Source organism: Brachypodium distachyon, chromosome 2 (genome assembly GCF_000005505.3).
Source record: "Brachypodium distachyon strain Bd21 chromosome 2, Brachypodium_distachyon_v3.0, whole genome shotgun sequence".
NCBI lineage: Eukaryota > Viridiplantae > Streptophyta > Magnoliopsida > Poales > Poaceae > Brachypodium > Brachypodium distachyon.
The window spans coordinates 51,472,138-51,608,800 of NC_016132.3; the positions used below are offsets into that span (position 1 = coordinate 51,472,138).

At 46.2% G+C, this 136,663-nt stretch overlaps 19 protein-coding genes and 3 long non-coding RNA genes across 33 annotated transcripts; 9 read left to right on the forward strand and 13 right to left on the reverse strand.

The window, feature by feature from the left end:
• Positions 1-804: 804 nt before the first annotated feature.
• LOC100827139 lies at positions 805-7,369 on the reverse strand. 2 transcript variants are annotated; one of them, XM_003564324.4, is made up of 7 exons: positions 6,856-7,369; positions 4,328-4,468; positions 3,865-4,230; positions 3,085-3,330; positions 2,548-2,640; positions 1,674-1,874; positions 805-1,427 (listed from the first exon to the last, which is right to left on the reverse strand). In XM_003564324.4, exons 1-7 carry the CDS (start codon positions 7,219-7,221, stop codon positions 1,212-1,214), a joined length of 1,629 nt encoding a protein of 542 aa, XP_003564372.1. In that variant the 5' UTR covers positions 7,222-7,369; the 3' UTR covers positions 805-1,211. The 2 variants fall into 2 exon arrangements, with proteins under 2 accessions (XP_003564372.1, XP_003564373.1); XM_003564325.4 differs by lacking the exon at positions 6,856-7,369 and adding an exon at positions 5,755-6,256.
• Positions 7,370-10,476: 3,107 nt separating this feature from the next.
• LOC100831522 lies at positions 10,477-11,174 on the reverse strand. The gene has a single exon (XM_003564339.4). The coding sequence runs from the start codon at positions 11,024-11,026 to the stop codon at positions 10,697-10,699; it is 330 nt and encodes a 109-aa protein (XP_003564387.1). The 5' UTR covers positions 11,027-11,174; the 3' UTR covers positions 10,477-10,696.
• Positions 11,175-12,119: 945 nt separating this feature from the next.
• Positions 12,120-14,102, reverse strand: LOC104582882. Its single transcript, XR_002963471.1, has 4 exons — positions 13,373-14,102; positions 12,982-13,289; positions 12,800-12,909; positions 12,120-12,479 (listed from the first exon to the last, which is right to left on the reverse strand). It is a non-coding gene; the product is annotated as an uncharacterized LOC104582882 (long non-coding RNA).
• Positions 14,103-15,810: 1,708 nt separating this feature from the next.
• LOC100831821 lies at positions 15,811-16,482 on the reverse strand. Its single transcript, XM_003564340.4, has one exon. It carries the CDS (start codon positions 16,316-16,318, stop codon positions 16,022-16,024), a length of 297 nt encoding a protein of 98 aa, XP_003564388.1. The 5' UTR covers positions 16,319-16,482; the 3' UTR covers positions 15,811-16,021.
• A 3,167-nt stretch (positions 16,483-19,649) lies between these two features.
• LOC100832426 lies at positions 19,650-20,359 on the reverse strand. Its single transcript, XM_003564342.4, has one exon. The coding sequence runs from the start codon at positions 20,203-20,205 to the stop codon at positions 19,861-19,863; it is 345 nt and encodes a 114-aa protein (XP_003564390.1). The 5' UTR covers positions 20,206-20,359; the 3' UTR covers positions 19,650-19,860.
• An 8,550-nt stretch (positions 20,360-28,909) lies between these two features.
• LOC100832744 (probable nucleoredoxin 2) lies at positions 28,910-32,015 on the forward strand. Of its 2 annotated transcripts, none has more exons than XM_014899336.2 (3): positions 28,910-29,251; positions 30,533-31,033; positions 31,154-32,015. In XM_014899336.2, exons 1-3 carry the CDS (start codon positions 29,150-29,152, stop codon positions 31,769-31,771), a joined length of 1,221 nt encoding a protein of 406 aa, XP_014754822.1. In that variant the 5' UTR covers positions 28,910-29,149; the 3' UTR covers positions 31,772-32,015. The 2 variants fall into 2 exon arrangements, with proteins under 2 accessions (XP_014754822.1, XP_003564391.1); XM_003564343.4 differs by having other exon boundaries at positions 28,913-29,251; positions 30,560-31,033.
• Positions 32,016-32,622: 607 nt separating this feature from the next.
• Positions 32,623-34,741, reverse strand: LOC100833366 (protein translation factor SUI1 homolog). 2 transcript variants are annotated; one of them, XM_003564345.4, is made up of 5 exons: positions 34,583-34,741; positions 33,813-33,919; positions 33,184-33,395; positions 33,045-33,098; positions 32,623-32,957 (listed from the first exon to the last, which is right to left on the reverse strand). In XM_003564345.4, exons 2-5 carry the CDS (start codon positions 33,847-33,849, stop codon positions 32,913-32,915), a joined length of 348 nt encoding a protein of 115 aa, XP_003564393.1. In that variant the 5' UTR covers positions 33,850-33,919; positions 34,583-34,741; the 3' UTR covers positions 32,623-32,912. The 2 variants fall into 2 exon arrangements, with proteins under 2 accessions (XP_003564393.1, XP_010232448.1); XM_010234146.3 differs by lacking the exon at positions 34,583-34,741 and adding an exon at positions 34,382-34,454.
• An 8,989-nt stretch (positions 34,742-43,730) lies between these two features.
• On the forward strand, positions 43,731-46,220 carry LOC100833050 (3-hydroxybutyryl-CoA dehydrogenase). The gene is made up of 4 exons (XM_003564344.4): positions 43,731-44,011; positions 44,116-44,337; positions 44,855-44,967; positions 45,663-46,220. The coding sequence occupies exons 1-4, from the start codon at positions 43,805-43,807 to the stop codon at positions 46,051-46,053; spliced, it is 933 nt and encodes a 310-aa protein (XP_003564392.1). The 5' UTR covers positions 43,731-43,804; the 3' UTR covers positions 46,054-46,220.
• A 10-nt stretch (positions 46,221-46,230) lies between these two features.
• On the reverse strand, positions 46,231-50,626 carry LOC100833668. 3 transcript variants are annotated; one of them, XM_024459118.1, is made up of 6 exons: positions 49,950-50,626; positions 49,746-49,826; positions 49,219-49,292; positions 49,032-49,139; positions 46,784-46,958; positions 46,231-46,487 (listed from the first exon to the last, which is right to left on the reverse strand). In XM_024459118.1, exons 1-5 carry the CDS (start codon positions 50,605-50,607, stop codon positions 46,827-46,829), a joined length of 1,053 nt encoding a protein of 350 aa, XP_024314886.1. In that variant the 5' UTR covers positions 50,608-50,626; the 3' UTR covers positions 46,231-46,487; positions 46,784-46,826. The 3 variants fall into 3 exon arrangements, with proteins under 3 accessions (XP_024314886.1, XP_024314885.1, XP_003564394.2); XM_024459117.1 differs by having other exon boundaries at positions 46,231-46,607; XM_003564346.4 differs by lacking the exon at positions 46,231-46,487 and having other exon boundaries at positions 46,635-46,958.
• Positions 50,627-51,380: 754 nt separating this feature from the next.
• LOC100833980 (putative E3 ubiquitin-protein ligase RING1a) lies at positions 51,381-59,028 on the reverse strand. Of its 3 annotated transcripts, none has more exons than XM_024460160.1 (10): positions 58,842-59,028; positions 58,634-58,718; positions 54,702-54,760; positions 53,624-53,705; positions 53,367-53,487; positions 53,222-53,263; positions 52,590-53,120; positions 52,111-52,218; positions 51,819-52,019; positions 51,381-51,714 (listed from the first exon to the last, which is right to left on the reverse strand). In XM_024460160.1, exons 1-10 carry the CDS (start codon positions 59,011-59,013, stop codon positions 51,682-51,684), a joined length of 1,434 nt encoding a protein of 477 aa, XP_024315928.1. In that variant the 5' UTR covers positions 59,014-59,028; the 3' UTR covers positions 51,381-51,681. The 3 variants fall into 3 exon arrangements, with proteins under 3 accessions (XP_024315928.1, XP_010232451.1, XP_010232452.1); XM_010234149.3 differs by lacking the exons at positions 58,634-58,718; positions 58,842-59,028 and adding exons at positions 55,854-55,938; positions 56,060-56,483; XM_010234150.3 differs by lacking the exons at positions 58,634-58,718; positions 58,842-59,028 and adding an exon at positions 55,648-55,792.
• A 15,781-nt stretch (positions 59,029-74,809) lies between these two features.
• On the forward strand, positions 74,810-76,000 carry LOC100834290 (ethylene-responsive transcription factor 8). Its single transcript, XM_003564348.4, has one exon. The coding sequence runs from the start codon at positions 74,949-74,951 to the stop codon at positions 75,678-75,680; it is 732 nt and encodes a 243-aa protein (XP_003564396.1). The 5' UTR covers positions 74,810-74,948; the 3' UTR covers positions 75,681-76,000.
• A 1,268-nt stretch (positions 76,001-77,268) lies between these two features.
• On the reverse strand, positions 77,269-78,468 carry LOC112271148. Its single transcript, XR_002964073.1, has 2 exons — positions 77,623-78,468; positions 77,269-77,529 (listed from the first exon to the last, which is right to left on the reverse strand). It is a non-coding gene; the product is annotated as an uncharacterized LOC112271148 (long non-coding RNA).
• Positions 78,469-80,986: 2,518 nt separating this feature from the next.
• Positions 80,987-81,855, forward strand: LOC100827269 (ethylene-responsive transcription factor 12). Its single transcript, XM_003567152.4, has one exon. The coding sequence runs from the start codon at positions 81,183-81,185 to the stop codon at positions 81,705-81,707; it is 525 nt and encodes a 174-aa protein (XP_003567200.2). The 5' UTR covers positions 80,987-81,182; the 3' UTR covers positions 81,708-81,855.
• A 21,730-nt stretch (positions 81,856-103,585) lies between these two features.
• Positions 103,586-107,351, forward strand: LOC100834889 (protein RICE SALT SENSITIVE 3). Its single transcript, XM_003564350.4, has 7 exons — positions 103,586-103,734; positions 103,868-103,918; positions 104,041-104,169; positions 105,258-105,363; positions 105,841-105,882; positions 105,995-106,051; positions 106,175-107,351. The coding sequence occupies exons 1-7, from the start codon at positions 103,586-103,588 to the stop codon at positions 106,979-106,981; spliced, it is 1,341 nt and encodes a 446-aa protein (XP_003564398.2). The 3' UTR covers positions 106,982-107,351.
• A 1,024-nt stretch (positions 107,352-108,375) lies between these two features.
• Positions 108,376-111,816, forward strand: LOC100835197 (protein CHLOROPLAST ENHANCING STRESS TOLERANCE, chloroplastic). The gene is made up of 6 exons (XM_003564351.4): positions 108,376-108,812; positions 108,905-108,949; positions 109,245-109,358; positions 110,818-110,898; positions 111,204-111,377; positions 111,514-111,816. Exons 1-6 carry the CDS (start codon positions 108,444-108,446, stop codon positions 111,601-111,603), a joined length of 873 nt encoding a protein of 290 aa, XP_003564399.1. The 5' UTR covers positions 108,376-108,443; the 3' UTR covers positions 111,604-111,816.
• A 575-nt stretch (positions 111,817-112,391) lies between these two features.
• On the forward strand, positions 112,392-113,537 carry LOC104583339. Its single transcript, XM_010235224.3, has one exon. The coding sequence runs from the start codon at positions 112,608-112,610 to the stop codon at positions 113,367-113,369; it is 762 nt and encodes a 253-aa protein (XP_010233526.2). The 5' UTR covers positions 112,392-112,607; the 3' UTR covers positions 113,370-113,537.
• An 848-nt stretch (positions 113,538-114,385) lies between these two features.
• LOC112270654 lies at positions 114,386-115,377 on the reverse strand. Its single transcript, XM_024458576.1, has one exon. It carries the CDS (start codon positions 115,266-115,268, stop codon positions 114,708-114,710), a length of 561 nt encoding a protein of 186 aa, XP_024314344.1. The 5' UTR covers positions 115,269-115,377; the 3' UTR covers positions 114,386-114,707.
• Positions 115,378-115,827: 450 nt separating this feature from the next.
• Positions 115,828-118,489, reverse strand: LOC100835510. Its single transcript, XM_003564352.4, has 2 exons — positions 117,779-118,489; positions 115,828-117,673 (listed from the first exon to the last, which is right to left on the reverse strand). Exons 1-2 carry the CDS (start codon positions 118,187-118,189, stop codon positions 115,997-115,999), a joined length of 2,088 nt encoding a protein of 695 aa, XP_003564400.2. The 5' UTR covers positions 118,190-118,489; the 3' UTR covers positions 115,828-115,996.
• On the reverse strand, positions 118,027-125,361 carry LOC100836124 (disease resistance RPP13-like protein 4). Of its 4 annotated transcripts, XR_002963036.1 has the most exons (4): positions 125,136-125,360; positions 120,369-122,290; positions 120,021-120,109; positions 118,027-118,078 (listed from the first exon to the last, which is right to left on the reverse strand). XR_002963036.1 is itself a non-coding variant. In XM_024458575.1 (3 exons), the coding sequence occupies exon 2, from the start codon at positions 122,262-122,264 to the stop codon at positions 120,387-120,389; it is 1,878 nt and encodes a 625-aa protein (XP_024314343.1). In that variant the 5' UTR covers positions 122,265-122,282; positions 125,136-125,361; the 3' UTR covers positions 119,842-120,109; positions 120,369-120,386. The 4 variants fall into 4 exon arrangements, 3 of the variants coding, with proteins under 3 accessions (XP_024314343.1, XP_010232454.1, XP_003564402.1); XM_024458575.1 differs by lacking the exon at positions 118,027-118,078 and having other exon boundaries at positions 119,842-120,109; positions 120,369-122,282; positions 125,136-125,361; XM_010234152.3 differs by lacking the exon at positions 118,027-118,078 and having other exon boundaries at positions 119,842-120,109; positions 120,344-122,290; positions 125,136-125,361.
• Positions 118,483-119,889, forward strand: LOC100835819 (probable disease resistance protein At5g45440). The gene has a single exon (XM_003564353.4). It carries the CDS (start codon positions 118,594-118,596, stop codon positions 119,788-119,790), a length of 1,197 nt encoding a protein of 398 aa, XP_003564401.1. The 5' UTR covers positions 118,483-118,593; the 3' UTR covers positions 119,791-119,889.
• A 2,382-nt stretch (positions 125,362-127,743) lies between the features above and the next one.
• On the forward strand, positions 127,744-132,700 carry LOC100827573 (disease resistance protein At4g27190). Of its 2 annotated transcripts, none has more exons than XM_024459319.1 (2): positions 127,744-128,098; positions 129,600-132,700. In XM_024459319.1, exon 2 carries the CDS (start codon positions 129,663-129,665, stop codon positions 132,432-132,434), a length of 2,772 nt encoding a protein of 923 aa, XP_024315087.1. In that variant the 5' UTR covers positions 127,744-128,098; positions 129,600-129,662; the 3' UTR covers positions 132,435-132,700. The 2 variants fall into 2 exon arrangements, with proteins under 2 accessions (XP_024315087.1, XP_010232455.1); XM_010234153.3 differs by having other exon boundaries at positions 127,745-128,110.
• A 167-nt stretch (positions 132,701-132,867) lies between these two features.
• LOC112270867 lies at positions 132,868-135,428 on the reverse strand. Its single transcript, XR_002963403.1, has 2 exons — positions 133,785-135,428; positions 132,868-133,130 (listed from the first exon to the last, which is right to left on the reverse strand). It is a non-coding gene; the product is annotated as an uncharacterized LOC112270867 (long non-coding RNA).
• Positions 135,429-136,663: the final 1,235 nt, after the last annotated feature.

Here is a 136,663-nt window from a genome sequence, read left to right on the forward strand (position 1 = left end):
TTTGATTTATGTCATGCAGTCGATATTCTAACTTGTAGTAGTTCCTCTATTTACTAAAGGATGCCATCTTAGCTTTTCGTCAGCCAAACTTTGATGTTTGACCATGTCCATTGCTAAAAATGTCAATATCTATAATAAATAAACTATGAAAAATATATTTTCATGGTCTATATATTGGTATCTATTTGATACCGTAAATATGATATTCTTACAATAAACATAGTCAAATTTTAAAAGGCTTGAGTTAATATAAAAGTAAGATGCAACTATTTAGGAATGAATTTAGTAATTTCTTTTAGGGATAGAAAGAGAAAAAACTCGTACGCCGTACGTTTGCTCTCTGGCGTCGACGTCTAAGACGCATGCATGACTGGTTTACCGCGTCACTGTAACACGAGAGGCACATTCTGTATTCTACAGAGACATGGTACCTTGCGTGGTCGAAGAACGAGTTCGATGATACACACATCAAGCCGTTTCCTCAGAAGATAGATAGCACGCGCCCTTGGATTATATTGGTAGGGAAAGGTTAAACGAGCGGTTGTAATATACGGAGTATTTGGCAACGGTCACGTGTAAAGGCAGGCGCTCCCCAGGTCAGTTGTGTTTACATCGTTATCACGGAAAAGCAATTCAGGAGCGTACAACCTGTTAGATCTCAACTTTCAGAATCTTTTCTGTAGCGTTTGTTTTTTATGCTTGTAGTTTAATGTGAATTTCAGCATCTACTCCAACCATTTTTTTCATTAATTTCCGTAGCATCTACACATTTATGTGTTCTTTATATCCATGTGACTGTAATCCTTTTTACAAAAATAATAATTCTCATTTACATTCGGACCAAATTCTTGTACAAATTGGTCCTATTGTCCAAATTGGTCCGGGGCTTGTTTAGCACACAACACGAGCCAAATCAGATGCTAGCACAAATATAGAACTAATATGCAGCCATTCATCAACCTTTTACAATCAGCTTTAATACAACAACGCACATACATATATGTGAAAGTGTACCTAAATTTTAGAACTATGAATGTTTTGAGAACCCTAAAGCAGTGATGCGCCAGATACAGAAGAGCTATGCTGTACATTTAAAGGAAGATGATGTATCCTGCTTGCCGCGAGCTGTGTATCTCAAAGGGAAATATCCAAACCTACCGTGATATGTACAGCTAAAGTATTGACTAAAACAAAGCGATTAATAGTACTGCTCAGCAGTTCTGAGTCCTGAGGTAATCTGGCGGCAGCGACGGACATCTTTCATTCATGTGAGGGTATGGTTTCATGGTGTTGTATCCCGGCAGCTCCATTCGGTATCTGCCCTTGATTTGGCAAAAGGGGAGCTTAACACTGTCATCTTTGTTGCACCACTCTGGGAGCCGTGTTGTGTTGTCTTCATAAAAGTTTAGGACGTAAGCATCTTTTATCTACAAGGAAATGTGGACTTCACATGTCACGTATTTATACCAGATATGGATATAACTAAATAAGGAATGTCAATAATCCAAATAATTTGGTAATCCAAATCATTTGGTACCGCAGCCTTCTACTGAGTCAGTTTATGAGAAAGATACCAACCTTCTACTGACTACCCGACCATACCATAATTTTATATCACTGCCTATAAACTCACAAAGGACTCAACTTAAGCATAATAATTCATGATTACTCACTGTGAATTCCGTGACTTCCACAGAGCTGGAAATTGGCTCAAAGAGTCCAGCCTCCTTGTACATCATGAGGACATAAGCCACACAAGATGCTGACTGACCATCAGTATAGACCCACTTATCTTGCTCAGGAATTGTTAGCAACTTGTCGAATGTCGTCCCACGTTTCTCTGATTCCACTATGATTTCAGGGAGATCGAGACCCTGAAAGCGGCTCAATTATAAGACTTTTCAGAACAAAGATATTAAGCACAAAGGAACTGCACGGAACAATGATGCATTGTGTATATGAATAAAGCAACTATGTCAAAACAAATTGAATATGCAAGCTACCAAGCTGCAATATCTCTAAACATCGGCACTCAGCATAGTGTCACCCAATAAATCCCCTAGAGAGAACCATCTAGCACATAAGTATTTTTAACTTATACCCCTCTTGTTCAGTCAGTAGGTTACAACAAAGGTACAGTTGATTAAATGAGAGTTGTACAAGGAAACTCTTCCCAAAATAGCTGACTATGTAAATCAAACTGCATTCACATTTTCCTTGCAGGGTTCCATTTCATAAGCCAGTCTCCTGGATTAAGATCCGCTGCATTTAAAATAGGATGATGGCACTCAATTATAAGTGTCAAAACCAAATGCCAGAGTATCCAAGGTCACTAGAGTGTCCATAGTCCCACAGGTTTGAGGTTATACAGATGCTTATTCCCACAAAATCATAAGTCAGCTAGATGAATTAAACTGCCAAAATAGGGGGCGGGTATGATTTAGACAATAGAAGATCTCATCTGCAGAACATCATGGAGTAACCAGACCAAAATAGGAATTATTACACAAGTTCAGGTATTGAAAGTCAGTGATCACTGAAACAAACCTTAGTTCCAAGCCGCTTGTTAAGGGCTTCTTTCCACATATTAGCAGCATAATCTGGTTGAAGCTTGTTCCACACAGTCATAACAGATGCAACCTATGTCAATCATAAGATTCAAGTTACTATAGTAGCTAATAAATCCTGGAAGAGTGCATAGTCCGGCCTCGTAGGAAATGATTAAACCACGATAAACTTGATACTCCGTCCAACAAAAGATGTCTCAAGTTTGTCAAAATTTGGATGTATCTAGACATGACTTAGTGTATAGATGCATTCAAATTTAGACATCCTTTTTTTTTAGGGGAAAGTTGAGACATCCTTTGTTGGACAGAGGAAGTACTACAATTTATAGAAAAATTTTAATCGAAGAATTAAAAGTTGTATTTGCTGTGAGGTAAAAGATCAATCGTTTGATTCAGTTCCATATAATCATACCACCCAAGCTATAAGGATATGAAAACATAAAGATGATAATAAATACATCAATTAATAAGATAAACAGTAGCAAACTGCTCTTGAAAATGTAACATAGAATCATACCACGTGAGCATCTAATGGCGGTGGATAGTTATGACTTATAGTGTCAATCCAACTGAAAATCATGTTATGATACCCATAAGGCTTCCCATTCATCTTTTTTGCATAATTCCAAGCTGCGGTCTCATTAAATTTTGCTCGCAAATCTTGACGTAACGGAAGCAATGCAATCTGAGGATTTGAATCATCCTTAGTCACCTCGAAGTCCCACCATTCTTCCCATGGCAAGATGGCAATAATATCTTCTCCCTGTACGGTACCATTTGTTAGCTTAACTTGTGATACTTAAACTAATATACCACATGTCAATGAACACCATACACATAATGACTCCCACAGCATATAACTTGTAACCCAAGTAGAATAACATCTGACAGTAATATCTCCTTTGTTGTCTTCCGTACAACCAAAGGGGAGATGATACTCCGTAGGTAAACGAAGGGATCGATTGCCACTTAAAAATAACTATACCTATGGCCTATGACAGCAGACACTATTTTCTGATGAGCACATAGTGTTCCTCACTTCTTCTCATCCTTTTACCTCAAAAGGAAAAGAATGCATACCATTTTGATCAAACAATGGAATAGTATGCACTAAGACTACTTTAAGTTGTTAATCAAAATAACAGATACCTAAGTCACTAGGTGTCATTTTATCATGCCCCCTGCGTAAAGTAATAGTAACACTGGAGCTTTGCTGTTTTTCAAGTTCTTATACATTCCTTATCTTATCAGGCATTTTAGCACAAAATAAATAAATACCATTGTTAAGGACAGGTACCTGCTCATTTTCATGACCAGATTCTCCAACCCACAGCTTTCCTTCAGAGTCCCTCAGGCAAACTGCGGTATGTCCTGCATAAGCTCCAGTAACCCATTTCTCAAGGGTTTCGAAACCACCCCAGCGCCCACGAATTTTGGATAAAACCAAAAAATCTCCAGAGTGGATGTCATCCACATTTAGTTCCGAAACCCATGGTTTTGGCCGTTCATCAAAGGTTGCGCCCATATGCTTCTTGAGAAATGCAAGGTTTGAATTCTCACCCCATCCAGTATTTGTGAAAAGAGGGAAAACATCCCAAAGTGCTCTGAGTGTCCCGATTGTTCCTGATGGCATGAGGAAGATGGACACTCCATTATGTTTCACCTATTTTAAAGTAACAAAACAGCAAACTTGTATCAGTAATGGCAAATGTCAGTTGCAGACAAAAGAAGTAGGAGTAGCAGTTACTACATAGACTTACATATTCATACTCGGCCTTGCTTTCCCATTCTTTGATTTCAAGGGTATGCTCACGACCCAGAAAGTAGTAATCCCATGTTACACGGTATGGTGTTGCAAACACATAAAGATCCATGCAGGTCCAGCTATGTGCTTTGGTTGTCTACAGACAAATGGAAGTTAAGTTTCAGGATAAGTAGTAAGACAAGAAAGATGTTTGCATGAAGGAAGGAGAGGAGAAATATCAGACAAACAGAAACTAAAGAGAAGTGCAAGTAACAAAAGAGCAAAAGAGTAAATCAAGGTTCAGGCATATGGACTGCTGATTTCCATGTAGGCCTATCAAAGGCCAAATCTCTAGGTACATTCCAGTCCTTCAGGTCCCTTTTAACTGCCTCCTCCCACGTCAACTTTGGTCGCCCTCTACCCCTCTTTGTATTAGTGTTACCCCTTAGAATCCCACTATTAACCGGTGCTTCCGGTGGCCTCCGTTGTACATGCCCAAACCAACTTAATCTGTGTTGGACAAGCTTCTCTTCAATTGGCGCCACCCCTATCCTGAACATCATAAAGCTACAGAAGTGGAAAAGTTCTTGTATTTTGACCTAATGAAATTTGTTATTTAAGTTGCTCTAGTATGAGGTATTCTAGATAGTTCTTAGCCCTGTAAATTATAAACAACCAAGCAATAGGCCTGAAGCCCTGAACATCAGACTGCTTCAATAGGGTAAGTATCAAAAATTGCTCTTTGTGCTCGATAGGCTCAATCTTCTGACAGTAGTTACAAGAAATCAGGATAAAAAGTTTGAAACGCTCTTCTAATGGAGCCCGGTTTGAAAAATCATCAACCTTAAACTTCCATGTGGGCCTAACTAGTAACAAATCTAATTCATACATAACTGCTTAGAGCGCTCTCACTGGTGAGCATTACAATTCCCTGTAATACAATTACAGCTTTGCTACATAAATGATGAAAGGGGGCTGGGAGCCATACATCATATGTAAAAGCAACAGCGCCGGCCTGTAGTTTGCATTGAGCACTTGAATATAATTAAGCTTGTGATCCAATTTATAAGCTAAAAGTAATCCGACTTTTATGGCACAAAGGGAAGAATACAACTAAGAAGTTAAACAAACCATACTGAAATCGGCACCTCCAAAGTCCAAACAGTGTATTCAACCTCCAGTTCACCAACGATGAAAAATATACCATTTTGCCAAACCTACATGCTTTATCTCAAAACTACAAAATCCTGTGTTTTTAGTATGGCTGTACTAGAAATATCAAAATTATGTCAGATTCTTCTTGCAAGCATGGACACCCAATTAGAACGACTCCGGCTGCCCATTACCTCACTCCAAGAAAATTGTTCTACCGTCCCGTCCACTCAATCGAACCCAAAAGTAACATAACAAGCAAGGCGAGGTTGGTCTCGCACCGGCGTTCACCTCGAGATGGACCGTGCCGCCTCCGAGGCCCCCGTTGGTACCGTTGCGGAACTCCATCCACGCTCGGTTCTCGTAGAAACAGGCGCCCTTCCATTTGGCGGCGCGGGCATCATCCCCCACGCGCGCAGCGCCGACGAAGGCCGGCAGGAGATCGGCGGGGCTCTGCAGCTTGAGGCGGCGGAGCAGCGGCCGGGCTACCGACCAAGGCAGGAGCGGGAGGAAGTCGGCGGGGAGGATTGGGGCCCGAAGCTGCCCCTCCAGGAGGTGGCCAGGCGAGGCCGCTAGTAGGAGGGCCACGAGTAGAAGGAGAGGGAGAACGAGGAGCTTGAACCTGGAGGCTCTCATGGCGGGGGGGCCTAGGGTTAGGCGGCTACCGCGCAATGGAGTTCAGTTCAGATGCAGTTGAGAGTTCGGAGGGGACTCTCCAAGGAGGGACGTTTGTAAGTTTGCTTGTTCCTTGTTGGTTGCTTCCGCATCGAGTTGACCAGCGTAGATTCCAAACCAGCAAGAATTGCATAAGTATCCTGAATATGCAATTTTAGCATCAACATGGTTGGATGTTCATGCATAAGGTACTTTAGAATGGACTTCTTTTTTTTACAATACATTTGTGTGTTATTACTGCTAGTCAGTCACCGTCCAAAGCAAGAGTATGAGATCAATCAAATAAAAATATTTTGCATAGTGTATATTTCAGGCATATTCCAGGGTATATCTGGTGTGCATAAAAAAGAAGATTATTTACCCGACGTGTCCCGGTCACAGAAGTCACTGAAATGGACACGGAAGGTGAGAAAAACAGCTACGTCGTGCGCGTGTCCCTCTCATAGCCACAATGGCACAATGCATTTATGGGCAATCACACCGGAAGACAGAGGAGTAGCTCGTCTTCGCAATCTTGGTAAAAAAAAAGACGGCCGAATTGCTGTACGAAGTTTAATCGCGTCCTCTAGTTCATGATCTTTCCGCCATTGCAACACGGAAAGGGGGAAAAATGACAAGGTAACAATTCATCATTCTGTAGCAGTTCGTGGTTTGTCTCTCCCGAATCCCGTGGACCCAAGACCGAAATTTCGACTGTGTGAAGCAGTAGCCCCGTACCTTGAGATGGAGCGTGCCGCCGCCGTACTCGGAGCCGGAGTCGTTGTGGAAGACCAGCCACGCCTCGTTCTCGTAGAAGCAGGCCCCCTTCCACCCGGCCCGCGCGCCGCCCGCCGGCCCCGGGCCTGCCAACGCCGCCCCAACGAACACCGGGAAGATGTCGGACGCGCCGCGGAGCGCCCGGAGCGCCGCCATGGCGACCCGCCGCGGCAGGATGGGCAGGACGTCCAGGGGGCTGAACGGGAGGGTGGGGGGGGCGAATCTGCTCGCGGCCCCATCGTTTGCTCCGGCGGACCAGAGCAGCACGGCGCCGAGCGAGGCTGCCACGAGCAGCAGAGAGACGATGGTGAGCTTGGACTTTGCCATGGTGTTCCGGTTCGGGGGTTTGAGGGGGATTCGGGAACCGTTTTGTTTTGTTTTGCGGGAGGCTTTGGATTTTGTTTCCGCACTTCCGTGTCAAATCTGAGCAGCACGGTGAGGGGAGCAGCGGTGTTTGGTACGCAAATATTTTGGTTGCGTTCTGTGGTCCTGGGCCTCGGATGGGTTTCACCGTCTCTAATAAAAAAGAGAATAGTTCATTTTAAATCATGAACTTGTATGGACGGTCTGAATTGGACCCTCCCTTTTAATCCCGTGATTTCAGCCCCTGGTCTAATTAATCCCGATCGATTAACCTCTATACCGAGATTAGCCGTTTGGTTGCGTCGGGATTGCTGACGTGGCTTGAGATTCGGCACTACACATGGGTCCCCAGTCGGCTGTATCCTTGCACGATTATGTCAGTGCGTGATCCCCTCTGCATCGTCCCTGGATCGCGACAGGTCGGCCACCTCCGGCTTCCACAATTCCAATCGTCGATGTGGGTGGACAGGTGCAGTGATATAGTGCATCTTGAGATTCACCACGAAGAACTCCTCGCAGCTGCTGGTGTCCGGCGATGCCGGCTCGTGTGTTGGCCGCGCCCATCCGTGGCCGTCGCCGGCGACCACACCCGCCTCACCCCTGCCCCTACCACCGCTCCCTCCGCCGCCCGCCTGCTTTTGTCCTCGGACTCCGGCCATGGCAGGAGCAGCCGAACCATCCGTAGCAACGCACCGAGCTCGACCCCGCCCAGTCATCTTGTTTCCCACCATGACTTACGCCGAGGCGAGGGCGCTCCTGGTCCGGGACGACGACAACAGTGGCAGGGGCAAGGACAAGGGCAACGACATGCCCCTGCTCGAGTGCGCCGTCTACCTCAACGAGTTCGGCAACGACGAGGAGCTCCGCCTCCTCCCAAAGTGCAGCCGCGCCTTTCACGGTTATACCCCGACCGCATCACGGATTGGCTCGCCGGCCATGCAACCTTCCCCGTGCCGCTGCAGTGTTAAAGCTGAGGAGGAGGAGAAGCCAATCGCGGCGGCGGGCCAACGGCTCCGCGGAGGAGCAGCGGCAGGACCAGCAGAACTGAAGCTTCTGTGCTAGTGCATGTGAGGTGTTCGATGAAAGTTCAAGCCTCGATCGAATGGTTTCTTCCGGGGCTTGTGCGATTATGGGTGTTACAACGGGGAGCTAACTCCTCTCAAGTTCAAAGTGGAGATTGAATTCGAAGACGGAGGATTGAAAATGAGGCGCCTGACCGGAAGAAGACATCCAACCCACCCTAGTCATCAATCCAACGGTACCAAACGGTTTTTCTCAAGATAAGGGCTTAATTGACCGGGATCAGTTAGGTCAGGGGTTGAAAATCCGGGATTAGAAGGTTAGTGTTTGATTGGAACGGTCTCTACGAGTGGAAGGTTTAAAATGGACTTTTCTCAATAAAAAATGTTCACGAATTAATAACTTGTTCAGTCTTGATATGCCTATTCAACGCTGTAAACTAAAGAGACATGCCTATTGAAACCGTAAACACACTTTTACAGACCGCCGATCGAGGGGAAAAAATCTACGGTACGGAGACCATGCATACATCAGCGATCAAAATAAAGCAAGAGCATCTCTAGCAGAGAGTAGCAGTAACCGAATACAAGCAGGTCCGAGCAAGTTTTTCGGTTTTGGGAAAAAAACGCCAGACCAGCTACCGTAAAGAGGCCCGGCCCGAGAAAAAAAGATTGAAGGATCTGAATCGGCCTCTCCTCACATATATGTAGGCTCCGAGGGGCCGATTCGTTCCAAACCCGAAGCACTCCGCCGCCCAAAACCACCACGCCGCCGCCCAAAATCCTTCCTCGACCGCCACCCTCTCCTCCACCTCCGGCGGCCCGTGAACTGCTCGGCCTCTGCCGCCCGCCGGGGAGGCCGGACCCCTTCCCCCGCGTGGGCGGGGAACCCTAGCTCCCTGTCATGTTGGAACATTGGGGATTAATTCCCTGATCTTAATTCGTAAAGCAACGCCCGTTTTGATGGGATTCAAGCCTGCGGCGCCATGGCTGCACCTGCGTGCTTCTATGCTGGAGCGAGCAAGAGGAAGACGAGGGTTGGTAGGGCGCAGAGCTAGGGTGAAGATGGGCCAGAGGGAATTGTTCGGTCCAGGAAAAAGGAAAATGGAAATGAAAGAGAAGGTGGGCCAAAGGAAGATGAGGGCTGGTGAGGCGGAGGCGCCAGGGAGCAGATGAGGCGACCAGGCAAGGAGCTTTTTGGGACCCGACGGGCTAAACAGGCTCGGGCAGACTCGCTCAGGCTGGTTTCTTCTTTTTGACGGGTACTCGCCGGGCTTGTGTGCCGTGGCCGGTGATCGGCCCCCCTGATAAGCCAGTACGGTCAGGCCCGTTTATCCCCGGGCCATGACGAGCCTGGGCCGGCCGATGGGCACCTATATAACGCCATACCGCCGAGGCAGGCCCAATCCGCACCCCCAATCCCCCGTGCTAGGTACGCGGGTCTCGAGTCTTCACACGTAACCGCACGCGCACAGCCAGTCAGCCACACCGCGCAAACGGCAAACCACACAACCTGCCGGGTCGCGCAAAGCACCGGCGGCCGGCGGGCGATCGGGCGCGCTATGTTGGCTCGCCAGATCCAGTCGCGCCGCCGCGCGAGTACGCTCCAGAACATGCATCTACACACGCACCGCCTTGGGCTCCGGTCGTCCGGGCGATCATTTCAGCAATGCCGCGGCAACACCTCGGACGGCCCTAGCGGCACCGTCGATGACCGATGGCTCCACGGCCGCCTCCAAGCCCGCACGGCACGTCGATCCGATAAGCTCGCCAGGTGCCCCGACAGGCAGTGAAGCATGACAGCATACGACAGAGGACCTTTGGAATTTCTAAAATCGGGCAAAAGGAAGGTTTGTTGTGAATGCGAATGTTTGTTGTGTTGTCTTGAATTAGCTCAACCTCTATTCCCCACGTGTCTGGAGTCTAGAATGCCTTGCCTTGTCCTCTGTAAATCAGACGATCCGCGTCAGCTAAGTACGAAGAAGCATGGTGCTATACAGCTCGAACTAATTTGTTTTGCACGGATACAAAACAGAGCAAAAGTGGCCACTTTAATTCACGGCCGTATGGTCCAGTCCTGGACGGTATTGGGTTCCGCCATTACGGGCGTGGGTTCATATCAGAGCCTCTCGTATACATCAAGTAAAAGCCAGTTTTCTCCGGCACGGCCAGTATGAAACAAAGTAACAGAAAATGACAGTTGAAGACAGAATGAGATTCAGAATTTGCATTATTCACAGTTAATTCCCTACGTTTTGATGTACATCGTCCTGATAGTTTGAACAAACAAATCATCCAAACGCATTCTATGTACACATGGTCATGGATAACCGTTCAACAAACATGAAAATACAACGAAGAGACGAAGAAATAAAAAGGATCCAGGAGACGAATAGCTCTCAAGATGCACGTCACTCATGTCATGACTCGACGGCCTCAGGAATGCTCTGCAGAGCGGGCCGCCAGTGCTCCTCCCTGTGCGGGTCATGGTAGTGCACCTCCCCGGAGTTCATGATATCCGCCAGCAGCAGCTGCCTGCTCTCCCCTGATCTGCCGCCGTGCGCCGCCGCCTTCCTCTCCATCAGCTCGTGCAGCTGCCTCTTGGTGATCCTGATCGTCACCTCCGACGCATGGTGGTCGTGGTGGTGGTGGTCGTCCTCCGACGAGGACGACGCCGCCTCCTCCCACTCCCACTCGCCGTCGTCGGTCCACGACTCCGCGGCGTGCCGCGACGCCGCGCAGTTGCCCATGGAATAGCTTTAATTTATGGCTGAGTTTCCTCCTTTGCTTCCGGTTGCGAGCTCTAGGTCCTTGTGATCTCCCGCAAACGGGTAGGAAGCCGCGACACGCTGTGGTGGTGGGAACTTTGAGATAGGAATGAATATGTGATGCAAACTTTCCGGTGTCTATTTATAGTTGGAGGTTGGGTGGGAAACGCCGGTCAGCGGCCGGTGATTCTGCACACGCGCGGATTAAGCCCGATCGCTGCCATTGGCCTGGAACCCGTGATGTCACGGAGGGAGGCGAATTTCCTGGTCCGACGTGGCGTGCCGGGTCATGAGCCAGGTCAGACGATCTAATCCTCGCCGACCTGATGACCCCTGGAACTAGCTACACCTTGTCGTGATGTCATTTTTTTCCTTGTCGTCATGTGATTTTTGCCTTGGGCCGATGCGATTGCGCGCGTGAAATCCGATGAGAGATCAGGTGGGTTGCGTGACGGGGACTCTGCGTGCTGGGCGTAGGGTTGATTGAGCTGGTCTTGGGCCGGCCTGGTGTGAATGGGCTCTTGGGCGAATCTTTGAGCGGCTTCAAGGGCCACTCCGGCGAGCTTGCGTGTAACGAGGTTATTCCGGATTAGGATTAGGATTACCGTGCTTGATCAGCGCGGGTTTATTCGGCCGCGTGTACGTTTGAGGCAGTGCAGGCTGAAAGCGTCTCGAAAGAAATAAAAAAGTACAGGCTGAAAGGATAACAAATCCCAGCTTGCATTTACCACGTGTCGTAGTACTTGTACCAGCTCTCTAAAAAAGTTTACTGGGTTGATCCACAGACTTTACTTCAGATTTTGCTTTCCCCAACTTCTTCCGATGGCATGCATCGCCGCCGTGCATGGCCAGAACAAGTCTGGACATACACACACCATGTCAGAACTGCTGATCTGGTCTCATTCCTGCATAATATCGAGAAGACCTGCACACGTGATGCATGGTCTGTATATGAACTATGTGCTGGTAGAATCTCTGTCAAGTGAGAGATGGAATTTTCGATGGTCCTGGTATGTTTAAAAAAACTAGTCGAAATGTCCGTGCGTTGCAACGGGACAACAAACTCAAAGGCTCATTCGGTTTAAAAAAATTAAAACGAGCAAAACTTAGAATTGTCATAGGACGACACTTGCCATCCAAAGGAATTGTTTCAACTTCATTTCTATGGAAAAAAGATGTTGGACCTAATGTTCATTTTCCTAAGAAAACAAAGGAATTCCATGAGATTTCTAAGAAACTAATTTGCTTGTTTTCTATGACACGAATGCATCTACGGTAATTTTTCTTATGAGATCCTGAATCCTTTGAGTTTTCTATGAAATTCCTGTGAAACGAATGAGGCCTAAATGACACCCTCGAAGATATGCATCAAAACTTCCCCTTTCTTCCATGACAACGCCTCCACCGCAACACCAGCCGCTCCAGCTATGACGCCCTGTAGACAGAATCGCACATCACATTGAAATCAGATGCAAATGCAGTTACAAAGATAATTAGTTAACTATCACTAACAAGCAGCAGGAGAAAGACAGCTATTACATTATTACTTGATCCAGCTATGTTGTGGACATTACAGTTATTCCATAACCTTTTTGGAAACCAAGTGTGAAATGATATAGTTCTTTTTATGCAAAATCTCTTTCCCGAATGCATGATTTTTATGCAAAATCTCAAAGGATAATTTCTCATAACCTTTTTTTGCGCAAAATTTCTCAGAACCGTGAGTACAATAAACCAGAGAAATGAACAGCTTACTTGTCCCTTGAGAACAGTTATTGTAGATTCAAGCTCCTCGATAGAACGTTCAAGAATCGTGACATCCTCATCTCTCTCTCTTTGGCATAGATTTTGCTTATCTTTGCATCCTATAGAAGTAGGATAAGTAATTTTATATAAATTGGCTTGGAAACAAAAGGCGTTAGTAATACAACACTTACTTGCCTAGCTTCAATCGCAGCAGCTTCATTCTCCTCAGCTAACGCCATTGCCATCTGAAGCCTGTCACTTAACTTAAGTATCTCTGCTTCGAGATATCCATTGCCATTACATACCATTTTAGTACTATTATTTAGTTTTTCAATATCTGACATCAAACCACCCTCTTCAGAAGAATTAAGCAATAGAATTTCGATCTCCAATCCTTCTATGACCTTAGCTTTGTCTTCCAATAGCGCCAATCAAAGGAACAATTCTCACCTTTCTAAGTGGCATATCCCTGAACTCAATTCCTCACCGGCACCACAATCTGAGGCATTTTTCTACAGTAAGCATCCCTTCAAGTGCTTGAAATTCAGCTTCAGATTGTTTGTGTAGTTGATTGCTCCTTACTGGGCCGCCGTAGCCGTCGTCCACTCGTCGTGGCCGTCGTCGTCATGGCCTCCGTTTACTTGTACCCCACCCTGCCGACGGTACCCACTACCCAGCGAGGAGGGCGGAATGGATGAGGCCGAGGATGGCCGGGTGTCCATCCGCCAGATGCCCAACCCATCACTGGCATCTGGTGCCCGCTGTTCAGCGTCCGCACCGTCGCCACCGCCATCCCTCGCTCACTCGCTCGCCACGGGGGCCTGCTGCTTCCCGTCCGGTGAGTCGGACCAGCGGGATCTCGGGGGAGGTTTAGCCGGGGGGACGAAGCTCGTGGGGCTGCCAGACCAGATGGTAGCCTGGTAGGAGGAGGGGAGGGGTGGCGGGTGCGAGCGGTGATTGCGGCGGACGCGACGGGAATTGGGTCGGCTGCGGAAGACATGTGGGGCTTGGCGGGGTCCAAGAAGGAGTCGGCGGCGGTGGTGGAAGAGCTTTGGCGGCGGAGGAGCAACGGCTCTGGCGAGGCAGACGAAGGGCTTCAGCGGCGGACGGAGAATAGCGAGGAGAAGATGGGGCGGCGCCGCCAATCTGGAGGGCTGCGGTTAGCAGGGAGGAGGAGGGGGGAAGGAGGCGGCGCTGGGGCAGAGGGGTAGGAGAGGGACAGGCGACGACGGCAACGTGAGGAGGCTGCTGGCGCGGGTGAGAGGGATAGGGGAGAGAGACACATGGGAAAGAAAGACGAACGGGTACGGGACTCGGGGGCAGGCGAAGGAGGGTTTGACAGGCGACGAAAAATTAGCGAAGGGAACGGTCCGTATTTTTAGATAGATATATAAATATTTTTTTTGTTTCACAACTTGTCGGAAAGTTCACTTTTCGTCCCTCAAAAAATTTTCGTAATTTTTTCGTCTCTCAATTTTCAAAGCGGACACTTTTAGTCTCTCGGTCCATCCAAAGTGGTTTTTCTAGCCACGTGTCTGGTTTTCGCATAGTTTTTTCACTTATTTTTTTTTTCAATCAAGACATGGATGATGCAGATGGAGGAGAAGTACAACCAGTGCCTGGACAAGATCCAGAGCACGCCGACGCCCAATTTCAACAGCCTCGGCGGTCACGGGATTAAGTGCAAACCAGACAAGTGGCTAGACAAACCGCTTTGGATAGCCTTAAGGACTAAAAGTGTCCGGTTTTAAAAGTTGAGGGATCAAAAAAATACGAATTATTTTTGAGGGACAAGAAATGAACTTTTCGACAAGTTGAGGGACGAAAAAAATACTTTTCTTTTTTAAAAAAAATAGAGAGAACCGGCTTGATCTTGTTGAAGATTAATGTTAAGAGGTACAATTCATAGTCCAATCCCCCACAAAAAAATTTAATAGTCCAATCAGGCGGTTCATTTTAGGAACAGTTCTTCAACTTATATATGCACACGCTATTTCCTGACTGTTCCGAAACTGCAATCTGCTGGGCTTCTGCATTCTGGTCCTTCTAATCATGAACACTGGCTAAGTCTACGTTCCATTGGCTTCTAAATCGCTAACCTTAATTGTTCAATCAATGATGCGTTGTTCATCATCAGCATTGTTCTGGCGTCATTCAGTGGCATGGACCGATGCAACCCTGAACTAATTTTATCTCTTGCAGGCTGCATATGGACCTGAAGGTGATGGAATCTTGACTTATGTTGCACGGGTACCAAATAGTGGTTCATCCAACTACCATAATGATAAACATTGGTTCTTGGAAGAAATCATTGATAGCAATAGCCTGTGGACTGGACCAATTCAGTGTGGAACGTAGTCGTCGATGCCAGTAATGTAATCGTAAGTGTCCATTTTGCTAACAGTTCAGGTTTGACCGGAACTGTAGAGGGACGGAAAATGCAGGTGAGAATATAGTGCCTGCATTTACCGGCCCTGCCATGCTAAATAGTACTTCATTTTAAATTTTTGATTTAAATTTGCTCAAATATGGATGTATCTATTAAAAAACGTCTAGATACATGTAATACTTCGACAACAATTTAGAATGGAGTGGTGATTTTATTTTTTACTTTTGATGACTTTTGGATACCCCAAATTACACTGGATCCCACATTCATTATTAGCACTGAACGTGTAGAGCTCAAAACAAACAAAGTCGGGCAGTGGCTTTGTGTTCCGTTTTGAATTTCAAGATGTCGGTTCATAATTCATATCTCCTCTATCTGTAGTTGTTCTTCACAGCAGTGACATTAATCCTTCAGAGCTCACTTGATATTCGCCTGCCCCTTCTGTCGCCAGTGTCTCCCCTGCGCCAGGCGCAACAGATGCCGAATTGCCGACTCGATCATGGCTGCTGTGCTTGCCTGTCTAGCCAGAACCCCCACACCCCACGGTGTAAAACATCCGGCTCTTTTGGCAAATTTGAATGCAATTTTTTTTTAAATGCCCGAGAGTTTCAAGGAATACACACTACGAAACAGAGCTCGGTACCAAAAATACCAGAAAAAATAAATCCAACAAATCATCTCTATCAGCATTTTTGTATACTCTGTACATCTCCGAACAGAATCTCGATCTAAAACCTACATACTCCTACAGCAACTGTATATGCACATAAAAACGAACCAACTAAAGATGGGGAGAAAAAAAATAATCCTACGAACAGATCCAAAAATGGCGAGTACACTCGTCACTGCTCCTCGGCCTCCGTGATGCTCTGCAGCGACGGCCTCCAGTGCCCCCGCGTCTCGTGCTGGCAGCACACGATGCCGGAATCCATCAGCTCCGCCAGCAACTTCTCGGCCGAGCTCCCCTTGCAGTCCCGGCCGGCTTTCTGCAGCAGCTCCTGGACCTGCCTCTTGGTCACCTTGATCTTCACCTCGACCCGCTCCATCTTCTCGACGGCGGGCATCCGCTCGTCCACCTCCCACTCGTCGTCGTCCACCCACGACGCGGCCGAGCGCTGCAGCTTGAGGCAGTTGCCCATCGATGATCTCCGATCGATGTGTATAAATGTAAAATAGCTCGAGCCTGGATCTGTGGATCGAGCAAGCTCTAGATCTTTTCGAGTTAAGATCTTGGTTCAGTTTTTCTGCTTTACTGCCTGCGCGCCTTTGTGCGAGCGAGAGGATCGTTTGCCTTGCGCGATGGTGCTTATTTATACCTGTAGGTGGAATTAAGCGGTGGTGAAATATCTGATGAATTGTTTAGTGCGACGTGCCAACTTGGGACCTTGGTGGAGTTGGACGTGGATGGAGGCGGGGAGACCACGTCTCGCAGAGGCGGCTTTTCCTTTTTCTTTTTCTTTTTCTTTGCGGGGAAGAGGCGGCTTTCTCCCTAACCGGGTGCTCATCTGGCCACGTGGACGGCTGCAGTGACCCAGCGTGTCTCTTGACAGAGCTAGGGTGGCCGGTGGGATGGAGGCCTCCAGACATTGGACGGCTAGGATTGAGGCGTGGCGGCGCGGCGTGCGTTGTGGGAAACTGGCTGGGGGAACGGAATCTTCAAACGTTATTCCGATTGAAGCTTCGGGAGTGTGAACGCAGTTTTTTCCAGGGGATCTTCCGGAGCCGAAGGCTTGAAGCTACCGACCAGGAGGAGAAATTCCTCTCTCCCGCGCGAATGGTATGTGTACCCGACTAGCCGTGCGGAATTTGGGGCACTTGAGCTCGTTTCTCTGCGGTTATGTCTACAGAATTTGGAGCACTCGAGCTGCTTTTCTCTGCGGTGATGTCTACAGAAAATCTGGAGCATCCGAGGAACGGAGTGCCCACGAACAGCACAACAATTGTGTTCTCGAAGAAGGCACAACCAAACAACCAAAGCCTGGAAAGGTATGAACAGATGTGGGTAATTACAACAACTGCTTGCATTGAGATAAAATAGAACCACAATATGCATAACGCCATAACCTAACAAAGCAATAGCTACTGCTCCAAACCAAACAGCAACAGCAACCTCTGTACATTCTTCTTGCTTAATATATTGACCACCAGCTCTTTGCTGGTTTCTGTAAAAAAAAGAAGAAAAACAAACAGCAACAACTGTGGAACGATCTAATCAATCATGCTAGCTGAGTATATAGTAGGACTCCGTTTTAGATATTGCCAAGGACCACAACATTTGCTTGCGCGTGCGCATATCCTTTGTTGTCATGTACTATAAGCTTACAAACAGAATCGCTAGAGGTTAGGTTCTATCTATATGTCTTCTTTATTTGGATTTTGTCGGCACTAAACAATTCCCACCATCTCATGCATGGAACATGAGCATATTTAAGGCGTAACAATCTCATTATACCAAATGATCTCATGGACCGAACATCAACGCGGGTTATACAAAATGTTTAGGGTTAATATTTTCTCGAAAAAATGTTTAGGGTTAATAGCGGCATCGGCATCTACAGCAAGTATGTACTTTTTTCGGGTGAAAACCTATAATCAGGTAATTCTGGCTAGATTAAGCCGAGTTAACTAGTGGCGTATTAAGGGGGTGGCATGGTGGATAGACCACCCTGAAATTTCTTTCTACCTTACATAGCAATAAAAATAAGAGTAAATAAATTTATATGAATATTAGGGGGCTCTTTGATTCGCAGGATTTCCAAAACGCTGAAATAGGAAAACAACAGGATTGAAATGGCATGTCATCTGGAATACTACATGATTCAGATGATGTTTGAGATTGTGCATAAGAAAAACGTAGTATTCTAATAAAAATGTTGGAGTGGATGGAAGTTTTCCTATGAAATCTAGTGCAAATGAATCATGAGGAAAAGTTCCTATGGTTTGCAATCTTTTGAACCAAACGATCCATATAGGAAATTTTTCATAGGATTGGAATCCTCCAAAAATCCTTTACAATCTTTTGAATCAAAGAGGCACTGGAAGTGTTGGACCAGTCTAGGCCATTGGGCTGGATACGCCACTAGCTTTGACGACGTGCATCATGCCCTTGCTGAGAGTGTTGGCTCGAAGCTCTTTTTCGGGGATGATAATAACAAGTTCGATTGTTTGGGTTCGACCGGTCGATCAGCACTGAGCGGTATTCTCTTATTGAAAACATTGTTTGGATTACCATACTTGGTGCTGGGTTTCGTGTTGTTCCGTCAATGAAACAGCCCAAGGATAGGCAGTGGTAGGTGATGGACAAGATCATTGTCGCTTTGCTAGTCACAGATGATAGCCTTAGGTTTCATTTCTCTTTTGGCGAACCAGTTTAATTGTTCGGACTCGATCTGTGTTATCTCTTATCAGCATCTGAGGATGCAGAGGCATGGAAACTCTGTCTTCAAGGAGAACATTGTCACGTCATTTTAGAGTCAGCCTAGGTCGTTCCCTTCTCTTGGTGTTTGTTTTCCATGAAAATGAAATTCACTAAATTTCGTAGTCAATGCCACCAGCTTATTTTGACCTATTAATGTCTGTATCTGCTAACTACTACTGTGCCGCAAATACAGAATAGTCACTCGATCTACAAGAAAATGGAGCTTCCGGACAGTAACATGCGCGGTCAACACGACAGCAACACTGTGGCCACTAATCAACTGATGGGTACATCGAGCAACCTTGATATAGACACAACGTGTTGGTGGCCCATCTCAATTTTACCCTACGCAGAGTGCATAGGACAATTTGACTTTGCAAATTTTTGCACGCTGGGCTGCAATATGTGTGGATCAGTTCGTAATTAAGGAATGTGCCCGTCAGACTTAGCCATCAGTATTCACTCTCCGACGAGCTATTTCCCTTGGGCTGTCCGGGTCACGTTTCACCAAGAAATGAACTGATGTCATGGTCCCGCGGTACACTATGTTTCACCTTTTTTTATCTTACCTTGCTTCTATAAAAAAATATGGTCAGCTAATTGCTGGTAGGTTCGACTAAAAATGATGTCTAGTCCTTGAGAATAGGCTGAAAGAATTGCAGAAGTTGTCCTAGCAAAAAATGGCTAGTGGTTACCAACGCCGAATCGTTTTCGAAACATAATCTACTAAAATAATACTAGCAAATCATGTTATTCTAGTCACTCGTGGCAAGCAAGTGAACCAAGCATGTTGATTTTTTAATGGCACATTGAATATATGTAGGTGAAGGGAATATATGTATGCTTGGTCTAAGCTCTGCAGTCTACATGGACACCACGACTTCAGCACCGAAGAGGGCGACCCAATCATGGCATGATATTTGGTCACTATGGTTGTATCAACATTCTGCTTCGGAAGGCACAGTGTACCAAGTTCATAGTTTTGCTTTCCATGTACAGTTTTTCTTCCTCGTCGTTTAACTCCTTTTTATTTTTCATTTGTTTCTCACTGCTAAGCTGAAACTCCTTCCATAATCCATAAAGAAAGAAAGAACCTTTTGCCTGTACAGCACATCTCCTTTACAGTGTACACACACCAGCACTTTTTCCCTACAAATTTACATTGTTCGTTGCACCCGAACAAAAGAATAATACGAAAAAGCTGTGTCCTATATCTAAAGACACTGCAAAGAAGCAACCGAGAAAGAGACTCGAAACCATGCGTCATGACTCGACGGCCGCGGCCTCCGGGATGCTCTGCAGCGCGGGCTTCCAATGCGCCACCCTGCAGTGCATCTGGTGGTGCACCTCCCCGGCGTTCATGATGTCCGCCAGAAGCTCCGACGTCGCCGGCCGCCGGCTCTTCCAGACGTGGCTGAAATGCCCGTCGTCGGCGCCCCTCTTGTCTATCAGCTCCTGCAGCTGCCTCTTGCTGATCCTGATGGTCACCTCGTTCATGTGCCGATCTTCATGCACCCCTTCGTCCTCCGCCGACGACGACGGCGATGGCTCCCACTCGCCGTCGTCGGCCCACGACACGGCCTGCTGCGTCACGGCGCAGTTCCCCATACGTACGTGCGTATAGGCTCTAGCTGCTTCTTCTTCTTCTTTGAGGGGACTGCTGTGGTTGTTGTATGTCGCTAGCTGCTGGTTGTGCCTCCTCTGCTCTGCTCTGCTGTTGGATGATTAGGTGGTCTTTGCGTGACCAGCGTCGGCCAGGAGACGCGGTTATATAGTTTTGAGGGGAACGGGGTTGGCGTGCCGCACCTAGCTAACGTCTACGCTAGCCGCGCTGGATTCTGATGTGTCGGATCGTGTCCTACGTGGGCACCGTTGGCGGATGGCGACGAGAAGTGGGTGGGAGCGGTCTGAACGCGGCGGGGGTGCGGGATCTCCGATGGCTGGGACCCAGACGCTCGCCGTGGGAACGCGGCTTTTTTTAGGGGATTCTCCTGCAGTTCACGGGCTCTCGCCACGAGCCCACGAGCCGGGAGCGACCTTTGCTTAGCCGCGGCGGTGTCGTAGTAGCCGCGTGCTTTGTTCTTTTGGATGTCTCGTCGGTGCACGCCGCGCCGCAAACTAGCTGCAAAGCCGTATGTTCAAGCATCGGATTAACAACGACGACATTGCGAGGGGGTTTCTGCCTTGTGGGCTTGCGGCCGGTGAACCACTGCTCCTGCGGTTTTGTGCACATTCTGTTGGCGGCTATCGATCGTCATGACGACATGCTAGTCGCGTACAAGTTGGTATCCCGCGCGGTGACCTGTGCCTGTCAAGCTCATCGCCTCAACCCTCAAATTGCTCTTTGCGGTTGACGTTTGCACAGTCGGTATATGAATATACAAGAAAACATGATCCGGTTAATTAATTACAACCGCCAACAAGAAACTGCTGTCGGACATTGCTGTAGACGCGCAATCGATCGGTTTCGTTCTCATCAGACGGAAAACTTGCCGTAGCCTCGAAGAAACGTAATCATGATGCTACGTTGAAACGGCAGTATTGTGTAGTACTATACTCCCACAGGATGGAGTCGACCAGGATGATGGACATGTGAGCTTCCGCGAGTGGGGCACCCGATTGTACTAAGAAAACTGTCATGTCGACTGTCAAGTCGTGCTGCAGGCTCGTCTCTCCTCTCGTTCAGTGGTTTCCGCGAGAGCACGACGTGCCACGGGCGGACGGCTTGAATCTTCCGGTGTTCTTTCGTGTCGTTTACCTCTCTTTGCTTTTCGGTTTTCGATACCGGCTTCTCTCTAGAAAGTTACCATCCCGTCAGTTTATTTAAGAAGCCATACTCTAAATTTTGTTAGGTTTCCAACTGACCTTAATCAGTTGGAGTTGACTACTGTAGGAGTACTAGTTCCTCGCACTTGGCCAGATAGGATGAACTGGCAAAGGTTGCTTGTCCGCAAGTCCAAAACAGAGCGACAGGGTTACACCTCATGGTCTTGAATGATTGCACGATGAGAACCAGCACCGACGGATCTGCTGCAGGGGCATGCCAAGCCGTTACTAATTTTCATCTCTCTCATCTTTTTTTTTTATTTTTCTTTTTCTAATGGATCCACGTGTCATTTTTTTTTCATTCTTAGTACCCGTGCACAAGCTGTTACTTCTGCAAATAACTAGTACTAACTTTTTTTTTTCATCTCTCTGCCACGCAGGACTAGTAATTGCTTAGTACCTTCTATTGAAGATGTCCTAACTAAACCCGTGTACCTTCTATTGGAGATGCAATTCTGTCCCATGGTAGTGGCAGGAGAAAACGCAATTCTGTCCCATGGTAATGGCCGGAGAAAACAGAGGGTCGATCTGGCGATGTCGACTGGCATAACGAAAGAAAGTAGTACACCCACAGGCCACAGGGGACAGGCGGCGTGGGTAACTTGCTGCGAACAAAGGAAGACGAAGAGGAAGAGGAAGTGGACTTCTCTATCCTACATTTTTCCTGTGAAAATACTGCAATCCAAACGGGGCCTCAGTGTGACTTCCCCACACAAAGGCAAGGAAAAACAGACCGAAAGGAATCGCTCGAAGGGAACGTGAACAGAATATCTCGATCCGGCGAAACCGTTTCGATTTCGTCGCATGGCTAGACGCGGGCGTGAGAGCGTGGCATGCTGGATGGCCTCCTCGCGAGTGGTTCGTGAACAAGGTGGCTGGACATGGGCCGGTGGATCACGAGAGCGCAGAATTCTACGTGCGGCTTTCTTGTTTTTCGGTGGTAGCGCGCGCTTTCAATCTGCCGGTGCCGTTTAATTTTGACATCCAGTTTCTGTAAACAAGAAATCCTCGCGTCAGTCTCGTCAAAAACAATTGCTGCATATCTTTCGGAAACGACCTCTGTTTCCGTTCCTCCCTTCGGCAAAAAGCTCTCGGACCTCACATCACAGTAATCGATTCTAAAAGTGATTACTTCGCCTTACACAATACTACTACAAAAGACAAACGCAAATACGTCTCTTCCGACCAGATAGATTCTAGCCGATGCTATACCATACTCCCCCAAGGGCGATACAGACATTACGAGAGAGGCCCCTTCACCGAAAGGCTGAAACAAAGAAAAGGTGTGGGAAGAAAAGATAATGACAGTAGGAGACAGTTTTGTTTGGTCTACTAGGTGCAACAACTCAACTTTGTTTTCTAACCGAGATCACTAGTTTAGCAAAAGTGCAAAACGCCCCCAACCCTATAACTAAACTGGTGTACCGAAGTGGGTTAAAAACTGGGTCATTTGTTGTGCATTGCGTTATCTGCGTACCATGAATTAACAATCATCGGTATTAAGCACGGTTCAGCACCGTTCTATTTTCAGAGCTCACAAATGGTCGCACCAGTCTCACAGTAGCCCCACGTGACTAAAAACCTTGCAACTTTTAGGTAGTAGCAGATTGGGGGGAAATGTCCTCTTGCACCTGGGTGCGACCTCATCCGGAATCTGCACCTTACAAAGCACGTTGAGATTCGTAAACGTATCTTCCTCCTATATGTATTTGGATCCGTATGGCCATTTTAATTTTGTATTCTTCAACAGTGTTGGGACCACCATGTGCTTTGTTTCCCTTCCACCACCAACCGATTTCTCTGCCCCCACCTCCCCCCACGCTATCTTCCTCCTCTGCCTTTCTCTCTCACTTTTCTCTCCCCTGCTCCCGTCCGACGGTGGCGACTGCCGATTGCTGCTCCCGTTCGCTGCCAACTCCGCCCTTGTCCACTCCGCCCTTGTCCATTTCGACTAGAAGAACCCGTCCGCCTGCTCCTCCTGCGCCATGGATGTTGTCGGGGTTCGGCCGGCTCCAGAACGAGCCGCCGTTCTCGAGATTCCAGCGGCTGGATGCCGGAGTTGGGGAAGACGCTGCGGTTGGACGTTGTCGGAGCCGGACCCCGTGAAGACGAACTCGGTGAAGATGCCGGCGGCGCCATGGACGAGCTCCGCCATCAGAGAGAGAGGGGGGGGGGGACGGGGGCGGCTGGTGCTGGCTGGCGGCGGCGACGCTGCGCGGCCGTGCCCGGGCGTGGGGGTGGCGGCACCCCGGCAGCTTTTTCGTGCCCGGGCAGGGGGGCGGCGGCACCACGCGTACGCGCCCTGCTGACCGTGGCCACGTCGTGGACGAGCTCCGAACTGCGACAACGGATCATGGCCACGCCGTGGTCGAGCTCGGAACTCCGGCGGCCCTCCCCCTCCTCCGACGATTTGCAGCTCGATTTATTGCCCCGTCCCGCCGCCCTCGAGTTCTTGCTCGAACATGATGGCCGGGGGGGGGGGGGGGGGGAGAATACCCGGCCAGGACGCGTTCGATGTCGAACTGGACACGCCCATGGCCGCCTCCATCTCCGGCTACGCCGCCGTCCCGCATCGGTCGAGGTCCCTGTTCCGGCCGCCATGGGCTGTTGGGTGAGAGAGAGAAGGGGGGGATGGAGGCGACATTGCCGTGGAGAGGGCAGACAGAAGAAAGAAGAAAGGGGGGTTGGAATCCCACGTGCGTGGTCCCCACGTACGCCACTGTCATGTATTGCAAATGTATTTTGGAAACCGAAAATCAGGGGCACAGATCCCAAAAACAAGGTGGGCCGGCTCATATTTCGGGTGTGATTGCCACCCGGAGCAAAAAATCCGCTCTCCAGATTGGGCCCTTTAAATAGCGACGTTTGTGTCGTGTGGCACATGGCTCGTACTAATTTGTAGGGTATCATTTTTTCGGTTGTGTGAGTCCATCAACACAATCCTTTTTATTAAAAAAACAACAGCAGTTTTCGGACATTCTGGTGAGAAACGCAGGTTACTAAGAAAAAACACAAGCTTGAGAGCAGTATTTGAGGATGCTGCGTGGGCAAACGCCAGCCTGGACGAACCCAACTTCACTGCAAAGAGCAAGCTACAGTAAGACACTTATTATGGATCGGGAGTGCTACCTTTGAAGCATTTTTTTTTCTTGCGAAGAGCACCACAATTTGTTAATAATCATCAACAACGGTACAAAGAAAAAAATATTATTGTTGCTGGTTTATTTTTAACTAGCTAAATATATGTGCATTTCGATGGCTTCTCTGATCATGTTGATTGCTCGGGAAATTTGAACCGAGAGAAATGCTCGGATTTTCGGGAACACTCACATGCATATTTCGGTTATTTTTTAACTCATCAAAGGTGAGGCACGTATCTGGGTTTTGTGTAGACAAGGCACTTGAGTGACCCTGTTGCTAGTAGTTCCCTAAAAAAACAAAAAAACAAAAAATGTTGCCAGTAGGAGGCGGCGCTGCGGGCGTCAGGACGGCGGTTGCTCGGCGAGGAGGGGGTCACGGTGGAGCTCCTAGGGTGCGGATCGAGCTCCTAGGTCGCGGTCGAGAGGGGCACGGGCGGCCTCGTCAGGGCGGTGGGTCGAGCGGCCGGCGGAAGGTCGGGTGGAGTTGCAAGTGAAGGGGAACTTCGCGGCGGCGGGCGGCGGTCTGGAGCTTCACATCGGTGCCCGACGGGGCCGGCTGGGCCGACTGGAGTGCCGACGGGGCTGACGAGGGGGGCGGCAGAGCTTTGGCGGGCACGGCGGGGAGGTCGTCGGCGGGCTACATCGCGCGGGCAGCAGCTGAATTGCGGCGGCGGGCGACCGTAGAGGATGGCGAGAGGTGAAAGATGAAGTTTCATGGCGGCTGGTTCCCTCGATTTGGGTCATTTGGGTATTCTAGGTGTCCTAGGGTTGAATACCCAAATATGGGTATTGAGGGGCAAAATATGAGTAGTTATCTAAAAAAATTTAGATATCCAACGAATATCCTAGACATTTTTTAGGACAAAATACACATATTAACGGTTTTTGGGTATTCTAGCAAAATATGGATATGTTGTTGAAAATGCTTATTATTAACAAGATAAAATGGCCGATTGGCTCAGCTTGTTAGTTAATGAGCATAAGCTAAACGAGTCGAGGTACAGAACGCTCATACATGCTCGCGAGCTACAGGTTTTTCGTCCAGCCCTTGTGTCAGCTTGTTTTCCATATTTTCGTTTTTAGATGCTCTTCCTCTTCAAAATGAACTGTTCATTGAAGGCTTGACATGGTCCGGCTTCCAGTTACGGTAATCGAATCGACGCGCACGCTTTTAACGTTCATCATGTTTTGCTTGTGACACCTACTCTCTCCATACGTCGTGGGAGTATTATTTTGAACCAATACTAGTTCTATATTTGAATGGCATTTTTTCTGTGCGTGTAAGTAACGTGGTCACAGTCAAAACACATGCTCCATGTAGGGAAGGCTCTCCAGCACATCAGTTCGATCTGCACCTACTTTTGTTGTCTGCTGAATCAGTTTCGGTGGCGAAAACTTCAACTATACCTTGATCTATGATATGTTCATATTTGGCCTCCTAAAAGGCAGGGTAGCAGCAGCTGCGCCGATATGAAATCATCGCGTATGAGGTCAAGATCGCTCACGAATCAAACATGCAGGCATGCAGCTCACTGCAGGTGAGGCGATGTGCATGGTTATTGGTTAACCAAACCATAATCTTGTTTGTGAGCATACCAGAATTAAACTTATGAGACGTCAATGTCACGTTACACCAAAATTCTTGAACACTATCAATGGGCGTGCAACGCGGGAGAAAAGAGGTTACCGAAAACGAAAAGGAATGCTGATTCTACTTTTATCGTGTAAACGGAGGGGTGCTCGTGGATTCTTTGGTAGCTTTGCCTGATCAGATTCTTCCGCTGACCAAGTGATAACACCGACTCCTTGTTTGATCTTGGTGGCAAAAGTCGAAATGGTGGGCTACTGACTTTGCCCAGATGTTGCTTTGTCGCTCAAAGATGGACCACAACAGCCCAATATGTCATGACGAGTTAAATGGGCCAGGGCCGTGTGACTTACATGGGCCAGGGCTATAGTTTTGCTCACAAGTTAGAACTCTAACTTCAGAGTAAGTTGCAGGGGCTGTCGGTATATTTTTCCCAAAGGGAGCTAAATCACTTCGTTGGAACTCTGAACTTCCCTTCTTGCTACCTAATCCCTACCCCAAGAGAAGGTCATATAAAAAAAAACAGAGAGAAGGTGAAGCTCCTTCGAATGCGACAGAGCCATCGACAACGCCTGTCCTTCTGACCCTGTTCTTCAGAGAGGAATCAACTTGCAAAAAACAGAACATTGGAATGTTCTGAGTTATCATCTGGAGCATGGTTTGCAAAATTATAACCACCTAGGGCCTCCAGCCTATGCTCCGCCTAGAACAACCTGTCAACTTAGATTTTCATGTCAAAACATATGCGCTAGTTACGTAGACGAGGACTGTTTAAAATGCATGAGAAATTCTGTCAAATTTTACATGGATCGATTCTTTTTCACACAAGAAGAGGGGGAAATAAGGTAATGAATGCTGGACATATTAGCCCTTGCCCCATCTACTAGAAAGATGTTATGTTTTTTTGCGGGTAGAAAGATGTTATGTTACCTCAAGTAAAAGGTACCGAATGTTGACGATTTGGCTTAGCATTTAATCAACCGAAAATTTCAACCTTAAGTATCCGTGAAGACTCACGCACTCAAGAACATATGATTCTCCTTTACAAAAAGACGCCCGTCAGTTGCCATTGGCATATTCTGCTAGTGACCACCCTGAGACGCAATCGAATTAGCGTCACCAGCGTCCGTTATACCACCAAAAATGGCAAAATACACATTCGGACGCCTCACACAGCTGTCGAACCGCAGGAAAAGAAGACGAAGAAGTGGGCACGCAACACTTGGCACGAGCCGACGTTGGTCCCGGCCCATCAATAGCATCAAAAGCTATCTCGCCAAACCTGAAAAAGATAGTAGCGTGGTTTACTACATACCCCTGCCGGCGGCCTGCCCGGTGCAGCTGATGCTGCTGCTTTTGCTGGGACGAAAGCGAAAGCCGCGCGGCCGCTCGTTCATAACGTGTCGGCGCCCATGGCGCGTCGCCGTGCCGAAGCCCGAAGGCCACTCCGCCATTGAAGCCCGATGTGACGCGACAAGGAACATCCACGTGGGCAATACGAAGAAGCCGAATGCACGCAGTACGCTACCACGTCCACGTGCCTCCGACTAGGTACTGGTCACCCCTTTCCTGTCCTGTGGTTCCTCGTCACGCTACAGGAATGGCTCCTGCAAGCGACAAGTGTGGAGCTGCAGATGGCTGATTAATTGTGCGATGTATACATGCGGTAAAATGGTTGTCTGTTGACGTGTTGGTACGAGAATAGTACTCCTATAGAGCATCTTTCAAGATAAGAGAAAATGATGTACGGAGTATTGAACTTTAAGGAGTTACGGACCTCTTGCAGTGATGGACGTAAACTGCAACCGTTGTATATAAGCACTGATGCCTGATTTGAAGTTTGAACACAAACGCACGGTGTGCGTGGCTGGAAGATTCGTACATAAGACCACCACTCTTCCTAGCATTTGGGGCTTCGAGACCTCCGCAACATTGTTGGACTTGGGTCGATTAAAGCAGAGGAGAGACGACATGATGCCTGGAATCAGTGCGCCACACACTGGAGACGTTGATCCCGACGAAAAGAATTATACTCCTGAAAGAATCGTTATCATTGCCAGGGACCTTTTGGGCCGGCCGGAGTTTCGTTGCCGTGCTCCCGTACGTTCGCTGCACTCGGTTGTCGACACGGCGACACTGCGCGCGGGAGAAGCAAATCATGGTTAATTGCCGAGGGCCAAACCAATCTTCACCGTACGCATGATCGGTGGGGGACTAGGGAACGGGGCAGGTTTTGCGGCAGACTGTCACCTTCGAGAGAGGGAGAGTTTAGGATCCTCCGGATCAGATCTTTCCATTTGCCAACCTTTAGACGGTGATGATCTTCTAGGTGCCTCTTGTTTCAGTAGGCTAGATTTTTCTTAACGACCGTGATCGGTCGACACGACGCGCGACCACCCGGGCAGGGGCACCGGATTGCCTTCACCCGGCCGGGCGCGCGGTCGACGGTGAGGCCGAAACGTATAGGCTGCGCTGAATCAGAACACGTTGAAATCGATTCCTAGACTAGAGACGGGACGGAACCCGGGCGGGGCCGGGCCCGGTTTTTGGAGCCGAGGCGCACTACCGTCGCGTCACTTCTTTCCGCACCCACCGTGGCCAGCCGCGTGCCCCACACGCCAAAAAGAGGGACGAAGCGTTGCCCCTGGCTGCCAGCTGCCTCCAACAGTCCAACGCCAGGCTGCCACTGCGCCCCATCACTTCGTCCCCTTCCCTTGCAGTGCATGGAGATCTTGAACGTTTGAAAGGAACCCGTGCGAGGGACGGACAGGGGGCGCGTGGCCAGATGACGTGAACGAAAATGAAAAAGTGGGGTGCAAATGCAGCGCTAGCTCCGTCCCTCGTTTATTAATTTCTGTGTGGTGGCTGCTCAGGCGGGGGGTCGGCGTAGGCTAGACACGCAGCCGCGCAGTCTCGCATAGCCCGGACTCCGGAGAGCGTCGGGGGTTTCAGCCACCGCACAGGGAAAACACCAGGATTTTTAAGTAAAACACCCAACATGGTCGGAGATCCGGAGATGGAGGAAGCAGTGCCAGGGAGTGGAGGAGGCATCCGCTCCGTGCTGCCGCTGGGCTCGCTCATCTCTCCTTCTGGGACTGAGGTGCTTCTCCAGTTCATGCTTTGGTTCTTTTCTGCTTCGTTTCTCTGCTGAAAGTTCCTGCTGTTCTTTTGTTAAACGCTATAGTAAAAGTTTCGTTTATCTGGGCATATGCTACATCAAACAGACAGTAGTATGCACATGCTTTGAGCCCTAGATTGCGTTTGATTTGAGATCTCTCTTGATTTGATCACGCAAAGGGTGGATATAACAGACGGGGGAAATGGATGTACAAAAGGATCAAAAACATATTTTGAGTTACATACATGAAAGGCTAAATTCAGCCAGACAGCGAATCTGATCCAGTCTATAACTAGTCAAGTTCCAGTTTAGCAGTATTTGAAGCTCGAACACTTTGCTAGAAGGGCTTTTGATCAGCATCAGCTCAAATAATCGGGAGCCTAAGGGCTTTCTTCACCAGCTTTTCACGTTTAATGCAATGAATCCTCTGAATCCAAGTTCCCAACGAAAGGCAACCATGCATGGTCTTAACCTCTCTCAGACAAGGCACAGCTTTAAAAGAAAAAGCTTTGTTGGTACGTGTGGTAGATATCCTTAAACTCTCCTTTGGCTAAGCTCGAACAAGTTGAAGCCTCAAGCTTATCTAAAAAATGCGCCTGTGAAAACTTTTAGAAGAAACCACTTGCTCATTCCCAAACAATGTGATATACTATGTTGATGCTAAAAAAAATAATCTTTGAAGAGCCAAAGTACATATGCGCAACTACTCAGAGATTCATTTTTATGTGGTTTTCGCTCAGTCAAATCTCTGCCTTGCGAACTTCAGTATTCCTTATTCCTACACATTACCTTATAGCCCTTAGCGTGGTTAAGGAAACAATTCTAGTAGCACTTCTCAGGTTCTGAGTTCAACTCCTCGTGTGAGTGAATTTCAGACTAGGGGTTAAAATCGTCTCGACTGCCCCACACCTTAAGCACAGACCTAAAACTCGTCTGGTCTCACACGGTGTCCCTGTGTATGGGTGGGGCAGAGGTTCAGGGTTTCTCGACTTGGGTGAGAAGATTTTCTTCTTAATTCAAATGCTTTAGGGTAGCTTACCCTTTTGGAGAGGTTGAGTTTTTTTAATTCATACACACGTCAAGAATAAGAACACTTGGCGTAAATTGTGCTGGCATTTCTTCCTTTCGACGTCTCTCTCACACAAATGGTCTTTTTCTGGTGCACTGTGCATTACTTTTCTCTCTCTTTTGCCATCTTTATGTTTCCATTTCCGTGAATCGTGAATTCGTGATCATGACTCGTCTGATAAAAAACACACACAGCAAAGATCTCTTTGGTTCTTTTCACAGGTGCAGCTTCCGGAGCTGGAGGGCAAGATCATCGGGCTGTACTTCGCCGCCAACTGGCACCCCAAGTGCGAGGCGTTCACCCCGGCTTTGGCCGCGGCGTACCACCAGCTCAAGGCGCGCGGCGCCGGCTTCGAGGTGCTGTTCGTGTCGTGCGACGAGGACCGGCCGTCCTTCGAGCGGTTCCACCGCGGCATGCCGTGGCCCGCCGTGCCCTTCGGCGACCTCCGGTGCAAGAAGAGCCTGAGCGAGGCGTTCCAGGTGGAGGGCATCCCGCGCCTGGTGGTGCTCGCCCCGGGCGGCTCCGAGGTCATCTGCTCGGACGCCGTCGAGCTCGTGCACCGCTACGGCGACCCGGCATTCCCGTTCACGCCGGCCAGGGTGGCCGAGCTTGAGGCCGACGAGCAGAGCAAGTTCGCCTCCCAGACGCTCGAGAAGCTCTTCTCCGTCAGCTACGTGAACGGTAGCAACCAACAGGTACCGATCGAGTAACCAACCGTGCGTTGTTCTACCTAGAATGCAGAGGTGCATGAGCTATAGCATTGCCATGCCATCCAGCTGCTGGCCGGGCTCACCATGGATGGCTAAGAGGTGCAGGTGCCCATCTCGAGCCTGGTCGGGAAGACGGTGGGGCTCTACTTCTCGGCGCACCGGTGCGCGCCGTGCGTCAAGTTCACGGCGAGGCTGGCAGCCATATACGGGACCCTGAAAGGCAAGGCCGAGGAGTTCGAGATCGTGTACGTCCCCATGGACAAGGAGGAGGAAGGGTACCTGCGGTCGTGCGGCGACATGCCGTGGCTGGCGCTGCCCTACGACGCCGACGGCGCCTCGTCGCGGGCGCTGGCCAGGTACTTCGACGTCCGGGAGATCCCGACGCTGGTGGTGATCGGGCCCGACGGCAAGACGGTGACGAGGGAAGGTAGGAACCTGGTGAACCTCTACTTCGACATGGCGTTCCCATTCACCGACGAGCAGATCAGGCTGCTGCAGGAGCTGGAGGACGAGGACGCCAAGGGGTACGCGCCGTCGCTCCGCCACACGGGCCACCGGCACGAGCTGAGCATCGTGTCGGGGAAGTCCGGGGGAGGGCCGTACATTTGCTGCGAGTGCGACGAGCAAGGGTCCGGCTGGGCGTACCAGTGCATCGCCTGTGGCTACGAGATACACCTCAGGTGCGGCCGGGACGTGGAGGGCGGCAGCGCTGGGGCTGGTTAGCATCCTGCAGTGTATGCAGGGTATTGAAATGAATACAGTGTGTCAGTCTGTGTGTGTGTGTGTGTGTGATGAACAAAGCGCGGCTTGCTATTGTCAGGTCTGATGATACTGGAATAGACGAGAAATGACCAAATGAGCAGTGTGGTTTGGTTGCTGGTCGCTGGGTGCAAAAGAGTTGCAGGTGCGCGGTGCGACTGCAGGTGCTTGAGAAGAAGAAAATGTTTTAGTACTAGATTGGAGTACTGTTCTGCGTCTCAAGTTCTCATCAGATACATACGCGAACCACATTATCAGGCTACAGCGCAAGCCCGAGGAAGTCTCACTGAGATTGCAACACCACGATCTTTCCAGTACTCTATACTCGCCACTGGGTGCATAGCACTGCTAGTATATTTGTCCCTATTTGTCCAAAGTTCTGAAAAAAGCTCAGAACGTGGAGGGCGGCAGCGCTGGGGCTGGTTAGCATAGTGCAGTGTATTGAAATGAATAGCGCGCGCGCGCGTGTTATGTTCTGAACAAAGCTCCGCTTGCTATTGTCAGGTCTGATGATATATACTAGAGAAATAGACGAGAAATGACTAAATGAGCAGTGTGGTTTGTTTACTGGTCGATGGAGGCAAAAGAGTTACAAATGCGACTGCAGTCTGCAGGTGCTTGAGAGAGAAAAGAGTTTTACAAGATTATACAGTTCTGCGTCTCAAGTTGTCATCTTTCTTACCGGCACAATGAACGACAAAATTGCAACATCACGATCTTTCCTGTACACCTTATGTTCGCCAGCGGTGCTTAGCACTGCCAGTAATGTCAAGAAAATAAACATGTAACACGAGTGAAACAAAACTCGACTCACAGAACACATGAGAAGCAAATGATTATGACTCAAGGTAGACAAGCCAGAAGTACATTTATTTAGTACACAATAACATAGGTAGACCATACTTTTGCACCGATAGCGCATACAAACCATATAGCAAGAAAAACTTGCATCAACACAGCAATACCAATTCAAATGTCTAGGCAAGAATGCATCAACCACACAGATGCCTCCCACCACTACTGATCCGAACGTCTTGATATAACAGTACCAGATTATGATAAAATTCCAGGATTCAGAGACAGCACACTGGCATTTCTGTGTTGCCTAGAATCCGTGAATCTTGATGCTCTCTTTCTTCGCAAGTCCAGCCTAGCCAAAATAATATTGACATCAGATAAAAATATGTACAACAGTACAATAAATATATGACATGTGCAATGGTAATAATAGATTTACCTGAACTAGGAAAGTAGCAACATTTTTCCGCTGATCACCTTGGAGTTGAATGACCTGAAAATATAGCAGATCGTTCATCTGTATATACACATTTACACCAGGGAAATTTGATCAACAGAATATGATTACAACATTGTACCTGGCCTAATTCTGAATCCTGAACTACTGTACCATTACAGCAGAATTCCTTTTTGAGATCCTTTAGAATCTTGTTGTAGCTGTATTCTTTCTTCAAGCCCTGGACAGTAGTCAGACTCTTTCTTCCGTTGCGCTGCTGTACACGCACATGCACATAGTCCTTTGATCCAGCACCAGCACTGGAGTCCTCAGCATTTGCCTCAGCAAACGGATCTACAATGAAAATTTAAAGTTATATATCCTAACCAGAGGGCTCATAGATCAGAGTTAGATTGCAGGAAAAAAGAACCATGTTTTTGTAATCTAGGGGAGCATAGCACAAGTTCCCAACATGAAAAATATGTGTCGGTATATATTAATTTATAATCAACTGGAATATCTTGTTGGTTGATGGCATTAGATAGTGAGGAGTGAGGAAAATAATCAACTGGAATATCTTGTTGGTTGATGGGATTAGATAGTGAGGAGTGAGGACAATAAACAAGTGATTCAGGGCAAGACAAAACGTCAGGAAACATAGTTTATTCTCTCTACTCCTATTAACCTAGAATCAAATCACTATATTTTGTCAGAGGTGATTTTCTAGCGAAGTAATGTGGAAAGAGTACTAGTGTGGAAATGAGTGCATACCGAAAGCAGATGGAAGCTGGACGTCGAGATCAGACATGAAACTTGGCTGTTGGGTTTGATTGGCCCCAAACAGATCGAGGCTCGATTTATTTGTATTGATGTGTGAGCTGCAAAACATCCCGATCCAGTGCTATTAGTTTGATTATCATCATATAGGTGATGGAATCCATCCCATAAACGAAATTTAAGAAACCAACCACCAAAAGGTTAGTGTACAATTCACAACTACAGTCCCATGGCATCATGGTATACAGAGTAGATATGATCATGAAATAAGCACCGTGATTAAGATTAATAGTCAACATCTGTAGAATTTGTGAACGATAGGAAGCATAAATAGAGGGAGACTGTATGCAGGAAAGCATAACGCTAACTCAATTCCATCATCCAGATGCAAATTAACGCATCATAGAACGGAATCTACCTCCTTATTCATCAGAACTGCTGACCTAAAATCAGCCTAAAGACTACAGTTCCTAAATCACAACAGCAACAAAATTGATCATTCAATTTACCGGGAAATATATAAACCCAACGCATAGCCCCTTCCGAACCATAAGAACTCTTACTCGTCGGATCCCATAACCCTTAAGAAAATTCCTCGGAGAGCGCACACCAAGAAACCAACAATCCTCCCGAGATCTGGTTGGCTCGCAGCGAGATTAGGAACGGGCGATCAGACCACGCCACCACAAATCGAAGAGGGTCTCGAATCTGAGCTCCGAAACAATCAATCAACCAGGGAAGGAGAGCGGAGAAGGGAAATTCACCTTATTTGGTGGTGCGAACTGCGGACGGCCGGCGGAAGGAGGAGAAAGGCAACACGGTACGACTTGACCTCGGGAAATATCTGTGCCTTCCGGTTCCGCAACCGGTTGTTTATAAAGGAGAACGGGGCGTATAAATTAGGCGAACCGACGATTAAAACGTGCAAAGTATTTCGGTCCGCTCAACGGCTCAAGTCTCCTCGCGGAGTTCTGCGCTAAATTTAGCTTTCCCCGTTGGTTTAGGCCCGCTAATACTTGGTGCCGTACTCCTCCTTACCGTGTGAGTGTTGGTGGGCCTGAATCTTATTATACGGGCCCCGTGGGTAGCTCAAGTGATCTGGCCCAGTAAAGCGTACTTGAAGGTTGGGCCACTTATGGGCACGACTTGGGCCATTTCGAGAAGTTTTGATATGGCACAGCCGCACAGGTTAGTCCATATAAGGCCTCAGAAAAAAATCCATGTAAGGTCTACGGTCCATTTCTTTTAGAGAGGGTCTCTATGGTCCACGAAAAATACCGTTTAGACTTGGGCGAAAAATGTGCCAATTGTGATTATTGAAATCTGGTGGCCGGTTGTCGGAGGAGTGAAATACTCTTTCCATTTCACAAAGGTTAGCGTATTTTGTTTCGTTAAGATAAGGTTTGACGATGATAACTTTATTAATATGTGTTTTTACATACATGAAGTTTATATCAAGAGATTCGTTTTTAAAAGTTCTTTCTAATAATGATGATTTTGTATCATATATGTTACATATTAATAGTGTAATCCTTGATCAAAGTCTTGTCTTAATGAAACAAAATACGTCAACCTTTGTGAAATGGAGGAAGTACATCTAGAATACAAAAAGGATCAGAATTTTTATTTTGATCGGGAGAAAGGCTCAGAAGTTAATAAGGGAAGGATAGGCCCCATATAAGCACGCTATAGGAAAAGAAACAACCTCGACAGCCAGCTAGCAGGTGCTCGAGAGTTGAAAAGAATATTCGGAAGAGTAATAATGTTACGAATCAACCTCTAAGTGCTTACTTGGAAAATACGTGCAATCGGTTTGACATTTTCGTCTTTGAATTGATCTCATCTTAAGAGAAAACTTAGATGCTCGTGGAGCTTCATAATTGAAAGTGGTGTGCCACGTTGCTATTGTTTTTTATTTTATTTTAATAGGCGGACGTTGCTTTCTTCCCGGCTTGCAATGTGTACCGGCGCAGCCGTGTATGTCGGCATCGCAAGTCATACCAATTTGAGCTAACAACGAAACTGCCTGGCTCGCTCGTGGAACCGAGTCACCGGATAGATGAAATGTAGCGGAACTTCGCTGTCAAGAAAGCTGGAAAATCATCCAAACGTTTGCCCTCGCAGAAATTATGTCGTAGCCCATCTGATCGGATAACACGCATATGGTTGTAAACAACGTTAAAAGAAAAATCGTTCCCTTCAATGCACGGAAAAACCAATGCACGCAGGAAAGTGCCCAAATCGATGTGCACACGTTTTCAGAACTCGTGATTTTGGATTCTTTGGGTGACCAGGGCGCGTTAGCTGCTGATGGCTGTCAGCTGAGATATCAGAAAGAGGAAGATCTGCTCCGCGTGCATGTCCCAGAGGAGCTGTATTGGCAGAGGAGAGGTGGTGAGCAATGGATACCGCAGGGAGATCAAAATACCAATTATTTCCACCGAATTGCGAACGGTCGTAAACACAAAAATAAGATTCTGATGTTGGAAGCTGAAGATCTGATTCTTACTGGAACCGAGGAGTTAAAAGCCCACATTGTTCAGTACTATAAGGAGCTCTTTGGTAGGGACCGGTGACCTCTGTTCATTTAGCTGAAACGGCTTGGAGTGAGGTTGAGTTGGTTTGTCCAGAGGAAAATAAAAACTTGGTGAAGCCTTTTACCATGGAGGAAATTGAGGTGGCTTTGAAAAAGACGAAAACTCAAACAGCGCCGGTTCCGGATGGCTTTTCGATGCAATTTTTTTAAGGAATTTGAGCAGGAAATTAAAGGTTTGGTTAAGGAGATGCTACATGATCTTTATGCGGGGCGGCTGAACTTGGGTCGTTTGAACTATGGGGTCATTACGTTGCTTCCAAAACTGAAAGGGGCTGTCAATATTAGACAATTTAGGCCCATTTGTTTGCTTAATGTCATCTTTAAATTGATTACTAAAGTTCTTACAATTAGACTTACTCCGGTCGCGGTTAGACTTATTAGTGCTGTTCAAACTGTCTTATTCTTGGGCGGCACATTCTTGAGGGTGTGGTGGTGATTCATGAGGTTCTTCATGAGTTAGAAAGAATGAAGGAGATTTCGAAAAAGCATACGATAAAGTCAGGTGGCCGTTTCTGGTTGAGGTGCTTAATAGAAAAGGCTTTCATGAGAGATGGATTCGGTGGATTCGCATGGCTGTGGAGTCAGGCCAAGTGTGTATCAATCTCAATGATGAGTACTCTGAGTATTTTCGAACTTTTAAGGGATTATGACAAGGAGACCCGCTCTCCCCTCTACTCTTTAATTTGGTAGGAGATGCTTTGGGTGTGATGTTGCAGGCAGCTAAAGAAAAAAAATCATTTGACAGGCTTGGTGCCTCATCTTGTACCCGGGGGAGTATCTCACCTGCAGTATGCGGACGATACGGTCCTTTTTTTGAAGAACCGTGAGAGTTCTGTCCGTACAGTGAAGTTCCTTTTATATTGGTTTGAGGAGATGTCAGGGTTAAAAATTAATTATACAAAAAGTGAGGTTTTTGTCCTTGGTGGTGACGAGCAGGAGCAATGTAGGATTGCTGCCTTGCTAAACTGCGCAGTTGGGGAGTTTCCTTTGAAATACCTTGGGATCCCGGTTGCCCCTAGGAAGCTGCTGTTAGAGAATTTTGCTTGTGTCCATGAAAAGGTGGCGAAAAAGTTGGATAATTGGCAAGGGGTAGACTTGTCCTACGGGGGTAGGAAAGTGCTTATCGATGCTTGTCTTGATAATGTGCCGACGTATATGATGGGCTTCTACAAACTTAATGAAGGTATTCATGCTAAGATGGACTCTATTCGAGCCAAGTTCTTTTGGGAGGGAATTGGAGAGAAAAAAAATACCATATGGTTAAGTGGGAGGAGTTGTGTCGTCCTAAGGAGGTGGGCGGGATGGGCTTTGTGGATACTAGAATTCGAAATATCGTGTTGTTGGTCAAGTGGATCGCTAAGATTGAGAGGGGTGATGATGACTTGAGTTGTGCTATTCTTCGCCGCAAATATTGTCCCGGGGGGGGGGGGGGTTTCCAGTCTGAATCTGCGGGAGCTTCACAGTTCTAGAAAGGGCTTCATGCGGTCAAGAAGTGGTTCAAGGCGGGGAGTGTCTACGAGTTGGGTAATGGCTCGGGCATCAATTTTTGGTCGGATGTCTGGCTGGGTGAGGCTCCTCTGGATGTTGTTTTCCATAGGCTGTTTCTTTGCAATGAACAGCAGGGCGCCTCGGTGGCCGAAGTCCTGTGGGAGGGTATGATCAATCTGACTTTTAGGAGATCTTTTGGGAGTATAGAGCAAGAGGAATGGGGAGCCCTTTCGATGTTACTTTCTCAGGTGGTGTTGGGACAGGGCAGAGATGTGGGGCGATGGGCTCTTACTAAGAAATAAGTGTTACTCGACTAAATCTCTCTATGCTTTCATGACCAACAGTGGGGTGACGGACCTTCGGTTGTTGGATTTATGGAAGGCAAAGATTCCGCTCAAACAACAGAATTTCGTTTGGGTAAGTACTAGAGGTCGTATTCAGGTAACTGAAGAAATGGTGAAGAAGGGCTGGCAGGGGGATATGAGATGCAAATTGTGTGGGGCTGGGGAGTCCGTTGAACACTTAATCTTCTCTTGTCCTGTTGCTTTGTGTGTCTGGTGTTTTCTTCAGAACTGTTTCAGGTGGCCTATTACTCCTGGGAACATGGATGATTTTTTTGCATGCTGTTTGCTAATGGGAGGACGGAAGGCAAACTACAAATGGTGGTCGCTGCTAGCCGCAGTCGCTTGGACGCTATGGCTGGCCAGAAATGATCTAGTCTTTAATCAAAAGGTGTGTTCATCCCGTTTTCAGGTCCTTTACAAAGCCATGGCGTTTCTTATTTCCTGGAGAGTTCTTCTACCTGAGAAAGGAAGGATTGACATGGTTGCAATGATGAAGAAAGTGCAAATGATGCTGCAGTCAGTTGCTGGTGGTGGAGCTCGTGTTGGTGTTAGTTAATTAGCTTTAGTCTCGTTTTGGCTGGGTGTCCAGAATAGTTGAATCTGGTTTGATGTGTCCACGTGGTGGAGGAGCTGACTAAGTTTTCATTTCCAGGTTTGTTGAATGGTGGTTGAATTCTTGTATTGCTGGAAACCACACCTGAACCTCGTTGGCTTTCTATAAAAGCCGGGCTATTAAGCCTTTTCTCTAAAAAAAATACCAGCCACTAATTACGCCGCGGAGTAGTCAACACGAATGGCCCGGTCAGCGAAGGATTATGCATAAATACACCACGCCACGCGCGCAGCAGCTGTGTCCTCGGCATAAAGTTGGAGTGGAGGAAATTAACCAAAGGGAAAGAGATCATCACACATTCGCACGCAGAAATTGCTGGGATTGGAGAGAAGAAGATGAGCAGACGTTTCTTGCCTCTTTGCGCGCTGCTCATCGTCCTGCTCTGCCTGGCGGCGAGCCTCGCGGAAGGGAAGGGCGGGGGCCGCGGAGGCCTCGGCCGCCGTTTCATCGGCGGCAGCGGGGTGAGGGGAAATACGTCCAGGTCCAGCAGCCCGCGTAGCCTCAGCGGCGGCACCTGGACGGCGTGCGTCGGCTCCTCGCTGCTGGTCGCGGCGGCCATGCTCTTGTAGTGGTGGCCAGGTTGCATCAGCTATACCGCTGTGTGGGACGCCGGCCCCGTCGCCGTAACCGGACCGCGGATTCTTTCTTTGGATGTGTATACTAGTGCTGCTTCTGATTTGTTTGTTGTTGTACGTACATACGTGAACAAAATTCTTTATTCTTTTTGTAAAGTCATAAGTGATCAGATTTGTTTGTTCAATTCAACATCGTTTCCTGATTAACAGAACTATAGATGTATGAAATTCGTTCATATTGAACCGCGTACATATTGCAGAATTTCGTTTTCTTTTTCTCGATTCTTCCGACTGCAAGATTGCAGTTAATGCGATCCCTCAAAACTGCTCCACATTCTTGCATGAACACGCTTTCTTTGACAGAAACCTCACATTCCCCCAAACCCCACTTAGAAAGGAAAGGGAAAAAAAAATCATGTTTCTGTAAAATGCAGAGGAAAAGAGTAAAACAGGCGTTTCACAACTGTTGCTCTAGTCTAGATTTGATTCAAGCGCCTTGATTCATATTCACCAAAACCATAAAACTTTGATACTCTATCTTTAATTATAGACAGTTCGTCCCTCAAACTACAGCAAGGCTGTTTTGAAAGAAAAAAAAATAACATAAGAATATGTTTTAAAAAGTATTGGAAACCCCCGGTAATGGGGAGAATACGAAAAGAAAAATAAATGTAGAATATGAAAGAGATGAATAATTAAAACTAAAAACATAAAAAAAAACATGAACCATTACAAAAAAAATCTAGAAAAAGATGAATAATTAAAACTTTGTGTGTGTGTTTTGAACCTCTATCTTCTGATAGTGGAATCCGATCGCGCGATCGTTTAAAAAATGAAGAATGTGGGAGACAAGAAGAAATTTTGGTGAGGAACAATGTTGTGCCTTCAACCATTAACGCATTTAACTTAATTATCTCATGATTGTCAATAAGATATATTTTTAATTTCTATAATGTTTATTCTTTATTTTCATTTTCTATTTTCAATTGTTATTTTCCTACAATATTAGTATTTCTGGAATATTTTTTTACTCTTTGAATTTATGTTTTTTTCTTTCAATTTCCATCTTTAATTATTTTTAAATAAATTTCTAGTTTTTTATTTCTCTCTTTCCCTAAATTTTGGAATTATTTTTAGAGATACGAACTAAATTTATAAAGGACAAAAAAAATTCTAGACTAGGTGTGCTTGTGAAAACATCAACACTCTATAAAATTCGCCTTACAATTTTCCCATGTATAAAATTTGTTTGGCTCCGATTGTGAATGGTCAAACATTTTTGGTTCTGGAATAGCCGTAAAAAAAGATTTGGTTTAGGAGTCTAGGACTAGAAATTTATGTTATCATGTTTTGCAAATGAGCCTTACTGTCATTGTAGACCTTTTTTAGCGTGACTTTGATCTTAGAATGTTGCAAACATTCTGGACCTTTTTTTTTTCCATTTAGTACCAACTCTTTTGGTCGATATGTTTTGTGAACTTTTTAAGGACGTGTCAATATTGGTTTGCCGTGAAATGTTTACGGTACTACTCACTCTGTTCTTTTTTATAAGATGTTCTAAATTAAATTTATTAAAGTTTGACAAAATTTGAGAAAAATATATTAATGCCTATATTATCAAATAAATATATGGTGAAGATATATATATATATATATATATTATATCATGACGAATTTAATAGAACTAATTTAATGTTTTAATGTTGATATACTTTTTCTATAAATTTTACCAAACATATAAAACATTAAATTAATTCTATAAAACTCGTCATGATATAAATTTTAGAAGACATACATGTGACAAAAAATTACAAGACAGAACTAATTTAATGATATCAACATCTAAAACATTAAATTAGTTCTATTAAATTCGACATGTTTTAATAGCTCATCATCATACGTGACTGGCGGCCGAGAAGCAAAGCGAAGAGATAACCGTGTGACACAAAGAGGATGAGAAAAACCTTGCCGGGTAGCACTGGGGAGGAGCAACACGGTGTGGACCGTGGCAGGACACGACTTCAACCATGGTACGTCTTACATGGAGTTACGTCTATTTTAACCTGAACATAAGTTCTGAAATTCATGATCCATCGGGTGCACAAAGGAAATTCCGACATCTTTTGGAAACAATTAGCCTAGTCAAACGGGAGCTGGAGCTCCAGTCAAACGAGGAAGAATTCTCAACGCAGAGAGAGGGAGAGAAGGGAAATGCTATTTGCACACGCTTTCAGATATTTAAAACCCAACCACTTGGGCGTGAGCAGTGGACTCATGTGTATACTTTACTTATCACCAGATCAGGCCGGATCAACTCCAGACCAGGCATAAATACACCATTAGCGCAGTATCTGCCCACGACATCGAGTTGGAGGCGACATCAATCACAAAAAAGTCGCCTGTGCTAGCCTGGACACCTTGGAGATTACAAGATGAGACGTTTCTTGCCTCTGTGCGCGCTCCTGCTCGTCATGCTCTGTCTAGCGAGCCTCATGGAGGTCACGGAAGGGAAGGTCCGAGCCGGAGGCCGCGCCGGTGGCGCCGGAAGGAGCGGAAGCCCCCGTAGCCTCAGCGGCGGCACCTGGGCGGCGTGCGTCGGCTCCTCGTTGCTGGCCGCGGCGGCCATGCTTCTGTAGCCTCTTCGCATCAGCTCTTTGTTTGGTGTGCTTGGAAGTTGGGATGTATGTGTATGGATGATTTTCGGTCTATGAACAAGTGTGATTATGGACTTGGAGGAATTCAGTTTACCCTAGATTCGTCAGATGTGTGTAATTGAGTTTGTTGTTGTTGTATAGAAATCAATTTAATTTTGTTGGTCCTGGTTATGTGGACGCAATTCACTCTTAACTCTTCCAGACGGCAGCTTACATAGCCGGACAGTATCTCTAATTCTCTATCTTCCATGCGACGACGCTACTGCGTGTTGTGATGCTGTTAGCGTGGTCGTTATGACTCTTTGCTCTTTACATCAGGCCTCTCCTTTGGACTTCAGAGAAGTTCAGTCATGTCGTACCAGGACTCTCGGTATGGCTTCTTCTTCTTTTTCTGAACCTGGGCTCTCGGTGGTACTGCAGTTTAAAAGTTTAAACTAGAACCTGTTTGAGTAAATATCACCAATTTTCAGGTGTATATAGGAGTAGCACCTAACTCCACTTTAGGCCTTGTTGGGCACATATGAATTTCGAGATATTTCGAAAGAATTTTGGGTATTGTAGTTCATTTTTCAATTAGAATCCCTAGAATTTTCAATTTATGCAGCCATAAATATTGCTGCTCATGATGTCGTTATATGATCCAAATTAAGTTGTTACGAGGAAGACAAAGCATGTTCATAGACTTAAGGAGTTGATAGTTAGTAACGTGCTGCTCGTCTAGAATCTCCAACTCGAATTGATGTATTGTGGTACTTAATATTGATTACTCAGATGATATTTTTTTTCTTCTGAAAGACAATTACAATTTGCTTCATTCAAATCTCTGGCAAGCAAGTCTCTTAAGATTATTTTCCCAAACACCCCTCAAGCCCCTCAAGCCCCTGCTCCCAGGCACCCCAAGGGAGTTCCAATTCCTCTTCTCCCATGCCACGTCAGCTTCTACCCTCTCATGCTGCCTCCGGCCATCCCGTGCCGCCTCCATCCGCTGCCGACGACCTCCCCCTCGCGTCTCGGCCGTCACTTGCCGCCTCCGTCCGCCGCTGGCAACCTCCCCTGCGTGACTCCGCCGCCCGCAACAGTCTCCCCTGCGTCCACGCTGTTCTACCGCTCACGGACACCCCTGCCTCTACGCGTCCCTCCCCTGCCTCTGCACCCCTTCGCCGCGTCGCACCACCACCCAGGGACGCACCGCCTCTGTTGCCCACGGCCGGCACCCTCAGGGAAGAAGGGCATGACACCAGGCCGCGACTTCTCCTCACGCATGACCTCAGGAACGAAGACAACATTTGAGGAAAACAAGAATGTCCCACTGACTTAGGTCCCATTTGTCATTGTAAGAGCAAAAAAAAAAGGGATTGAGATATAGAGACGACTGTTGAAGCTCAAATTGAAATAGAGACTAAAATTTTCAAGGGACCGCCCGTAAGAGGATTTGGGGACCCAGTTTTAGAAGTTTCTGCTGAAGATAGCTCTAATAAAGTTGTTCCTAAGAAATACTCCCTCCCTTTCATGATTCTTGTCTCAAAATTGTCCAAAAATGGATGTATATATTTCTAAAAATCGTGTAGATACATGTAATATTTCGACAAGAATTACGGAATTGAGGGGGTAACCACCGGATGAAAAAAAGGGCCGGAAAAAAAAATGGAAGCGTAGCAGCATAGAACACGCCACGAAACCCAGAGATAAGCGCAAGAAATCCTGAAGAAACCAAACATGGCGACTCAAGCGGCGGCGACTAGTGAGATCGCGGCGGTGGGCGTGATCGGCGCGGGCCAGATGGGCTCGGGCATCGCCCAGCTCGCCGCCGCCGCCGGCTGCGGCGTCCTCCTCCTCGACTCCGATCCCGCCGCGCTCTCGCGTGCAGTCGCCTCCATCTCCTCCTCCCTTGGCCGCCTCGTCGCCAAAGGCCAGATCTCCCAGGTGGGCGTTTTGGCCTCCCCTCGTTGCCCTTCACGAATTAGGTCCGGCCGGTTGCTCAGTGGATGGCGATTTCCGTTGACATTTTTGGTTTCGGCTGGTCATAGGCTGCGTGTGACGATTCCATCAAGCGGATAAAGTGCGTCTCCGATGTGCAAGAGCTGCAGGGTGTGGATCTCGTGATTGAGGCCATCGTTGAGTCCGAAGACGTCAAGAAGAAGCTGTTCGTGGAGCTGGACAGGATCACCAAACCCTCTGCTATTCTTGCGTCCAACACTAGCTCCATTTCTATAACCCGGCTGGCCTCAGCTACCAGTCGCCCCTCTCAGGTTATCATCAATTAGGCTTATCTCAGCAGTTGCTTTTAATTATATTTGTTGCTTTCTTATCGCTGACTATCATATGATTCTTCAGAATTTCACATCGTATAGTGATGCAAAGCTTATTAATTGCAACTGGGGCAGCATTTTGAAATTATACTGACCTTGTTATGGAGGCGGCTAAAGTTTTCTATTGTCATGTATGCTTAAATTCGTTCATGATGGCCTACACATACGAATTTTTTTATATTCCACAACTTCAGAACATGCATCTGAAGAGAAAACATGTTACATGTTTGCAGTTTCTGGTACCCAAAAATTCTGGTAATGTAGACTATGCTCAGGTCTCAGGGCACTCCTGTAGTTAGTTTTCTCAACCCTCCGGCTTTCAAGTCTTCATCATTTTTGACTGCTCAATACTTCATATTGAAATATGTTACCCCAATGAATATGGACCCCTTTTGATTTTTGCCATGATCAGAATTTAAATTCAGTTCCATGACTTGAAGAGGTTTCAATGTTGAAGGTGATAGGCATGCATTTCTTTAACCCTCCTCCAATAATGAAGTTGCTTGAAATCATACGAGGAGCTGATACAGCAGAAGAGGTTTTTTCTGCGGTCAAATGTTTTTCGGAAAGGTAAGTGAATTTTTTTCCTAATGCACCTGCTAAGCCTACTGTCTTGCTATGCAGCATAGATTTGCTATCGTCTTTCTGGATATCTTTTGGGGACGTTTACTGAAAATCTATCTGAACCCTGAAGTGGAACATAATTCTGTAACCAGTTGTTGTTGAGAGATAGTGCCGCCTGGAACTAATGTTCTCTAACACTGCTTCGTATTGTTAATGGCTTTTCTGAGATTGCAAACTTTCTGTACTTTCGAGTTCAGGTAAAGTTTAGACCCCAAGTTGAGCAGTATTTACCTCGTAACCTAGTATTTTCTTCCAAAAGGAAATCGTTTCTGCCTTTTAAAGACCTTACTGGACATTTGCGCTGTTTCGTTTGTGGGGTGAACTATATTTAAGCTCCAAATGAAATTACCATGCTACCCACTAACCACGTACAAAATGAACCCACATACATGGATGCATTAGTGCGGGTCTGAGACTAAGATAAATTGTGTCCGCCAAAGCTCAGAATTGATTTCAAATATCAATTTGTTTAAATTTCTGTCACCAACATATTTTATTGTTGGTTCCTACCTAAGCGCTAGGTGCATTGTTCTTCTGTGGGCGCTGACAGCAGCTAGTTATAGAACCTCATATCATACTGTATTCCAAATCATCAATCACTTTTTTACCTTCGAAAATGCCTAATGATTTGATGTTTGCAGGATTGGGAAGACAGTCATATGTTCGCAAGATTACCCTGGCTTCATTGTAAATCGCATCCTAATGCCGATGATTAATGAAGCGTTTTGGGCACTTTACACAGGAGTAGCAACCAAAGAGGACATCGATACAGGGATGAAGCTTGGCACGAATCATCCAATGGGCCCTCTGCAGCTTGCTGATTTCATTGGATTAGATGTTTGTCTTTCGGTGCTTAGGGTACTTCACAACGGGCTAGGAGATAACAAGTACAGCCCGTGCCCTCTTCTTGTTCAATATGTCGACGCCGGTCGACTTGGAAAGAAGCGTGGACAAGGTGTATACTCATATGGGAGAGGCGTTTACTCATATGGGGGAAGCTCTCCATCTGTTAAGCCAAAGTCATCTCTGTGAACATACCCAACGAGATGAAGTTGTGTATGTACCTTGTACTGTATGTATAAACAGGTCCAAAATACTCTGTGCACTCATCACCGCAATAACAGGCTCGAACAGGCTTTGCTTTGTAGGATTATTAAAGAAGCTATATAAAAAGAGCAGCCTTCAGGGGCTCAAGCAGAGATGTAAAACTTTTGGGTGGGAATGCACGGTTTCAGTTTTAAGACATTGATGATCAAATCAGTCATGACCAGCTACAGAAAATGACTAACGTTCCTCTAGGTGAGCATCCATGCAAAAAAACAAGCGTAACCTGGTACCTGAAGATCGGGATCAGCGGAGCCGGAAGATGAGTGTGCCGAAGATTACGCCGCATCCTCAACATTATCCTGCCGCAGCAAGCTAACGCCGCAGTTTGCCAATTGGTTTAGACGGATCCTTCGCGGTTACTGTGAAGCATGTTGGCCAAGTGAGCTGAAGCTGCGGTGGCACAACTGCTTCCAGTCATGACGACCAGGCCATTTGTGAGCCTTATGCCAGGCAAGAAGGAGCCTATGACAGTTGCCAAGCTAGTGTCCAAACACAACAGACTGGCAAAATTAAGGCATCACGATCTTACAACAAAAAAGCCACTGAACAAGAACGAAATGGAGTTTGGACACACATATCCCTCTATATTCAGCTCAACAAGAAACAACAAATATCTGCACATGCTGATTCAGATAAGAGAACCAAGTGAGCTCACCCGATGAGTGTGTGGATTAACAACATATATCACCGTTATATGGTCAAGAAGTGACAGAGTCTTCATACGGATCAAACTTCACAATTCTTCTCACATCAGGGAGCAAAGGGTGCTTAACTGGTCTGTGTCCTTTCTTGTACCAGTAACTGATAATGTATGCTTCCAGTTTTCTAACCTGAGGAAGCAACATAAAGTCAGAATTAATTATGTCAGAACTCTATGCAAAAGAAAGCTATGTAGAAGAAGCACAAGCAAGCCTTATTTTTTACATTCTCAACATGGGCGAATAAAGACAGCAAGAAAGGCAGCAGACAAAACTTGAGAAATGGTTGAACTAAAGATCACAAGAATAGAGCAACTTGGCCTAACATCAAATATGGGTTTTACTTGTAACTGCACTAATGAGAAAAATAGGTACCACATTATGAAGTATTATATACACTCTGAGAAATATGTGCATTATGAGAAAAAATTGCATTTGATAAAAACAGACAGCATATCACCTTGATTTCAAACAAACTTTGATGGATAAAATAGTCAGCTGTCGGTAGCATAGTCTATTATATACTAGAAGCACATGACGGGTTAACCACAAACAAAGATAGGATTCTAAAAATTCCCAGAAAAAAGCAAAATATCTGGCAATTGATTTGGTGGGTCAACGAAACATAACCAGTAGATCTTCATAATTGTGCCTAGGTCTGGTCTGGTGGACCCTATCTAAAACAAAATAATAGCAGCGAACAGTGATCTGCAGTTCTGCACAGTGCCACGCTCGGCAACGAGTCGCAGTTGATTTCTCAAAAAAAAAGAAAAGAAAAAAAAACAACGGCAGTTGAGGCAATGGTAGAACTGATCTATCTCGTCCTCTTGGTTGGAGCCAGTTTTCTCTCCACCCTGAGTGATCTGATCGTTGAAGTTTTTTCTGCCACGTCTGTAATCATGAGTACTGGCGCTCAAGACAACAGTCGTTCGGCAGTACAGGCTCTCCTCGAAATCCAGAAACAATCAAAGCCAGATGTTTTCTTTCTCACCGAAACCCACCTTGATCAAGCTAGGGAAGAGAAGTTGATGCGTAAGGCGAGGATGGACCATATGGAAATCGTTCCAAGTGACTGAGAAAGGCAGCGTCCTGCTGCTGCTCTACAGGAGGGGCATCAAGGCTTTTAGTTCAACACGACGAGTCCATACTCTATGGATGCAATAGCCATCACCTTCGGTCCTCGATGGTTGTAGCCGTCGCTGATGAGTTCTCTGCATGCCCAGTCACGGCGGCGTCCAGCAGACTGCATATCCGCTTTCCGTCGTGACTTGGAAGTGCTGAAGACCGTGGATACACACGATGGCGGTTCATCGGCTGGGGCAGAGATGATCGATGGAGGGGAGGGCGTGGTCTGAGAGGGAAATGAGAACACCATTCTCGTCGAGGTTCCAGGTTTTCAATCATGATAAAGGGAGGTTTCTGTCTGCCGATACTAAGATGGTACAGCAACAACTGATCCGGGAAGCTCCAACATCAAGTTCATGAGGTTGTAACTGTTGATATATGCATCCAAAAAACATTTCTTCAAAGTGGTTGGCTAAAATCGGATGAACATGCATTCAACAAATAATTGTGACGACATAGGAGCAAAGAGGAGTGTGATATCAACCAAACTAACTGGCTTGATACAAACGACAGATTAGCATGCTTAAATGCTTGATATACTCCCATAACTCAAGATATAGTGGGCCAATTAACATTTGCCTGTTATAGAAAGGACCAGCCGGCTAGCGACTCAGACGTTAAATTCGTAAACCGGCATGGTAACACGTACAAACAAAAAATGAACAACACATCCAATCCATTTAGTTACAAATTGCAAATTAATGTACTTAGATGAGTTTGATAAAATTATAGATGATTAAAAGTCTTTCCTGCGCAACATCGTACTAGTTTAAAAATAATAACAAATGGTTAATCATCTTAGTAGTTGACTGGCAATGGATAAGACAATAATCGAAAGGTTTTCTGATGGACATCACAGGCTTGGCTTTCTAGTGATCAACATAGCACTAAAGTAAGCTAACTAGGTAGAGCACACCTACAAACTCGTTCATTGTTAGAAGGGAAAAAACAGATTAGCAAGTAACAGATAAAGGCACATGCTCAGTCTAAGGCGGTTTATTGTATAACAAACTATTTGTTTTACTTTCTTTTACAGGTCGTTAGATATTGTCGATTTGACAGGAGAAACATAGAACTTACCTTTCTGACAATGTAAGATTCACCGGCAAAACTCAATGGCTCTGTTAATATGGTAAGAAAACCATTCCTGTTTCCATAGATAACATCAGTAAAGTATCGATCACCAACCTGGAAAAGTGGGGGAAGAGATTAACAAAGTAAACACATATTAACTAAGAACAACTGTAACAGATCAAGGCATTCCTACCAGCACGAGATCTGAAGCTGAACAACCAAAATAACTCTCTATTTCCTTAGCTGCTCCAGCAGGCTTCTTTGCATCTGTAACCAATACAGGAGATGAATAACAATAGGAAGCTTCCACTAAGCAAAGTATAAATTTCTTAAAAAAAATATGATTTGAAATACAAGATCATCTAAACATCAAGTCCAAGTTTGCAACACAGAGCTTTTATACTTTGGTATCATGAGCTGCAATTGAGTCTCGTACTTAGCAAAATGGTTTTTGAACTACAATTAGTGCCAAAACAAAGCTGAATTAAGCTATTGTTTGACACAGATCGGGTGACCGATAAGCTCAATCCAATTCATTCGATTCTGAAATGGGGCTTATGCTCAAGAATCAAGCCTCCATTCTTTTCATAGAAGATGGCAATAGACTCCCACTGTTTGCAAACTCACATTTCCATTAACATACGATTTACATCATTACATATAACGGTGAGATGTTTTGGAAACCAACAAGTTAGAGCTGTGAGGTCTCTGAGCACTTGCCATGCCTGATCACATGAACTCCCTCGATGACCGCCTCAATGGCACTGGCTTCCACACCATTAGGGTCATACTGCTTCAATCCTGCACCCACCAAGGAGCACATCAATTCCATCACCTAGCAAACATTTTGCCCAAATTCGTGTTCCCAGTTCCTTTTTTTTGGGCCCAAATTAACGCTTTCTAAGAGCAGAAACCAGGCCAGACCTGCGGAGTTGCTGTAGACGGCGATGGCGCCGGGAGGGAAGGCCGCGCGGCACTGGTCGAACGAGGCAACGAGAGACGGCCAGAGCGCGGGCGCGTAGGGCGCGGTGAGGGTGTTGTCCTTGTCGAACACCACGCCGCGGAACCCGACGCGGCGGAGCTCCCCCCAGTCCACCCACCGGATGTCCTGCACCGACACGTGCGGCAGCGCAAGACGCGGCTCGGACGCCGCGACGGTCACCACCGCGGCCACGCCGCCCGGGTTGAAGCGCTGCCCCAGCGCGCGCGGCCACGACGCCGCCACGCCCATGGGCGTGACTCTGGCGTTGGTAGAGGTGGCCGGAGTGGGGTCGGTTTTGGGGTTTGCGGCTTTGGGGGGCGGGAGCAGGGAGGCGCGGGAAGTCGGCAGTGGCGCCGGCGGTGGTCTTAGCATCAGAGAGGCGATGCTGCCGCCGGGTTGGGCCGTGTGGGAGAGCACGATCGGATGGATATTCTTGAGATGGCGACCAATGGAATCAGCAAGCTGCGTTGTAGACTTGTAGTGGAAAATTAGGGGTTTCTTTGATCTCTTGCCCGGAATACTTCTTTCTTTTTTACTGTCTTGCCCGGAATACTTGATCTCCCACCGTCCCTGTGATGAACGAACGATTTCAATCGACATCACGAATCAGGACTGAGTAATTTCCGAATTGTTTAGCTTATGTTTATGTTAATGTTTAGCGGCATTACTTCAGGCACTCACAGACTTTAGTCCGTAAAATGAAGAGATCTCTAAAATGAATATTCCTATTTACCTATTTTTTAGGAAACGAATGAATACTTATACGAATCGATTCGTTGGGTTTAGTCAAATGTATTACACAGTTACTACGTTCAATTGTCATACAGCAGGGCTCGTCAGATAGTTAACTGAGCTAGGATAGTTTACTGGGCTCTTAAATAGAAAGTTTCTTGTTTTTTTTTCTCCTAAAACGAGGAGAAAATTTGAAATTTGTGTGCTGTCCTCACCATTCTATCAAGATCATATTTGTGTGCTGTTAAATAAAAAAATGTTTATCTAAGTGTGCGTTTTATTAATTTGCAATCTTTAGTTTGTTAGCACAGCAAAAATGTAAAGTTTACTAGGAAGATCGCTTAGGGCCAATTGTTATATTCCATACGAGTTATGCTTGACGAGCTCGCATAAGCTTCGATTGAATATAAAATCCCATAAACTCTGTTGATTTGGTGTAGGCGCCTAGTTGTTAAAGGGGCTTGAGGAGCATTACAAAACCCTCGTTCAAGGCAAGAGGAGAGCATCAGCAGACCCTCGATTATGAAGTACTCGTAAATTGCAAGTGCAATCTACAGGTTTGTCAACTAAGAAACACTACAAAGACCAGCGGTCTGTATTAGTGTAAGCAGCTGACTGCAGATATATAGAAATCGGAGAGCTCGAGAAACAAAACAATTAATGATTTCTTTGTCACCATTGGCTTCCAATTTTCCATAATCCTCCGGACTGGTATAAATGAATAAGGCTCGATCGATAACTAATAGGACACAGCTTACTTTATACCAATTTAAAACTATAGGTATCAATTCAATCCACCGGGACACCGAGAAGATCTATATATTACAAAAGATCAATATAAACATGAACTCAAGAGGAAAAGCAATTTCGCCATTTTGCGCACATGACCATTCTCCAGATGCAACGATGTCCACAAGGTGAACGTGCTGCGACAAAATTGATCTAGCCTTCAGTTTTCAAAGCATATAACAGTTCCTGGCAAGTGGCAAAACAAAGGGGAGAAATGCACTATTATCAGAAAAACACAACAATAATCAAGCATATACGATAGCTAATTTTATTTCAAGGTCGGTTCTTACCAGATCACTGTGACCAGACGCAAATGAAAGGTGAAGATCTGACAGGAGCTTATCTTCACTCAATCTTTCCAAGTTGTCAAATTGATGCAGTTTTGTCTCCACGGAAGTGGGATCCAGCATTGTGACACTTCTATTGAGGAGGCCCATCCTTATATATATCTCAAGTTCTTCAACTTTCCGAGACAACTGAAGAGCAAGGAACTGAAAACATGAAAAGCTTCGGTTATTTGATTTCAATTGCATAAACGACAATTTGCTCAAAAAGAAAAGGTTGATAGAGGCAAGCAATCACCTGTACAAGATGTCGAATGGACACCGTTGGTCCGCAACTTACATAGGGCTTTTCTAAGCTAGGTGTTGTTTGCCCATCAAGAGGAAGGAGAATCAGATACAAGTTGAACTGCAGGGGAAAAAACATACAAAAACAATGTCATATAGCATGGCACATGCTCCTGAGTACAGGTTAAGTTATGTTGGTTCGTGCAGATTTACAATGTCTGACATATCACAGAACTACTAGAACATGAGAAAATACCTATAGCAGATGAATGCATTATCAAGGAATGAATCTAATATCACGAAAGGGCTAGCAGCAGTAGTATCAAAACATGGGTGGGGCATGAGTGAGGAAACTTGTGCTTTTGTGCCTCTTTGATGTGTCCCTTTTGCAACAGCTTTGTTTATCAGTAATTTCTTGATTATAAATACCAAAACTTTGCTCAGAACAAAACATAATGAATTTGACTTAATTGCGCATACACTTTCTCATACCTCCTTATCCATTTCATTAGTTGTACGGAGGTGCTCCACCAACTTCGAACCACGCCCACCCTTTCCCAGCCTGCCATTTAATCCACCAATATTGCCATATCGAGTTTGGCTTCGTGTGCCATTTTTCCCCCATGCGAGCATCTCCCCCCGCAGCGGAGAGGAGGTGAAACTTTCTTTTCCAGATACTAATTCACCATTCTCTTCAATTCCATGATCAGTAGTGCCAATGGTTCTAGCAGGAGAAGATAGTGATGCAGGCCTCTTTGAACCTCTTTTCTGCATTAAATCTGGAGAGTGATTATCAGCAGAAGACGACTCCTTGCTGGCACCATTAGCATTTCCTTCTTCTATATCCACATCATCAGAGACAGCAAGTGAAGTATCAAGAGCGATAGTTTTGCCTCTCCCACGTGGTTGTATATTTCTCCTGTACTTCCTTGCAAAAGCATTGGCAGTAGCTTTTGCTGTGGAACGCTTCTTACCGATGGCCTCCGACTGTTTTCGAATCGTTTCCTCAATTGTAGCTTGAATCTTTCATGGAAAAATGACGTTGATGACCAAATAATAATTAAAAGGGAAGGTAAATGTTAAATATAGTGTTGTTAATGCTTAGTACCCAGCAGTAAGCTTACCTTTTTATTCCGAGTTTTCTCCTCTTCACTGAACGCAAGTTCCTGAAGGCTCAATTAAATTAGAAACACCGCAACAAGATAGTATAAAATAGAAATGGGGCTAAGTAAGAAAAGGTAAATATTGACAGCGTAACATAGAAATCACCTCTTCCTCATACTTATCAATATCTGGATATAAAGTTGCAATTAGTGCATCATAATTAGGATCATCCCTCAAAGAGCGCCTGCTTGCACAATGAGTGCGGCATGCTGGGCACTCATTATTCCTGCGAAATCAGTTTCTACTGTCAAATAAGCAATCTTTTGTTTTATGATTTGGAAACAAAAATCAGGATGTGAATATCACATTGTGAAAATTGATATTGCAACAAACTTGTAGACAAATTATGTTCGGAAACGTACCCTAGCCGCATAGATTTATCAATGCAATCCCTGCAGAACCGGTGCAAACATTCCATAACTGTTCTTGTCTTCCGGATAATCCCTGCAGAACCAGTGCAAAAAATTCCATTGAAGGACCAGATTTTTCATTGCCATATCTTCATCTGACAAAAAATGACACATGTAGAACAACAATGCATCTGAAATTTCCAAATTTCAAACCGTAATAGGTGTAGCAGGTGACAAAAAAAATTTCACTCAAGTTTCGTCATAGTTTTTATCCAACACATGAAATTTGTATTATGCCTGGATTTGTTTAAATGTATAACTGGTACACTAACTTTTGTGAAATGAAAAGGACATCAACTGTACCATATGCAATACAGGAAGCTAGCCCGTATAGTAGATAATAGAGAAATTAGAGATGCACAGACACTGGAATCAGATGAGATACAATTACAGCATGCACATAGGAAAAATAGCATGACCCTGAGAAAGTGGCCCACATACAGTTGAACAGTAAGAGTTAATTAAGTACAATCCGTCAAAAACAATGATGCATGGTACTAGAAAGATCATAAATACAAAAAAACTGCTGCGAAGGCATGTAGAACTTTAGTGCCTACAATTTAAATGTCTTCACTAATGAAGCAAAACTGTAGAACCCTTACTGTTAGGATTGGAATGTGACTTCAATTTACCCGCGCTACATAGTTACAACAAACGAAAGTTCGACATAAGATGCATCTGGTGCTTTTGTTCATTTATCCAAAGTGATTTCTGTACTTGCATTTAATCTTTCGCATAAGGACAAAAAGATGCCACAACTATTTGATGCCAACAAATAACCAGGAAGGTTGACAAAGATTAATGGTGATGGGCAGGTCAAATATGCCGAGCATCATGAATGAAACAAACGAGCTGCTGACTATGCTAGGTTAAATTATGTACCGACAAAAATAGTACAAAAATATATGTAGACACAATATGTCCATTAGCATATCCAGGATTCCAGGTTCATCTTTCAGGTGAGCAATTTAAAGAGCAATACGGTATGAGTATCCAAATCTCCAACCACAATAGCAAAAGTTACACATACCTAAACAAATCGGGCACTGGAACTCCTTTCGTATTTCCGCTAATTTCACTAGTATAAACCTGAGGAGAAAACAGTTCATGTAAGCCTCAAGCTTTGTGAAACGATCAAATCTTTCAGCATCCATCAACCTGAATGATCTTGAACTTATATAAAACAGTCCAATAAAAAACAGTACAATTGGTTTCAAAATATAGCTAACTGCAAACTGAACACCAGACAATGACTTATAACCCCATATTTGACAACCTAGTAGAGGATGCCTAGATTCATGTGGCACAGGTCTATTAAGCTAAGGCATCTAAACATAAAGAACAAATTGTATAAGTTTCGATAGCATGGGCATTTCCAGTAAGACTGCTGGTTGAAGAGCACGATGTGCATTTGCAGCAAAGTGCTGTACTGATCTGTGTATGGAACAAGTAGGACAAATCACAAGGCAAAAAGGAAAATCTACAAAAACACAGTTAGAACTTAGAACACCCAATTAAGCTGACTGATTAAGGTAGTAAGGTAACATCATCAAAAATTGCCTAGGCCAGCAAACGAACAGTTTCAAACAGAAGCTCGCAAGCTATGAAAACATACAGCCGCCTAGATAACATCAAAGAAACTGTGAACTGAAGCCACTAGACAAACAGAGCAGTTCAGATGCAAGTGGTCACTCCAGCATAACGATGCGGCACAAACTGGTAGCCTGCACAACTGGGCGCCTGGGACTGGCTGATACCGGATACCGTTTCAGGAATCTCCATCACAGCCATGTTGTGAAACAATAACATGATGGAAGCATGTATACTATCGAAGAGATCGGACGCGTAGCTTGCAAAAACAGGATGTAGAGGACTGCTGGTTGACGAACATGCGCTGCATAGATGCGATGCACTCTGATCACACAAACGAAATAACCATATTTGCCTCTGGCAGTCTAGCAGCTAGCCGAGCCTACCAGTTCCCGCAGATAGCTCGCGAGTTCACCAGCTTGGATGGGTGAGAAGAAGATAGGACGAAGCGTCCAGGAGGCAAGGAGCAGGACGCCAGCATGGCAGCGCGAGGAGGCCAGAAGACAACATAAACATCCACACGGGATCCACGAGATAGGATGGCCGGCCGGAATAGGACCGGAGAGACCTCGGGAGAGGAAGGAAGACTCACTCATCCACGTCTTCGGTGCTCTCCGACGACTCGCTGTCGCTATACGCGCCGCCGCTGCTGCTTCCGCTGTCCGTCAAGCCCGAATCTGCCAAATCCATAAGAGATAGAACACACATGCCTCTTAGTCGTATTCACGCCGAGAAACAGAACGCGACGTGCGGAACGCGATAGCGAGATACGAGAGGTCTCGATGCGGTTAAGCTCACCGGCTACGGCTACGCGCGGTGGCTTCGGGTCAGTCGCCCGATTGGCGGCGGCTCCGCCTGGCACCGGATGGACTCCTCTGCCGCCGCCACCACCGGCGGCGGCGGCGGCGGCGGTTGAAGAAGAAGCCGTCCCGTTAGCCTCCACGTGGTCGCGGGGCTTGGACGACGGCGACGGGTGCCGACGCTTCTGCGCGGGCATTCTGGCTTCCTGCGCGTAGGATCCCGGCCCTCGGGTTCTGGCGAGGAGGTGGCAGGATGGTAGCGACCCTCGCGAGGCGTTTGGGAGGGGGGGCAGCAGAGGATCGACGGGGGCGACGGGGAGGGAGGAGGGTATGGTAGTACAACAAGGGGAGGTGGCCAGGTGGGTGCGGGAGCCTGTGGAGGAAGGCGGAGAAAGAGAGAGGACCGGAAAATAAATAAGGAACTTGATGTGTGTTCGGGTTGTGCTCGGTCGTGTATATCTTCAATTCTACCCGGCGTTTGCGTGTGGGGGCTGGTGCTGCTGGTGGTGGCTCACGGCGGTCCTCTCTGACTGACTAACTTGGCTTGGGGAATCACGCGAGAGAGAGGCCAGGGGCAGGCAGCAAGCGACGCGAAGGACATGCATACCGCCTCTCCCCTCGTCCTCGCTTGCCGTGCTTCCCCTTCTGGATGGACCTAGCGCCGCCGTATTTCCATGCCGCTGGATTTCGTACGGCTGGATCAAGGGACAAGACGGGGTTGCGTGAACACTGAACATACAGGTGCTCTTGTTTGAGAAAGCGGGAGGACACGCGTCAGATCCCCGAGCGCGCCATACGGCGTCGTCGAATTTTACCTGACCGGCGCATATCGGCGCAAGCCTTGGCCTCTCTGCCTCTGGGGTCGGCAGCGGCAGATGATAATCACTGTTGTCAGGTCATCAGGTGCTGCTAGCCGCCGACAGCATGCCCGCGCCAGGTGTGCCATACCGTCTCCCCGTTGCCGGCCCGGCATATACTCAAAACTCTGCGCAGATCGGCGAAAATCTAACCAGATCCTCAAGATCCGTGGACAAACTGATCTCTGTTCTTCAGCTCGTAGAGCTAAGGAAAAGCATTCAATAGAAACAAGGATAGATTTATCAGAACATAATTGAGCTCGTATAGCTTATGCTATCCTTGTTATTTATCAGAACATGGAAAGCTAGAAACAAGGGACCTGCTGGCGAATTTTGATCGCTACTGCAAAGGGAAACAACTCATCACAATTGGCTACCACCAGAGCCAACACTAGTCAGTGGAGCTTGCAAGTAAAAGACGCAGTCAAATAAGAAAATGCAGCGGGTTTCTAGTTCAGCATTTCATGCTGTATATATGAACCAAGCTTTCCATAGATTGAAAAAGAACACTTATACTGTCAAAAAATGATCGTTGTTCTGGACACATGTATACAGCTAGTCAGCTATACTCCCTATAATGTTTCCTTCTTTCCTGAAGGAGATCGATGTATACGGAAACGTTTCCTTGTGACTCCTTTTCATGTTAGTTTCAGAAGAAGATGCAGCACTGTGTGCTGGAGGAAACGCTCCTAGCTACCAAAGCACCATGAAGACAGCTAGTGGATCATTCGCAACGGAAGAAATTGCACTTGACTCTACCCCACACAGCATTGAAAGTTTGAAACTCAGAAACTATCCAGTGATGAACTGGGAATGAGAGGTCAGAGGTTTTCTGGGCTCAAGCCGTAGTGTTTCACATTGCAACTCGTCGATTATTAAGCTAGTGTCAGAATATGTAACTATGTAAGTGACAGCGATATGTCGGTAGTTTTTGTAGTTGCACATTGTCATAGCTTGGTCGGTAGTACCTTGCAGTCTGAGTCTTGCACTCCTGCTCTTGCTTTCTTCAAATAAGAACTAGAACTAAATCATGGCCGTAGGGGGGAGAAGGAATGGTAATTCAAGAGCAAAAATAATAATTTGTAGACTCTGAGCGAAAATCTCAAATCCATAATGTAGAAACTACTTTCAAGTCTCATCAGAAGTATGAACTGTAACCCAAAATAATAATCCCGGGAAACGAATTAGTGACTCAAGGTCGAGACAACGGCAAGCTCCCTGCCTGTTTACAGGAAACCTGAAAGGCAAACGAAAGGCAGGCAATGTGGGTGAAATCAGTGGCTACGCCATGCCAAGGAGCGACGGTGCTCCTGTCATTCATCGTGGCCGCGCGGCCGCTATAGCGTCCCCATGGAAGCACGCATAATGCCGAAGAATGTACATCATCATAAGCCCGACACCTCGTGCATTCACTATTTCTATTAGGATCCATATCTCGGTGCATGGCGAAGTAATTGGAATGAAACAGTCGTGCTCGGGCATCGCGGTTGTATACCACCGTTCTCCCGGGGCTCACCAGCTCTGCCTTGTATCTCGCCGGAAGCCAGCGTCACAGGCTCACAGCAGCAGCCGAACGGAGCTAGCGGCTAGCGGACGACTGCACCGAGACATGAGGTGGCGAGGAGTTCGGATCGCCTTGGCGGACACGCCTAGACGACCCAGCCAACCAGGGGAGGATACTAGGATAGGAGAGCAAGGAGGCAGAGAAGGCTTACTCGTCCTCGTCGCCGGCTCTCACAGACGACTCGCTGCCGCTGTCGCTTCCGTCTCCTCCGCCGCGCCCAACCTCCGCGTCGGGATCTGTCGAACACATCAAACACAGATGAGACCTCTTGGAGATACCAGCGAGCCCCTGGCATCGGTGTGTGTGCGCGCGCGCATCGAGAGACAGAGATGGATGTCGGCGTCGGTCGTTCATCTCACCGGCATGGAACGGCTTCCGCGGCGGCGCCCCCACCTGACGCGTATCAGCTTCCCCGTCTGACCCGTGCGAGGCCCCACCTCCGCCGCGGCTGGCGGCGGCGCGGCGGGCCGCGACGTGGCCGTGGTAGTCGTTGGAGGCGGCGGGTGGGAGCGGGCGCTTCTGGTCGGACATTCCGTGTTCCGGCCCAGGGGCCCCCGGTTGCCGCGGCGGCTTTCCCTTGCGACCTGCGAGGCGTTGAGGGAGCGGGGGTAGTGGTTTCGTGGAGAGGGAGGCGAGCGCAAAGAGGTGGGTGGACCGTGGAACTGCGGCCGGGGAGGAAGAGAGGAATTGTGTTTTGCGTGTGGCCTGACCGGATTTGACGATCACGCGAGAGGAGAGACCGATGACGGCCTTGAGCAGCCAGGCCAGCAGCGAAGAGGCCAAGGAAGAAGCAAGCGGCGCACGGGCCGTCCGGCCGTGCCCTGTTGCCGAGATGCGAGGCGTTTGCGGATGGCTAGTCCTGAACTCTGATTAATCATGTGAAGATGTAGTTTGGTATACTTGATGCAGGACCAGGAGTAGTTCCAGTTTTTGAACGGCGAGATATTGATTTGGGATTTTATAGAGTTCCAGACGCAGCCTTGTTGTCAAAATCCTGTGGATATTTAAAGAAACAGTAATTTTGTGTGGGAGTATGTCATGTCATGAGTTGCATCGCAGGGCATTTCTGCTAGGAATAATGAAAGCCTTTTTTGACCATTAAGTTTTTTTTTTGAGCAAATTTTGACCATTAAGTAGAGGATTTCAGATCAGTTTTTTGTCTAGGGAGATTTCAGGTCAGTTGCGCTGTGTCCAAGGCATGGACTGGAGTGGGGTTGTAGGTATGGGTCGAATTGATTGTAAGGCTTAGAACTGGCCCAAATAGTGTTTGGGTTTCTGCCGGCCTTAAGAGAAATATTGGCCCAACTCTTAGTGGGTTATTCTCCAGTCAGTCAAATAAGGCCATATATCTGTACTAGACCGAAATGAGGTTATCTTAGGCAACAGTGATGGTGTGCAAGTAGGACTGCATGGTAAGTGGGTCGTTCTATTCTAAAAAGAAAAAAGTGGGTCGCTCTATTCCATTGTGATTTCAGTCTGAGTCGCCCACAACCACAACAGTCCGTCCCCTTGGCACACGAAACCACAGCCCACTAGGTCACATACATCCTATCGGGCATCGGCCATCGTCCGCGCGGAAGGGTAGAACGCAGCCTTTTTCTCTCTTTTCTCTCTTTACGTAGGCCCAGGAAGGGTAGAAGCGTTTGTGTCAGCCCATTTTGTGAATCTACGCGCGGACAGCATAGCCTGTTTTTTTCTGTTTTGCAAGACAAAATAACTAGCGACAAAAGCAGCCAAACACTCCATCGCCCATGTATACCAGTTCATCTAAAATCTAAAAAACTGGTTCAGAAAAAAGTTCATCTAAAAAACCATGCCTCTCTGATATGTTATAAATTTAGAAATTTAAAACCAATTGTTCAAATCAAGATATGTTTCTAGAAATGTTTCTTCAGGTCAAAAATATGTTCAGATAGTTCACAAACATATTCTGTAAATGTTTGTGCAACTAAATAGATTATACCTATGAATCAAAAAACATGTTCATACGCTACAAACTTAATTTTTTGCAAAACTAAAAAATGTTCATATATATTCTATAAATGTTTGTGGTACTAAAAAAATCATCGTCCTGCAGGTGAAAAATATATCCAAGTATCATATATATGTGTGTGGGGCTAAGAAACTGTTCCTATAGATCACAAAAATTTGCTCATGTGTATACCCAACTAAATGTCTTCGACACCAAAATATGTTCATATAGATCACAGTGGATTGGATTATTATTTTTGATGATGTGGGAAGCTTGTTCTTTGAGTTTGCAAACATCAACACTATGTGGGGGTGAACATTGTAGAGATTTTAGATGTGCATGAAAACGAAAATAAATCTTCATGCAACTAAAGAAAAATTCATTTTGAAGATAAATGTCCATGGAGCTAAATAAAATGTTCATATAGAACACAAAAATGTGCATACATAAATGATAATTATTTATGCAACTAAAAGGTTCAGGTATACAGTAAGAAAATTCTGAGTAACTAAAGAAAATTGTGGCTATATGTCACTTTTCTTGTAATAATTTCATATCTGTAAATATGTTCACATGTTTGGAAATGAAATGTCCATTTTACTTACAAAAATGTTGTGAACTCATTTATATAAATATTTTATGTTCACTTAAAGAGAAGATGAAACCAAGATTAAATAAAAACATGAAAACTCTGGCAACATGTAGGTCCTTTGATTGACAAAATGTGCATACATCTGGTCCAAAAGTACTATATAAATGATAAAAAAAATGTCATCAATGGAGCATTGTTATTTTTGCGGCAAATGTTTTTTCATTTCGTTATCTAGGGTTACTTAGTTACATTTTGTTCGGATATTGCCGCCATTAGTAATGTACTAATATATGTCAAAACATGACAAGTGATAAAAATAATAGATATAAAAGAGCTAACTTCCAATTATCTTCAAACATATAAACATATATAGTTTGTGCCATGCATTTTTTATGTTTGTGCTCAAGTTGTGTTTCCATTACTGAAAAATAGACAGCCATTTCGGAAAATCATCGATATGTACTATATTTTTTTTTTCGGGTTAAGGCAGGTGCTCTACCGATTCATTAAAGAAGAAGAAGAAACCAGTCCGTTACAAGAGAAATCAAGAAACAGTGCTGAAGCACAAGGCAAAAGAAGAAAACAGAAAAATCCGTTGCTGTCAAAAGAGCAGCCCGGCTATACAGAAACAAACTCACACACCCCTCGCGAAATGAAAATCCTCCAACTCCCCTTCGATGATCCAAATGGACATCCAAAGAACAGATGATTGGCACATTCTATAACTTGGTCGCAGAAGCAGCAACGATCACAGTACTATTCAGTAAGAGAAGAAACCAAGTTGTCCCATGTTTAGAGACTAAACCTTGTTAACTCGTCTCAACGTACATTTGCTTTTCATTAAAAGAAGAGAGCATACTTGTCCAATGTTTAGATACGAAAATTAGTATGCATCTTATCACATGTAACGCCAACATTCTGACAAGAAATATAAAACTATCAATATACAATTAAATCGAGAAACATGTTACAATTGAGGTTGTATAAATTACCTTAAAATAAATAAATGGGGAAAAAATTTATTTGTGTCTTATTTTGCTTTGCCATCTCCTGTAGAGGCGGCCCTAGGGTCACTTTGTCAACGACGTGGCGCCATACCATGGATGAAGTTTCGCATGAAAATGTTAATTATAGACACTTGTGATTTTGTGGCGGGTAGCAGAATATTAGGTGCTAATCTCCACTTTCTGTATCTTCATACAATCCCCTCATTTTGAATGCTACTTATTACCCATGTAGCGATGGCAAAATTTACTTACGTCGAAAGGCCTTGGTTTATTGAATTGAATGAAATGTAGTATGAAGCATCACCAAACTGGTAACAATCTTCAAATCCACACTTAGGTGCATCTTCGTCAATGATTGCTAGCTAGCTTATTCGTTTAGATTTTCTCTCGTAAATGTGTATCACTTAAAACTATTTCCTCCGTTCAAAATTGACGTATTTTGTTTCATTAGGACAAAGCTTGGACTAATAGTCACTTAATTAGTATGTGGTTTATGACTTTATATGATGCACAATCATAATTATAAATAAGTATTTGAATACAAGCTAGTCTAACAAAGTCAATTTTGTGTTATAAAATTATATAACAATGGAGTAACTGTTGACCAAATAGTTGTTCTACTAAAACAAAATTTAACAGATATAGCGTATTCAGAAAACAAAAGGGTGGTATCACCCTTTAGGCCTCGTTCGGTTACAAAACTCCCTGCAGGTATTGAATAGTATATATTGAGGGGGATATATTGGAGGAAAAATAAACTATGTACTACTCCCTCCGTCCCACATCAAGTGACTCAAATTTGTCTAAATATGGACGTATCCATATACTAAAATATGTCTAGATACATGTAATAAAAAGTCACTTAATATGGGACGGAAGGAGTACAATCCCATCAACCCCTGGCCCCGTGATATCCACCGGGTGGGATTAACCGAACGAGGTCTTAGGCCTTTAGGACCAGCCCCTTCGAACACCCATCCTTCGGAGTTCCATTTAACTATCATGGGCGGGCCCAGCTCAATTCAAGGGTATTCAAATGAATACCCTTGAATTTTTTTAAAAAAAATATATGTACTCTATATGCATGCATGTAGGATGTATTTTGGGCTAAAAATCAAAGTATGCAAGCATTTAAAATGCACTAGCAATCTATCTCCTCCTTCCCTGTAGTTGGCACAATGGTCTAAGTTGGATTTTAGATCGTTGAGAATCGAACCGTCTATTGTATACTCATAATCGCGTACGATCTCGATCGATGGCCACACCTCGTGCCGCCTCGCCTCCCTTCAAAACAAACATGTCTCAAATCCAACAACCTAGCGACTTGTCCCCTGCCTCTTTAGCGTCCCAGCTTTTGGGCATTGGGGCTAGGCGGGTTGGCTGATGCTCTGCGCTTCGGAACTTCCGTCATAGAACAGCTACACACAAGACAACACCTCAGGGATCACTCGATTCGAGACGCAATAATTTCACCAATGAATTTGACCAATTAATGAATTTTTGAAACAATTTTGATCGGTGAGTTTTCAGAACAATTTTGAATACCCAGTGTCAAAATCTTGGACCCGCCCCTGTTAGCTATGATCCAGATTCCAGCAAATGAGCAAAACACCCGGAATTAATTCACTCCTTCGTCACGAGGTTCACGCGAGGGCCAAATACCAACAGATGCATGGCCAGCCACGCCTATAACACGCCAGCTAACCCCTCTTTACGAAGGCCAGCCACGCAGTGCATGCAGGCACCTGGCACGCGGTATGAACTGCGAGCGAACGCAAAAGAGGGGAGTACACTTTCTGTTTCTGACACTCGAGAACCAACAAAAACGCCAGAAGTGAACCCGGCGTAAAGCCGGCGAGGTTCTGATCCTCTCCACGAAACCCCAAAATTCCCCTCTTCTCCTCGCCTCTCCCCTCCATTTTGTTCTCGCGCTCCCAGACGTAACTTCGCCGCAGCGACAGCGGTGGCGGCCGTCGACGCTTTCGGGAGCAGATGCCGGCGCGCGAGACTGGGCAGCAAGTGGAGATCAAGAGGGCTAGGGTTTCGGTCGGTTCTTCGCCGTTGGGAGCTATGACACCATGGTCGCCCCTGTGCTTACTTTCCTTTTGCTTGAGCAGTATGGCCGTTTGTTCTATAGATGGTCTTCAGATAAGCGATCTGTTTGGGATTTTCAGATCCGCAGTTTGCTAGGGTTTCGGCCGGTTCTTCGCCGTCGGGCGGTATGACACATGATCGCCCCTGTGCTTGCTTTCCTTTTGCTTGAGTAGTATGGCCTTTTGTTCTATTGCAATGCTCTTATAGATGGGATCGATTTTCAGATCCGCAGTTTCTACAGCATGGTAACAGGACATGTTGTGACCATAAGTTGGATTAATTAATATTGTACTACTGTAAAATGAGCATGAAGCCTTAACGTCGCAGCAAATAGGTAGCGGGGATGCTTAGCAATGATATGAATTATGATGATCGCTTGCTGAACCTATAGCTGATGAGGAGCCAGGCCCATGCCCGCCTTCGCCGGCCGGTCAGTTTTTGTTTTAGTGGGTGACATGCGCCCAATGCCTTATGGACTAAAGAAATGTACGTGGTGCAATTGGTGATTCAATTCGTTTATTCTGTGATGAAGTCGAACTGTTGATTCCTTCTGGAAACAAAATTGTGTTTTCGAGCACCCAGTTGACCTATCCCTCTGCACCCGGATAATTTAAGCATATACTGACGAAGTTTCTGATTGTCGCTAGTGAGTGTCAAGCGTCTCAAGAATGATACAATCATATATATAGGCACCAACACTGTTATTAGATTTATTTACTTTCCGTAATTTGCATTCCCCTATTGCTATAGAAACTCTTCTCAGAACCCACTGCCAGCAATATGTTTAGTGGTAGCTAGTGTAGACTTGTTGCTTGATACGGCACGGAGACAAGGGGCGCAGGGGGGCTTTGATAAGTATGGTGAGTTGTTTCTCTTGAATCTTCTCAAATAAAAACACATTATTGTATCCGTTCTAAAAAAAAATTTGTACGAGAGCGTTAGAGATTAGCTAGCGACAGGAATATTTTATGAGCAGAAGTTAATTGCCATTTAACAATATACTGTCATAATAAGTTTGTTAAGTAACAAGTTTGTTTCTGTTTACTTGTATCGAGATATGAAATATTGATAGAGTTGCTCACAGTGATGCAAGAAAAGACATTACTGGAAGGACCGATATGGTATACTTTATGTTTTAAGAATATTCTATGTTTTAATATCATGTCCTCACCAGCCCCTTGGCTTGGCCAGCCTTTTTGTGTGTGTTTTCAGCATATACACACTCAGCATTTTGTGACATCTGCTCGTTTAGAAGGTTTTAAGATTTTGAGAGTATAGTCTTTTTTTACAAGAAGAGGGTGTGATGTACCTTAGGACGAGACTATGGTCTTTCATTCTATTGGATAATATTACTTCCACTGAAAATGCTTTGTAGATTTTTAATATTTCCCCATTGTTCATTCACTGATCTGCACCAGAAGTGAAATACATTCTCATCAGAAAAAGCTACCACCTCCTTGTATGTTAGGTGAAATATTTAGCCCACTTCATTTCTGGATATACCAGACAATGCCTAACCCATGTGTTCATTTGATATATTATAAGATATATTACGGTACGTACTGTGTATTTATCATATATGAGTCCATGCATCAAGTTTAATCTATCTGACAGCTGGTGTTTTATGTGTGCTTTCAATCAGTACCCTCCTTGCATTATATCCTGAGTTATTTTTCTCTTCGCGCCTGTGAGGCTATGAGCTAGCACTTGTCATGCTTATCCCGATGATTTTACCTCTGAGTTCGTTTGCATACTCTTCCGAAAAACAACATAACCAGGACTAAGTCTCTGGAAATTAAGTTTTTTGGCTGGCTAGATTGAAACCTACAATATATGTTGCACAGTACTGTACTATATTAGTGCTTTGAACTCTTTTAAGTGTTGGGGGCTGACCAGCTATTATTAAAATTGACCTACCGATGTCTGTTTCTGACCTAGATATGTAAGATATTCCATCGTTTAAAATATGAAACGAATATGTACGTAGTTTGGTCGGCGAAAATCTTATAGTATCATTGATTTTATACATCGTGTTGCTGAAACTGTGTTTGTGTATCTGTGATCCGGCCCTCACTATACCTGTTCAGAAACTTCTCTGTCTTGTTAGCGGCATAAAAAAATGCTTTAGAACTTTGGATATATCTTGATCTTTACACCCTTGGCTCCAATTGGAACAAGATTGCTTTTCCGAAAAACTTGAATGCTCCCCCCATTGACTACTACCCGATTCATTTTAGCTTCTTTTTTCATGTATGTGGATAATAATGTAGACCTCTTCTGTAACAGTGAATTCAAGTGAAGAAAATGGAGTGCGGGCATGCTTCCGCTCCATGTTGGAAAGACATGTGATGCGTATATTAAAATATTTTGTAGAACAAAAGCTTCTGACTGAGACTACAAGCAATGTTATACGGCAGGAGGTAGTTGCGAAGATTACGACTACTTCCTATCATGATATATCAACCGTGGAAACTGAAAGCTCGATGAGAAAGTATTTATCTGCGAATGAAAAGCACATCAAGGATTGTCTTAAGGTACAAATTTAGAAGCTAGTTCTAGGTCACAGGTACAAGCAAAATTACCCCTCACTGTTTTTTCTGTCTCTACTACAGGGATGTGTGGAAAACTTGTGGTTGGAAGTCCCGGAGTCAACGACTTGACATGTTTGGGCCTGACAATATATGATTGTGCTTAATTTACAACATGGCATTGGAAAAGAAAGCTGCTTGTGAGTACTGCCGTGATTGGGTTATGAGCAGAGATTATTAGTAGATACTCACTTTCGGATAAAAGCATGCATGCGGTCTGGTCTAGATTTCTGTGATTCAGTGCTGATTTTATTCAAGACTTGCAACTGTCTGTTTGGATTGTTTAAAAATAAAGATTGCAGATGGTGGATTGGTAAAAATGTTGCAGAACCGTGGATATATCTTGCTTATGATATCAGATCTGATTAATATTTTGATTAATTAGAACTGACTAGGGATTGCTTTGTGCAAATTAATTGGCTTTTGTAAACTAGCAATGAATGATCAATTAAAGTATATATGATTAATGAGTTCCTATATGCCATGAACAACATAAGATATGACAACGATATTAATTTAACCAGACTAGATGTTGGGGACTCACATTTCGGCTACGTCTACAGAGAACAACAAGTGTGAAGGGGTTGGAGTTTTCCCATCAATTGTCATGCCAAGACAGGACTAAGGTGTAGCAGATCAAGTCTATTATGTTTTTTAGTACTACAAAGTCCTATAAAAGCATGTCGATAATTTAATTGTCTTCCTTACTTCTAGTTCTCCGCCATGTCATAAATCAAAACTTTATTTCTACTGCCAAGAAAACCGATGGCCTTGGCACTAGTGGCCTATGCCATTCTTAGCCCAGCCGTTTCTTTCTTCCTTTTGGCATGTGCCCTTCCCTAATGCCAATCCTTCTTCTTGTCGTTGCCATCGGGCGTTCTTCCAATACTGTGTTTGTGATACATATTTGTAATGACATACAATGTGCCGATCCTTTAGCCCCCCCCCCCCCCCCCCCCCGAGAATAACAACCTTACATCTTGTGTGTTTTTATTGACCTCAAGAAGGTCTGCTGGCTTGCCGACAATCGGTATGTTTCCTATCTAATTAATCTTCTCAGAATTCTAGGGTTTCTCGGGTCGACTGGCTTCGTGGAACTTGAGTTGTTTGGTCTTCTGTGTGGGGGCCTTTGTCTCCTTATATATGTGTGCATGTCGTCCTTTTTAGGTACCGACTCCTCTTCGAGTACACATTTGTGGTAAATTATGAATTTTAGACCCCGTGCGGGTAGGTTTCAATATCTCCTTGGTCTACTATCCAAATGCAGCAGGAGTATCTAGAAGGTTGAGTATCGAATACATCTATGGTATTATGTATAATGGATTTATATACTACTCATTGTCAAGTCCCACCTTCCTTCATTGGTCCCCATTGTATTACATTGGCTAACCTTTTGAGTACTTGTTAATTAAGAGAGCTATTTTCCATGAATCACCGCTTAGTGGGGCAGTGAAGCTGTTGGGGCATGATTCCACGCACTAGGTTTCTAATCTTACTGCTAACATTTACTTACATATATATGGGTGTGCATTAGTATTATATCAAACTGAGTATCTATGTCTATCAAATAGTTAAAACTATATCACTACATATAACCTCCCTCAAATTTGGGACTACAAGGTTGTTGAATGCTTATTAAATTTTGCTATCAAGTTAAGTGGTATCATCCGATCCAACGGTCGGATTGGCTGTGTGCGGCTCGCTCGGACTTGGCTTTGCTTTCTCTCCCTCTTGCTCTCTCCATCTTATTCCTCCTAGTGTTATGAGGGATATATGCTGGGTCTAGCTAGAAAAAGGTGACTCTTCATGGTGCCAAGTTCAGGAAGGCATCTCCGGACCATGGGGATTGGGTTCTTTGTTTAATGATATGGCCTCGACGAGGCTCGAGCTAGCCTCTTTCATGGCTAGCTAGCGAGCCCGCCCTAGTACATGCCTACATCGTTTCTGGTGAAAGGTTAGTCAATTTGAGATTTTTGATGCTACAAAGGATCTCGCATATGATTTGTTGCATGCACACGGACAAGATATTGTTATGATTTTGTGAGTTTATTGCAAATGCTTCAAACATGTTTTTCAGCTGTTGCAGACTTTCGATTTCCATGTTGGATACATTTTGACCTATTTACTCAAAAAAAATATTTTAACTATTGCAGAATTATTGATTGCATAAAAAAAAAGTTGTCCCATAGTTGTGTCTGAGATGTTGCAACATTTTTTGCAAAAACTTTTACAGGGCATGAGAAAAGTGATGCAATGATGTTGTATGCGTTGAAGTTTTTCGTTGCATGCGAGATTTTCTTTGTTGCATGATCGAACAACTCGAAATCTTGATTTAAGTTAAATCGGGTGGTCTAGGGGGAGGTGGGGGGGATTTTTTTTTTAGAAATTAGAAAGTTTGTCTCTAAAAGTTGAAAATATAAAATGAGAGTCCGTTCAATTTGTTTCCAAAATTAAGAAAGTCCGTAAAAAGAATCGAAATTAAGTTTGCCTTTGTAAATTCAATAGCTGAATTTTCACACTCTACAAAAAAAAATTGAAGGTCCATCTCAAATTTCAAAAGTTTTATAGAAACTGAAAGCTCATCTCTAAAAACCTGGTTAGGGATTTTAGGCTTTCATCCGTTGAAAAAGAAAAGAATTCAAAATAAGATCCCATTGGTAATGGGCCGGACTCCCACGTAACCTAGCTCGTTAAAGAGGCTAAAAAAATGTTAGCTCGCTCAGGATACAATGATCGGCTGGGCTGGTAAAAATGGACCGCATGGCTGTAGCGCTGCTGGGCTCCGCCAGCGAGTAGCGGGGAAGGCGTATAGACGCTTATCAACCGGTTGGGCCCATGAAGAATTGAAGAGTCTCAACTGCTCATCCATCCATGTCTTCAGTTCTCAAAAAAATTAAAATCCATCCACGTCTTCAGAAAAAAAGAAAAACTCCAGATGGGAAAGAATACGGCGAGACCGGCCCGCCAAACCGCGTTCACTCTCACCGCCTACTACTACGTGCCAGCAGGTGGGGAGAACCAAGTGGGGAGCGAAGCGTACGACTTGGACCCGGTAGCGTGCGACCGAGCGCGACGTCTTGTCCTGATCCCCGGGCTCCACCTCCACTCCGCGCCGCGCGCTCCGCACCGCCCGCCGTCTACTACAGTGCCCCACTCACACTCGCCCAAAGGCAGTTTTGAAAAGATAAAGAAAAAACGGGGCAAACAAACGAAACGAATACGTGCTGGCGTCGCCGGGTAATCCCGTCCACGCTACCCAACTGGCACCGCGCCGTTCGCGTGGGCGCCCGCTGAGCGCTGTTGGGGGGGACCAGTTACCACCCGCCGACGACGACTGATTTCGAGAGGCGGCACGTAGAAGACGCGCCGGTCCTTGTCGCCTTTCTTCTTTTTTCTCGGCGATTCCCTGATCCTCCCGCCTTCTCCGTCTTTTCTTTTCCACGGCGTCGACGTACTGCTAGTACTACTCCTGCTACGATTCGTAGGAATGGGCGTTGTGCGTGTGCGACGACTTGTCTGACGGTCCCACGTGACGTACTTATCAGGTGCGTTGTTAATTAGTAGTACTCACAGGATCAGCTGGCTGGGTTTGAGCAAACGAGGGATGATTATATTAGCGCAGCGTCGGTCCAAACCTCTAGTGCGTGGAGGAGGCGCGAGCCCACCGGTCCAACTCCACCTCCGCACCATGAATTCCTTCCTCAATAATTGCGTCTCCAAAGTGGGGTGCATCCTGCCTGTGCGCATCCCATGAAATTGGTACCAACCTGTTTGCCCGTGCAGCGGTGCAGAAGCACTCATGTTTTGCAATCTTGTGTAAAAAACACGTTGATTCTCCTCTTTGCGCATTGAATTTCACGATACTTAGTTTCCAATTTGTCTAAGTTAACTCCCTCGTTCACCTAACTAGGAGTACCATTTTGCAAGAAACATTCTTGCCATTGTAAGCCACTTTAGTGATGTCAACGATCCGCGGGTTCAAATAATGAGTTGTTTGTGGAATGAAGTGAGTATTTTATAGTATTGCTTTGACATTTTATACGTTGATACTTTTTACTACTCCCTCTATTTCACAAACAACTCACATAGATTTCTAACACCTCATTTTTCTCTTCATACTGCATCTGGCCAACAACTACTCACATTCATTTATTATTAGTTCAATATGAGTGGTCAGACTCTACAAACGAGGACTATCTTGATCCAACTGAATAAATCTATATGAGGTGTTTTGTGAAATGGAGAGTGTTGTTGTTCGCGACAACAATTAGAGTAAGGGGTGCCAATGCTCGATGGCACAAGTGCGGATATAAAATTAGAGCGTGTACGCCGGTCTTATAGCGAATGTCGCCGTACACTTGGACGAGTTGACACGTCGATATTTTTTGAATAGGTTCGGTCGACCCTGCGGGTGCGACTTAATCCTATGTTAGGAAAGGCTTCGAGGGGGTTGTTAGCCAAGGGATTGGGCTGAGCGGATCTTCCCAAGACATCTTTTGGCGAGAGGTTCGTCGGGGCCGCCTCGTATTTGGACCGAACGCGTCTTTCCAAGTATCGAGGTTACGATATCCTCGGAACTCTAACCCAACCCCTTCTCCTTCAAACCCGTGCCAACCAAGGTTAGTTCGGAGGCTCGAAACTAGAGTCCCCTATAAGGTTTTCTCGAGGCCGATCGACTTTTAATCGAGAGCGGCGTGCGAGAGCGAACCTTAGAGAGAACACTCTAGCCCTCTCCTCTTGAATTTATTCAAGCGAGAGTGAATGGTACAAGCCGCCGTGGGGGGTATTTATAGCCTAGGGGTCCATGACAAAAGACGATGGCTACCCTTGAGGGAGAAAGAAAAGTGGGGACAAAATGATAAAAGTAGTTTTTTTGTTCCATAACTTTTGTGTGCATCATGAGGGGGAAGTGAGGGATGGTCCATGGTCCACCATGGACCAAAAGCCTCATCACACACCTTTCTTGCCCCTATTCAAGCTTATTTGACCCTTTGACCATGGCATGAGAGGCTTGACTTGTTGACTTGTCTTTCTTTGCCAGGTAGGATTGACCACGCCACGTGGACGTCTTGACTCGTGATTGGGAAACGTTGATTTGGTCGTCGCCGCGTAAAATTTACGCCCGACCCATATAAAGATTTTATTTTACTACAACAGGGAGAGTATAAACTATTCAAGCTTTAAAAGTTTGACGGTCAATAAAAATTATTCATTTTATATTCTAGAACGGGAGATGTATAATTATACAGAAACGTCAAATGACACCATCATATAGAGTATGAAATAGAGCAAAATCAAGTAAATAGAACAAGTTTTACGAGCTTGATCTGGCTGTACAAAAGTGTAGGCCACTCCGCTTATTAGTTGTCTTTATTATTTAAGATACTGCACAATATAAATTCTGATAATAATAATAATAACAACAATAATGTAACACGTTGATTTATCTCTAATTAAAAACAGCCGATAATATTAATAAAAATAAAATAATAATATAAAAAAGGCCCTTGCTATTTGAGAGCCTTCAGCCTTGTGCTGCTGTTCATACGGGATATTCTTTGTTTTGTTTACTTAATTACCCAGTGTAGCATTAAGATTGCCAAATTTGCCTCTTTTTTCAGAAACTCTTAATTACTGCAATGGCTTGTTTATGGAGTAGATAGGACATTCATTTAATTTAGATATTTCTGTAATGGAGATCAATAGTTAAGTTTCGTGAAAGCTCGGTTTAGTCTTGGGTAGCCAAACATTTCGCCACTACAGTAATCTGTACCGCTCGATCCGGCTTAGGCTAGTCATAGTGAGAATAACAAAGATGGTAAATGAAGTGCTAACTAAGTAATTTTTATGATGTGTCATATTATTAACGAGGAGAGAGAGTTTTGTGATAACTAGATATGTTATCATAACATCACACAAACCAAAACAAAATGAGTCTACAAACTAATAAATGACACAATGTATGACGCCACGTGAACGTTAATATCCACCGTGGAGAGTTAGTAACTTGAAGCAGTAACACGAAAGATAAATAAAACACAAAGTACACGTACGTCCGATTGGTACGCACAGCGACGCCGAAGCAGAGAATGGCCTCGGAACTGGGATCTCCGCGTCGGCAACGACCCCGCGCCCCCGCGGTCCTATCCAGGCCATAAATTGGACGGTAGCGGTGCACGGTCGGGCGTACGTCCAGCAATTCATCCGTCCTCCATCAGAAAAAAAAAGTGTGGGGGGCAGTGCGGCCGGAGCGTGCGACGGAAGCGGCGCGGCGGGATCACGCAATCCGCGGGCAACCGGCGCGTGCCTGCGCCTGGTGCCGTGGTGGGCCGGGGCGGCAGTACCGACTGTCGGCCTAGGGAGAGCGCCCCCGCGATTAAAGAAACCGGCGCCGCCCCGGCCCATGCATGGCTGCCCACGGCACGGCACGGCCCCGCGATCCGAGCAACACGCCCGCGCCGCGCAGCCGGCCGCTGCCGACATTTGGGTGCCGCGTCCACCACCACTAGCCGGCCAGGCCCCACCACCATGCGCGCTCCGTTAACGCCGCCGTTCGCGTCCAGCCAGGACAGCTTTCCGCTGGCTCGTGTTGTTTTCGGCGGGCCTGTGACGCCACGAGAGCCCCCTCCAAAAGCAGCTCCTCCATCGTATTCACCGGGGATCGCCCGGATCGGCTGCAGCTTTTTTGTCCCTGCCGTGAATATTCAACGAGTTGTGAGGTCGACTTGATAAGAATGATGTCGCACGCTGCGGACGAATGAAATTTCACTCCCGAACCTCCAAATTTTACTGAATTTCCTTGCTTGTGGTACTTTTGAAAGTTCTCGTGTACCGTTCAGACAGCATCTTTTTCGATATAAAGCAGTAACTGTAGAGGCTACTCGCACTCGCCGTCGCATCCATCCCACTTGCTTTTGCTTCCAACTCCGCGCCGGTAGCGGTTTGATCATCCTTGAACCCGTGAGACCTGGTCACTAACCTGTTTAGGCCTGTTGGGTTACTGAACTTTTCATAAAAAGTTTGGAGGGTTTCAATTTTCCTATAGAACAAAACGGTTTGCTTACACAGAATAAGAATCAAAATCGTGCCATAATTTAAAGTGAATTTGAGTACAACTTTAGTGAGCCCATTTCAATTCCATAACATAGTATGTATAACTATTTTTGCCACAATAAAGTCGGTAGGGGTCTCCCCTTCCGACTTCGGTAAAAAAAAAACATTTTTGCCACGATAAAGATAGTTGATCATGCAAGCGTGTTACAATTTATGGTCAGACAATGTTGTCAATTTCTGATTTGGACTAGGTTCGTGGTAGTTTTTTCGTGTGCCCGCGGCTGACATCACAGTTGGTGCCCGCACTACTATGATTTACATGCATGTCTCTTTGCCAATTTGTTAGTTAGGGGGACAAGGAGGTCGAACAATGGGGAAATTGAGTAGAAAAAAAAACTGAAAAGCAGAATCCGAAAAAATAATACTCGCTACGTCTAAGGGTCATGCGATGCACACTCGTAACCTTATCAAAAAGAGAAAAATATTAACCGTAGCACCGTTTGAAAAAATATATCACATAACATTTAGCATAGGTCGTGTACCTCCATTTTCTAAGTTGTACATGAGATCTTGCAAAATTCTCAAAATAGTTGCACTTTCCTTCTCAAAGTCTAGTATTAGTGCTATCATTCCATTGCATGAGAGACATTTATTTGAATAAAATTGAAAAATATTGTATACTCCTTTTGGTGAACTATGCAACCATTATTACCATATAATAAAAGGTAAGTAAAAATCGACGTGAAAGAATCTCGTAACGTTTTTCCTCTCTATACTGTATTATTTTATCATAAAAAACATATGAATAAGTAAAAAAAGGAAATGGAGTAAGTAAATTGCAACTCTTGTGATGGCCTAAACGAAAAGGCGCCCACTTAATTTAAATGCCGCCACGCTAAAGACGAGGGGGGCCGGCGGCGAGAACAGGACAGTCAAACCGCTCGCTGACTGCGCCGAGTTTTATTCCTTCTCGCCGCTCCACCGCTCGCTCCCCTTTTCCCCTACTTACTACCCTTTTTTAACCCCCGGCCTATCTATAAATGCACGCCTGCCCCCTACTCCCCCTCGCCTTATCCTGGACGCCACACCCACCTCACCTCACCAAAACACCCGCATAAACAAAAAGATTCACGCACGCCACTTGTATACCTGCTGCACCCATGGCGCCTAGAGCAGCGGAGAAAGGGGCGCCTGAGGCGCCGCCCACCGGACTCGGTCTCGGCGTTGGCGGAGGAGTCGGAGGCGTTGCCGGTGGCCCACACTACAGGGGCGTCCGGAAGCGCCCATGGGGACGTTACGCCGCGGAGATCCGCGACCCGGCTAAGAAGAGCCGGGTGTGGCTCGGCACGTACGACACGGCAGAGGAGGCCGCGCGTGCCTATGACAACGCCGCCCGCGAGTTCCGCGGCGCCAAGGCCAAAACCAACTTCTCGTTCCGTTCGGCGTCCCCTGTCATCGCCGGCGGCGGCAGCCCGAGCAGCATCAGCACCGTGGAGTCGAGCGGTGGAGGAAGCGCCGGCTGCGTCCCGCGCCAGGCACCTATGCAGGCCATGCCGCTGCCGCCCACCCTCGACCTCGACGTCTTCCACCGCGCTGCAGCCATGACGGCGGTCCCCTGCGGTGGCATGCGCTTCCCGTTCAACGGCTACCCAATCGCACGCCAGACCCTGCATCCCTACTTTTTCTACGAGCAGGCTACGGCCGCCGCCGCTGCGGCGGCGGGGTATCGCACGCTGAAGATGGCGCAACGGGTCACCGTGGCGGCCGTTGCCCAGAGCGACTCCGACTCCTCGTCCGTCGTGGATCTGTCCCCGTCGCCACCAGCGGTGACAGCGCATAAGGCGGTCGCGTTTGATCTGGATCTGAACCGGCCGCCGCCTGCGGAAATTTAGACAGAACTACAGATTTTAGCTGATGACTCTAGTTTCTCTTCTTTCTTCTTTTTTTTCCTTCAGGAACGTTTCTTGTTTCCTTTTTGTTTTGGTCCGCTTGTATTTTTCTTCTAGTCGTCTGAGAGACGGAGGAGCCTTTGTAAATAGTTTTTCCGCCGAGACCAGGATCGATCTGAGATCTGTTCGTCACGCCGGCGTTGAGATGAGCGGAACCTTGAAGCATATGTGTACTTTATTTCGTAACATTAGCACGAGGAATTGTTCAGAAAAAGTTGTGCATGTCGATTCCGTCCGTCGTTGAAATTCATGGTTTGGAAACATTTAGTGCTACTCATTTATTGACGCCGCGGCGTTTCCAGTCCATCTGGCTGAGTATTTTGTTGCCGTCTCTGCGACACGAGAGCTAATGGTTTGATAAATTACACATCTCATTCAGCAAGGTCACTTTGAAAGTGCAAACAGATAACGTATGCTCCTGGTACTAGTAATTGCTTTCACCTGTCACCTCCAGATTTAGGCAGCCTGCCGGAGCTGGAACTCGAGATTACGTACACGTAATTCGGCATGTAGCTATTCCTCGCGGTGCCGTCAAATTACTCCTACAATTTTCAAACACGTACTCTCGGAGTAGATCTACGGGAAGGGCGGAGCAGAGCGGGCACGGGAGACAAGTGTGGATGAGAGATCGCGTTGAGCGGTGGGGTGGATGCCGATGGGCCTCTCGCAGCGTCCATGCGTAGGCGCACTGGAATCGCGACCGCGATGCTCTACTCGTGGCTTTGAGAATAACGTGTGCGTGTGGTCGACGTCTGTACGACGCGTGTGCGCGGCTGCTGGCCCTCTGCTGCCGCCCGCCGGATCTTCTGCCCGAGACTTGCCGTGTGCCCCCCCTGCTTTTAGGGCGTGGGCTTTGGACCGCGACGCTCGATCTGCGCGCGCCGCTCGTTCTGATTGGTTGGATCGGGAGCCGCGTGTTTGGGGTTGCGCATAGGGGGATAGGCGCGAGGACCGGGCGTGGTCTCGGCCGACAGGTGTGGGCCATAAACAGCGGAAGGGCGGGTATCAGGAGGCAGTGATTTGCGCGGCGGCAGCTTCTCCTCGCGCTCTGTGGGGCCCGCCGCGTGCCCCGCCTTCGGAAGGTTGCCGCTTTCCTCCTTGCAGCCGTATCGCTTTCTTCGGCGCACCTAATTCCCAGTGCGGCGGCCGCAACGTGTACACAACGATATTTACTCCGCCGCTCAGCTGTTCAGGCCTTCTCTGGATCGTATTTATTCTCTTTCAATTGGACTAATAAATTACTACTCAGGATAGATATTTTTTTTCAAACCTCAAAGGTACTCAAGCATGAGATGTAACCTTACATTTTTTTCTGTTTTAGGATGTTCGGTTTGCAGGATTTTCATAGGATTGAGAATTTCATAAAAACTTCATTGTAGATGCATTCGTTTTGTATAAAAGTGGTAAAATGATTTTTTAGAAATACTATTGGTTTCTTATGTTTTTGGAGAAAATGAACATTAGGCACAACTTTTTTTTTCCACAAGAACGAGAGTATATTTCAAGAAAAACAGTTCTTGAGGCACGCTTATCAAAGAACCATATTTTTCGATAATTTTTTCATAGAACTACACTTATTCAGACTAATCTTTTTTGTTTGCCCAAAACTGATTGTTGAGCTTGTTTGACACTTTTCCTTACAGGTGGGACCTACTGTCAGGTCCATCCATTTATGCATTTATGCATTTAGCCCCTTCATATTTGCCTTCATTCATTTTTTCTACCTTCATCCTTCGCCGCCGGCTCAATGTGTCGAACAGCTCGAGAGCGAACTCCTTCGATTCTGTCATCCCTGCACAGTTGCACATGCTTCTCGCCAATCTTAGAACTAAAATTTGAAAAGCAAAATAAAATGGAACAGGGCAGTGTGGCGGATAGCACGTACCTATGTATTCCGCGATATCGGAGCGGGAGAGGTAGCCGTCGCGGGCGAGGCAATCAAAATTGGCCTGGAGTTCCCTCCAGGCGTTGTTGGCCTTGTTGCTGCTGTTGAACCGGAGGCCGCGGAACACCGTGCGGGCCCGCGCGGGCGGCGAGCGCGGACTCGATGCCGGACGACGGCGGCGGATGCCCTTGCCCTTCCTCGCGGCTGTGGCTGCGGCCGAGCCGCTCGGTCAGCTCCTGCGAAAAGTGCCGCGCGCGGGCCATGGCCTCGGCCTTGAGCTCCTGCAAGAACTGCAGCAGCCGGTGCGATGAGGTCCGGCGCATCGACGGCGACGGCGATCGCGACGACGACGACGATGCGCTGCTGTCCGCGAGCTCGCCCCGCGGCGGCGGCAGCCTCAAGGTCCCGGAGCCTTAAAACAACCATCTCATTATGAATCAAGCATTGCTTGGATGATTAGTGAAGTCCGTTGTTATACCGTGCAAACTAGGATTAAATTCTAGATTTGACATCGTGGTGTCAGATTGATGCAACCATTCTTTTAGTTGGATGTGACGGTTTCGTGAGCGCTTTTACGATACTTCAGAATAAATATGAGCCATTCAATGCACGTTGTTGCGGTGACTTCTCGTAAACATACGCTCGTTGTTGCGGTGACTTCTCGTAAACATATGTGAGTGAGTTAACGTGATTGTGTATTTTTTTTCCCACACATGTGTTGATTTTGTATTTTGATGAAGATCCGCGGTCCGATATGAGTAGACGAAAAAGAGGGAGATACAAACAATGACTTTACAGTAGTGGAGATGAGATGTACTACTATTAGATTTTGTAAATACAATTATTTAATCAAGAACTATATTCATACGTGACTTTGAAAATATGAAAGCACAACTATTAGTATGCTCTTTGATGACTAACTTTGGCCCGTCTAACCTTAAACATTGTGACTCAAGAAAATCGATCGTCATCACAACAAGGTTGCAGATTTACTAGCAAATTCGTCTAGGGATATCCGGGTGTCTGATGTGTTGCTCAATCAGCCCCATCCGTGTACCGTAGCAAATTTAGCTACTGATTGTAACCCTGTTCTTTGAGTAATAAAGCTCCCTTTTCCCCGGAAAAAAAAAGAAAATATGGTGGGGAAAATAGCCACCACAAGCTAAGTAAGAGTTGGTAACAAAATGACCATATTTAAAACACTGTGAACCTAGAGCGTCTGATCTGGCGATATCAATTTTGTTTCATGTAAATTATATTTAACATATTCTTTTTTGCCAATTGATATCTCGAAATGGACTCCCCTGGGAAAAAAGAAGAAGACACGTATCTCTACGACGTAATCCTATACTAGGATTACTGGTGCTGGGCCAATGGAGAGACAACGAGGATGGGTTAGGGCAAAAATAATAGTGGGCTATAAGCTGCCTAGAAGAATTAAAATATTGTTTTGATGCTTAGTTGGAGGAAAGAGAAAAGAAATGCGCTGTTAACTAGTAGCCAGTTGGAACACATGCTCCTAGACACCTTGTGAGACTGTAATGTGAGTCTGCTATTAATAAAATAGTGTTTCTTATAACAACATATTATACATGGTTAGTTATTATACTACTTAAAGATGACATGACTGATTAGCGAGAGCAACAGACTATAACGGTTAATCTTAATCTTGCTATTATTAGTCGACCGACGGAAGCCCATCCATACGAGGCTCTCGAGGCCGTCCGTGCGCCCACGGACGGTCCAAAAAACAGTCCGCCGCGCGGCGTCTGCCAGTTTCCCACCACGTGCGGCGCGGCCCGACCTGCTCCCATCGCTGCGACACGGCATCTCTGCTCCGGTCTTCGTCATGGGACCCACCTGGCCCTGACTTCGCGTTCTGCAACCAGGCCTACGCCGTTCCTCCCGTCCCATCCGGCGTTTGCGGGACACTACGCGTCCAGACTTGACGAAATGCGCCACTGGTACTGGATCAGATTCGGAGCCGCGGACACGGTGCGTGACAGATCTGCGGGCACGGAGGCGCCGCGCGCCACTGCTGAAAACGGTAGGATGGCTATATTGGTGCGGGGACGAGAGGGCGTGCTGGGCAACGGGAGAGAGCCAGGGACAGTAAAAATACGCTAAAGTTAACACGTGGCGTCGTGGCTCTTCAGTAAAAGTTAAGCCGTACGTGAAGGGCATATCGCCTCATGTTAGCATGTGCGTACGTCAAGGGCGTCATCAGATAAGACAGGTCGGCTTCAAACACACTCCCGTCATACGAGCACACATTTGCAACCTCCGTCCGTGCAAACATGAAGCATTTGAACATTTGAATTACTCGCATAAAGACAGGCGCAGCGGATGGAGTGTCAACGTACTCCACCTATATAGAGGACCCTCGGTCGGATAAGAAAGAAATAAAGTGTCATTCAATACGGCGCCTGACTCCAAAGAACCCTCCTGACGGGCCATTTCCTATGCTGCCCGTTTCCAATAACCTCCTGTGCCCGCCAGGTCACCATAAATTCCCTCTTCTACCCTGATGTCACCGGCTGGTAGCACACGGCCAAGTGCTCGTCCAGCGACAGCGAGCGGAGAAGCAGAACCGATGGTAAAGTCGAAGCGAGACCCACACCCACCCAAAACCGTACCCCCATACCACCCACAGCATTCCATCCCCGTGGACGGTGGACCCCACACCCTTCCCTACCGCCGATGCGCCACACGCGTCCCATTCCGTCCCCCGCCCGTGCTGTCCCCCACCCGACGACACGCCTCCTCGCACGTGAACCTGGGCGCAATCGCCCGTCGACACGTCGCTTCGTTTTTTCGCTGCGTATCCATCCTCCCTCCCAGTCCATGCTTATTTGGCTGGCACGTAGGGACCAGACCGGGTGGGCCTACGACTCATTGTTGTAGCTCTCGTGTGGTGACGTCGTACCACTTGTCCCTTGCCTTTATTCCTCGCGGCGGATGAAACGCCAAAGGCGGGCAGTCCCGGGGAGAAGCAGAACAACGGGATGGCGCGCAGGCATGCAAGATTCACTGACACGCAGGTCCAGACGATCGTGACCCCACGAGACATGGGGGAAGCATGCGGCGCCGCTCGGACGCATGCATGCACATATCTGCTGTGCAGTGCATGGGTGAGATCGTCAAAGACCGGAAAAAGAGAGTGGGCGGCGTGGTTGTATTAGGTAGGCATGTCGTCACGCGGGCAGGGAGACTGGGAGAGAGAGTTCACATGAGAAGATGGACCGCGCCGCGCAGCGACCAACAACAGAGCAGGACGGTAGGACCCGCGACACGTCAAGTCATGCGGCGGCTGTGCCGTGCTCCCCCAAAGGCCCAAAGCCACACCATCCCCCATTCAAAGTTCAAACCCAACCCAACCCAAAGTACCCAAATACTACAAGAACGGCTTTACTATACCACACTGACCGTCGCTAGCAAAAATATCCCAGTCTACGTAGCTGCCTCCCCCGGCTTCTTGAGACACGACAGAACACCACCACATCTGCCTTGTCTCGCTAGCTGCACGCAGCAAACTCCACGTTTCGTTTCTTCTTCATCTGATGGATCCGATGCTGCGGGGAGTGGCAAGCCTCGGTGGCGGCGGCGGGGGCGGGGCGATGACAGGAGAAGGCGAGGAGGCGCACTACAGGGGAGTGCGGAAGCGGCCGTGGGGGCGGTACGCCGCGGAGATCCGCGACCCCTGGAAGAAGACGCGCGTGTGGCTGGGCACCTTCGACACCCCCGTCGAGGCAGCCCTCGCCTACGACCGCGCCGCGCGCACCCTCCGCGGCGCCAAGGCCAAGACCAACTTCCCCGACCACCAACTCCAGGTCCCGCACCGCCGCCTGCCGCCCCTGCAACAGCATCAGCGCACTGTCCCGTTCGGCGGCATCGACCTCAGCTTTCCTTCGCCATGGCACTTTGTCTACTTCTCGCCGCTGGCTGCGCCTCTGCCCCAAGCAGCGTCCACGCCGGCTGTCTCTGCTCCGCCCTCGACGACGCTCCAGCTCGGCATCATGGGCTCCAGGCCCGGCAGCCTCCCGTTCGATCTCAACGAGCCGCCGTCGCTGCTGTTCGGGTCGTGACCGATGTCCGATGCGATCGTGGTATTGTAGTTTCTGTGACCGAGAGACGTGCCGACGGCTGAGCTTGAGGCACTGCTCTGGCAAGCTGTGTTGGCTGTATATACCTGTTTCTGGAAAATTCGGCATTTCATCTTGGCCTTTTCACGTTTGTTTTTCGTTCATGCGCTTCTCTTTTTCCGGCGCCCGTCGGTGGTGCTTGGGTGGTGTCTCTTTTTTTACCGGAGTAGAAATGCAGTGTTTAGGGAGCGGTTACCGGTGACTGCGGCGAGCATATTGTTGGCTTGCATTGGTGGAGTACTCGATAGCCGCCCGCGTGCCGACGACTCGCCGCAGGTGCGGCCGTGCACAGGCCGCACAGGCGTCTCTGTACTTTTTGATCAGGTGCTCGCTTCGCTTGCACATGTGCTCTTTCGCGGATATTGTGCATGTGCCGATCGATCTATACCGTTAATTCCTTGGTTGCACATGGGGATGGAAAGCAGTCGCGCTGCCCCAGCTATAGCCAACGTAGGGGGTGGACCGGCCGGGGAAGCCATAGACTGGCTATCCCAAGAGATTCTGCACTAACTTGCGAACCGCACGCTCAAAACTTCGTCAAAACGAAAAGACTCGACGCTCCTGGTTGAACATGCCTGAGTAAACCAAGTAATCCCTCCATTCCAGTTTAGAGGATTTATCTCTAAAATCACTATAACCAAAGAATGCATAATGCATAATAAAGTGTTGGACTAGTGTTATTTTTATGCATCTCCTACTTTCCATTGGTTTCGTTCTCAAAACCTAAAACAAGATGCATCAATTGTTTTGAGATGAAATTTGATGGGAGGAGAGAATAGGCTCGTATAATGAAATTATAAAGGGTTGTTTCGGCACAGTTTAATTTCTCGGTCGACCAGCCCAAGCAGCTTTTGTTACCTGCATCCTCCAGCGAGCAAATCTCTGGATTTGTTGATAGGTAGTAGCCTCGAGCTAGCTAGCAAAGCAACAGACTTTTCTTGCATGCAGTGACACGGCAGGTTAATCATCTTAAAAATGGTCTTTTGAATTTAGTACTTCCGTTGCAAGACCAATTAATGCTTCAGAAATGGCTAATTTTTTTAAATAATACAATTTTTTAATCATTTTTAAAAATAATATGCGTTTTCTAAAAAATTCAAAAATAATATGGCCTCGGCCTCGCCCAGGCCGAATGGGCCCAGTCGGCCTGGCCGAAGCCGACTGGAGGCAGGCTGCGCAGAGCGTGGGTCCCGCAAGAGGTAGTCGGCCTGGCCCAGGCCGACTGGATCAGTTGGTTTCAGCCAGGCCGACTGGATGCAGTTGGTTTCGCCGAAACCGATTGGAACTAGTTAGGCTAATCAGTTTCGCCAAAGCTAGTTGGTTGCAAGATCAATGCATACATGGCCGAAGCTCAATTTTTGTCTCGAATCCTTGCGGTTTTTTGAACTAAAAGACTTGACAACTTGGATAAATTAACATACATCGATAATGTGCTGGACAATTTTTGTGTCGATTCCTTGCGTGTTTTTTTGAACTAAAAGACTTAACAACTTTGCTAAATTAACATACATCGATAATGTGCTGCATTCAGAACTAAGGCACAACTAAATTAACATACGTCGATAATACCACAATTGGATAGAATTAAAGATAGCAAATACAATTGAAACACAGTACAAGCACTACTGAGTCCACTTAGGCCATTTTCCAGTCGTATCGCCATGTTCTTCTGCAGCCTTTGCCACGGCGGCCCTTTCTCTTTGCCTCTCCCTTTCTGCCTCACGAGCATCCTTGCGCCTTCGTTCCTCCTCTTGCATGCGAAGCGCTTTCTCCCTGTTTTTCCTCAGTGCTTCATCAAAGTAACGATGTTGTTCCTCCCTATGCTCTTTGAGCTCTCTCTCTCTTGCTCCTCTTTCGCCTGGGCTGCAGCTTTTGCCGCACGCCCCTCCGCGTGGAAACGCTGCCATGCACTTCGTGACCTTGTGTTAATCTCTTCCACCGCCCAATCTGGCATCTCCGTGTCAATCCAACGATACCACATGCATAGGGGCGGAGGAGACTACAAAATAGCCTAATGTTACAAATAAATCGAATATGACACACACAACATGCTTAAGCACACCTATATGTGCTTACCGGAGGCTTGTCGTACGGCGAAACCGGGACAGGTGGATCATGCTCATAGTTCGCACACATAAAAAACTTCATGCCTAACTTATCTGAAAAATCTGTCACCTCCTTCACCTTGCATAGATTGCCGCACCAACACCTGAGATGTTCCACCCCCGAAGGCAACATCGCTTCTTTCATCTTCCTCGGCCTCTCGCCCTGGTCGGAGTAAGGCAAACTCATTGGGGGACACTGGACTATTGGACAAAACAGTAGTGGGAAGGATGCTTGGATGACTACCGGAGATGAGATACTTATGGGCTCTCAAACTCATTCTCCCGCCACCGTTTCCCGCCTGGTTTTCCCACCAGCGTTTCCCGCCACCGTTACCCGCCTCCTTTTCCCGCCAGCGTTTCCCGCCTCGTTTTCCTGCCAGCGTGTTTCCCGCCTCGTTTTCCTGCCATAGTTTTCCCGCCACCGTTTCCCGCCTAGTTCTCCTGCCACCGTTTCCCGCCTATTTGTATCTTCTGTAACTATAAAAGACCGTCCATGGTATTGAAGTGTAGTCTCACCATTTCGTCTGGGAAGATGTCGTCCGGCTTCCTAGATGATCGTAGATTTTGGTTAGGTATGTCCCGGAGGCTATTGTGGATAGCCGGTGATTTCAAGGTAGACAATAGGATAGTTCCATGGGACGAACTCATTAGTAGTGACACCCTACTATCTAAGCTGGGCCACCAATTAAGAAGGTGCAGATTCCCATTAAGGACTTCTGTAGAGATACGGCAAGAACTGCTAAGGTTGCACGAAAGGTGGAGGAAGCACAGTCAAGGTAAGAGTGAGTCATACCTACAATGAGCTAGAAAACATCCATTTTTATGGGTTGAAGAATAGGAATCATATGAAGATATCTTCATGCCAAGCAAAACGGGTAAGAGTTCTTCATCGTCCAAGGGGAAGAGTACTGCACCGTCGAAGGGAAAGAGCACATCATCGTCCAAGGGGAAGAGTACATCATCGTCCGATGAAGATATCTTCATGCCAAGCAAAACAGGTAAGAGTTATTCATCGTCCAAGGGGAAGAGTATTGCACCGGCTAAGGGAAAGAGCACATCATCGTCTAAGGGCAAAAGCACTTCATCTTCGTAGCGCTAGAGTTAGATTATCTTATTTTAAGTTGTCGGTCTTAATTTCAGTCTTTCTATTGCATATGTATTTCAGTCCTACCGTTTTTTATTTGCGAATGTAACTTGAATAAGAATGCGACAAATAGTAACATGTCTCTCTCATACATAGGTAGAAATATGTCTCATACATAGATAGAAATATGTCTCATACATAGGTACAAATAAGTCTCATACATAGGTCCTACATGCAAATATCAGGCATTGCGACTGGGACGGCGTTTCGGGGGTGCCTGTGGCGTGGTCCAGCCATACTTATGAAGTGGCACAACGTTGCGCGGAAGAATCACGGACCCATGCTCGCGATACTGTGTATCCTCCTGTGTGGGGTCTGGTGGTAGAGTATTGAACATCCAGCTGTGTTGGATAGAATAGTCCTCTCCTTGAGCGTGATCCTGCTCACTACCCCGCGAGGGTTCGGACAACGACGACTGATGCCCGTAGGCTCTAGCATGTGGGAAAGTACTTAGCATTAGAATTGTGTAGCAGTCATGGTAATGAACACAATATATATAAATATACATACCCTGTGGCTGGGTCTGTGGACGAAACTCAAAGTTCATCGTGAGACTCTGCTGGTGCTGCCACGCCAAACCTCCAGCCTGAAAAGAGGGGGGCTGCTGCTCCCATGCCGAACCTCCAGCCTGAAAAGAGGGCTGCTGCTGGTGCCAATAGTCGAAAGAATACTATGGCTGGTGCCACGACGAACCTCCACCTACTCAGGAGGTGGTGGCCTGGGCGTCGACTGCTCTGGTAGACGTGGATGCGGGTGGTGTCGGAGGTGCGGTGCTTCCTGCTGACGTGGCCGCTGCTGGTGCGTGGAGGGACGCGGGGGCCGTACGAATGCTTGGTGGTAAACGACGTCCGAAGTGCGGGTGCACGTGATAGCCGCGTAAACAAAGCGTAGGTTCTCCTCCATTCGTCTTAGCCAGGACTGGTGCGGCTCCCATGGTAGCAGAAGTGGACCGGTGGAAAGCGAACGTCCATACGCAGCGAACTCGGCCTGTAAATCCTGTGTCAACTGAGCCTGCAATTGGCACGAAGAGTATTACATATATATGGCAAAGTACGTAACAAACACATGCATTATGTTAAGAGAAAATATTTACCGCGTGCTGTCTAGAGCCTGAAGCAGACTGGCTAGGGTACATATCTTGCAAACTCGGCTCGGCTATCTCCTGGGGGTGAGAGTGTCGAATGATGCTCAATCCGGCAGCTGTCATGTACCTCAAAATGCCTCATGACCCTCTGCCAGGCCATCTCCTCCACGTAGACGTCGCAGATGATCTTTGATTTTGTCATCCTGTAAGCGTAATCTCTCGTGCAGACCATGGACATCCCGCCAGGGTATCTAAGATCGATGGCGTCCTGTGTCTACGGCTCCCAGACAACCGCCTCAGAGTGCAACACGTCGAACTGCTCGTTGAGTGATGGGTAGCAATTCCTGACCTGATCGTGTGCAAAGCGTCTCTGTAAAAAAAATAAGTAAGCTTTATTCATGGTTTATGTAAACTAATGTATAAATTTTACATTCGACATACCTTGTTACGTGTCCAAATTGTTGCGAAAGTAGGCAGGTCGATGTGTTCTAAGTCAAACAAGTCCTGCTCAGGGTTAGGGTGATCACCCGTTACGTCTGGTCGGCCGATAGAAAACCTCTCCCACGACCAGAGCTGCAACAATAAAGGACATCCAAGCAGGGCTGACTTGGTGACGCAAGCTGGCAAGCGTTGCACATACCTCGGTACGTTGGCGCTAAGACAGCCGAACCCCAACTCCTCTGTGTGATGTCGTCACCGCAAGTTGCATTCGCGATATCCACTGCAATAGGGATGTAGCGCGCACAAATGGTGGTGACGTGGTTCTCGGTGAACATCACCTTACTGAGAAGCCACATTATATATGCCTTAAGGCTCGGAGTGATCTGAGGCTCAGTCATTTGGGTCTTTGGATACCCAAACTTCTGAATCTGCATGCAACAAAAACCAAGTGTTAGTAAACCCATGCAAGTATATGAGGTATGCTCTTAGATATATTAATTTAAAACACATCGACTAACCTGGTAATTGAGCAACCAATCTAGCTTAGGTCCGTGAGCCTCCGAGGTGAGTGGCCCAGCTCCGGCAAGAATACCTTGAAAACGTAATGCCATACCCTCCTGCGAATCAGCTGGTGCCTACAACGGTCCTATGGGATCACCCACCAATGGTAGTCCCAGTAGCATCGACACATCCTGGAGAGTAGGAGCCATCTCTCCCCAGCGAAAGTGAAACGTGTTTGTCTCGGGCTTCCATTTGTCCACTAAGCAGCTCAGTAGCAAGTGGTCAATTTGTAGCCGTGTAGAGTTGAAGCCTCGTCGCTCGCCCTCTACCATTTCCGCACGAGTTGCCTCAACAAGTCGTGCGAACGGTAAAAGGTTCCAACTGCTGTCTGTGCAGCCACTGCTGCTACATGTGTTGCTACCGCTGCGACTCGTGCCTCTCTCCTCTCCCTAACATGTTTCTTCGTGAATGCATCAAGATAACCATGTATCCTAGTGTACTTCCATTGTTGGTTCTGTTTCCAGAGTTTCTTGAATAGATTCATAAGTGACTTGTTCCTGAACTGCGAGAAGAAGTTGGCCCCCAAATGCCACATGCACCAATGACTCTGCATGTCCTGCCATGGAGTTTGTTCATCAGGCCCAGGGTTTGTCAGTATCCTTATCTCACTGAGTATGCCTGCATGTCTGTCATGAAGGATGCACACATTCGGCTTATCATGCACAACTGCTCTCTTGAGCTGTCTGAAAAACCATAACCAACTTTCAGTATTCTCACCCTCCACGAAAGCAAATGCGAGCGGAACGATTTGATTGTTGCCGTCTTGACCAATGGCGGTCAAGATCTGCCCCCTGTATTTGCCAGTGAGAAAAGTTCCATCTACGCATATCACCGGTCGATAATGATCGAAAGCTTGGACACATACACCGAAAGTGAAGAACAGTCGATGCAGCACCCTCACAGTTTGATGCTCTGGGTGCAGGAAGTGTTGGATGTCGACATAGATCCCTGGATTACGGGCTTGTAGTGTATGGAGGAAGCGGACAACAGAGTCGTACGAGTCGAAAAACGAACCAAATCTTTCCTCAAGAGCGCTCTGCTTAGCCCTCCAAGGCTTGCCATACGAAATGTTGTACTTAAACCTTACCCTGACCTTATGCATGATGGCCTTCACTTCCATTGCTTTGCTCTCCACTATCTCCGTGTAAAGCAACCGAGCAAGAAGCGTCGATGAGAGGTTACGATGGTCTTGAGGGATACTGGTAATGACACATGTGTGCAACACCAAGTCACTCACAACCCAATCCATGTCATACTTAGGAACATAGCCATGCACCCTCCCGGGACAATCTATTTGTTCGCACTTCATTGTCAAATATTTTTGTGAAGAGACTGTTGTTTTGAAAACCCTTTGCGTGGACATTGCCCAAGCAATTATTGCATCCTGCAGATGTTTCTTGTCAGGAAATCTGGCACCCTTTCCAATGTTGTTCTGATGATATTGCCATGCAGAATCGTTCCCATCGTTCACGGTCATAGCTGAAGAGAAGTCCTGATTCCATGATGCAGGAATCGGCACCTCCTCTGCGTCCGACTCACGAGACTCATCGTCATAAGAACTACGACCATGTATCTTCATCCTCCATCTGGTTCTGCAAGTGACCATCTTCTTCGTCCGCATCTGTCTCACCAGTGCACTCATCCTCTCCTACTACTCCGGAGCTCACTCCGGAGCTCTGGCCTGATTCATAACCACCACCTCCAGCATTCGACACAGAGTTTGCATTGGACAAGTCATAACTTGATTCACCCTCGCCTTCAGCTGGATTGGTCTCATGAGCGACAACTTGTATTAAGGCGAAAGGTATAGTTCCGCTTTTCTCGCAACTTTCTAACCAGTGCACCCACTTTGATGTCCGGTCTATCGGCCTCAAAACCCAGAAAATATTTGAACTTGACTGGGTCCACAATGCTTGCACACGGATGGTGTATGCTTCAGGATTGAGCGCTAAACATCCTACCAACCATTCCTGCAACTGACTAAACGTCCATGTTTGAGGGGCCGTTTGATCCAACTCCACATGCTTAAGCTGACTCAGATCAACTCCGTGCTCAGTTGTTAAGACAGTACCGGAACCGTAGTAAAAAACAAACTTCACTACTCCGGACATCTCTGATGCCTAGAAAAATATTAATACGCGTCAAATACTAAACAATACGGCATAAACAAGATCTAGCCTATCAAAACATATTAATACCGACCATAATATATAGACGCATCAAATACTAAGAAGTATGACATTAACCGTTGTACAAAAAAATTAGCAGTACGAAACCCTAAAACATACTGTGATATATAAATAGACACGGGACCCACCATCCCCCTTTCGGCCACGGCGAGGCCGACTGGCCCGTCGGGCCCAGCGTAGCTGACCGGGCTTCAGTCGGTCTGGGCCACGTCCACTGCCTCTTGCGGAACCCACGCTCTCCGCAGCCTACCTCAAGTGGGCCTGGCCGAGGCCGACTGGACCCAATCGGCCTGGGCCAGGTCGAGGCCGTATTATTTTTGAAAAACGCGTATTATTTTTAAAAATGATTAAAAAATCGTATTATTTAAAAAAAATTCGGAAATGACCGCTCCTAACGGAAGCATAACACATGCACAACACCGCACAGCCAAGGCAAAGGCAAAACAAGCGTTGCATCGCCATACCAATTTCTTAAAAAGGCCAAGACAAAGGAAAAAAAAGGCAACAAAAATAATAGCACTCAAATTTCAAATTTGCACATGAAAATTTAAGTGCAATTTTAAAAGTTGCGGCTGAAATTTTAAAATTTGCGCGTTAAATTTTAAAAATTGCACTGAAGTTTTCCGCGCAATTTTAAAGTTGTGACTGCAATTTTAAAAAAAACGGCGTGAAATTTAAAAATTGCATTGGAATTTTATGTGCAATTTTTATATGAATTTTTTTGAAGGATTAAACTATCCATTGTGCATTTCTAAAAAGAAGAAACATAGGCATCGCTTAGCACATTCCCCTAAACGGGCCTCCCATGACAAAAAAAACCCATAACCGGGGCCCCGCTATGGATCTAGACGAAACCCAACTAAGGCCCGGTTGCTATTCTACGATAGAATAACACATACATAATTTGTGCAACTGTGAAACTCGGATTGTGCAGTCGAAAAACACACATCAACCATTTATGATAAACACAGTCGAATAAACTAGATAAATGAAATATAAAAAGGCAAATACATATTAAGTGCATTATAATTAGTTGCATATGAAAAAAAAAGATAATGAAAACAAGGAAAAAAATGAACCAAGGTATAAATAAGAAACAAAAATAGAAGAAGAAGAAGAAGAAACTAAAAATGGACCTGCAGGAGATTCAAACCTCCAACTATATACGCGCATCTATGCAAGGAGGAAACCATGCTAATAACGGTTCGGCTAATCACAATTCACAGACCACCAAAGCGGCTAGCTGACGCAATCTACATTCAGTTGGGCCTCTTTTACGTGCATGTGTATATGTCGACTGAGAAAATGTGTTTCTCGGGCAACTGCTCCCTAGCAATTCTCAAGAAGTTTTTATAATGAAAGAGACCGACAAGAACTCATATCTTCGTCGATCGCTTAAATATTGGATTCACATTTTCTTTTGGGACACCATGTTAGGTTGATCTTATCTTTGTTTCTAGTCACCCGTTAATTCCTACTCCGTTTTGAGCAAATCCTCTCACCGCTAATAGCATCTTCAATAGTTGTTGATGGTTAATTTGCCATGAAGCATGTTTTGGTGGTGTAAAAAAAAATAGAGAGATCAAAGGTGCATGTAGATTAATCTGTGCATAGGCTCCAAGGTAGAATAAGAAAGCAAACAATATATTAATTCTCTCATATCTTATTGGAAGATACATACGTTCAATTCAAGTAGTGGTACGAGAATTGTTGAGAGATGGCATGGACATTTTTTCCTCACATGCTAACATATAAATTGTGGTATTTTTTTTGCGTAAATTGATGTAGATGTCCTAACTAGTTCTCCGGTACTTTGCTACCGTTAGTAATGTAAATTCATGTTTTATTTACTCATTTTATTTATTTGTATTTTCTTTGGATTCGGCACACTCAAATATGGACTGTCAAATTTTCCTAGATTTTTCAGGACTGGGTTTCGTATTTGATTGAAGTTTTATACTCCCTCCGATCGTAAATTGTTGTCGAAATATTACATGTATGTAGAAGCTTTTTAAGAATAGATACATTCATATTTGAGAAAATTTAAGTCAAAAATTTAGAATTAGAGGAAGTACTCTATTTACTAACTTTCTGTAATAAGAAAAGTCTTTTGTTTTGGTTTTTCATCCTCTCGGGCCCAAACTTCTGGCCAAGCCCAAACTTCACCGTGCCACTCCCGCTCTCTCTCACTGTCTCTTTCTCTCTCTTTTGAGGGGTCTCTCTCTCTGTGTATGTCTTTTCCGCCTAGGCCAAGCCCAAACTTCCCTCGAACTAGGCCTTTCCTTTCCTCGGCCCAACTCCTGCCTCTGCCCCGTTTTCCTTTCTTTGTCCACCGATTCTCCTCAAATTATACTTGAGAGTTGAGAGTAACGAAGACAACAACGAGAGGACAATGGTACAGCCTGATACTTGTGAGAGTAATGAAGAACACAACATATGACTAAAGGCATACATTGCTAGCATAGTTGTCAAATATTAAACTGGTGAACTACACGAACCAACCCTTTACCGAGCTAATCAAGGCTTCAAGAGGCTCAGTGATTTGCAGTCACAATCTTAGCAACATTAAGTTATGGATTGTTCTTCTCATCACATAGAACAAAAAAGACATGTCAAAAGCTATGATCACACTGCATCATTTCCCACCTCAATTTGTCCCTCCTTTCTTTTCGCAGAACAGAAGAACGCCTCAACATGCCTACAGATGACAGCTGACCGAAAATCAAACCAAGTCTCGAGATCCCAAATTTCTACCGCGTGTCTCAAAGCAGAAAAAAAAAAGCAGAGCTTGTTCTCTTGGATCTTCAGGAACAGAAATAGCGAAGGGCGTGTGCCTCACCTCACGGAAGACAGAGACGGCTACGAGGATGAAGAAGACTGAGATTATACGAACAAGCTGAAGAAAATGATGCCTCGCGTCGTCCATCCAGCTTCCCATTGCCCCTGGTCCGTGGACTCCTCACGTCGTTGATCCAGTTTCCCGTCGCCCGTCACCTATTCCTCGTGCCGCTAATCCGGCTCCGGTCGTCTACACCTCAACGGGCCACGGAGCACGCTCCCGTCACCGGCGTCGACGTTGTCATCACAAAAGTTTTGTCCCCTCTCTTTCCTTTCAGCTGGGAGCGAAACGAGCTGATGCCGGGCCGGCAAACGAATCAGGACCTCCCTGTGCTACGTGAGCTTTTTCGGCCGTAATGAGCCGGAACCTGCATGTTTTTGGGCCGCCTTGGTCCGAAAATTTTCCAACTCTGAGTTTTACACCGTAAATGGGCTAGAAAACGCCCATCCAAGCAGGGAGTTTTCTAGCCAAGTGGCAAGTGTATCTAACAACGTTGATAAATGTACTCCCTAGCTTGAAGCCTTGAACCAACACCTCGGTGACTCCATTGGATGAATATTTCGGGTGCGTTTGGAACCGAGCCTAGAACCCAGGCTAGAACCGTTTGGCGAGGTTTGCTGGGCGAGGTTTGGTGTTCGGTAGCGAGCGAATTGTCTGGCTTTTGAAAGCAAGATAGCCAGCTTGGGCCAGAAAAATCTAGCTTTCGTAGGAGAGCCAATTCGGCTAGCGTTCAACGGCTAAGAGCAAGAATAATAGTGGGCTATAACCTGGATACAAAAATTAAATATTATTTTGATGCTTAGTTGGAGGAAAGAGAAGAGGAGAGAGAAGAGAAGTGGGTTGTTAACTAGTAGCCAGCTGCAACACGTGCTCCTAGACACCCTGTGAGACTGTAACGTGAGCCTGCTATTAATAAATTAGTGTTTTTTATACAACTTATTATACATGCTAGTTATTATACTACTTAAAAATGACAAGGCAATACTTACAACCAGCAGCAAGACTATAACTATTAATCTTGCTCTAACCAGGTCGCCTGAAAATCTCCCTCGTTCCAAAACAGCGGCAGTACCAGCAGATGAGGAGCGGTTAAACCTTGCCCTCAAATGGGTTGAATCAAATGAGCAGCGGTGGCAAGGCTTGCCCAGCCGGAGCTAACTAGCTTGGCCCAGCTGAGCAACGGAACCAAACGTAGCCGAATTCATAACCGGTGGAATTCCCATGCCAATTGGATATTCTAAACGAAAGCTCTCGTTATATTCCAAGTAACTCTCCAAGTGAAACTATTTTTTTTGACAAGTGTCTCCAAGTGAAACTAGGCAAAGTGGGAGGTGCTCACAGAGAATCCTAGCATGGTCAGAAGGCGGCAGGCAGGCGGTCAAAGCAGACGTGATGGAGGATTAGTTTAAGTAAGAGCGCATCTACCCCGCGATCCGCGCCTCCAACGTTTACATCTCTGTACATAATCTGTAATCATGATTCGTTACAACTTGCAGCTCGTGTTATACCAGTATATAATCACGTAAATTGCCGGGTAATTTCGTGGAATTTCATGAGTTACCCAAGTTAGGGTTAGAATGTTTAAAACATCCTCATTAGGCTTTTTTTCTTTCGTTTTGTGAGGAGGATGTAATTAATACTCCCTCCGTCGTATTAAGTGAATTTTTATTACATGTATATAGACGTATTTTAGTATATAGATGCGTCCATAATTAGACAAATTCGAGTCACTTAATATGAGACGGAGGGAGTATTTGCTTGTTCTTAAGATAAATGGATTTGCTGCTGAAAATTTGAGACTTTTTTAATATTTGCTTGTTCTTAAGATAAATGGGTTTGCAACTGAAAATTCGAGATTTTTTGTGAGTATAAAAGTCTTACAAATTGAAAATGAGGAAGTACACTCTCTGCTACCCGTGTGGTTAGTTGAAAATAATTAGATGGGGGTACAAAACTAATTATTTTTCGCAAGCATTTTTATAGAAGTGGAAAGGATTTGGATATTTATATGTCGTATTTCTTCGCAAATCTTTAATACTTAGAAAAATAGTTTTTGTGATTTGGATACATATTTGAATTTCTATTTGATCTGGGCCGTTGAATGTTGATTCCCGATCTATTATATACTAAAAGTAATATGAGGGGTACCGAGGGAAGCCACCACGTTGATCCACATCATTTGAATTATTCAGACCATTAGATCTGATATCTGATGGGTAAGACTTAATGAATGAGATAACTTTGTTGGGCTAGCATAAAAGGTTAAATTGGTTTAAGGCCCACCTAAACCAATATTGATATACTAGGCCTTTTATCCCCTAAAAAAAGCTAGGCCTTTTATCTTTGTACGGGCATACTGTAAGACCCCGGCACAGGAATTATGCAATTTAGCCCCAAATTGCTAATCTTTGCATAATTCAAGCCTCAGGTTTTTAACCTATGATAAACACTTCAATACAAACATGCATTAATGTGCTCATCACAGGGTTTTGCAACATGAATATCATTACCAAAACTTTACAGAAGAGAGTAATTACAAAGCTCATACAAGGAGCAGAATAACAAATATTACAAAGAGAGAACACATGTCCCAACATTACATCGTTACATCAGCGGAAGTCGAATTATGCCCGAGTACAGACAAGAATACAGCATGGCCTGAAGAGGCTGGAAGCTAGAACGAAACCGCCACGAGTCTCAGAACCCTGATCTGGATCTCCTGGCTAAACATCGAATCCAACGTCGTGCTCCACGAAGAAGCTAGCGGCTCACCTGCTCTGCTGGAACCTCTGAAAAAAACAACGTTGTAAAGCAACTGAGTACAAAGTACTCGCAAGACTTACGGGGAGAACTAAACTAAATATGCAACAAGTCTCAAAGGATGGATAAATATGGTGGGGTTATGCAGCAGCAATATATCTGAAGAGACACACTAATAACAACGTCTAAGTAGAGGAAAAGAAGCGTCTACTAAGCGAGGTGATTAACCTATTTACTAAAACACCAAACAACACAATCCTCATATCACCCCCTCAACACCCTGTGAGAAAGCAATCCAAAGGACACTCACACTTAAGCAGTTTTAAGCATATCCATGATTAAGGCTAATTACTACTCAAGTTTAAGAGATTAAGTTGGTTAAGTTTTCTATGATCAAGTAATGACCAACCAAGTCGTCCTTAACCGCGGAGATGGCTTTCCGAAAGATTTATCCCTGCAGGATGCACAAATTTACCCGTACACGTTCGACCAACCCACCAATATCAAGCGTGCTCACACTCAAATGTGCGCTGGCAGGATTGAGCGACACGACGTTTCCAAGTTCCACAACTAATCCAGGGAACCACCCAACTGAGTCTAATTCGAAACTAGAGCCCGGCAAAAGCGTCATACGGACTCAAGAGTTGCGTGGACATCTGGTAGTGGTTCAGAGTCCGCAGGATAACCACTCCAGACTAGTGCCGCGGTCCTATATGAATGCAAAGTCACCAACAAGTCTCGTACACAACACTAGTGTATATGCGATATGCCAAATGGAACGCCCAAACTATGTGGCCCCAGGAAGAGCTGAGGATCAAGTACTAAGTCGAGGGGGAACCCATATATTCTTCCACGAGCGGTTAGCGCGAAGTTTCTTGGATCGGCGAAAACGAGAACTCAGTCCTTAGGTCGGCGCAAATGGAACAAATCACCAATGCGTTAGAGCACGGCCTCCCATTGTTGCCTTGTTGCAGTTTAATATCATATCACAGTTTTAAGAATGTAATTAAAACATAAAGTAGCATGTGGATGTAGCAATTGTGTAACCCCAAAGTAAGGACACTAGACCAGCAGTCTAAGCAAGACTTCTAATGACCAAGTAGGGCAACAAACAAACATGTGACATGGTAATAGGACAAGTAACAAGTCATGAGGCAATAAGTGGAGCTGGCTAATAAGCTATGCAATCATAACGGCATCGGGACAAGATTGAGATCGTATCTTAATGCAAGATTAAGGGAGAAGCAATAGGTGTAATCAACATGGTCAAGGAAGGGTTACTTTCCTGGAGTATTCAATTGTCCGGAATTGAGCAAGAATCCTGTAAGAAGAACACAAGCGTAGTCGTAGTCGTCGTCGTCGGAACAGGAGACTAGCGAGGAAGAAGCAAATACACCACATAGAAGAAAAGTATAAGCATACAAGATACACATGGTATTTAATATGCGCAATCAACGAATGCTGCGTGATATATAGGGATGATGCATGTCATATTAAGGATTCTGAAATTAAATCGGATATATAATTTACCAAGTTAAATAGAGTCCGAAAACACTACACATAGCATCTATACAACTCTATATGCAAGGAATAGAGTTTAATGGATTAACTACACTCAACATTATAGTTGTATCATCATGCATGAGAATGACATGGATAGGTGCGATGCGTGCTTTAAAACAAGAACAACACACCAAACAAACGAGTCGAACGGGGTTGCACACGCCAATGGCAACGAGGTGCCAGCAACTATCGATACTATCGGTACATACACGGCATCTCATAGAACACATGCATTTCATATATTCGCGACCTACGGGTCTACGCTGAAGAACGGTGGCTTCACGGGACGGTCGCACCTTATACCTTGGACACGCGCGGTGTCGCGATGTAGAGGAAGTAGCCGACGTAGACAAAGTAGTCGTACACGTAGGCGATGTAGGCCACATAGTCGTCGTAGGGGAAGTAGTGGTTCACGGGACCGGCTCGGAGGTTCGAGGCGATGTTGGTCTCCACGGTGCCGACGATGTGTGGCAGCAACACGTGCAGCAGCGAGGCGTCTCGACGCGGAGCAATAGCAACAGCAAGCGGCTGACAGGCAGGGCCCACACATAAGGGACACAATTTTAAAAAAATAGAAAAGAAAAAGGGGAAGAAGGCCACGGGCCTGGGCTTGGACCTGGCTTGGGCTTGGGCCGAGCTGGGTTCAAAGACGGCCAGAAGGGGGCTCGGTCTGGGCTTGGCGATGAGGCGCACGGGCGCTGGGCAGCAGAGAAAGCCGAAGGAGATCGGGCCGGTGAGGCAGAACGGCGAGGCGGCCGGAGCAAAAGGGAGCAGGGAAAGAGGGAGGCGGACGCGGCGACGAGGTGGAGGCGGCGCTCGGTGGAGAGGGGGCGAGCGGGCGGCCAGGCGGAGGCGAGGCGGAGGTGCGGGCAGGCGCGGGGAGTCCTGGGCGCGGGAGGTCGGTCGCCGGCGAGGTGGCTTGGCGGCGCGAGGAGCAAGGGCGGGCGCCGGAGAGGAGGTAGGCGAGGGGGCGACGAGGAAAGGCGGCTTGGCGTGCTCGGCAGGAGGAGGGGCTCGGGCGAGCAAGGCACGCGTGGGGAGCAAGGGCGGCGAGGAACTGGGCGGCCACGGGAAGGGAGAGGCGGCGCCGACGACGCGCGTGGCCAGGGGGTCGCGGGAGGAAGGCCGCGGGGAGAGGGAGCTTCGAGGGCGCGCCGGCCATGGGAGGGTGGCGGCGGCAGGAGGAGGAAGAAGAAGGGGATCGGGTGAGGAAGAAAGAGGAGAGCGGCGGCGGCAGGAGGAAGAGAAAGAAAAGAGGAGAAGGGGATTAAAATAGGTACGGTTAGGGTTTTGGTTTAGTGGGCTTTTGGGCCAACAAAAGCCTCAAACAAATATACAGATTTTTTCAGATTAGTTTTCACAATAAAAATAAGACACAAGAGGAAGGTCCAATGAAACCTGGATTTATTTTGTCAAACCAAATTAGGTTTTCTACAAAAATAATTTAGGCTTTCGCGAACACGCGATAAGGCAAGCACATTAAAGACAGCTTCATGCAAACGAATGTAGTTTCATGTGACATGATGCTAATGACATGGCAAAATAATTATGATGACAAGAGCATAACAGATGATGAAGATAAATAAATTACAAAACAATCCCAAAAGGGATTATAAGGAAAATGGTTGCTCTCGGACTGTTACACATACACATGGGCACGTGTCTAGCCTTTTATCTTCATACGGCCAGGTAGGAGTCCTTAGAATTTATTTATTTAGGAATATTCTTAAAAAAGAATTTACGTAGGAATCATCTGTGCGCAAGAAGCAGAAAAAAGGATCAACTTCCATAGATAGCTAACGCCATAGTGGTGCGCTTGACTAACTTGCGTGGAATTTTTCTTTTCTTTCTTGGGCAACACATCAGGGATTACCACAAAATAAGAAACAAATGATTATTCCATCAAAAAACGTATATTCGTTCCATATAAAAAAACAAATGATAGCTCACGTTCTAAACTTTATTCCAAGTATCGATATAGTATTCATGTATTTATCACATTAAGATTCATCATTGTTCAATTCCTAACTATTAATATAACTTGACGTAGAGACGACATATGAGTAAGCGACCGATTAACCAACATCCAAACTTCAAATTTGTGTATTGGTATTTTAAGTGCGCGGGAAACATGAGGGGTACCATGGAGAGGCTCCACATTGATCCACATCATCCTAATGATTTTAACCGTTGGATCTTATATTTACTGGTTAGGATTTAATGAGTATGGCATATTTGATTTGATTGATGAGCTAGATTTAGGCCCGGTACGAATTAACATCGGATGGTCCGATGTAGAAAAAAAAAGAAATGGAACGGGTGCAAGGTGTGCGTTCGCAATTGTTGTAAATAGAAATTCTATTGACGTGATTTGTAGTTGAAGTCATCTGCTTAAGTGAATCACGTCTGGCATGATTTCCAAGATAAACTTTTTGAAAACAATTTCGATAAATAGGTTTCACATTGTGCTTGATTGATAAAACCAAATCAATAACAATTTATGTTTAAACATTGTGCTTGATCGATAAAACCATATGGCAAGAAATATATTAAAAAAAAATTCGCAGCAGTGAGAACAAACTTTTGGTGTAATTAGACAATGAATCATCGATACAAATTCTTTTGACATGAGTTCTAGCAACCTTTTTTTGGCGAAAGGCAAATGTCATATATTAAAGCAACCAACTTTTACAATACTATGTTCAATTAAACAAAAACAATTACTCAACTCAACTTTTTTGACGTGGCAGCCGCGAAGTAACCGGTCTGAGCCAGAAGATGCCTGCAATAGTAACCTAAGAAGCAGACCGTCGGCTCAGTCCCGGAGAAAGGCGACGTTGAGGGCTGATGACTATGGTAGATTCAGCCAAACAGATATGTCAAGACCTAACCTTAGTAGCTCCGAGACGAAGCCAAAGTTGGTTCAACCTCGCCGATCAGAGAAACTACACAGACAAGAAAAGCATCCACAAAACACGAAGATAGACCAAATGAACTACTCCATAAGAGTCGCCGCCAACGAGTTCGTTCCTGGTGAGGTGGATTAGTAGTGGGGGAAATCTTATTCTTAAACCACATGGTGGCGTTGTTGGGGGATGACCCCGGGTAGGGTCATGACGACACAACTTTAGCCGAGATAACGAAAGCAAAGCCGGCATGGTTATGTATGCCGGCATGGTAAAGTCAAACTAACACTAAACCGGCATCCTGGACGTATGCCGGCTAACCATATTGTCTTATGAGCTTGCAGGATAAGGACGAGCACCTTAATCTCGGCCCACGCCCAGATCTCTCGACGGTCTTATCCTGACCACGCGGCAGAGGGTAAAGTAGCGTCATCATTATCATGGAAAAGACAGTCGCCGCTCACGTACCAGTGCCAGGCGACTGTACAAGAGAAGCACCGAAAGAGAATCTCTGACGGAAGCCGGCAGAGGATAGCGGTACTTTCTACAGGGTGCCAGGGAAAAGTAAAGTTGTCTTGTCCCCTATGGTGCCACCGGGAGGGAACCAAGTCGCGTGCCCGGCAGGATCCAAGGAAGATGACGTTAGGACTCGGCCCACATGTCAGTGTGGCATGGGCGGTATATAAATAGAACCTCACCCCTCTGTAGGAAGGGACGGAGCACTTAGGCATCTAGGGTTTCCCCTTCTTCTTCTTCCTCCTCAAGAATACAGCTCAAGGAGCGCCATTGTAAAGCTTGTCTATCTCGGCTAATACAACAAAACAGGAGTAGGAGTCTTACCTCGACAAGAGGGCTCCGAACCTGGGTAAATCTGTGTGTGTTTGTGTAACTTGTGCGTGTTTTCCTTCACGTCCTCCCTCCTCCGGTTCCTCCATCGTCCATCGGCCCCAAGTTAAGCCATCCTATGACATCTGCCGTGACACCACCACGACAGGCGCTATATCCACCATAGCGACGCAGCCAAGGAATCAAACCTAACCCACTGCCACCCTGAGTCCTACCACCAAACCGTCACAGCCGAGGAACCAAACCTAACTACCACCCCTCAACGCAGGTCGGAGTCCCACCCCTCTTCGGTAGGCGATGGAGGGTCCTTCACAGTGCCAGCAGCGAGCAGTCTAGCGGAAATGAATGTTTTTTTCGAAACAGAGGTCGCTACGGTTTTAGGAGATAGAAACCTTTTTTTATTGACGTGTTATGGCAACCTTAGGCATGACGTCGTGTCAAATACATATGGTGAAGAGTTCGCCAAACTGCATGGATAAGTCTAATGCAAACGTGAGGAGTCGAACAACCGATACAAGCTAAAATCACATAGAAATACAATATTGTTTCATATTTAAAACATAACATGATATGCTTCCGTATTTCTAGGTGTAGTCAGGTTGGTTAATTCTACTTTTCTAAATGTACTAGCATTGATTAATTTTCCAATTATAACAACCAATCGTGCTCATAATTTAAACTTTATTCGAATGTATTACTGCAATGTCTGTACAAACATGCCATGTCAATTCTTACAAAGAACTAATTGACCTATAATTACCTCACACATGATTGACATAGACATATCATTGTTTAGTGTTTTTAAAATAATATATCAATAAGTATGTGTCCCAAAAAGTTAAAAATTATAAAGACGTTTCCCTGAACACCTTGCTAGTTTAAAATAATAACTATAGCTAAAACATGGAGCAGCAGAGATGGAAGCGGTTCCACTTGAGCGAGTGGTTATCCGTTCTCATTTCTATACTCGCGTCCAGATCCCACTTTAGACGCCCAGCGCCTCCGAATCCACGAGCGCACTGATCTCTAGGCATTGCCTTCTGTTTAACGGAAGAATGGGGAAGACACTGTTCTTGTCTTTTTCTGTTGTGGCACTGCAACAGCGTGAAGCCGTGAACCCTGCCGTCATTGTTTGGGGTCGACATGGATTGTGTCCACGGTAGTAAGAAAAAAATTAGAGTACATGCCACGAGTTCTTGTGTAAGTTTGCGCCCCCAACAATGTCCAGGAGAACATATTTGTGGTGACTGGTTAATGGAGGCGACCACTCGAGCACAGAGCTTGATTTGGTTGACCTACAGGTAAACTAGGGTTCATTGGTGAGCAACCTGACTAGGAAAAAAAGAAGAAGATAGCCCCCCTGCTGGGCCTTTAGCCTTGCCAGCTACCAGGCTGTTCCTCTGTTAAATCTGGATAGAAGACGTAGAATTCAGAAGAAAAAAGCAGGGTGCCGATTGCCCGACGTAAGCTGTGGCTTTAGATGTGCAGGCAATACATGCATAGACCGATGCCACTTTAGACCAGAGGCACAGACATTAACGCGGGCCTACGGCTACTTCAAATAAGCTTTTCATCAAATAGGGCAAATCCTATTTCGACATACAAAAGGAGTACGAAGTAGATTTTAGATTGTTACGGCAATGGCATACAACAAATTCTGATCATTGGGACAAAATCTGTGCAGTAATATTTCGTTACAAACACCGCAAGTACTACCTCCTTTTGTAAATATCAGATGTCATTTGAGGAAATAGCATCCGAGCTTCATGAACTTGGTAGGCGGGAACAACTTAATTCATAAACTTGTAGATCATTAATTTGTCCCACTAAACTTGACAAGTGGTAAGACTTTCAATCCAAATCGCGTTTTAGAGCTTAAACCTATTTCTATAATTTTTCCAAATATTTTTTTAAAACTTACCTTCTTTTTCCTAAGGTTCAAGCCTCTTTCCGTCTTTCCCCTCCATGACCTATGGTAATTCTCCTTTCTTTTCAAATCCCTAACATGGCAAGCTAGTGCACGATGTCGATGAGCTCATAATAAATGACGTGGAGAAAACTTGTCGGTGCGTTTGTTTTTTTTGCAAAAATCATCTATGGTCGGGACTCTTGGGCTCCTGTACGACGAGCTAAGGATCTCTAAGATTATCACTTTAGGAAAGGCTAAGACAATTCATAGGGTTATTGGAAAGAAAATCTAAAGATGTTAGTTTGCTAGAGATTCTCCTCCAAACTTGCCTAGTAGCCACGTCAGCTGCCATGTGACACATTTGAGATCTGAAACACGATAGATGACATTAGTTTTTGTTAAGACTTGTCTTTAACATAAAATTCTTTATTAATATATTATTTGTATGACAAGAAATTCATATCAGTAGCTTCATTTTTATAAAATTCTTTATTAATATATTATTTGTATGACAAGAAATTCAAGTTATGATTTTTGATTTCAAAACATATATACCACAATAATTGTTGGTCGAAACTTTGTACTGATGGAACCTAATACATCTTATATTACGAGGCAGATGGGGTATCCGAAATAATTATAATTAAAAATATAATCTTCTGACTTGGGAAATGTCCAAAATGTTGTGTTTTGTGAATTGGGTGGCAATTCGCTAGATGGGGTATCCACATATTTGTGGTTTATCACATAGTTTTTTTTAAAAAAAAGAATTGCGATGCCTTTCAAATTTCCAAAACAGTTTTCTGTCGTCCCAGACAAGGATCGAATCTAAATTTTCCGAGTGTATCGGAAGAAACAAAAATTTCTCGGCGAGGTCAGTTTGCCAGACCGAGGCAGCAGCACGTACCGCTCCATGGCCATAGGATGGTACGGGGGCGAGAGAAAATAAAGCTGGGCATATAGAAGGGCATGGGGGACCCGGCAGAGCCGCTTTTACTTTTGGCGCTGCCATCTTCTGGTCCGCCAAGGCAGAAAAAAACATAGGGTGCCGTGAGCGACCGCAGTGACTACTCCTCCGGTAGTAGAGTAGTGCCCGAGGCCAACGCCTTTCCGTTTACCCTCCCCTCTGCCCAAGTTAAAAACAGCAATTAGAGAGAGACAGGCAAAAGAACCGCAAGACACACCGAGGCTGAGACAGAGAGAGAGAGAGCGAGACCTAGCCAGGCTAAGCTATAGCCTTCAGGCTTCAGGCCGTCCATCTCTCTCTCGCTCGTCTCCCCCGAGAGAAAAACCCAAGAAGCGATCAAAAAGAGACCGGCCGGATAGCTAGAAGGCGCTACCTAGCTACCACCTCTAGCCTTCCGAGCTCCGGGCAAGGCCACCACACACACAGAGCAGAAGGGTTTTTACACCGCCCGGGTGAGGTAGAGAAGGAGGGTGTGTGTGAGTGAGAGAGAGATAAGGGAGGAAAAAAATGGTGGGCTCGGGGGCGGCAGGGGGAGGAGGGGATCACGCGCGGAGCAAAGAGGCCGCGGGGATGATGGCGCTGCACGAGGCGCTCCGCAACGTCTGCCTCAACTCGGACTGGACGTACTCCGTCTTCTGGACCATCCGTCCTCGCCCGTATGTACATCCATACCCACCACAACCATGAACCAATCCCCTCTTCTATCCTTGCTCTAACCTCTCTTATATAATCTTCTTTTACGGCCACGGCTGATTAACGCGTAACCTCTGCTTGTTTTCGTCCTGCTAGGCGGTGCCGCGGCGGCAACGGCTGCAAGGTGGGCGACGACAACGGCAGCCTGTGAGCACCTCCTCTACTCCCTTCGAATTAGTTTGCTCTGTGTCTATTATTGGTATGTGAGGTCCGATCATATTCATACATACCGGTGCTAATATGAAGCCAATATTGTGGCGTGCGTGCAGGATGCTGATGTGGGAGGACGGGTTCTGCCGGCCGCGGGTGGCGGAGTGCCTGGAGGACATCGACGGCGAGGATCCGGTGCGCAAGGCCTTCAGCAAGATGTCCATCCAGCTCTACAACTACGGAGAAGGGTGGGTACTGGGTAGGTGCAGTCGCGTGGGCAATTTTTTTTCCCCCCCGCGGTCAGCCGTCGTCGTCCCAGCCCCGCCAGCCATATGTCACTCAGGCTTAGCTACCTAGCTCTAATTAGCCCCGCGGGTTTTCGTGCAAGCTCTTGTCATGTCCCCTGTTCTTCGATTAGGACTTGGGCTTGTCACCTGCGTGGCGCGATTCATGCTCAACAGTTCCTCCTCCATTAATTAGTGGTGCAACTCGATTTGGCCCTTAGTCACCATTACGACCCTGGAGGGATTGTAGGGCTCTCGGGTCAGGGGCGAGACAGAGAGAGTAGCAGGAAAGGGGGGACGGAGATGGGATAGGTGCGTGCGCTTTCATCTTTTCACTTTGTTCTGTATCTACCGAGCTAGCTTTTCAGTTTTTATTAATTTGCGTGGTGCCTGACATAGTTGTACGTACCACGCCTTGTTAACACCTTGGGGTTTGGTTTGGATCGTTGTTTGGACGCGGAGAGCACGCGTGGAGGAGAGACGGTGATTATGCCGGGGGCGTGGGTAAAACTCGTAGATTAACAGCTCAGCCAGCCATTCAAAGTCGTGTCTTTTGGCGAGGACTAAGGACGGGCGCTGTCACGTGCGGCACGTTCCTTCAAGTGGGGCGGTGCCTCGTTTGCCATAAACAATCGCGGCGCGTCAGTGGGTTAATTGGGATCTTTATCTGGGATTAGTTAACAACAGCTGATGCTACACGCACAAGCGAAATGCTACACTGTGGGGTTGTAGGTAGGTTGGTGGTTGGAAAAAAGAAAACTAATTCAAGCAATCACAGCACTTTGGTTTTCTATCTCTGATGAACTTGCTTCAGTATATATCCTTACACTAACAATTAAGCTGTGTGAATCCATCTATGTCACTGTGTGTGGTTGACTGCATTATTGCAGGTTTATGAATTAATATAAGCTTGTTGGCGTCTAGTCATAGTGAACAAGCCGAGAGAGAGAATGAGAGTCCGGGTTGTGTTGTGTGGTCTCTTTCACTTTGTTCTACTACTGAGCTTTTTGAGCGTGATTGTGCTAAGTCGATTTGATTTGGACCGGTTGCAGGCTGATGGGAAAGGTGGCATCTGATAAATGTCACAAATGGGTCTTCAAGGAACCTTCTGAATGCGAGCCCAACATCGCCAACTACTGGCAGAGCTCTTTTGACGCTGTATGTACCATCATCATCAACTGTGCCCTCCCCTCTGCCTGTGCCTCTGCCTGCACTTGTCTTTCCTTTTCTTTCTGCAGTCCATGCCTCTCTGCTTTCGGGGAGACCTGCTTAGCAGCACACCACATTTAAATCGCTCGCAAACACAGGCTCAGTAGCCTCCTGAAATAAGCACCAGCACACCAGAGCGCAGTGGTAGGCTCCGAGTTTTTACTCCAGTAATGGAAAAAAAAATAAGTGAACAAATAAAGGTAGAGATCGATGAGCCGTCTCTCGCCGGAGCTCCAAGGCTTTTGCATCAAATCTGCTCCCAAAAAGAAGAGAAGAATTGGATGCTGTATCCGAGTGAGAGTGAGTTGCACCTCAGGAGCATCCAGCGGCAATCAAGAATTAACGCCACGATCACAGTACTCACGGACGGCTAACCTTTATTCCTGTGCACTTACACAATTCCCTCTCCGCTTTTGCTTTTTGCAGCTTCCGACGGAATGGACCGATCAGTTTGCCTCAGGCATCCAGGCAATGTCCCACCCTTATACCCTTGCTGTTCATCTTTTTACTTGGTCCTCTTGGCTAGTGTGGTCGTGTTGGTAAACTTGTTGTTAAAATTACGGCTTTAATTAATTTGCAGACCATAGCAGTGATTCAAGCTGGCCATGGCCTCCTGCAACTTGGCTCGTGCAAGATCGTAAGTACAGTACCGATAAACTTTGACCGTTTTCTTTTTGACAATTTTCTCGTCACGCACAAGCGCCGACGTGGACGTTTCAGCACGAGTATAACAGGCAATGTACCCCGTTGTGGCATGCAGATACCGGAGGACCTGCACTTCGTGCTGCGGATGCGACACATGTTCGAGTCGCTGGGCTACCAGTCGGGCTTCTTCCTGTCCCAGCTCTTCTCCTCCTCCCGGGGCACGTCGCCGTCGCCGTCGTCCTTCCCGCTGAAGCAGCAGCCGCCCGCGCGCGCAGTACCGCCGCAGCTCTTCAACTGGCCGGGAGGCCAGCCGCAGCAGCAGCTCCCCCACGCCGCCTCGCCGCTCTTCCCGCCTGGCCCGGCCGCGTCGTTCCACCCGTCGGCGCGCTCGCCGATGCCGCATTTCCCGGGCGGCGGCGCCAAGGACGAGAGCCACATGTACCACCACCTCCCGCCGTCGTCTCACTCTCACCACGCCAACGAACACCACCACCACCACCAGCAGCAGATGGGGGAGGCGCCCGAAGGCGACCTCAAGTGGCCCAACGGGCTGTCCTTCTTCACGGCGCTCACGGGCCGCGCGGACGACGCGAAGCTCCTGTTCGAAGGGGGAGGCGACGGGAAGCAGCAGCAGGACGCGGCGCAGACGGGGCACGGCGGCGCCGAGAACGTGGAGGAGTACCTGAGCCTGGAGAGCAACTCGAACAAGGCGAGGAGGATGGAGAGCGCCCAGGCCCAGAGCAACAAGTTCAAGAGGAGCTTCACGTTGCCGGCGAGGATGAGCGCGTCCACGACGTCCACGTCCCCCTCCGTGTCGGCATCGACGGGCCCGGCACCGCCGCAGCAGCAGCAGCAAGGAATGGATCAGTACAGAGCAGAAGGTGGCGTCTATTCGGACCTAATGGAGACCTTCTTGGAGTAGCACGTACGCACGCGTGATTGATCGTATTATCAGTACTGATCCTTAGATGATCAAGTACGTGCACGGCCGCCGGACTTATTGTTGTTTTTCTTGTTTCCCACTTTTGTTTTTTCTCTCCCTCCAAGCTATGTTTAAGCTCCTTTTAGCATCTGGTTTGGAATTTGCTTCTGTTTAATTAGATGATCATGTAATGCTTCGGGGCTCGATCTAGCTAGTCGTAGCTCGTAGTGCAGAAACTTTGATACATGCATGCATGCATGCAAAGATGGGCATGAGTTTGCTTCCATGATGGCTGGCAAGTTATATGGCGCGATGATGGTGATGTACAATGATATGCAACACCTAATAATAAGCTCTTTTCCTGTCAAAAGTTAAGTCACTGTTGCTTACTTATTGCGCGCTGCCTGCAGGGCACCTTTTGGAACCCGCCAATTTTTTTGGTCGTTACCAAATTTCATGCACGGGAGTACGTACTACGTACAACGATCTCATTCGTTCACCGGCTAGTTCTCAGCAGTTTTGTTGGACTTGATTGGATCTTCTGTGATGCATCTTATGCTTGCTTATGAAATACCATTTCTACATGCATTTGCTTAAGTTAGAATCCATGTATGACATGAGCGCTCCCATGAAATGATTAAGAAGTAGTTTCCAAAAGGGATCTAGGAGAAGGGGCAAAAGGAGTTGGGACGCATGCTCTAGACGCGACACGCTCGGAATGAGAGTGAGAGGGAGAGTGCCAGATTCACTCGAAAGCCTTGTTTGTGTATGCTTTTTCAGGCATCGGCTGCGAGCAGCTTTCCACTAAGAGTTCAAAAATAAAGGTCACTAACCTCTCCCCAGTACGTTCCTCACACATTTCTTTTGCAAATAAGTTTTTCTTCTGGGACGAAAGACTCAATGGCTCCGGCTTTTTGCAGCGAAACTTTTGCAAATACATCAAATATGATTAGCTCTAGTTACGTTTTCATTCCACCTTTTACTCCCTCGGTTCCATAATTTTTGTCTCAATTTACCCAAAAAATGAATATATCTATTTTTAAAAAACGTCTCGATACATGTAATATTTCGACAAGAATTATGAAACGGAGGGAGTAATTGTTTTAGGGGAGCTACTACAATTTGACGACATGGGACAGAGTATATGATTAGTCTTTTTTTTAGAACGTAGAGTATATGATTAGTCTGACCCGAGTTTCGAATAATTCCATCTGGCCCGTCCGGCGAGTCCAAAATCTCATGCTGGGCCAAGCCGGCCGTATACAATCTTTTCCTATCGAGAAGGCCCATGGCAATAAGGCTTTTTACACAAGAAAAACAGGCACCGGCCCGCCGTTCTCGCTCACTCTGCTGCTTGGGCCCCGCAAGAAAATGAACACCGTCATCTCTCAACCGTGCGGCCCCGAGCCGAGATGCCCGGACTCACAAGAGATAAGCCACCACCGCCGCTAGCCGGAGCCAAATGGCGCTGCTATCGCCACCTTCTCATCCTCCCTTGCTCGCGCCAGTCCGCCACCGCCTCGCCTCTCCACCTCTCCTCGCTGTTCCGGCTGCACCTAGCTCTCTCCTTTCTCTCCCCCACTACCACTACAGCCTCCTCCTCCCCTCCGCCGCCAGCGCTTTGCCGTTCCGCCGGCACCGCCGCCGTGGCATAGTCGCGTCCCTTGGGCAGGAGGAGCCTGGAATTTCAGAAGCTACCATCACCTCCGAGGGAGAGGGTGTCTCCGTGCCCCCGATTTCCTTCGATGCAGAGGCAGGCGCGGCAGTGGCTTCCGCAGAGCCGGCGGAGGCGAGCCCCGAGGACTTGGAGGACATCCGCGAGGTCAAAAGGGTCAGTGGTCGAGCCTCTCTTTTTTTTTAAAGCTTGGTTTGCATTCCTGGGATGGGTTCCTTACTTGGAATTTTGTTTGGACATGGCCTTAGGTGCTGGAGCTTCTTCAGAAGAACAGGGACATGACCTTCGGTGAGGTAAGCAATCCTCTCTGCTGCTTAATTTTGTGTGGACACCGGAAGTAATGACGTCGACTGATTCTGTCTCAGTAGAATAGCAGCACATTGTCATGACGATGTAATACGTAGTACTAGTAGGTACCAGTGTAACGATGGAGCTTATAGATTTTGAGGGTTTTCCATTACGGGCTTATGAAATAGAGCCGCAAACTTTTTGCGATGGCAGGGCTCAGTGCTGAACCTTGGAGTCTGTGTGTTTGTTTATGCCGATGGGAACTTCAAATATTTTGCTTTGTTTCATGTTGAATCGCAGGTTAAGTTAACTATCATGATTGAGGACCCTAGAGATGTAGAAAGGAAGAGATTGCTAGGCATAGAGGATCCTGATGAGCTTACGAGGGATGATTTAGCTGATGCTTTGGTTGAGGTAAACTACTGTTCCCTTGCGATGTGTTAAAGAGTCTCTTTGAACTGGATGAAAATTGTTGCTTGGGAACCAACAGTTTGGTCCATCTTTGTGACCTGACAAATATTTCGTGTACTTTAGTCGCGTAGATATGCTGTCTTTAAAATGACAGCTAAAAAAATTCTACCTGCATACTTTACTATTGTTGATACTAGTTAGGTTCCCGTGTATTGCTACAGAATAAAAAATAATGTACGGGATCATTGAAATAATGGTTTTTTACTTAAGTTTTGTGCTACATATGACCCGCGAGGCAAACGTTGTTGCCTATCTATGCTTTCTCCCTCTCTCACGACTGTGATGCACCATTTACTCATTTTAACCTCACACACGTCTCTACCACCGTCGTCTCCTAAACCTAAATGTCTCCTTTTGTGTGTCTCTTTCTCCATCCTCACTAATGTCATCTTCCACCCTCCCTCCTCGTCATTCCACTTCCCTTGGCATTGGTTTGCCGGATGTGTGTTCTTACCATTGTTCTCATTGACGTGGACTTGGGTTCTAGGAGTCATGGCAGCTAAGGATGTGGATGATGGTGATAAAAAGTACAGTCATTAGCGACAGGAACAGTTATGGCCTTTGGCTCTGTTGATCATGTGATGGTTGCGAAGGGCACTGGAAAGTCAGCCTCACAAGAGCTAACAGAATAGCAAGAATTGTGGGCAGCCCACGGGTTGGATCTCCAAATTTTCAGAAAGGGAACCAAACTTGCGTGTCTAGAGGTGGAGGGTGTGACACAACCATCATCATCACCAACTCCCCTTTAATAGTAGAGATTCGGATGATAGTGCACATCTGAAAGGCTGGGTATGTCCTTTCCTGTTGGGGGGAAGAACTTTTGTCTCCCTGATAAATATCCTGTGTTTATGAACTTCTTACCTGTTATGGCATTATGAACAGCAAATGCCTTGTCACCATGCATGTTTACAATTTGATACCCTGAGGATAACAAGGTTATCCCCTTAATGCTTGCTCGTATGTTTAGCTTATAAAAGATGGTAATTAATGCAAATTTATTTTGGACAGGAATCCACAAGTATGCTGCTTGCTAAAAGTTGCCATATGGTTTATGTTCTCAAACTGAAAACTTTGACATGGCAATATAGCAGCCTTCCCAACTGTGAATAACATATACAAATGAAAGCATTGAACAGATCGTTACTGAAGTTCTTTTATGATGGTTTCTCAACAGATGGCCTTTCTATTCATGATTCTAGTTCGATAGCTTCAGCACGTGTCACTGAGCACTCTTAACCAGTTACCTTCATAATGCAGATAACAAACATGAGCTGCATCTTATGCTCAATTGCAGACTGATTATGTCACATTAATACATCATGATGTTATCTAGTTATCGATGGATAAAGATTATATTTCCCTGCAAATAGATCACACTCTGATATTCCTTGTCTATTTGTAGGTTAATGAAGGACGGATTCCAGAGAACCGAGATGCTCTTAGGTTGCTCGCCAAGGAGATGGCAGAATGGCCTGACGTTGAGGTAACACTAAAAATTCAATTATTTTACTTCCTAGGAATGCTTACCGCCATTTTTTTTGCATGACTGTAATTTTGTCTATCTTGTGATAGTACTGACAATGTAATACTTCTACTTCATATAAATGCTTACACCACAATTGTAGTTTTGTCTATGTAAATTTTGGATGGTTTGACACTCCGTACTGGGCAGCTTTCACTATTTTCTCAAGTACTCATTGTTTGTGCTTTACATCCTTTATCTATGTATTTCTGTACTAAATCTGTTTAACAGAACTTGTAACTTGCATTTTCTAATTCTTTTTGCAGATAGAAGCTCCAAAAAGCAAGGGCATGTTTGGGAAATCTATCTATGCAAAGGCCACAGATACTGGCATTGATCCTGTGGCAGCTGCTAAAAGACTTAACATCGACTGGGATTCTGCTGCTGATATAGATGACGAAGCGGACGATGATGATGAAGCTGAAGTCCCTTCAGTAGTGGTAAGATGTTGGCTTCAACGTGTTCCATAAATTTGTATAGATGTAAAAACAGTTGAACACATTTCAAGTAATTTTCTTATGATATGTTTTGTTATCCATTTATTTCAACGGTGTATATTTTTGTTTTCTTCTGCAGGGATACGGTGCTCTGTATTTGTTATCAGCCTTTCCTGTCATCATTGGAGTCTCAGTTGTGCTGATTCTTTTCTACAATTCCCTACAGTAGGGAAACCTTGTCACTTTTACTTGCTGAGACAGATGCTGCCTTTTGTTGTAAATCAGAGTTATTAGGCCAGTTAATCAGTACTCTATTTTTCCTCATAGTAAAATAGTTTCGGCAATGATATGATAGCATTGTAAAGATGTGAGGTCAGTACACTACAAGAAATAAAATGTCTTGTGACATAGGCTTTTTCCTAGGGAAAATGGGAAATCGAAAGCTGATTATTTTTCTCTAGTATTTCTGCCCTTTTCTCTGCGTTCAATGCTTCTGCTTGCGCGATATTCTGCTTTTATGGCTCAAAGGCTGCAATCCACAAATTGGTGAACAGTTGTAGTTCAGTTTGTACGGTGGTTCTATCAGTTCTGTACTTCCTGTTTGTTATAAACGATCTGTATGGTTTAGGAGACCTTATTAGTCCATAGACCACATTGTCCTCGATAAATCAAAACCCACCAGTGATCTTCGACAGTTATGCTTCATGTAAGCAAGCCAAACTACTGCATGTACTGTTCTTAAGTTATACATATCTGTACTTAAGTTATGCATGTATCTGTACTTTTCTTTTGGTGAAAAATGGTTGAATCAGGAATATCTTTCCTGAAGACCAATTTTAGATCATGGAATGATGGAAACCTTTCTCTGGATAATGATAAACATCCACTTGGTCAGGGTACTATTCTCCATTCATTTCGTCAATTTGCCCTTCCTAGGAACAGTTCTGGAGAAAAGAAAGAACTCCTTGAAAAATAACAATGCCAGTTCGTAGCGAGCACGTACGATGTTTTGAAGTAGCGGCTACGCACACCCATCCGAGGCCACAGCTGACCACAGTTGCGTAGTGAAAGAATAGCATATCCAAGCCTGCAGACAAACGTTGAAGTTTGACCTTGTGAGGTCAACCAGCCCACCGACACAGGGACCGCATGACACGGAGACGACGAATGATCCCGACGTGCTCCCCACCCCACTGAACTGAAGCTAATTCAATCGTGCTTAGATTTGTGCTCATGAAGAACAGAAGTACACAACTCCTGCAAGTTCACTTCTGCAAGACTGCAGGTGCCATGGGTTCATTCCAGAAATACGCGTCGTTCCATGCGTCCTTCAAGAGAGGAGCTCGTGTAGCAGACGACGAAGAACAGGGGGAGAAAGCCTCCGTTGATGCGGGGAGAGCCGGTCGGTTCGGCCGTGGATCCCGCGTGGGCTCATCGGTCACCGAAATCTCGAGCAACGCGTCGTCGATCAACTACCGGAGGTCGCCGCCACGGCAGGACAGGTTCGGTGCCGAGAGCTTCTGGTGCGGCGCCTTCTGCATGCACCTGCCCGGCCTGGCGTCCAGGCGCCGAGCAACGATGCAGCAGCAGCAGCAGTCCATGAGCCTGAGCGAGCCGGACGCACGGGCGAGCAGTACGGCAGCCGAGGAGGTTACCGCTCTTACTCGGGCCAGCGTGGTGTCCAAGGCGGCCTCCATGGAGAGATTCAAGCACAGCTCCTCGTCTTCCGGCGTGGCGTTCGACCGCGCCTTGGACGGAGAAGAAGAGGAGGAGGAGGAAGTGTCGGCCTACTTCGACCTGCCGCTTGAGCTGCTCCGCAGCAGCAGCGTCGACATGGAGTCGCCGGTCACGGCGGCGTTTGTCTTCGACAGCGGCCGGTGTGGCCAGGGGCTGCTGAAGAAGAGCGTGATGCCTGATCAGCTGCCGAACCTCGACTTTAGTTTCGAATTCCCGGCGCCGCCTGCTTTCACGACCCCGTCGTGGCCACGGTCCTGAGAAGAGAGTCTCTGTCCAGACAACTTTTGAGCTCAAGTACGCTCGAGTTTCTGCCACTTCTGGCACACTGGTGGATGTATATTGTGCTTGCCTTTTCTCTTCTTCTATGTTGCATTTGTTGGTTTGTACACATTTTCGATCATTGAAGCGGGCAAAATTGTTGTAATTCACACGGCCGGGACTGGTGCATCAGCTGCGAAGACACAATCATGCGTTCAATCGCGGGGAAAAGGAGAACCACTAGTGCGTAGAAATTAGAAAAGACAGCAGATCGCGGCGTGACCCATGACCATCGAACAGGCGAACAAGAAAAGTAGAAACAACTAGCAAGAACCCGTGGATAAAAGATTGAATGTGTCCGTATCTAAACCGATTGATTTTTAAACAAAATGTTTAAATCTTAATCTCAATCGACGTATCATTTACATTGGATTAGTATACGAATACCATTTCACTTTCCACTTTTCATCGTTCGTCACGAATTCACAATCCATATTCAATGGTTGAGGAAATCGACTTATCTCTAACTAAAAATCACTTAAATATAACAAAACTTTAAGAGATAAACTATCTCATCAAGCACGTCTAATATATATTTTCCCGGGAAATCTATAGAGCACACGTTCACCTTGATGTCCAATAGAGCTACCTCCTCCACGCCGTCCATTTTCCTGGTGCATATATCCACGCGATAGGGGTTTGATGCTGCTCGCTGCATGGCCCCAGGCTAGATCTGGACATGGGTGGCCCGGCCCTGACGGCCCAACCCAAAGCCCGGCATCCCGGGCTTGAGTTTTGCACCAGAGCCGGCCCAAAAGCCCGAAGAGGCCCAAAATAGGTTTAAATCAATATTTAATCATTTATTTATTCTTGACCGGCATTTTCTGGGTTTTGGGCCGGGCCAGGCCGGGCTTGGTGTTTTCCTGCCGGGCTTTTATGAAGGCGGCCCTGTCAAAAACAATGTAAAAAACATAATGAACAAACCAGAGAGAGAGAGATTGGTGGAGAAAAGAGCATTGAAGTAATCGACGATATCAAATGAGTAGGTATAATCTTTCTTAAGAACCACCAACGGACACGCAGAAAAGCATTCAAGCATCGGCGATACGAAATGAGTAGGTTGGATCATGAGTATGCTCCTTTATAGGAAAGAAACACATAGAACAGAGCACCCCTCCTACAAACGAACTCGAAATTTTTCCCAAAATTGTGAAGAAAATTGCGGCGTTCATTTTATGCAGCCATACATAATGACACCGAGGGCACGACGACCAGCGAACACGCTCTCTGACCGCATCATCCGCCGTCCCCTTTTTGCTGAGCCACTGGACGACGTGATCACGTCACCTGAGGCCGAGAGCCCGACGCGGGCAAGAACCTCACCAGATGCGCCGGGGGCTCTTCGGCCACGCCGCCCGTAGAAACGCCGGACGACGGCAGGCACGACGCCATCCTCTTCAGAGCATCATCGCCTCGGTAGCCGTCAAACGCCAAGGCGGCGGAAGTGGCCGGCGTCTCGCTCTCGCTGCCAGTGACGTCGACAGCGCCGCGTAGCTCGCCGGCGCGTATCAGCGCCGCAGGCGGCAGGTCGAAGCACGGCGACGGGCAGTATCCTTGGAGCCCTTCCCCCGGCTCCACCAGGAAGTCGAAGACGATGTTGCTGCCGGAGTAGAGCGAGAAGCTCTCGAGCTGTGTCTGCGGGTCAGGCTCGTCTTGCGCATGCTCCGCAGGCTGGCTTTGTGCTTGTTCGTCTGTCGTCGTTGGCTGCTGTTGGCTCTTGCCGGTTTGCTGCTCCGGCTTCTTCTTCTTGGAGAAGCCCGGGAGGCAGAGGCACATGAGCAGCGTGCCGCACGTGAAGGCGTCGCGGTCTTCGGGCTCGGCGTTGGCCGTTTGGGACATTGCGCTTGCCGCCCGGTTTGGTTGGACACACAAATTGAGTACTGCTATCGACTCAACATTTCAAGGCATAAACCTTTGATTGGATACACAAATGGAGTGACCAGTTTATAGCGAGTGCGTCGGTGATGGGTGGTGGTGGAGTGGAGGGCCATGCCATGCCACAGGTCAGCCCAGCTAGCTGTACCAAAGCCTAGCTAGATCGTGTGCTTCATGATTTCCTGACTTATTGATTGATGCCTCGGTTTTGATCTATGTTCCCTCTTGGTATTGCCAGTTTGTCACGTCATTCTGCCTGGCTCGTCTAAGAAGAAAAATGGCATATTCATAATTTCTAATTTCGCACCGATGAGAATTTTTTTTATCTGTCCTTGAGAATTATTCTGACTATTCTGGAGTCTGGATCTGTTGTCAAATTTTTCATCATTCTGAATGAACCACGATTATTATTGTCCTGATTCTGCATACCCTTTTCAAACCAGTTTCGCATGTAAAGCTCTGCTGAAAGAAACATTTTGTCTCTAGTCCGTAGCCATGTAAGTGCATATTGGATTACTGGACCAGCTTTAGAACTGTAGCCTAAGAAACCATGGCATCGAGCTGTGAACCAGCTCATGAACAAATGGTTTTTCAGCAGAGAATATTGTGTCTGTGAAATGGAAGTTGCGCACTTATTACCTAAGAATTTCGATGACAGTACAGGATACACCACCATTTGGTGATATATATAGTCAGTACTTCTCTACAATTAGTTTAGCTCTTGCATGTCCAGCCTCTATCCGGTACTGTTCGCCCATCCCCAGATGCGTCATCAGGAACCAAACGACAGTGAGCAGCTCGCCGCCGTTGCTGAGCTGCTTGGCGTGGAAGTTGCTCTGGCACTTGCTGGCGGCGTAGCAGAGCATCTCCACCCACACCACGCGGATAAGCCGCCACCTCTTGTTGGCCGGCTGCAGCTCCAGCAGCGACTTGGCCAGCCGGCACGCATCGAACAGCACGGACTTGCTCCTGTCCCCCTTCACGTCCTTCGGCGCGATCTCCGCGTTCACCTCGAGCACCATCCTTGCCGCGGCTCGCTTGTCCGTCCGTGCCATCTCCCGCCCGAAGAAGTTCTTGGCCTCCGCACAGGTGTCGCCAAACCGGATCTGCCCGATGCCGGCCGTCAGCATGAAAGGCCGCTCGGCGAGCAGAAAAAGCATGTAGTCTGACACCGCCCTGCTGATGCTGACATACTGAGCGAGCTTGGTGTTGTCGTTGCTGTCGTCGGAGTAGAAGCAGAGGTCTGTGGCGATGTGCCAAAGAAGAATGCTCTCGTCAAACTCCACCTCGACGCTCCAGCCGAGCTCCTTGTAGTAGCCCTTGCACTGGAGCGCCCACTGGCCCCTGTGGTTGCTGAACTTGCGGTAACTCTCGGCGTCGACGATGCTGGCCGCCTTGTCTTTCAGCTCCCTGAACACCAAGGTTTTCAGATCGGACGACACGTCTATGTGCCGGATGTTCAGCCAACCTTCCCAGCGTCCTTTGAGCCCAAGCAGACTCAGGACCTTAGTGAGCAATGTTGGTTTGTCCTGGAGGCAAAAGCTGATGAGATTGTGTTGCGCCATCAGATTGGACCACTTCGCTCGATTTTCTGGCCGGAAATACTTTATGCACCTGAGGATCAGATGGCTTAGCCAATGGCAGTTGGAACCTTGCAGAGCGGCATATGTCCAGTACGATACAAGCATCATGCCAATGGCAGAAACCTCTAAGAACAGTGCTCCTCCGAATAGCATATTGGTGATGAAGATATCGGTGCCGTCGTATGACGACCCGCGTCGACCCTTGCGTAGCACATTGAAAAGGACGCACGCTGTTGTTGTGGAGACCAGCGTGACACAGCGGAACAGGCGGCCATACCAGGTGTGTATCACCACCGCCTTGGAATGCAGGGTGTCGTACATGAGAGACAGCTCGATCTCGATGACCTTGTACGCCTGCCCCGGTGTCAACCGCAGAAACGTGGCCTGGCTCTGGGTCCGGTCATGGAAACTGAGAATGAGGTTCACGAATAAGCGCTTGAATGTCACGAAGAAGCAGCGTGCCTCTGTGATGACCGTGGCGTAAGGCACAGTCTCCTCTGTGATGGCCGCGGACGTGACCCCAGCCCGGCGCTCCGGCTCAATGACGATCTCTGCCTGGAGCCCTGCCTCACGTGTGAACCGGTACTCCTCCATGAACTTGGCATAGTTGGGACCCGGGTCCGGCGTCGTGACCATGCCACTACGCAAGTTATCCATGCTCGCACACTTGAGCGCCCATGTCCTCTCCCCGTACTTAAGAATGCCACTGAGGAACATAAACACGGCGGGGTACAAAATATCGTCACCAGGGCGAGACTTGGAGAAGACGTATACAGCAAGGGCAACCTAGCGTTTGCAAGTAGAAGACATGAAAAATCAGCTCTCAATTATGTCAAGTTAAGCGGCTGGTAGTACATAACTTTGCAGGGCACAAGATTTAAGCAGATGTACCTGGGACAGCAGGCTGAGAAGGTGACGCTTCCAGAGTTCGTTGTCTTCGATGGAGAATGCAGTGATGGTATCCTGACCACCAAGGTGGAGGAGGAGGAATGGCGCCCAGAAGACTTGGATGCCATGGGCACGGTTGAAGAACTCTGGGTCGTCGACGCCTTTGGGAACACGCGCCTGGGAGAGGTACCCGAGCGCGTAGATGGCGATGGAGTCCGCGAGCAGGTAGGCGAGCCAGAGGAGCACCCCGAGCAAGCCGGAGACATTGCGCTTCCGGATGCCGGCAGAGAAGAGGAGGAAAACCTGCAGGGCGAGGCTGGTGAGCACAAGCACGCGGATTTCCCACTCGTTCCACACGGTCAGTAAACCTTCCCTCATGGACATGTTGTGTGTGCTAGTGCCATTCCCCTTCATCTCTGCCTTCCAGTCTAGCGGCTGCTTTCCCCTCACATCATCTCCTAGAGATCAGACTTCTGGGACCAACGTTAGGTGTCACTCGTTTCTTAATAAAAGTGGATCTTTATGCGTGAATCCACATCATCCACTAGTCCTCTTGGGGATAATTGATTTGTGGTCTTCCATGGGACCAACGTTAGGTGTCACTCGTTTTCTTAATTTCTTAATCAAAATTGGACCTTTACGCGTGAATCCCGCATAAGGAAGCAACCAGACGCTGAGGCTGACACTAGAGTTAAGGTCGTCACTATCTTTGTGCAGTGTATGGGACCTATAGGCTGTAGCTACTATCCACACCCTTTACCAAACCTCCTACCCCTTGTCTTGAGTCCAGCAGCTTGGTTGGAAGGCCGAAGGAAGTGATGGCCGTGGTAGTCCAGTTTCTGGTTAGAAAGTTCGTGGATAGCCTCGCGGAGGAGGCGGCCGTGGAGCTTCCATTCAGTGCTCACTTCTATGACATGAGGGCCGAGTTGGAGAAGGCAGTAGTTTCTTCCACCAACGCCGACGAGCTCCGGGAGTGCCTGTACGAACTCAATGACCTGCTCTCCCAGTGCCGCATCATGCTCACCAACAGGCCAAATACGCGGAGCTGCTTCTTCGCCCCCTCCGAAGCATGGCTTTCCAATAAGGTCAAGAAGAGGGTGGTCGCCGTGAAGCGCAGAGTTCTTCAGTGTGTCCAGAACAATCCCAGCGAAGATGCCGCAGGCTTGCAGGAGGACAACGCCGCCACAGGGTTCAGCCGTTGGACCACCTCTTGGCCTGAGCAGAGCAGGATGCATGGGTTCGACCAACAGCTCACAGAGCTAGAATCCAAGGCGTTCGGGGACTGCAGCCCCGGAAAACTTACCGGTGTCGGCATCGTCGGCATGGGCGGCATCGGAAAGACTGCACTCGCGCAGCTCATGTTCAACAGCCCGCAAGCCAGGGGCCGCTTCTTTCCAAGGATCTGGGTGTGCCTGTCACGCACAGCTTGCATTGGAAAGGACGTGCACAGGGAAGTCTTGCAGAGCATACTTATGGCTCTTGGCCTCGAAGAGGAGGGTATCTTGGCCATTGATGGTGGTGGTGATAGACTGGGTGACCTGGAGTTAGCTGTCCATGAGCATCTCAAGGGGAAGCGATACATCATAGTATTCGACGACGTCTGGAACATCGACGGGTGGTACGCTGATGTTGTAGGCTGCCAAAATACCGTGCCAAGGGGAGACCAGTGGTCGGATCGCCTTGCATACGGGTTGCCCAAAGAGAGAGGCGGAGTGGTGGTCGTCACCAGCCGGCTGGAGCAGGCAGCAGAGATGATGGTGGGGAAGAGCAGCATATACCGTGTGCAGCAGTTGGCCGACAGGGAGAGCTCCTGGGCCATCTTCATGGACGCACTGTCCAAGGAAAGACGGTCGATCGATCTCACAGCTGTTAACAGCATGAAAGAGGAAATTCTTGAGACCTGTGGTGGGCTCCCGTCAACAGCCAAGGCAATGGCAGACATCTTTGTAAAAAGTTTGTCGATACAAACACCAACTTCTAGCCAGGAACTTAGATTTAGTGGAAATGTGAGGTAGCAACATGTCTCTCATGGACCAAAATGATGCTACATGATATTTCTGTATGGATTTGCCACATAAAACTCATGACTTATGGAAAAATGTTCCAGTGTGATACATGTATGGCTTTCACTAATATATTGTGACACAAATATTCAAGTCAAACATACATTTTAGAAAAAAAATGAATTTGAAATCATCAACTAATTTTGTCCATGATGTCGTGAAATAGCGTGTGTGAGACTGACCATAACTTGCACAACTTCAGCAGGCGTTGTGTTCAAAGTTGCTTTCCTTCAAAACTTGGTTCTGTCCTGCCACGCTCACATAAAAATGCCTGACAAAAATGGCTCAGGAGATCAGTGGAAATGAATGAATGAATGGCTGTTTACTGTTCTAAGCCACAAAATTGTTGTTTGAGGATTGCTCAATCTATCAGTAATCTTTGGCTGATATGCTGTACATGTTATGCAATTAAGACAATAAATGGATAGTCTGGCTTCATGGGTCTAGTTTTCTTCTAATTGCATGAAATCTGTTTGCGAGACCGAGAGGGGGAGAATTTACTTACTGCAGAAGTAAGAATGAAAACTCACTCGGTTTGGTGAATTGCTCTACTCTTCGGTTTCCTGGGTGTCGCAGCTCATCCACACTCCATCCTTGTCACAAGGGAAAGATTTTATCCTGCTACATTGGAAGACCTCCAGGAAGGTCAGTTTCGGAAACATCTCACGCACCTGGGTCCATTCTAACACCAAGTCATTCAAGAATTTCAGACGCAGTATCTCAACGTTCCACAGAGTTGACTCTCCAAAAGTATGTAGCATTCCTCCTGTGAAATAGAGCCTCCGTAATCTCAACCGTCTACCCAGAATCAACCAAACCGGCATGTCCACACCAGGAAAGCAACGCAAGTCTAGCTTTTCAAGATGGGGAGGAAGGGATAGCGAAGTTAACAATGTTGTTGCAGCAGAATCTTGTTGGCCCGCTCCTTTCTTTGACAGCAACACAGCCCATGTAATTGTCAGCACACGGAGGGCTTTGATGTTTTCAACTTCATTCAGTTCGTCTTCTGTCACTAGAACTTTGCTTCCAATATATATGCTTAGTTTCTTCAGTTTATCCAGCCTGACCAACTCCGCTACCCGACAGTTGGAATTTCCTATTGATCCACCAATTACAAACCCTTTCAGCACTTGGAGTTCAGCAAGCAACCCAATGCCCCTTGGCATGCCCTCTAGCAGGTAGCATTCTGAAACATCCAGGTGGGTCAGCAGCTGAAGAGACGTGATGCTCTCAGTCAGTCTCTCAAGGTTATGACAAGCGTGAAGATCCAAGATCCTGAGATTTGTGAGTGCACCAACGGAAGCAGGAAGCTCGGTGACTCTGGAGATACCCCGCAGACAAAGATATTTCAATTGTTTGGATGACTGCAGCCCTTCCAAATATTCGGTGCTGTCAACCTCAATATGGTGTCGGTACAAGCTATGCCACCGACCTAGCTGCAGAACCTCAATCTTCCTCAGATCCATGAACCAATTCTTGTCGAATTGGAGGTACTGCTCGTTCACATTAAATATTGTAAGAAGGTAATCTGGATTGGACTGATTTCTGAGTGGTCCTGTTTCTGTTACCTGAATATGTTCTCCAACCAGACAAGCACGGTGAGTACCTGAAAAGCCCCATGTTGCATTTCCATCGGAATCAAATTCAACAAATCGTTCTTGCCTTGCAACGGTAATCAACATACGGCGAATCCAAGGGTGCAATTTACACTGGTTCACACTACCGATGCGTTTATGACGCACAGGTTCTATCATCTCTACAGTAATCAACCTCTCGAAGCAGTCTTTCCCAATATCTTCGGCTGTCTGACTTTTCGTGGCTTCAACTAACCCTTCACCGATCCACCAATGGATCATCGCCCTCTTACTAATAATGGAATTTTCTGGGAAGATAGAGAAGCATAACAAGCACAGCTTGAGCTGAATATCAAGATTATAATAGCTGAGCTGCAAGTTAGATATCATGGAGCACTCCAGAATTTTCCTCTCGATCTCCAGTTTTTTCCATTGCTCTGAAGCATTTGCAGACAGAGATTTCGATGGTAAAGATGATGACAATAATGCAGGAGCCGCGGGCTTAATCAAAGGGACATGGAGAGGAAATTTCATGCGATCTTTTAAGTTGGACATTTCAGTATTCACAATCTGAAGCTTTGAATGTATAAATTGCTGCTGACTATCTTCTTCTATGATGTCATCTAAATGCCGAGCTATTGCTCCAAAGTCATTGATAATCTCATTTTCCCATCTAGACACACTCTTTAATATATCCTCCACATCATGGGCTTCTCTCTCAATATTTTCAAATAGAAGTTTGATATCTAAAAGCAAGCTGTCATCATCCAGTGTCAATGAAAGAACTCTTGCTTTTGATAATTGCATAAGAAAGGGGGACACAACTTCCTCCAACGTCCTTTCCTGTGACATTTTACTTTATTCAATGACCTGGAACACTGGAAGAGAAACTGACATAAGAAATAAAGACAGACAAGCAGACATGTGATGACTTCAGTAGTGTCTATAAGCACAAATGTAACAAACACAAGAGGTATCTATCTATTGTATAATTAGAACATGAGGACAAGAAGCCACCATCTTCGTCCACATAGGCTAAATTACCTGCACCACTGATATAAATTTTAATGGCTATGATTTAAGAAACATTAGGAGTTATACATCAAGTAATATGGTCAATTACAGCTTCCATCGGACAAGGAAACATTACAGAAACAGATATACTAAGGAAAAAAGAGACAAGTCGTATACATACAGAAAAAGGTATGATAGCCCACGGCGAGGTGTTGACATTGTATACGGAGAAATCTCCAAGATGGATCAGATATATGTTTGTCACTGACCTATACTTATTCTGATATTCCTCAAACACTACTCCAGATCTAATATGCTCAACCTCTGGTACTCCAATACATACGCTCATCCTTTAGCTTAGACAGTACGCATGTAAATCCTTTGGCTCATATGGCACACATGCAAATCCAATTTTATTGTGTTCTTAAATAGCACACCATTCGGCAATTAATCATATAATTTACGCCCTTCGGTTATCCCCAATCCAGTACACAAAGACTGCTCAAAACAACCATATATTTACTTCACGAGTACAAGAACGAGCAGTAATTAGTGTAGGATGCATCGCATGCAAATCAAGAACATCAGTCAATCGAAATAGCCAGTCTAGAAGGTAAATACTATGGTTCACAAGGCCTTACACGTCCACAAGATTATACAAACGATCTTTGAAATAAATACTCCCTCCGTCCCATAATAAGTGCCGAAATATTACATGTATCTAGACGCTTTTTAGGTACTAGCTTCGTGCACGTGCTTTGCTACGGAGTTGTCAAGAAAAGAAAATATATGACTGAAGACAACATGATAGTTAGCCTGTGAACCAATGCCATAAAGCCTGATGATAGCTTTGCTGATTTGAACTCTGAACCCAAACTCATGGAGATCGGAGAGAAAAGGCAGCAGTAGAGACTATGTAAGGGAGGATTATGACTTGAAGTTTTAACTCATGGGTTGGTACAATCTACGTGTCAGAGGTGACAGGAGAAGGGTTAGGAAGAAGTGAACGGACGACCACCAACTCCAAACTTTATAAGTAGGAAAGATAGATACATCCATATTTGGACAAATTTGAGTCAGTTAATATGGAACGGAGGGAGTACAAAATTAGGATGTGTTTACGCTATGAAATTTAAATATACCGTGAAACAAAAATCCATGGAACACAATTATCTCAGAGCGATACTAATGGCAAGTTAATTTATTCTACAAAATATTGATTTTATGATACCAAATTATAATTGTCTAAATTTCAATACAAAATATGCAACTATAAATTTAGCCGTGCGAATGCGCGGGCCAAAACTCTAGTTATATAATTACAAGAAAAGATAAGAAGCCAGCACACTCGTCCACATAGGCTAAATTATCTCTACCGTTGATTTTATTAGATCATGATTATAATGGTCAAAATTTAAGATATCAAGGCCAGATAGGAAAGGCAAGTACGTGTTAAGAGGTATATATTGATTCGGTTTTAGATTGAAAGTACAAGTATAATGGCATGCGTACGTGTAGTAGACATACAACACATCTCATGCTTCATCAAGTATTCACGTGTAACAGAGGTTCTGATTGGAATTCTAATTGGAGAATTAAAACGGACAGTTTTTTATACTCCCAAACAGCTGGAAAAGAACTACGCTAGAGAAATACAGTAAAGAAAAAGGTAAGCTATAGAAATCATGTTTCAAATTGGCAGGGAAGTGTAGACATAGGGTACCAAAAATTAAACACTCTCTAGAGTTCGCATCTAGTTCTTTTAACTATAAAATATCCGAACATATACTAAGGACATTATAAAAAATAAAGTTTCATCTGGACTACAAGTATTTTTTTTCTAATAATGGCACATCCTTTATAAAACTACATAAAGAATTGTATAAGTATTATTTTAGAAATTCGTGCATAGGTGGATAGTACAAATTTAATAGGTGGATAAGAAAACTATTAATATGTAATTTGAAATAAAGAATAAATTAAATGGGCAATTTGGGTTCCAAGGACCTTGATTTGGAATAAATGTCAAAATAATAGTAGTTGTGTATGGAGTACATCTGAAATTCAACGTAAGAGTGAAATGTTAAAAAGTTAAAATGGAAATAGAAATTTGATTCATATTTGATAAAATTATAAGTTCACACAAAACAATGTAAGCACGATAAGAAAGATAAGCTATGATGACTGGCCAGAGGAGTGAGACAGCCGACCTATGTATGAAGTTGCAGTTAGACTAGCGTGTGTCTAGACACATCATTACACTAGTCAAGAAGAAATAGAACTGCAATATGTCCAGTAACGAGAGACGGGTGGAGGAAGAGAACACGCGGTTAGATACGACTATACAAGACATCCATGTTTAGATTTAATTGTTGGAGTAAATTGCTCAATGTAGAAGAGGAGTGAAGCATGAAACTTCAGAAACAGTACCGAAGTCTACTGCTCGGCATTGAGGATTGTGGATCTCAATCTTCCGTAGTCATAAAACCAAGGTTATTAGGAACAATCTAATACAAATATATGTCACATTCTAATGATGTACTACTGTTTTATTTATTTCTATTTTTAATGATAACGCTAACTAAAGAACAGTTGACTGCAAGAAAAAACAAATTCTACAGAATATCACAATAGGCAGTAAATCTAGCCGCGGCTCGGTCGGAAATAGGCGACAGAGGGGGAAAATCTGCTGGTGTGTGGACGACTCACCTTGCGTGGAGCGCCGGCTGACGGAACGCCGCCTCCGTCTGCTGATTCCGCCGGCGTCGAACAGGAGAAGGGGGGCTCGAGAGAGACGCTCGGTCGAAAGTCGATACAAAGGAGAAGTCCAACCAATTCGGTCGATACAGAAGAAACGACGGCGAGTGTGCGCTGAACCGGATCTGGTCGTACAAGTCCAACCAATTGGGTCGACTGGTTGAGACTTGAGAATGCCAAGCGGAGGCTGTACACCCCCCACTATTTACGGTTTTACACCCCTTCGTATCCACATGTTTGCCTTTTCCCCTTCTCTCTTCCCTAGTTAATTTCGTATCCACATGTTTGCCTTTTTCCCTTCTCTCTTCCCTAGTTAATTTATTGCAGGTGTAATTAACAGAAGGGTTAGGGTGGACAAAAGTGCAGGTGTGTGGACAGGAAGAGGGGTGTATATAGTGGGGTGGTAGCGTGACGTTTGGCCTTGAGAATGCTCGGTGGTCCTAGATTAAAAACACGAAAACGATAAGAACCAAAATGAACTTGGGAATGAACTTTTGCTTAGTTTCTCATAAAAAAAAAACTTTGCTTAGTTTTTTATTAGATGCGGTTATTTCTTTTTGCTTAGTTCTTTATTAGAAGTGGTTATATTTTTCTTGAGGACATCTCAAAAGGGGCAGGAGGTTCCTGCATCATTATACACCATCCGTCAAACAAAGAATGTCTCAATTTTGACTAAATTTGAATGCATCTATACGCTAAGTCACATCTAGATACATTCAAATTTTGACAAAATTGAGACATCTACTGTTGGACGGAGGGAGTAGAAGAAATAGAGTTGCCCAATTTATTAGGAAAACCGGGCAAAAACCAGATACAAGAGGACGAAGCCCCTAACCGTCAACAGGAAGAACGACACAACGAACAAACGCTCCGTCTACACGCCAACATATCAACAGATGCGACTAAAGAAGAACCCTGCGAAATCAAAGAGCACATCACCCCTCCACTGAGAAAAGCCAGATCCGGCATGACTCCCCAGAGAGGGCCGAAGGACCTCGACGGTTTCCAAGAGCACGGAAGAAGCAACGTCAGAGCAACGCACCACTGCACCGCACTCATCGCCACCACACGAAGGGGAGAGAAACCAAAACCACGAAGAGGAGCAGGTTTGGGCCGCCCCCGACGCAAGTGCACCTCAAGAACCCAGCATCTTCCATCGCATCAGACCACCTGAGGACCAACGCTGTCCGGGGTCGCCGCCTCGACATCCTTCCTCTGCTTGACCGAGACAAATCTGCGCCCCAAAACATCAGATCGGCTGCCCCGACAATCAAGACGCGACCCGAGACCACCGTCACGGCATCCACCGCTATAGCAACGCCGGCGAGAGGCCAACGATCCAAAGCCACATGCACAGGGAATTGAGACGAACGACCGCACCAGATCTGCAGCCGAAAACGCCTCCGAGAAGCCCGCCGTCCGCCTTCGAGGCTGGCCAAGCCGGCCGCCGGCCCGATCTGGTGCCCAGCCACCCGCTGACGCCGGATCCACCACCGGCTTGGCCACCAACGCCCAGCGTCCGCCGCAGCCCCCGTGGGCCTCCGCGCACCAACGTGCGCCGCCCACCACCGCAAGAACCGCCGCAAAACGCCACTTGAAGGCCCCGCCGTCCGCCGGGCAGGCTTACCCCACAGGCATCCTCTGGCGCCGGCGAGGGGAGAGGAGGGCTGGAGGAGTGGGGGCAACGGCTAGGGTTCCGCCCGAGCCGCCGCAAGAGCGACACGGGCGTTGCGAGACATCTAATTGTGATTACTGATACTCCATACTACTTGACTCGCTTGCTTATGCGGCTATTTCTCATTTAAAAAATGGATGTGCCTATTTCTAAGTCGCTTGTTTTTTAAGAAATGAGCCTTACATATCAATCGACGTTTCGGAACAGTTGAATTAAGATCTGAGGGTCAAATCTCCACTCTCTCATCTCTCGCTTGTTATCGTTGTCTAACATGTCGATTGATTTCTAATTAAAAAACATACTACTTATCAATAGCAAAACCATTCAAAAATACGGAGTAGATCTAAGATGTAATTGATGAATCAAATCTGTTGGATTAAGATTTGAGATTCATCACCGCTTTCTTCTCTCCCACGTCATATTGTAGATTAAAATATTGCTGATTGTGCTTGGAGATGGTTTGTTTCATTGTTCTAGGACAAAAGAGCACATGTGGCAACCCTTATCTGTAATGAAAGCAAAATTAGTGTCCAGCCAACAGCTACACCAGGCCCAGACGCTCGAATTCGGAGGCCTGAGCCAGGCTAAACAAGTTATGGTGTCAGACCCATACTTCCTCCTTTTCATAAAAAATAGCGTCCACGTTTTTCGAGGTCGAACTTTGACCAACGATTAGACCAATTGTATGTAGATAATGTGTTACAATTTTTATATCGTTGGAAAGGTTTTTGAAATACCGATCCAATGATATAATTTTTGCGACACATAAACCTTAAATCATCAGTCTAATTATATCATTCTTTGTGAAATGGAAGGAGTATTCCTCAGCCATCAACAAACAACGTTCAGGCAGAGAGAGATGCAAACCAAACAGGCCCTTAAAGTCTGGGCACAGGAAGACGGGAGCTGGGCAAACCAAAGGAAGAACAAAAAACGGGGGCATCTATGCATTAAAAAGAAAGCCTGGCAGAGTGGAGTGGGAGTAGAAGACTAGAACTCTAGAAGGAAGGGGAGAGGCAAGACCACGAGAGACCACGAAAGTGAGAGGGTGGTACACTGGGGTTTGGGGGAGAGAGAGATGGAGTGAGGAACAGAGTAAGGGAGAGATCGAGGGAGGGCGGGAGGGCAGGGAGAGATCGAGGGAGGGAGACTCGGTTGGCCTCCGCAGACAAGCTCGCTGCTCATCTTCTCTGCTTGTCCGGCTATCCGAAGTTCCTGAAAGGAAATCTCTTTCATCTAGGTATTATCTGCGGTAAGCACCTATTTACCCGGTAAAGGAAGCAATTGGCCAATGAATTTAATTTCCGGAATCCAGTTAAGTTCGTCCCCAATCCAGTTCAACCTCCACTTCTTCTTCTTTTTTTTTTGCGAACTTTTCAACCTCCACTTCTGTTTGGCTGCACATGAGTTATTTTGTCTTCTGAAGGGCATTGGGCTGCGCTGCCTTTCCTTCTAGATTAGACGAAAATTGTTACTGTACATGGTTGCAAAGGGCATTGGAGTGGTAGGGTAGCTTTTCATTATTGGGTGGGGCAGGCAAATACATTGCGGTTCTAATTTTTCTAATTTTTTGAGAATTTCTACTAATACAAAAAGGATTTTAAAATTATTGGGTGGGGCACGCCACACCCAAACACCTGGCTAGGTTTTTTTTTTACTTTAAACTGTAAGAGCTGCGTGATTGCAGTCCGACAGTATATAGATATATAATTTTTACAAAGTGAGACACCGAATTGCGACCTTCGAGGATCGAACTCTGGTGGGCTGCCAGCACACCTGGCTGGCTGACCACCAAAGCTATGCTTGGTTCTCAACACCTGGCTAGGTTCGCCACTGGGTCTCCACGGAACCGAGACAAAGGCCAACCCAAGAGGCCGCTGAGAAAAGGCGGTTGAAAGCCTCCATAACGATGACGAACAACATCGGAGAGAGGGAATTGCCCTTCCGTAATCCACGCCGATGGATAATCTCCCTGGTGGTGCGACCATTGATGATGATGCCCGTGCTAGAGGTGGAGAGGAGGAGAGAAATAGTGTTGGAAGCATAGATTGGGTGGTCAGCCAGAGAGGTGTGCTGGGCCCACCAGAGTTCGATCCTCAGGTCGCACTTTGGTGTCTAACTTTATAAAAATTGTATATCTATATACTGTTCGGAATGCAATCGCGCAGCTCTTAAGGTTAAGTAAAAAAAATGTGCCCGAAGCCCAGGTACCAAATGAGATCAAGGAGAAATGCCCGAGAGACCGAATCGAACTCTAGGGCGATGTCCAACTTGAAGAGCATTGAAGGTTGCTTCGACTGGTGAAGCTTTGTTTATAGAAGGGCCCTTCGAAGTTGCTTCCGAGGGTATGCCTATTTGTGTAATAGGCTAATAGCACCCATCTGGTATCCATCTCCATAAGAAACTACCTTGTGTGCTCCGCTCGATGTTACCTTTTTTTTTGTTGAGGAAAGGCTCAATGTTACCTCGTGAAGCTTTGTCTACAAAAAGGCAAAAATTCTCATAAATATAGTCTTCAGAATATATATATATTCAGTTCTCTTCTTTCATGAAACATTAATAAATTTTGTTCACTTAATTTGGAGACTGTTTTAAGTTCGAACTTGTTTAAAAAATGCCAAAGAACATCAATCATATGTAGAGCTAGATTATCAAGAGATGGACATTTGCGCTACTTCTATTTGACAACAAAAATTGCACCATTGACTAGTTAACCATTTAAGAATTTGTCTGACATGCAGGTGCTCGAGTTGATTGCTTGTCCAGACTTAACCTAGCATTGGGCTGATAACAGGTGGGGGGCCATGGCATCCTACTTCTGTTTTAGGAAACCAATGCGACCTATTCCCAGTTTTGCTATACCACAATATCAGATACCACGATATCAGATATCATGTCAAGATATGCTTTGCCTGGTTCTGCGTCCAGAAGGCGAAGTGGTTGTCATAGAGGGCATTGGTGGCTCGGGAAAGACATGGGCGGCAAAAGCTGCATTTGAAACATCAAAGAACTCAAATCGCTTTGAAGACTATATCTGGGTTTCATTGTCTAGAAGTTGTAGTCTGAGGCGGTGCATCGAGAAGATAGCGACATGTCTTTCAATTGAAATTGGAGAGGAATTGTTATCATCAAGAATTGCGGTCATGATCAAGGAGCATCTCGCAAGACGGAAGTTCTTGTTGGTTCTCGATAATGCTTATTTTGTCGAGGAAAACATCTTATCGCACTTGGGGATTCCTCATCCTCGAGAGCAGGGTTTTGGCTCAAAGGTCATTGTGACCACAAGAACTGCGAGGGCACTGTCAGTCATGGAGCCAGCTACAGTTATACTGCCACAACCTCTCACCTATGAGGCCTCACATGACCTACTGCGCGAGAAGCTTGGCAAAGATATTGATCTAGAATTAATTGACAACTGCTTTGGCATGCCATTGTCAATTATCTTACTGGCCGGAGCACTGTGTGATGCGCCTACACATGAGGAATTCCACAAGTTAATTAGTGCAGCTCATGTGGCTCAAGGACCTAAGGTGTCAGTGTTCAACACAATGACTCGCCTTGTAAATTTTGGTTACCGTCAGCTTCCTAGTGATACTGCTAGGCACTGCTTCCTATACTGCTTGCTCTTCCCTGACGATGAAGCAATTTCTGTCAAAGACTTGATCTTTTTCTGGAAGCTAGACAGTATGATTCAAGAAGCTCAAGATTTCCATGAGGCTGACTGTGTCGGTAAGGAAATTATTCATGTGCTTGTAAAGCATGGTTTAATTCATTTCGAGGATAATGATCATATCCGCATGCATGATGTAATTAGAGAGACGGTATCACAACTTGGACGGGACAATGGCTATGTGGAACAGCCTGAAAGGTACTTTGACAATGAAGTTCGATTTGAGTATCTTGCCAAGTTGGGCGGAAGAATTTCCTTGATGAACACAATAAAGAAAGAACTTCGATTTGAGTGCATTGCCAAGTTGGGCAGAAGAATTTCCTTGATGAACACAATAAAGGAAGAACTTTATCCAAGTCCTGAGTGCTTTTCTACTTCGACACTACTTTTAAGAGGAAACCGCCATATGAGAACTATATCGGAAGAAATTTTTTCGCGTCTGGGAATGCTTAGAGTGCTGGACCTGTCGTTTACTGGAATCGCAATCCTACCCCGATCTATTTCTTATTTGTTTTATCTCCGGTTGCTGCTACTAGTTGGATGTGGACACTTGGAGAAAATTCAGCACATAGGCTCGCTGGAGATGCTTGAGGTACTTAATGCATCAGGCTGTGGCTCTCTTAAAAGGGTAGAATGTGGATCATTTGACCATATGAGGTTGCTCAAGATCCTTGACCTTTCCAGGACTTCTATTGAACACTTGCCATCTCTAGCTGCCTCCATGGAGCTTCACCAACTGTTACTACAAGATTGCCCATATCTCGAGTCTGAGCAAACTACAGAAACAAATGCCAAGTTCTGTGTTACAAATTTTATCAAGTTCCCTTATGGAGTTTCAAAATCAGGTGCAGTAAGGAACCTACAGCTAGGGGCAAGCAAAGACCTGGTGGATTGGATGGCCATGCTTTGGTTACCTTCTGGACTGACTTTTGAGTTGTCTGACAGATTTGGCACGATGGTCTCTCAAGATGTTAACCAGAACAACAAAACATACATTCACGCAAGTCACCCCAACTTTGTTCAGTCTCTGGATAAAGATTCTCCACTATGGTTAAACTGCCTTCGTAAGTTTCACATAGTTATGTCCCCTTTAAAGTATGATGATCAAACCCTGGATAATGTCCTCGGAACTGTGAGGACAAAGTTCTCTTCCGTCGACACGCATTCCGGTGATTTTGATAGGTTTCTGGAGATAAACTGTGTCAACATGCCTAATGGTATCGAGGGTATTCTTAGTCATGCTGAGTTGATATCACTAAAGGGAGTAACAGCAACAGATCAAGTATTGAATCTGAATACTGGAAGACTGACAGCAGCACGAGAACTTTGGATAGAAAACTGTCACCAACTTGAGAATCTTTTCTTACTGGAAGAAGTACATGGATCACACGAACTGGGCACATTGCAGAATATATGGATCTCCAACATGGACAATTTAGGATACTTCTGCCTAGAGATGAAAGATTTGACTAGTTTCAGTTATCTGAAGCATGTGCTCCTTGATTGCTGCCCAAAGCTCAACTTCCTCTTTCCTTCATCACTACGCATGCCAAATCTCTGTAGTCTACATATAAGGTTCTGTGATAGCTTGGAGAGGGTGTTTGACGAATCGGTAGTTGCAGAATATGCTCTTCCAGGGTTACAGTCACTGCAACTGTGGGAGCTTCCTGAGCTTAGCTGCATCTGTGGAGGGGTATTGCCATCTCTCAAGGACTTGAAGGTGAGAGGTTGTGCAAAACTGAAGAAAATTCCCATTGGCGTGACTGAAAATAACCCATTTTTCACAAAAGTAATAGGGGAAATGCAGTGGTGGAATAATTTGGTATGGGACGACGAAGATATCAAGCGTTGGATGCTGTTTAGAAACTGGGGGCCCCTGGTACCACATTTTGCAACTGAAGGATGAACTTCATGCTATTTTAACTGTTTCTCAAATCGGCATTTTACTTTTGTTAGCCAGCGCAGTATGGATTCAGCATTTGATCAATTTGGATGCCAAATTGCCTGTGTACTGTTGTACCTGAAGCCTATGACGACGCAAAGCATTTTGAGTTAATTCCTGTAAACAATCAAAACCTAGGGATTGCCATCCTAAATAAGTGACGATAATATACTGCAACTCCGTCTTCCTGAGGGTTGGATCACGGGGGCTCCGTGAGATTGTTCCAAAAACTGTTGTTATTTGAAATTTACTCTTATCTTTTAATACTTACGTGAGTCATATGCCACAATCAGTAAGCATTGTAGGAAATAATTAGTGACAAACAGATCAAAAGAAAGGAAAACATGCAAAACATCACAAGACACATTATACCCCTGATCTCATCTGACACTTCTCATCATTCAATTTTGCTCCTTAATTAAAAAAAATCAACAAATATTACAAAGGTTTTAGCATGGTGAGTTCTACCATTGCATTTCAGTGGATACTTTTAAAAATCAACAAAGAGCACTCTCAGTTACAATTATATCATAATACACACTGCAACACCACTATATCTCCTCACTTTTGTTGATTTTCTATGCATTGTCCACTTCAAAAGATTCGATATTTGCTGATTTCCTATCAACTGAGCTTCAAGAGGTTCAGTATCCTCTCGGCCTACAAGAAAACAAACTCATACGTAACTGATTGGTACAAGAAAATGAATTAAACCCGACAAGCTATATCAACATGAATGCAAATTGTGATCTTTTGCACAAACCTACAATAGAGTGACAAAATAAGTGCAAACCATCAGCGCTGGAACAACTTCTCCGTATACAGGCAAGGATTTCATATTTTACTTATATGTACAGATAAATAGCATCATTAGCCAAACTAGATAGTGGGGGATTCAGAATTTGCCTACATTTATCAAGAACAACCGAAGCTGCCTTTTTATGCCAAGCTAAAGAACAATCTAGATTTAGCAAGCATAAATAATTATGGTTAGGTGATCAAATGATGTTACAGAAAAGTTTGCATCCTCAAACAATAGTGATCAAACAAATATTAACGAGATACTTTTTAATATAGGAATTTGAAAAAAGCAACTTTGAATTGATACTTTCTTAAAAGTAAATATAGCATAAACTATTCACCCAGAGGTATTTCACAATATATTTTCCTTAAAGTAAAATAGGGCAATAAGGATAGTATTTTACGCTTGTGCTGGTTACCATCCTTACACTAATCTTTTCCTACATCTTTAATCTACAATAGCTGTGTAAAATTCGGAAACAGGTACATAAGAGGTAAGGTTAAAAGGTATACTTAGTACTGGCAGTTGTTCAGGTTTTCAGTCTTAACAGTGCAGAAGGCAGCAATCACCGCAACTCAAAAGATTTTTGTATCAGCATATCTATGATTGGTTCCGTGATTACTCTGAACACGGGATTCGCTCACATTGTTGCAAACAAAAATATTTCCAGAAGTTTAAGCCGCCGACAACTCCAGAAGGACTTCGACACTTTCACAATCTTTGTCCATTGGAGACTTTGGAAAGAGTGCAACGCCAGAATTTTCCAACACGAAGCAGCCACTGTGGAGCGAGTAGCTGAGCTGATCATTGAGGATCTCCGCGCCTGAAAAGCTGCTGGATGTATTGAGGCCTTCTGATTTGTCCTTCTTTGTAGCTTGTTTGCCGTCAGATGTTGTGTGTTTAAGATGTTACGGCGGCAAGTTGTGTTTTCAGTGGTGGTGTCTGTAACAGGTGTTTTGCCCTGTTCCTTGTAGGCATCGCCTACTCTGGTTTCTCCCTGTACTCTGCCTTTCTTTCTTAATAAAAGTACGGTCTCCAGCCCTTCGACAATGCCTGTGAGTTGCATTGCTCAGGAAACACAGAGGTCAATAAAAGGAGGTAAGCAATCAAATAAGCACGTGCGTAGAAGCCGATTTTAGTAATCTGACACCCTTCCAAGACATAGTGCAGGGTTAAAGTAGACGATGAGACTAGAAACTGAACATAAGTAAAGTATTCCAAGAACAGTATATTAAGTACAGCACTGCTAACTAATGGAGACATGGAAACTGAAAAACCTAGAGCTACATTAGCTACTCCCTCCGACCGGTATTACTTGTCTCAAATTTGCCCAAATACGGATGTATCTATGTGTAAAAGCGTCTAGATACCTGTAATATTTCGACAAGTAATTCCGACCGGAGGGAGTATTCAATTTGGACCGCATGAAAACAGTAATAAAGCTAGAGACATGGAACATAGATCACAATTCATGAAATTCATAAGCACTAGTAACTAAACATTAATGTCCCTGCAACGTACATGGATTCTTGGCTGAATAAAGCTTGAAAAGGATCAAAGAACGATCAATGACAACGTCTGAAACGATGTTCATGTTAGTACTTGATGTTGGTCTGGACGGCAGTGTAGTGTTCCACTGATCTGGCCGGCACTTCCGTATCCTCCATCTGAAGAAATGTCTACATTAGCAAGAGAACCGCAAAACCACCAACCTGGGTTTTATATACTGAATTTTTGCCAAGGGAAGTGCCGAGACAAACAATTCCTAATTAACCAATGGCACTGCGACCAACCAACAGCCCAGGCGCAAAGAATTCCTAATTAAGAAGTCTATGTTTGTTGCAGTAGAGAAGGAGAAGAAAAACAGATCTCGATGTCTCGTCGCTGCCGCTGGAGAGGAGGCGTCGCCGGAGCCAGCGCCACACACAGCGGGAGGAGGAGGAATGTACGGATAGCTGGGGAATGACGGGTCGCCGGAGAAGGACTGGCCACCGGGGAGGCGGGGATGGAGGAGTTTCTCCGGCACCGCCACTCCGCCGCCGGGATGCCGCCGCCGCTCGGCTCGTGAAGAAACGGTGCGGACGGACTGACAGAGTATTCTTTTTTTTCCTTTTTTTTTCTAGCGAGCGAGTGCATCGAGTCCACGACCTACTGCGGTGGTTGTGCCACATAATTATTTGCGTCCCTTCGTAGCCACGTGTTTGGCATTTTCTCTTTTCTCTGTCTTAGTTAATTAGACAGCACGTAATTAAAAGAAATATATTAAATGAAGGAGGGGACATGTGTGTGGGTGTGAAGGGAGGCATATACTTGGGGTGGCACCGTGTGGTTTGGCGTCCACGTCCCCGACGCGATGGATTGAGCTAGATTGGGTCGGGGAAAGTCTCCATCCCAACCTAACAAAAACATAGAATCGGACTGGGTAAGACATAAACCGGATTTGATTAGGTTAGTTTTGTATGCCGGACTTCGTCGCATCTTTTTGGTTGGGAAGCGTCTAACTCGCTAATGACGACGCTTCGTCTTTAAGAAGGTTTTCCGGGCTGGTATTCTCCTGGAGTACTCGTTTGTTAGGACAGAGCATTGATGTAGGTTCCTCTTGTCCCCTCGGAGCGGCGAGGTCACGTTGTCTTGCCGTCCATGCACGACGACGAGTTATGGTGTTAGATTTTTCATATCCGTATGGGAGCATTGACAACGGCACGTCATCAGCTCGTTCTTGTAGTGATCTTGATCGGTGGTGTAGGAATCTTGATGTACACTTCGTATTTCTAATGAACCTTATAATACATCTGAGTCCTTTTTGACAAAAAAGAAATTACACTTTAACCATTCTACTGTATCTCTCGGACCTAGTACCATTGTTTGTACAACGGCAGGGATGCAAGACATGAACCTGCCAAAATTAACTCGACATAATATCACGGGGCGAACTACTGGTACAAACCGCGAGTCACAGCCCTCGTCAGTACCGAATGAGATCACCCGGCCCAGACATGGACCAGCCTTGCCCCAGTACAATGTCGCCCCGTAGCCCTGCAACGGCTATTCAAGAAACTGTGCAATCCACCAACCTGGCGTGAATGCGGGCATCCCGCGTGCATCCACCGGGTCCATTCATCTCGAGCCACAGCGGACGGCCGGCGTGCAGCGCCCACGCACGTTACACGTAAACCCCAAGTCCATCCCAAAGTTCCCAACCTCTGTAACAATTGACCCCGCATCGGCCGGCGCACCCTCTCCCACCCAACACCGAGCCAGCAAAGCTAGCCACCGGCCGGTGCACACACACACAAAAAAAAAAAAAAAAAACACGACGGGCTCGCTTCATGTGCCTGGCCGGCCTCCGTCCCTATCCCTCACGGGGTAGCTCAGCCTCAGCTCGCTCGGC

Excerpts from the sequence above, each read along its gene's own strand:
- LOC100827573 (XM_024459319.1), top strand. The coding sequence starts at position 129,663 with ATGGCATCCTACTTCTGTTTTAGGAAACCAATGCGACCTATTCCCAGT.
- LOC100833050 (XM_003564344.4), top strand. The coding sequence starts at position 43,805 with ATGGCGACTCAAGCGGCGGCGACTAGTGAGATCGCGGCGGTGGGCGTG. Across the intron at positions 44,338-44,854 it reads CTACCAGTCGCCCCTCTCAG|GTGATAGGCATGCATTTCTT; the intron begins GTTATCATCAAT and ends TCAATGTTGAAG. Across the intron at positions 44,968-45,662 it reads GTCAAATGTTTTTCGGAAAG|GATTGGGAAGACAGTCATAT; the intron begins GTAAGTGAATTT and ends TGATGTTTGCAG.
- LOC100835510 (XM_003564352.4), bottom strand. The coding sequence starts at position 118,189 with ATGAAGGGGAATGGCACTAGCACACACAACATGTCCATGAGGGAAGGT. Across the intron at positions 117,674-117,778 it reads TTCTCAGCCTGCTGTCCCAG|GTTGCCCTTGCTGTATACGT; the intron begins GTACATCTGCTT and ends TGCAAACGCTAG.
- LOC100831522 (XM_003564339.4), bottom strand. The coding sequence starts at position 11,026 with ATGGGCAACTGCGCGGCGTCGCGGCACGCCGCGGAGTCGTGGACCGAC.
- LOC100836124 (XM_024458575.1), bottom strand. The coding sequence starts at position 122,264 with ATGTCACAGGAAAGGACGTTGGAGGAAGTTGTGTCCCCCTTTCTTATG.
- LOC100835197 (XM_003564351.4), top strand. The coding sequence starts at position 108,444 with ATGGCGCTGCTATCGCCACCTTCTCATCCTCCCTTGCTCGCGCCAGTC. Across the intron at positions 109,359-110,817 it reads TAGCTGATGCTTTGGTTGAG|GTTAATGAAGGACGGATTCC; the intron begins GTAAACTACTGT and ends GTCTATTTGTAG. Across the intron at positions 110,899-111,203 it reads CAGAATGGCCTGACGTTGAG|ATAGAAGCTCCAAAAAGCAA; the intron begins GTAACACTAAAA and ends TTCTTTTTGCAG.
- LOC100832744 (XM_014899336.2), top strand. The coding sequence starts at position 29,150 with ATGGTCGGAGATCCGGAGATGGAGGAAGCAGTGCCAGGGAGTGGAGGA. Across the intron at positions 29,252-30,532 it reads TCTCTCCTTCTGGGACTGAG|CAAAGATCTCTTTGGTTCTT; the intron begins GTGCTTCTCCAG and ends AAACACACACAG. Across the intron at positions 31,034-31,153 it reads TGAACGGTAGCAACCAACAG|GTGCCCATCTCGAGCCTGGT; the intron begins GTACCGATCGAG and ends TAAGAGGTGCAG.
- LOC100833366 (XM_010234146.3), bottom strand. Across the intron at positions 33,396-33,812 it reads CCAGCTTCCATCTGCTTTCG|ATCCGTTTGCTGAGGCAAAT; the intron begins GTATGCACTCAT and ends TTTTCATTGTAG. Across the intron at positions 33,099-33,183 it reads AGGATTCAGAATTAGGCCAG|GTCATTCAACTCCAAGGTGA; the intron begins GTACAATGTTGT and ends CTATATTTTCAG.
- LOC100833668 (XM_024459118.1), bottom strand. The coding sequence starts at position 50,607 with ATGTCGATTGAAATCGTTCGTTCATCACAGGGACGGTGGGAGATCAAG. Across the intron at positions 49,140-49,218 it reads CAGCTTCAGATCTCGTGCTG|GTTGGTGATCGATACTTTAC; the intron begins GTAGGAATGCCT and ends CCACTTTTCCAG. Across the intron at positions 46,959-49,031 it reads AATCTTACATTGTCAGAAAG|GTTAGAAAACTGGAAGCATA; the intron begins GTAAGTTCTATG and ends TTGCTTCCTCAG.
- LOC100834889 (XM_003564350.4), top strand. The coding sequence starts at position 103,586 with ATGGTGGGCTCGGGGGCGGCAGGGGGAGGAGGGGATCACGCGCGGAGC. Across the intron at positions 103,735-103,867 it reads TGGACCATCCGTCCTCGCCC|GCGGTGCCGCGGCGGCAACG; the intron begins GTATGTACATCC and ends TCGTCCTGCTAG. Across the intron at positions 104,170-105,257 it reads CTCTACAACTACGGAGAAGG|GCTGATGGGAAAGGTGGCAT; the intron begins GTGGGTACTGGG and ends GACCGGTTGCAG.
- LOC100827139 (XM_003564324.4), bottom strand. The coding sequence starts at position 7,221 with ATGGCAAAGTCCAAGCTCACCATCGTCTCTCTGCTGCTCGTGGCAGCC. Across the intron at positions 1,875-2,547 it reads ACAAGCGGCTTGGAACTAAG|GGTCTCGATCTCCCTGAAAT; the intron begins GTTTGTTTCAGT and ends AGCCGCTTTCAG. Across the intron at positions 1,428-1,673 it reads TGGAAGTCACGGAATTCACA|ATAAAAGATGCTTACGTCCT; the intron begins GTGAGTAATCAT and ends ATTTCCTTGTAG.
- LOC100834290 (XM_003564348.4), top strand. The coding sequence starts at position 74,949 with ATGGCGCCTAGAGCAGCGGAGAAAGGGGCGCCTGAGGCGCCGCCCACC.
- LOC112270654 (XM_024458576.1), bottom strand. The coding sequence starts at position 115,268 with ATGTCCCAAACGGCCAACGCCGAGCCCGAAGACCGCGACGCCTTCACG.
- LOC100835819 (XM_003564353.4), top strand. The coding sequence starts at position 118,594 with ATGGCCGTGGTAGTCCAGTTTCTGGTTAGAAAGTTCGTGGATAGCCTC.
- LOC100833980 (XM_010234149.3), bottom strand. The coding sequence starts at position 56,258 with ATGCCCGCGCAGAAGCGTCGGCACCCGTCGCCGTCGTCCAAGCCCCGC. Across the intron at positions 53,706-54,701 it reads CCAGTGCCCGATTTGTTTAG|GGATTATCCGGAAGACAAGA; the intron begins GTATGTGTAACT and ends CTGGTTCTGCAG. Across the intron at positions 52,020-52,110 it reads CCATTCGACATCTTGTACAG|TTCCTTGCTCTTCAGTTGTC; the intron begins GTGATTGCTTGC and ends TCATGTTTTCAG.
- LOC104583339 (XM_010235224.3), top strand. The coding sequence starts at position 112,608 with ATGAAGAACAGAAGTACACAACTCCTGCAAGTTCACTTCTGCAAGACT.
- LOC100831821 (XM_003564340.4), bottom strand. The coding sequence starts at position 16,318 with ATGGGCAACTGCCTCAAGCTGCAGCGCTCGGCCGCGTCGTGGGTGGAC.
- LOC100827269 (XM_003567152.4), top strand. The coding sequence starts at position 81,183 with ATGGATCCGATGCTGCGGGGAGTGGCAAGCCTCGGTGGCGGCGGCGGG.
- LOC100832426 (XM_003564342.4), bottom strand. The coding sequence starts at position 20,205 with ATGGGGAACTGCGCCGTGACGCAGCAGGCCGTGTCGTGGGCCGACGAC.